The sequence below is a fragment of the Manacus candei genome, unplaced genomic scaffold (assembly GCF_025592945.1).
Source record: "Manacus candei isolate 608988 ecotype Guabito, Panama unplaced genomic scaffold, ASM2559294v1 h1tg000071l, whole genome shotgun sequence".
NCBI classification, from domain to species: Eukaryota; Metazoa; Chordata; class Aves; order Passeriformes; family Pipridae; genus Manacus; species Manacus candei.
In genome coordinates, this window is record NW_026138119.1 from 4,523,406 (window position 1) to 4,630,156 (window position 106,751).

Consider the following 106,751-nt stretch of genomic DNA (forward strand, 5'->3'; position numbering starts at 1 on the left):
TTCCTGCAATTACAATTTGGGGCTTTTTGCTGTTGTTATGAATTAATCTGCTGGGTCTCCCCAGCCATGAGGAATAGAACAGGTCTCCTTATCCAGGCAATGGCCAGTGCTTGCCTTTCCCTTTTCGAATCCATATGGGTAATATTTAAAAATGGACCCAAAACACCATGGGGACTGTGGATAAATGGCATCACTTGGATGAGAAAGCTGCAAATAGCACTGAGGTGCCTTGGTCTGTTCATGCACTCAGGTTCTTTGTATGCCTCTTTTCCAGCTTATATTCAAAACTTACACCTGATATATAGGACCTTTAAAGGTGTCTGGGTCACATCTCAGCCAGTACCTGGTAAGACAAACAAGCACACATGCACCTTTTAGCTCCCTAGCAGAGCAGGTGCTGTAGGAAGGTGGAGATCTGGTCTTGCCTGCTCCCAACATTAAATGCATTTATGGTTTGTGAGCGGTGATCCATCAGGGAGGTGCATGGCAGCTTCTGCAGAAAGCTTTCTTGGTCTCTGAAAGATTCCTGCAAACATTATTCAGCCATCAAATTCACAGCCCCTGTATCAGCATTTACTGACAGATTTGGCTTAAGTGAAGAAGAGCATGTATAGAAGTCTGACTCTGTTTAAAATAGTAGATGTGTCTGAGGCAAGAGTCTGGGATCCAGTATTGTATTGCTTGAGACTAAGCAGGTTCTACCTTGCATCTAAATGTTTTGCTGTTTTTTTCCCCCCCTTCAGCTTCACTCTGAAGGTGACCAGAATTAATCCCTGTGTCTTAAGTAGAAAAATTCCTCATAGAACTTTAGAGGCTGGAGTGCTTCAAGCCCTCAGGATAATACTTTCCATTCTCTGTGGGCTTCAAAAAGCTGAAAGAATCTTTCCATGATGTGATGGGAATCCTCACGAGAGCACAAGAGAGCATCTTCTCCACAGGAGGTCATGGGAGGTTTCCTTGAGGAACCTGACTGGCAGTTCCTGCTTTTCACAAAACATCTCTCCCTCCAGTATCTGAAGTTTGCATTTGCATCCAAAGCCTCAAACCCAGCTCTGGGACACCTTGTAGGCTGAGCTACGCAGGCAAATGACATTTATGTGCTGTTCCCTTTGTCCATCAGGAAGAGCCTGGTGTCTGTAGACAAGTTATCTTCCAGCAGCTTGTCTCACCACTTAGAGGGAACTAATTAAACAGCTTTAGAATGAAACCAAAATCGCTTGGCACCTCTCTTGTCCACTCCTTTTGCATTTCTTGCTGCAGCTCAGAAGCGACACAAGCCAGGTCCTTGCACACAGCTCAGCCCCACAAATGATCAATGTAGAGAAGATAAATCTGCTGGAATTGACTACAGGCTGTTCTGTCACTAAGTGACGATGAAAAATGATCACTACTTGAATACACTGCATTTTTATCTATAAATCTTTCAATAGAAGCAGTGTCAATAACAGAGCACTAAATAATCTCTAGATAGAAGGAAAATCTTTCTTTCTTTTTTTCTTTTTTGTTAAGAGGGAAGATGGATGCCACTTTTTTGGAGACCTTAAATACTGAAGTATGGAATTAGAACTGCAAATTCCAGGAAGTGATTGTCTGTTTAGACAAACTATGTCTCATTTTAGGAAAGTCTGGCTGGATTCTGTTTGAAAACATTCCTCAGTTCCATATCATGAATGCACCAGCGTAACTGTAAGTGGGATATGCATAAATAAAGTAAATAAGGAATTTTTTTTTTCTCATGTTCCTTTGGGGATAATATATCTCTCTGAATTGGATACACCTGCCAGAGATGGCCTTTCTTTGCTCTAAAATATGTCTGACCTTTCCCTGAGCTAACTGGATGCAGTTTACCATATTGGCCTGAGTATAAAGCAAAGTCTTTTTCAGATAATAGCCTTTGGAAAAAATCCAATCTGTTCCATCTCCGCTGCCCCCACCAACATCCCGATCCTGTGGACACTGTGAGCTGGCACACCAGGGTGGCATCAGGCTGGCACCTCCAGCTCACACCCCTCCCTGTTGCTTTTGGGTCTGCAGCTCTTGGTGGAGCCAGACCCCGAGGGCTGACCCTGGCTGGGGGTGCTGGTGAGTCTGTGGCCCCACTGTGTGTGCACGTGCTCTGGGTTCTGTCCTGACAAAACCAAGCTGGGCTTTTATTTAAAGCCAATTTATTTCCACATCATCTGGCACCTCCCCTATCTCCACGTGTCGATGTCCCTTTTATCTCATTTATGAGGCAGCAACAAACACGCTGCTGCCTTTGACAACAAATTGGTTAACTTTTGTTTTCCCCCACCCCTCATGCAGGATGTTTTCCATAACAGTGTCTGAGGGATTAGAAGCTTCTGGGTGAACCCAGTCCAGTGGCACTTTGAGCAATGCCAGTCGGGTCCTGATGCCATGCAGAGTGACTCTAGGATGCTCTGTACAGTTTTTGGGTACGTGTCTTCCACATGGAGCCCTCTCCAGTGGAAATGTTCTCTTGTTCTTGGACTCTGTGAGCTTAGTTCTGTTTAGCTGCCCTGCAGATTCCAAAGCAGGGTCTTGAAGAAGGCAGCAGTGGTGTAGAAAGGTTTATCGATTGAAAACTCCCTTTGTATGTACTCCAAGTTTAGTTCAGCCTCTTTCCTGAATAAAGGTCAAGATGAAGTACTGAATTTCTGAAATGCTGAAGTTTTGAATGTCCCAGAACTTTGCTTTACTCTGCCTGTTTTGTCTAGATGTCTGTTAAAAAGTATGGCTGTCTGTCCTCTTTGATGGATTGATGAACAATAGGCAGTGTGAAACAGTTTGAAAGAAAATACTGATCTATGCAGTTCCTAGAAATGCTTGACTTGTCTGGAAAACTGCAGGTTTCCATGCCCTCATTCAGCCTTAAGCATATTTGACTAGGTTTATTTTTGTTGTTAGCCTCCCCTTTCAACAGCTGGAAAAGAAAAAGGGCCTGCAAGAAAAGCAGCAAAGAGTAAAGAAAACGACCTTGTTGTTTCAGAATGGCTGGTGCTTTAAGGGGAAATCAGCCCAGTTTCGTCTGTTAAATATCCTGCAGAGACTGATGGATGTATGGAGAGGTGATTATAAAAGCCAGCAAGTAGCTTAATTAGGATGGAGAGTTATGAGAAGTAGCTTGGCTTTTGTGAGAAGCACTGGAGCAAATGACTCTTGGCAAGTGTCTGGTGGAATGGGGAATGCTAAGCTCAGGAGTTAGCAGGATTGTTGCTTGGCATGCTGCATTTGTATTTAGAAGGAATAAAGCTGAAGATTGCCAAAAACATGCCTGAATCTGGTTCATGTCAGGCCTTATTGTCCTGAGATTACACTTTTCACGAGTAACATTTGCTAATCAGGGACTTGAGAACTCTTTGAACTTGTTTGAGAGATTGTTACTGCGTGGGGTTTTTTAATGAGCCGGGGGAAAAGCAGCCTCTGCTGTTCCAAGCTGCAGGTGAGACTTTGCTCCTGGCAAGAAGAAATACCATATATCCTACCCTGAACTCCATCCTATTTACTGTCATAGCAGTGGATACACTGCCATCTAAAACTTCCCTGTGCCTGTTCAGTGGAGAGCAATATCTAGTGGATGTGCTCAACCAGGTATGGAATAACCATCGTGCTTCAAGCTTCCCCTTGCCTGCTGCAAAATCCTACCTCTGCAAGGGACTGGTAAGGAGGAGAATCGAGCATTATGTATTCAACAAATTCTGCTGACTGCTGCTAGGCAGTGAGGCTGGAATGATTGTGCCAAATCCTGATCTTTCGTGATAATGGAAGCAGAATTTTCCCCAGAGCAAGCCAGTATCAGAGAGAAAACCCAGGGGACAAGACAGAACACTTGAAAACACAGCCCAGGCATTAAAAAAGGCAGACAGACATTAACTAGTTAAATTAGAGAACACACAAATATCCCAAAATTATGTAAAAGCCTGATCCTGCAGTCTGTGGATTGGGAAAACAATGTTTAACTGTCTCTTAATACTGCAGAATCATCAGTGTAGTCAAGAAGAAACAACTGGGTCATTCTGTCTCAGTCACTTGCATATTGCAGAACTGCTTGTCTGTTCTTGCTACTATTTCATCCCTGCCAATGTCTTATTTAACCTGCTCAGGATAGTTGTCTTTTTGGAAATATGCAAAATATATTAAATTTTAACTGCCTCATTTAAAAATACATATTTGTGCAGATTTGGGGATCTGAATGTGTAGGGCAACAGAACACGACTCAAAGCCCAATTTAAAGAAAGTCTGTTTTGAGCAGCCATCAACAGATAGACTGAAAAGCAAGGCAAAAGCATAGGGGTTTTTTTTAGATGTCGAGTGGACTAAATGCAATGTGAATTTATCTGCAAACCATCTGTGATTTCTGGTATTTTTTGATGCCTTCACAGCTCTAATTTTAAGCAGCTCTGTAGCCTTTAAATAATGGTACTTTCTTCCCATTCGGTTTTACATCAGATTCCCCACTTGATCACTGAATGTTTAAAGAAAAGAAGTGGCTGAGTTCTCTGCAGATTGCACACATACAGAATAAAACAGCAGCCTTTTATTTTTGCAAGTAAAATTTGACATATTTCGGGACAGAAGTCTGCATGCATAAAATAGCACCAGGAGTTTTGCTGGGCAGGGTTTACTTTTTGTATTTTGCTTTACACTTCTCATGTAAATTCGGTGCTGGGATAAGGTGTTAAGTTGACATCTCCAGGGACTGAAGTTCCAGAAGCATCACAAACCAACAGCAGATCTCTTTGAATTATCTTGAAATTCATATCAAGAGTGCCAGTTTCATCAGGCAAGAGGGAATCGAAGAGTCATAATCCATCCAGTCTGTAGTGGTTCTGCAGACAAATCTGTTATGTGCTGGATTTTCTCTCTGTGATGGGGACACTTTATAACCATAAACCGAAAGAGAACACTCTGGATTACCAAATAGCTGCCCGAAAATTGTAGTTCCTACAGTTACAGAAATCCCCTGAGGGGCCTGGGAGGCCTCCAGGTCTGGTTTCCACACACCACGATGTGGGGGAAGATCCTTTTCGAATGTGAGCCTGGTCGCCTGAGAGCATGAAACAATGGGAAGCTGACTCTATTCATCCCCCAGGAAAGCTGATGATAACTACATCATTGTCAGCTCAGCTCATTGTTTCACTGGTTCTTCTGGCAGGAGTGTTCAGAGGAGGTTTTTGCTCACTATTGTTGGATATAGTGGGGGATTCTCATTCAGGGAACAATAGGAAAGAAATAGCACTGAAGAGCAAGTCTCCCCCACATCAGAAAATGTCTTGCCATTCCAACCTTCTCTAAAAGGAGGCAGGACTAATTCCCTTCTCTTGGCAGAAGCCCCAAACATGAGTCGATAACCCCTCAGCTGCTCTTCTCCTTCAATAATGCACAGTGTAGTAAACTCTGTGGCTAACTGAAGACTGAAAACCTGAAAGAAATTAATAGGAATGTAAAAACAGCAAGAATATCTTACCAATTGCATTACAATTATTTGAACAACAACAACAAAATCAGTTCACTGTATTTATCTGAAGTGCTGTCGAAAATGTAGCAATGAAGTATAAAGAAATGAAGAGGCTCTGGTGATGAATATCAGTCCAGCTTGCCATAGAAAAAAATATCAGCATTTATCTATGTCATAGGAAGATAAAGATAATTTCTTATGATGTGAGTTATTTCAAATATTGAGCCCTGTTCAGACACGGCATGAGAGATTATCTGCACTCGCTATGAAACCCAATAGTCACCATTAATTGTCTCTCCTGACAACAAAATTAATTTCTCTTAAATGAGAATGCATTTCTAATTGGGCACTTTCTTCCCTAACAAATTGTTTACAGTGCCTCTGCAAGGATTCTGAAGTCATCCCTTTGCTTTGATGTTGCTGATTAATTACAGCCCACGTGGTTCTTGGGAGCTGCAATTTGAGTAAAATTGCCACAACATACTTTGCTGTGAAAGGTTCATCTTAATTACACGCTCCCCAGCCAAGCTTCTGCTCGAGGAGGGAACTGAACTTCTCTTGCTGCATGTGCTGCCAGGTTGGGTTGTTACTTTTTTCCCCTCTTTCTCTCCAAGTGAGCTCAGAGCTTATGTACGTTACGAGACTGACAGCGCCCAAAATGAAATTCTCTCTTTAGACACAGAACAGATCCAGAACTGGCAGTTCAGCACAGCCTCCCCTCTCCCATCTCAGTCTATCTGCTCAGCACAGTGCAGCAGTGATGGGGGTGACTGAAGCATCACTGTGTTAGCGCAGGGGTCTGCCAGAGCTAATTAGCAAGGCTGAGAGGCAGGTTTATTAGCCTGGTCAGGATGCTGAACTAACAGCAGGCTGCTTCCCGGGCTGCTGTTTGCATCTCTCTACACAACACCTGAGTTGTGCAATGTGGATATACCCCCTGTGCTTTAAATGTGATCCTTTTTTGGAAGAAGATCACTAGGTCCTTGAAATTCTGGTGGAGAGGATAAAAGATACCAGTTCTGGTGCTTGCTCAGGTGTGGATTCATGCCCATATTGAGCCACTCCAAAAATTTTGCAGGAGCCCAAACTCAACAGCTGTCAGATAATAAGATTTTTGGATGTTTTGAACATCAGCTGGATTCTTGCTTCTATGTTTTATTAATGATTTTAAGGCAAGAAGACTTTTATCAGTACCTTGGAGATATCCTGGTTCCACATATTTTATATCCATAATGCCCACTTCCAATGTACCTATAATGAAATTAAATCAGCATACTGCCTTGATTTGGGCAGGCTGCCAGTTAGGGAATATTGCCTAAAAGAGAGAAACATAGGCATGGCGATGCCCTACAAATGAGCACACCAAATTATGCAGTCTTTTCCTTCCAGATGTGGCAAAACAGGAGGAGAAATAACAAGAGGAATGGGAACTCCTGCTCTTTTCTGCAGCCATTATCTTGAGGTGTTGAAGCAGAGTCTGCTTTAACTCCCCACGGAGCCAATGGGGCTCTTAGTGCTCTGAATTGCTTGTTGTCTGTTTAGGGGAACTTGGCTCCTCATTTATGCAAGAAAAAGCAGATCCCTGGAGCAAAAAATGTGAATGCCCTCCTTTGAGTTTTTAAGGCAAAGCTGTGCTGTGCTCTTTGTTCCACAGGGGCAAGTTCCAAATGGTTCCTTATACATTTATGGATTTGTTTTCAGGCCACTGTTTTGTCGTTAGTTTAAAAATAGTAAAAGAACTGTCAAACCCCTTCACCCTTCCAGGTAGGATGTAAAATCAGAACTCCTTCATTTGGGTACCTCAATGACAGGGATCTTGGAGATAATTAAAATAAATGAAATATCGACAGCTGAAAATAAATGTTTAAAAATAGTAAATCTCAAATGGAAAAGAATCACCCATTTCCAAGTGATAACATATAAAATAAGCTACAGATATCTGCAATGTGCACCCAGAGTCCAAACCTTGTACCGAGAGGGAAAAAGAATAATGCAATGCAGGAAGGATCTGTCAGCCTGCAAGTATTCCCTTATAACACAGTACTTTCTTGACCAATCTATTATAGTCCAAAGAAAGGTATTTTATGTTTAAAATAACTAATATTATAGATCCATAAACAGCTTAGGTTGCCAGTCTGGCTGAGATAGTCCTGTCTTTTCTGGCTCTGGCTGCTATTCTTTGATTCAGTGCTTTTTTACATAAAGAAATATTCCTGTCTTGTTCCTATTTGCCTTACTAAGTGTGCTCAGTCCATTGCTGATCCTTTGAAGTACGTTGCTATATATTTCACTGTTTATGTATTGCTTCCAGGTTTGCTTTGCCTCAGTGCTCAGATACAACAGCATCACTAAGCTCAAGAGAAGAGGAACCGCAGCCCTCTCATTTTCTCATTCTTCATGCTAAGTAATAGGGTTTCACTTATCAATAACCTCTCATGTTGCCTGAGAACATTTAATTGATTGGATGCAATTTTCAGAATCCGTCGCTTGACAGACAGAAAAGTGTCACTGAGTGGAGGGCAAAGCCTCGCTTCACTTGGCCACTGACATCTCAGCTGTTCTTTGCCGTACTCATTTCCATTTTACATCTAAAAAAAGTCACCTCTGACTAAAGGATCTGTGTGGATTTTGCTTACTGACTTTAATTAATGCCTTTATGAAAGAGGTTGTTATTTACTTTAGAAGCTGAGAAAACAAAAAGCCTATCCTTGTGCTGCAGTTTACTCTGGGTGTAGTGACTATTGGCCTGTGCTTCATTTACTTTAGCTCTATTTATTTTAGCTGCACTCCGAGGGTGAAAAGAGCTGTCGTGGCATCGGAAACACAAGCAGCTCCTACAAAATCAAACTGTTTAGTGATGTGATAGCACTCAAACTTCACAGTGCTTCGTAAAGGTTGGGTGATGAAGGCCTGGTCTAGGTCCTGTTGGATTCAGGAGTGATCATGACTGAAATATAGACAGAATCACAGACTGGAAAGAACCTTGGAGATTATCTCATTCCAACCCCTGCCATGGGCAGAGGCATCTTCCCTAGACCACGTTTCTCCAAGCCCCAGCTCTGAGAATGGAACTGTAACAGGGGGCCCAACTTTCACATCTTCAGTCTTCCCAGGAGCATAATGACGATGGAACTGCTCTCACCTGCTTCAAGCTCAGTGCAGTCGTTGCAGCAGGAGCAGAGATCTTGCTTGCCATTCTAAATGGTTTTGTTTGTGATTCTGTGCCTGAGAAATGCCCTACAGGTCCACAGAACATCCAGAGGATGGAATATGCCCTATATATTCTTCATCATGGTCTGCAGCTTCATTAAGTTCTTTAATCTCTGGTGTCCAGTGTTGGACCCAGGGAATGGCACAAGGCTGTGGCAGGGGAGGTTTAGGTTGGATCCCAGGAAAAGGTTCTTCCCCCAGAGGGTGGTTGGGCACTGAACAGGCTCCCCAGGCAGTGGGCACAGCCCCAAGGCTGCCGGAGCTCAAGGAGTGTTTGGACAACACTCTCAGGAACAGGGTGGGATTGTTGGGGCATCTTGTGCAGGGCCAGGAGTTGTACTCGATGATCCTTGTGTGTCCCTTCCAACTCAGGGTAGTGTTTGATTCTATGATTTTGTGGCTCTATAATTCTACGATGCTACGATTCTATGATGCTACTATTCTATGATTTGGGGTGTCTGGATTTGGTACTGGGTGATGTGATTTAGGAGTTACAGTTATAGTGCTGGTGGATGGTTGGACTTGACGATCTTAAATGTCTCTTCCAACCTTGCCAACTCTGTGATTCTTGACGTGGCGGGCCAGCAGTGGACACAGCGGCGGAGAAACTCCTGAGGCCGGAGAAAGAGCATAAAAGGCTCCAAAAGAAGCGACTTTCGGCCACCGGGAGCCCCCGCCCCGGCCACGCCCGGACTACATTTCCCAGCGTGCCCCGCGCCCTCGCGCCGGCGCGGCCGGGGGCCGTTGCCAAGATGGCGGACGGGGCGCTGAGCCCCGGCGTGAACCTGGAGGCGTTTTCCCAGGCCATCGCCGCCATCCAGGCGCTGCGCTCCAGCGTCACCAGGGTCTTCGACTGCCTCAAGGATGGGATGCGCAACAAGGAGACCCTGGAGGGCCGCGAGAAGGGCTTCATGGCCGCCTTCCAGGAGAGCCTGCACTCCGTCAGCCGCGACCTGGGGTGAGCGCCGGGTTCCCCCCGGTGGGCAGGGAAGGGGGTCCCGGCGGTGCCCCGGCCCCTCGCAGCGCCCGGCGGGGCCGTTTACACTCCCCGGGGGAAGCTCGTAGGCAAATAAACGCGAAAACGCTCCGGTTTATTCCCCCCAACATCGCGCGCGTCGCCCCTTCGTGGTGTTCCATTCCAGAGTCCCCAAAGGGCTGAATGTGCCCGTAATATTCCTCGTGGTCTTCACCTGTTTCTTGTTCTCGCTTTAAGGAGGGAGCTGCCGGTGGGGTTGCGGAGGCAAGGTGGAGGTGTTCGGTTGCAGGGAGATTTTTCTCTGGTTTTTTTTGACGGTTTTTGCCAAAAATTCAGACACTTTATTCAGTAGCAACCAAGAGGTTCAAGAGTGACCATTTTACTACCAAAACTTGTCAGGTTGGTAAGTTAGCCCAGGCAGGTGTAGTTGTTTAGTGCCAGCAGGTGTGTTTTGTGTTAAGTAGAGAGAAACTGCTGAGGCTGAAGACACGGAGGAAAGTTATGGGCGGAAAAGAGAGGCTGGTTCAGTTTCATTCAACAATATTGTTCATTTTAAATGAAATTCCCTTTGAAGACAGGAACTGAGTACTAAATGTACGTTTAGGGACGTGGTTTAGTGGCGGACTTGGCAGTGTGAGGTTTAGGTTTGGATTTAGTGATCACAGAGGTCTTTTCCAACCTGATGGATTGTGTGATGGTCCATGTGGATCCTGCCACTGGGCTACTGGGTTGCGCTGGATCCCCCTGGGAGCCACCAGCACTGTCCAGGGAGGTGTCCGAGGGCAGGGCAAGCACTTGACCACCCTTTCCCAAAACATCTTTTTGGCCTCCAGGGATTCAGTGTTCAGGGGTTTGTGTACAAGAATTTGTTTCTTGCTGGCTGGTAGGCCTTGCTGATTTTAAGTTCTGATTGTGGTGATATAATTCGCTGCCCACTCCTTCCCTTCTCTTGGGAAAGGTGGTAGATATCCATTCTCATGAATGATGTTGTACCCAGCTCTAGAAACTTGTGTTTATCCCTTTGGTTTTTAGTTTCCAAGTTGAGGTTTCATGGTTTCTTCCATGGAAGCTGAGCTGTTCCTTTTGTTATCCTTCTTGTCTTACACTGGGGCTTTTTGAAGAATTATCTATTAAAACCCAAAAATCTTGTTTCCAAACAATCCAGGAGTTGGACTTTGATCCTTGTGGGTCCCTTCCAGCTCAGGATATTCTGTGAATTAGTAAGGGAATACTCCAAGGTGCACTGAAGTCAATTCTAGCAGTGGACCTTTACACCATAAAAGTATTGACTGGGATCCCTGTTCAGCAAATCCTCAGTTATTATGTCTATTCACATTTACTTAGTGTATTCTTTTGACAAGAAGTTTTAAGCAGATTTGTGAGTGTTCACAGAACCAGAGGCTTAGAAAGAAAGTAGGCCATGGAAACTTGTAGGAATGATGATTAATAAAGAGGAATTTCGTGGTAGTAAAGTAGGGAAGTCTCTACTGTCAGTTCCCTTATTTTTAGAGTTTGTTTTTGTAGCCTTCATTAAATGCAAATGGAGATATTTGGGATTATTCTTTACAGAGATTTTCAGAAGTTGCCCTTTCAAGTGCTCAAGCCCTGCTTTTAATTTAGTGGAAGTTCTGAAGTTCGGACCAGGATGTCAAAAAGAAAGGCACCTGATTAGTCATGCCACTTGAAAAACTGCATTTTATATCTGTGCAGAGTGGCCAGTCTTCCTTCTTCAGATGATTAATGCAAGTTTTAAAAATTGCTTAACTTCTGTTATGATTAAATGTTGTGTTTGACAAATGAGATATGAAACAATGATAGATCATTTCACAGTGAGGTTGCTTCATGGGAAAATGGTGCTTATTATGCTGCAGTTGAGTATTTTATGGACACCTGAAAATGTACAACTTGCTTATGGGAGTCAGGAGATTCTTCCTTGCCCTGAGAACTTGGAATGCAGATAAGTGCTTGGAGTAATCACAAACTTTGCAGGACCATCACCAGGCTTAGGACTGATACCAGGTCTTGGGTGTATTTATATGAGGACAGTGTTAATCTGGAGTTCTCTAATGAGATGATGAGCCATCAGCCTGCTTGATGGTTAAAAGATTACTGCAGGCAATGCTAAAGTCAGAATTGGGTAGTTTCTGAGGGTCTGCATTGCTCAGAAGATACCCTGGGTTATGAACAGGACCTGCCATAGTCTGACTCTTTCCAGGTTGTCTTCAAAGACTCTTGACTTGTACTTTCTCTCCTAGAAGAAAAGCTCATTCACAACTAACAGACAACTTTGAATGGTTTGGGTGATGAGAGTGATTATGTTTTCAATCAAATTGGGGAGGTATTTAGTATCACTCAGATTCTAAAATGGAGTTGGTGCTTGATGGCTGCCCCTGCAGGAGGATTGTACAGCTCAGGTTCCCACATCTGACCTCCAAAAATGCCACTCTGTTTTCTTGCAGTGAACTGGAGCGTCTGAGCACCCTGGTTGGGAAACCCTCCGAGAACCACCCCCTGCACAACAGTGGGCTCCTGAGCCTCGACCCTGTGCAGGACAAAACCCCTCTTTACAGCCAACTTCTTCAAGCCTACAAATGGTCCAATAAGGTAACACTGATATAATTTAGTTGTGTGTTCCCACAGAACGTTTGATTTGCGACACAAACTTGCTGAGTTTTTATGGAGTTGAGAAGCATAATATCTACCTAAATATACTTTCAAGGATAAAGTGGTGTTTTAATTGAGAGGAGACCTTGTTTTTCAAACTTCCAAGCAGAACAACAGTTAAAAAGACAATGCTTTCCATGTTTAGCATCTTACATAGATATAATATAAAAGTATATTGTGTCCTTGCATCTGGCAGTAAACACTGTAGCAGAGGGCAGTGGGATATTAGAGCAGAGAATCAACAGTTTATGTCGCCTCCAAACTAGGTGTTTTGGATCTAGGAACCCTTTTAGAATTTTCCTAGAAAAATCTAGGAAAGAATCATGCAGGGAAGTCTTCATCATCAGAAATCTTGAAGCCTATGATACCCTTGTGCAAGACAGCAAGAGTAAGAAATCTGAAAATATTTAGAGCATTAACAGAAACAGTTCCACTTTAAATTATTTATCAGGATGTGTGAACCAGGAAGACTTTGGAAGTACACAAATACTTCATAGGCAAATTCTTGTTATACCTTGAGCCAACCAATCTAATATTGTTCAGATTTAAAATAGAATACTGCAGTAAAGTTTGTATGAATACCACAATAATATTTGTATAGTCATGTTTCAGAATACAGATATATGCTAGTCTTCTAAAATCAACAGAATTTGGCATTTATAGGAATTTGGTATGATTGGAAAATGGAGGATAGGAAAGATTGTTAAGTAGGGATTTATAAATTGAGAAAATATTTTATATTTGCTTGTGTTTCTTGCTGTTAGCAGCAGATTATTGGCACTGAAGAAAAAAAGAATTCATATGCTACTTTCAGCAAAAACAAAAGTATGAAAACTTCTAACTTGTAATGCAGTTAAGTCTTCAGGGATTTAATTACTTCTCTAGGTCATTATCAGAGTAAACTCGGTCGGTAATGAAATAGCTTTGACAGAGCTGTTCTGATGTCGTTTTTTATTAACTTAGAGTGTTATGGAGCTTTGAAGAGGAATTTTTTGTAATCCTGGATTCTGATTTCAGTATCCTGTGCACTCATATACACAGTGAAATGTTACAGGAGAAAGCCAGTTGGTTTTTTTTCTTTCTTTTATCTCTTTGGTCTCTGATTTCTGTTTGACAGCTAAAGGGAAGGTTTCAGTTGCAGGTGATGTGTTGCCTGTGGCAGGGTGTGAGCTGCTGGGTTTGCCATCAGCAGCACAGACTCTGGTGATGCTCCTGTTTATTGCTGCTCAATTCCTCATTGCTAAAGACACTCCTTGAATAAGTGTTATTTCGTGACTCCTTTTGGCCTCCTTCTGTTCTTGTTACGTGTCTTGTTTTCAGTTGCTTTGCAGGGAGGGTTTAGAAGTGGTGGTGTGTCAATGCACTTTAGGTCTGCCTGCATTTAATTTTTAATTTGTGACCCCTTTGTGGCTCGCCTGCTTGTATTTTTGATGAGCTGAGATAAGGGCATTTTGCTCTCCCTTTGATTGTTCATGCATTTCTGATGGCAGGAGTGGCCCCATGGCTGCCAGGGGAGGAGAGGTGGAGGAGAGTTCTGGGGCTGTGCTGCAATTCCAGAAGGACATTCAGGAAATACAGGGAAAATGAATACATGGACTTTGTGTTACATGTTTCAGTGCATTCTGCTTAAGACATGAAGAGACTGTTAGAAGTCACTTTTAAAACAATAATAAGTAAGGTTGATAATAACTGGGTTATCTCATGAGAACAATATATGCAAGCACTATTCATAGAACTGTGGATTTAAAAAACCCTCCACTTTGCTGCATTATTTTTGTCTAACATTGAAAGGACAATCAGAGGCCTGAAATGGTTAAAGAAACCCTACCCAAATATCAAAACACCAAACAAAATACCCCTGGCACTTCAGAAGTTATTTTATAGTCTGTTTAAAAGCTGAGATTTTTAGCTGGGCCACTTACCTCGGTATTTGTGCTTTTGAAATGATTCTCAGCCAGTTTTTGGAGAATATAGTGACAGTAACCTTCCCAATACCATAAACCACATAAACCTCTTTAAAGCATAGTGCTACCAAATTGACTCTTTTTTGTTTTATGTGTATGAATAAACCTAAAACTTAAGCAGTTCTGTAAATCTGGAGGTGGATCATATCTACCTATATGAGCCTTATTTTTATTGGTCGTACAATAATAGCTTGTTTAGTTTTATTTTCTTAAATTTAGGCTGAGGCTTTACTAATCATTGTTCCTTGTGGTTAATGAGATACAGGATGTTAGAATAGTTGTTTCTTTACATTTGCAGCTTTTTTTTGATGTTGGGTCCAGCAAATGTCCAATTTTGTTCTGATCTTATATACATTGGCAAGTTTTTGAGTTAAAGAGTGATGCTGGGTGTTAAATACCACAGACATAAATGGAAAATATGTGTTTAAGATGTGACTGTTAATACAGGAGATTAGACTGACCTGACACTAATCAACTTGTTTTATTTACCACAATTAATACTTGTAGCTGTGCTTGGGTATGTCTTGTGAGAAGACCCACCTTTAGGTGCAAATTTACTGACCTCTTTGGCTAAGTGCAGTAGAGAGGGGCTGCATTTAATTGTGATTTCACAGATGCTTGCCCTCAACATTATTTTACTGCTCCTGTTAGTCACAGCACTGGTTCCTCCAATTCTGAGTATCTTCACTTTACCTGCTCCAGGAGCGTGGAAAAGTACAGTGGGGAAAATGAAAACTTCCCTTCCAGAAGTGTGTTTTCTTGGCAGTGCTTGTTATTTATTAGCACCTGCTCTCCTGATATTTACTTTCTGTAGTTTACCCAATAGTTTTGCAGATGGTAAAGTTGTCAGTATAATGGAAGCAGCTGTTTGGGAACACAACAGCTTGTCAAATGCATTAATTACATACACATGCAGCTGTAAAGGAACTTTCCTTTTCCAGGTGTTTAATAGCACTCACCAAACTATAGCTGAAAACACAGGAAGTTTATTTTATTGCAAGCAGCAGCTAAGTGGTTTTTCTTCTTTGCTTGAACTTCTTTTATGTACCAGTAGAAATCATAGAAGTGAATTACTTGGCTGACTGTGGGGTGCATGGAGACATGCAGTAGCCATGGAACAGTATTTAGCTCTACTTGATACATTTCTTTTCCCTTTCTCTTCAATTTTATTTAAGAAAAGAGGTTATCTTTATTACAATTGAAGTGCTGTTTCCCAGAAGGATCTGTGTGTGCCCTCTAATGTAATGCTGAAGATACAATATTAGATAAGATAAAAATGAGCTATCATTCTTCAAGGGTAATGCAGAGAGTATTATGGGTAAGACAGGGAGTTTGTAGATAGCAGTAGGTGTTTTTTTGTGGACTGTCTCTGTTTAGTCCATTGTACTTGAATTCTGGTTTTAGTAGTTATGTACATCTCGACTGTTGAGGTTTTTTCTTGGTGATATACTGTTGTATCTGAGCAGATGAAATCTGAGCTGACAGTAACAGTCAGAAGGCTTTCTGGTTTTTGTGTGCATGGCCTGATACTGCCTGGAACAGTCAGGACTGGCTCTGCAGTGCTACTGCTTTATCCCTCATTACCAGGTGCCTGCTTCTTGCATTATCTTGGAATTCAAGGGAAACCACCATGGGGAAAAGGCATCAGCTCTAAGTTTAGATTAAAGGATATTTTAAAAGTCACTTACTGGACTGAAATACTGATTAAGATTTGGCTTTTTTTAAAAAAAAAAAAAAGATATGTGACCTCGAATTTGTGACAGACATTGGAAGAACTCTCTTCTCTTGCTTGTCAGGACATTTCTGTGACAAGTGCCCGTTCCTGGTGCTGTTTATTTTATGCATGATGAGACCGTCAGCTCATTAATAAGAGCATCATTTAATAAGCAACTGCATGTTTGTTAATATTTGTTCTCAGTACTTGGTGACAAGGAGGTTTTCTGGGGGGAAAAAGTACTTTAAACCAATATTAGATATTTCTCCATATAGAAAATATTTAATGAGGCTTGTGCTGTTGTGGTTGCTCAGTCCATCTGCAGTAATGCTGGTGTGCGGAGCAGGTGCAGATTTTTGGAATGCAAGAGTGTGAACTCATTCTCTGAGTGGTTTAAACTTTGTGGTTTTTCATCTGCAGCCTTAGTGAGGTGGTTTGTTGCCCACAGTCTGCACTGGTGCATCCTCTCTACCCTTGGCAAAGCATTTCATGCCCTCGCCCGGTGGGTGCCCGAGGCAGTGTCTGTTCAGGGGTTTCCACTGGCTCCAGTGGAACACAAAGTAGTCTGTTGTATGTCCACTGAGCAGGGAAAATGCTTTTGTGGGAAGGTTTCTACTCTCTTGATGAGCTGCTCTCAAGCAGTTCATGCCCAACATTTGAGCTGTAATCACTGTACAGGTATTTTGCCTGTTTGCTTTTATTTGTTCAGTTGAAGGGTGTGTGCAAAATGGATCAACTCCCAGACCAGTGCTCCAGAATTACCCTTTCTACCAGACTGCAGAAACACTGTGTTTGTTGGAAAGCAGCAAACTTAGTCTTCCCTGAGTTGCAGCATTAGCAGAGTTCACTTGCCCAAGTGAAAAAGCTCTTCTGCAAGTTTTGTTTCCTTTCCCCCTCCTCTTGGCAGCCAGGGATTTCTTTTCAGACTTTCTATTAATATTATTAACAGCAGTAGAAGTGGGGAGAAGTTACAGCATTTGTGGTCTTGACTAGGTGATGTTATTTGAATTTTTTTTCCTCGATTTTTAACTTCACTGAAATGCAGTATTGTTTTCCCTGCTGTTTTCAGAGTTGCATTTGTCCATGTGCTTTACTCCAATTCCAACCCTTCCTGAACCTGTGTGTGTGGATGTCTGTGAGTGGTAGTGGTCTCGTTTTATCTTCATGAGGTGGTACTTCCAAAGCATGACAACTGTGTGTTTGGGAAGGCTGTTTTCTGCTTTGAGCAGAAAGCAAAAAATCAACTTTTCTAACTTTATGACTTTCTGGGGGAGTAGGATTTAAATCACCTTATTTAATTTACTCATCTGTGAGAAGATGATTTTGGCAACTTGCATAAACTTTACAGTATCTGCGCATTATAAATTTTCCAAGGGAACAGGCTGAACAGGAGCTGTCATAAATTTATTTAAAAGTAATATCCTGGCAAACACAAAATGAAATAAAAATTACTGTTGCTCTGCATGTGGAAATACACTAAAAATATTTGGATTTAAATTTGTTGCTTCATAGCTTCCTCTTGTTTCTACATAAATTTAAAATCGAACTGTTAAGATTACCATTAATGAGTTAAAATGATTTTCTGTCACATGACTGAAGAGAAAAGGTATATATAGGTTTTGTTTATTAAATTATTTTGATGTGTTCCCTGATAAATTATTTGTATAAATTGTGTTTGTTGTAGGACTCAAAAAAAAAGAAATCAATAGAGTGTGTAGAGAAAGTCCAGACTTGTTATGACTGCCCTTGGTAGCTTAGTATTGATTAGACACAAATATTGAGTTTAATGACAATAAATGACATTAAATGTTAACCATGATAGTAGAGAAACACTGTTGAACAGGAAAAAAAAATTACTTCATCTTGATTGTAAAAGGAAGTGTTCATTCCAAGGAACATTAATTTTGAATTTCGGATGTGCTCAAACATTTTGAATTTAATGTAGTTTTACAGTAGCATGGACAATGTAACTGAATTAGTGTGTTGGCAGTGCTTTGGAATTTCAGGCAAATGGCCAAGATTTTGTCCTTTTCAGGACTTTTTTTCTCCAAAAATGCAGCGTTATGATTTCGTGACATCCTGTTGCATGGAGACCCAGCTCGTTCTGTTGAGATTTCATCCACCCAAATTGGGAAAGATGTTCTTTCCATGTGATGGACCTGTGGCACTGAGGAGAACTGGGCCATGGCAACTGGATCTCTCTGCCCAGTGCTTCTAGAGGTGGCTTTTGGGGATCACCTGTGGTTGCTAGGATAGGAATGGGAAGGTTAGTGGTGCCACTGGTGTTCTCAGTGAACTCTAGAAATGTTACTTCAAGAAAGGGTTTGACTGAAATCCCTTGGTTTGATGACAGAAGGGAACAAATGAAAATATAAAACAGGATTTGAATTGAAGCAAAGTGACAAGTCCCTACAAAGGTTTCTCTGGTGGACACTGAAAAGCACATTTTAATCTGCTTTGTAAGAGCAGAATTGGTGCTTCCTAGAGGGACCTGCATTGGAGAGGCTCGTAGGGATTACCAGCTGTGGACTCCTTTCCTGTGCAGATAAGCCATGGGAGTTTGTCTTCCTGTCACTGGAGAAATGCATGATACACAAACTGGTGTTTTCTTGTACACTGGGCACAAAACAGGAGCTGGGCCACTTGGATTCTATTCCTGCTTTTCTTATTAATTGCTGTTGTAACCTTGAACAGGATGCATGTTTTTTTTTCTGTGCCTCATTTTTCTTGCAGATAAAATAGGATAATAATATTTAACCTATTTCTTCTAGTCTAAATGTGTCTCAAGTGCATTGGGTTCTTTGGACAGAAATGCCTTGTGGATGCCAAGTGTTATATAGCCAGTGACTAATGTTGTTTGCCTGGCAGTCTGGAAAAATACCCTTTATGGGCTCTTAATTCTGTGTGATTTTAGGCAAATGTTTTGGTGAGATGCCCTTGCTGTTCAGAATTACATTAATGTTCTTTTTTTTCTTTTATTTTTTCCTTAATATGACTAGGAAACAGGTGGTTACCTCTCTGCTTCCAACTGCTGCAGTTATTAATTACTGCTCAGTTGTCTGCCTGGAGAATACTGACTTTTATTATTGCAGGATTGATTTTAGTGACCAGCAATGGCAGGGATGGCAAATTCAGGTGGTGTGCAAATTATCCTTGATATTTACAGTGGTGAGAAAGAAAGTGTTTGTACCAGAAGTAGTGGGGAGAGTCAGGAATTCCAGTATCTACATTTACTTTACTGGAGAAGGAAGAAGGTGGGACATGAAATTTTTCTGAGTGGCATTAGGGATGGATAACATTAATTATGTCCATCTTCTTTTTGGAGGATGCATCTTCCCTCCTCAACTGTGAATCCCTGGAATCTTCAGTTCTTGGGCTCTTCTGGTTTTTTGCCTTTGATTCCTCTGTTGGTTTTGAACAAAAGTCCAACCCAGTGCTATTACAACTATTTTATTGCTACCCTGTCTAACTGTAAAAGTGGTTTTGCCATCTAATAATCTGAAGGAAAGGGAGTTAAAGTGTCTTTTTTTCTGTGCTCTGCAGAAAGGTGCTATGGCAGGGGAGAATTTGCCACATTCTGCCTAGTGCCAGTAGAGAGATGAGTTGAATTTCTTCGATATTTTAGTAGGCTGAGGTTAGTTTGTTACTTCAGGAAGAGAAGAGTGAGGATGAGTAACTTGTTGCTTAAAAAAATGAGAAGTAATTAGCCTTTGATTCTGACTTGTCTGCTACATGGTTTGAATGTTTTATATCTGTGATCTTCCCAGAGTTATCATAGTAATAATTCACACCAGGCTGCTATTGTGAAGTAAGGTTCTATGTGTCCAAACAGAATTTGCCATTCTTACTGAGTTTTGTTTCGAATGTGAAGCAGTTTGAGAGCATGATATGGTGATTTTCTGTTGTTGTGCCTGGTGTTTGTTATTATTCAGCAGTATTTTTCAAGGCTCTGATCAAAATAATGCTGTAAGCAGTACCAGTCTCACTTTTCCTAATTATGGGAAGTGATCTATCAATACACACTATTATAAATCACAGCCCCCTTGTCAGCTAGTGGGAATTATTTAATGCTTTGCAACACCTTTATTTGCTAATGAGTGGGGTTTTTTTTCCCTGTTTCTTTGATAGGTATTAATGTTCTAGCTGTTAGCCTATTTCAGGATGGAAATGATTGATGTGGCTCTGTTTTAACCAAAACACTTCTGCCCAACTCCTGCTTCTTCCTCCTCTAACTCTTTTTTTCCCTCTGCAAGGACTCTTCACACAGGTCATGCTAGATGGCTCAATTCTGTAATTTGTGTGACAGTGATCACTGTATGATGTGATCATCAAGCCAAATTGGTTAAAACAGCATTGCTTTGTTTTAATGGATTTTGAGTCAAGCTAAGCCAGGCACAGACCCAGAAACGTGGGCTGTAGGTGAGTAACTCCTGGTACAACCATTAGATCAGCAGGAGAGGCTTTACTTTTAGAAGCTGAGGAATACAACAAAGTACAGCTGGAAATGCATGTTTTCTGAGGATTAATTGATGAATATGTAGGACTGCAGAACGAGAGAGTTGTGAGAAAGCCTCAGACCCAGCATTCCTTTGAATTTGCAGTTTGCTGCCACCCCAGCTCCGGGTGCCTCAGACTGACTCTGCTGCTGATGAAAGCCTCACCATCTCTTGGATGGTGGCCACCCTGAAAGCACAAAGGATTGTTTTCTCAGAGACTCAAAGTTCTGTCTCGCTTCCTTTGAGGCAAATTAAAGATGTTTGTAAAGCATTCAGTAACCTTCATGTGAAGGGCATTCAAAGAATAGGAACACTAATATAAAATAACGGATGCAGGTGATAAGCATCCCACTGATATTCTTTATATGGAAAAAATGGTTTTGTTGCTTCTAGAGGAAATCAAATAAAATGGAAAATTTAATGATGTCACCCTGTTGCTCTCTACTTTTGTTGTTGTCAGATCTTTTTGTGTGACTGTTATTTGGTTTTTGTTGTTTTTTTTTTTAATGCAGAGCTGTGCTCATCTCTATTCTTCTTCGGAGTTCTCTTTTGAAGTTATTGAAGTTGCCCCCCTCAGACAGTTCACAGAGTGATTTAATTGTTTGAATTGCATATAAGCAATACTCAGTTCTTCCCCCATTGTCTCTTAATCAGATGCTGTTGGTAATTGGGCTGCAAAACATGGAGATGGCCTAAAAGCAAGTAAAATTGAGAGTAGTCTGTGTAAGGAGCTGTTTGTAATCAAAAGTGCAGTTCTGCCCACTGCTTTGGCTGCTGCTTTGTGGAAGTGTACATTTGGGAAAAATGTGGCAGCAGTTTTATACTCAGCAGTTAATACTGAGTTTGTGATATTGAAGGTGGGTAACCCAGAGGGTCTGTGGTGATCCTTGAAATCTCTTCCCTCTTGGGGGTCATTGAAAACCGATTTTTATTTTCCTGGGAGGGAAGAATAATCCTGCCCTGGAGGAGTGGTGGTGTTTTGTGGCTCTGATGCTGTGACAGTTGGAGAATTTGAGTAAGAAATTATAGACCAGGACATCAGGACCATTACTGGACTGAGCCTGGTAACTCTGTGTGTGACTGTCAGGCTTCTTGAGTAGTTTCAGAAACATGTCTTGGCTCTCCTGGAATCTGAGTAGTGCCGTGGTTGGGCAGGTTTGGGGGTTGACAGTAAAAGAGAGATCAGAATTAGCACTCAAGTAGCACTCAGAGCTACTTGACTACTAACTCCTAACTGGTATATCTCTTGGTATGAGCTAGCATTTAAATCTGCTAGAGTTGTAAAATCCTGACGTTCTGGAAATAAAGACGACATACCAGTACATGTTATCACTTCCTTTGCTGATACAAGATTAGCCCAGGAACATATAACAGTTCATTTAATCTAATTTTAAATGCCTGAATGTAAAGCTGCCACTTGCAGAGGAAACAAAAAGCATGAATAAAATCTCTTGGCTACTGACATTTGTTCAGTTACAGTATACCTAGAAAAAGATGTCCTCTGAATTAGTAAAAGCAGATTTAATGAAAGCTGATTGATTCTACCAGGTGCTAGTCTTTCACATTTTTGATCTTTACAGAGGAAGATCAAAAGTTTCTGTATCCTGAGCAGCATTACCTTGTTGTGCTCTTTTATAAGGTTCTTGGCTTAGTGGGAAGCATTCAGTCAGGCTTTGGAGCTCCACTGAGTGTGCTGAGAACTCAAGTTAAATGCCTAAAACCAGACTGTGTGAGTAATCTGAAAGTTGAATTGCCCATGGCTGCAGTTGCACACTTGCCTGGTGTTTCAGTGAGTTAAAAATGCGTTTCTTGGAGTGTACATTTTTTTAATAAATCCATTAATTGGCTTGTTCCCAGACACCTCTTCTTCCAAAGCCCATGTACTGACAAGCTGACAGTAATAACTAATATCCTTATTAGTTTGAATTAATACATATCATGGTTATGAGAAGTAATGACCATGTTGAAATGCTAAGGCTATTTTCAAGATTACTTCAGACTTGGTTGGAAAGTAGGGTCTGATGGCTACATCTTACATGTAATAAAATCAGAGGGGTCTTTGATGTTCAGAGTTGTGCTTTGGAACAAATAGTTCTATTCAAAACCAGCACCAGTCTTGATTCATTTGGCTGCTGTATCTGGATTTTCTAAGCTTCTCTAAGTGGCAGTGGCACAATATTAGAGGTGCTTTGTGTACTGCCCGGACCATTAGACACAAAAGAGTTGTATCTAGAGGTGACATTTTACAGTGTATTCTTAAATGCATGTATTTACTTCTCATTATATGAAACTGCAATTCCCGTGGAAATCAATATTGAAAATACCCACTGAAAGGCTCCCAGGATCTGCAAGCATGCACAAAAGGAGCTGGATGCATGTGCTGTTACCCACAAGTGGTGGGTTAAAGTGAATTATTTTAATCTCTTCATGTCAACAGCAATTGAGTGTATTTTGCTTATTGCACCAGCCTGTTACTGCTACAGAAGATGCAGAGAATGTGGACTGGAGCAGAAAGAGTCCTCAGGTGTCTTTAAACTGCTTTAAGCTGCCCATGGTTTGAAAATATTCAAGAATCTGTGATATGAGCTGTTTGACATTTTTCCTATTCCAAATGCTCAAAGGAATAAATCTACATGAAGAGTGTTAAAATGAGAGAGTCTCTGTGACAACGTCTGGATCTCAGAATGTTACTTTATTTCTCTCTTTTGGCTGACCACCGTGGTAAAACAGCTGAATCAAATACATTCCTTTATGTATAAAATATATTTTTTTGGGTTTTGACAGCTTGTTTCCAGTTTTAGTCTAATTCGGTTTGAAACAGCTGTTCCTGATCTCTGCAAAACAGTTTTTTGATGGAAATCATGACATTTCTCAACTGCTGCAGTGTTACTGGGCTCTACCTCATTTCAGATGTTGGCTTTTCTTTGTGGAAAAAGAATTCTTCATTCAGATATCAAATAAGCTGCAGTTAAAAGGATAATGGCTCCTCCTCCCTCTGAGGTTATCCCTCAGTGAGGGTGGATATGTGTTTCTCTTTTAAGAAAAAACATCCCTGTGTGTTTTACTATTAGTTAGATTTTGATTCTAATGTTCCCTGCCCTACCCATCTGCTTTCAGTTGGGTTCTATTTAGAGTCTTCTCTGCAGTTGTCTCTGCACTCAGACTTAACAAGTTCTCTGCTTTGCCTTATGCTTTAGTTTTACTCTGGAGTCAAATCTGGTATTTTCAGAATTTTCAGTGTAGCATTTTCAGTTTGCTCAGTGACATCTCTTTTTTTTTTTTTTTTTTTTTTTGAGTTGGCTGCACTGTCTTGGTGCCTTTTCCAAAGCTGTTTGTAGAAATTTCATAGATCACAGAGCTGATCAAGTCTGTATCAGGCACAAGAGAACTTAAAACAAAATCTGACCTTTCATCTCCAATTTTCTGGTTCTTTTGGGCACCCTGGCATGTAATATAGAGGGAAGTTAATGACTTTCTGATTAAAAGAACTTGCTATCCAGATGACTCTGAACACAAGTGTATGATCTGGACTGCTCAAAACGCTTCTGATGGGTAGGATGAAGGTTTCAGGCAGTGATGCCAAGTTTGTAATGGGACTGGAGGGACTCTGGAGTTGTACATCCTCTTCTTTCCTCTGCCCTTAGCTTGCTGGATGAGGTTTCACAAGTCACTTTGCTGTGCACGTCTTTGTTTTCCATCTATAAAATATATAATAATTATAAAATAAGGGTTGTGCTCTCTGAGAAATCAGAGAGATGCTGCACACGAGTAGGGTCACAGGTGTTTGCTGATCCTCACTTCCCACCCACTATGGACAATTATCATCCTCAAGTCTCTTGGGTTATTTGTTAAAGCACAATTTATCAGCTGAAATAGAACTAACATCCAACACCACATGAAAGCTTTACTTCCTAAAGAGCTGTTAAATATGTTTTCCATTCCAAATTCAGTGTTTTGCCTGGCAAATACCTTGGAGTGTTCATAGTTTTCCTTGTGTTTGTTTTTTTTCCCACAGTCTAAAGAACCTAACTTGGGGCTGCATTAGGATTAAGTGAGATTACTACCATCTTCTTTTCATTCCTCTTGTGTGCCTCGTATGAATACATCCTAATAACTATTGATATTGCATTCATCCTGCAAGAGTCGAAGACCTTTAGTGTCTGCTGATGCTGCAGTTTTGCTGGTGTGTTTTTCTTGCAAGTAAAATCAATTCGGACAAATCTTGGTAACTTTTACAACAAAATAAAATGACTATGCCAGGCAACCCCGGGAAGGTTTTTAAGTGTGGGCATTCTCTTAGATCACATCTACAGGGTTGTTCCAGCAGAATCGATTGGTTGATCCACTAGATTTAAAGGTCAACTGTAATCACATTTCAGGAAGATGGAAGAAGATATAAAATTGCTACTGTGCTTTTCTGGGTCGTGTACCCGCTTCTGGTGCTCTTTGCTTTTCCCTTGTACATCTTAATTTACTCAGCCAGAGCATCAATACATAAAGGGCACAAGTCAATGCGCTTGCTTTCTGCTGTCAATGAGGGAGCCTGTTAGTTGTTATTTCCTCCAGGCCAATACTTTCTCTCTGGAAGAGCTGAAGCAGAGAGGAGTCATCCACTACACCCTACAGATGTGGAAGGAACTCATATCTCTTCCAGGGAAAAGCTGTGAGGAAAGCTGCAGCCTGGCTGTCTCGTTAGGTGATCCACTCAGTTGCACGAGTTGATGCATCCAAGGGATGATTTGGTCCATTCAAAGTGAGGACAAGTGGAAGAGACAGTCAGCATAACCCCCTTCATGGGGGGGCAAACCTTCAAAAGAACATCTCACTAGACATGTATTACACAGATGTCCATAGAGACCAGGCAGCTTCGGAATGATCTGTTTGTAAACGTGGTGTTTCAAAGTCATATTTCCATGCAATAGGCAACAATATCTGCATAGAGAGGGGAAGAAATTTTGTGTTAAGCTTTGCCATGGCAGGTTGCATGAATTAAAAGCAGCAGGGACATAGAGCATTGACCTGCTCAGATACAGTCAGTTTTCCCTGCAAAGGAAAAGAGTCCTGAAATGAGAAAGAGGTGGATGTGGGGGAAAAGATTTAATTTAAGGTAGTAAAACAAAACACATTATTCTTCAAGTTTGTTCCCTTGTGAACCATGTTATTGCTGTATTCATTTGACAGGACTTTGTTCACAAAGTTTTGCCCTTTTCCTGTACTGATAAACTTGTCCTTCTGTGTGGATCTTCCCTAGAATAACAGGAGAAAAAGCGTTTAAAATGGAATAGACTTAATGGCATGAGAACTGTTCCTGAATCAGAGAATACAGCATTGCAAATGCTTTTTAGCTGATCTTCAAACAAATTTCAAAGTAACTCTGATCTTTTGTGGCTGGTAAATGCATATTTGCTGATGATCAGGCTATGGTAAGGGGTTTGTTGCGTTAGCAGTACATGGAGAGATTATTCTCTTTAGAGTCACTTTGCCCCAAAATATCTGTTGTAGGGCATGTTAAGTGTTTTACAAAGGTTATTTCTAGTAGAACTCCCTGAGTCTGAATTAACTCAGAGAGTACTGTCCTTAGTGCATTTTCATATGTGCTAACTTGCAAAATGTAGCAATTCCCAGATGGATGGAAATCAGAGTCTGTGGCTTTTCTTTAAGCATCCATGACCTGCTTTTAAAGTAGACACGGACACAGAGCAGTGGCTGAAGGCTCTGCTTCAGTGGGCTGAGGAGGCATTTACTGTGCATTTATTTAAGGTGGCCTTTTTCAGAGATTCTTGCTCTGATGGCTGCCTAAATTCAGTCTTTGTTTTGCTTTGTCAGCCACTGTGTGAAGTCTGGAAAACTAATGTCTCCTGTTCACTACTCTTATGGTAAATATGGAAAGAAATTTTTTTTAAATAAATAATGGACCAGGGAAAGTTTTCAGAGACTTGCATGATCAAACAGGAGTAGCAGCACACCCTTTGTGGTTTTCCCAGTGGCTGATGAAGTTAAACAGTGCCTTGAGTGAATGATTTGTTTTTTCTTTTCTTGCAAGTCATTAAATCTATTTATTGTTTTAACCCTTGTTGATGTTTGTTTGTCTTCCTTAAAAGGGTTTGTAGGGAAACAATGAATCTTGGAAAGGGCAGAAATAGTTTGAGCAGGGTACTGCAAATGCAGTTATTCATCTCCTGTCTGTGGTTCATGTCATCCTGATCAGTAGGTTAGAAAGATTCTTGCAGGGACTTCAAAGAGGTTGAAAACAAGAATACATGACATGTTCATGAAGTTTCCAGGCTACAGGGAATTGTCAGGTTATAAAAGAATGCTTTTGAGTGAAAGGAAGTTTGCAAAGTCAGAAAAACCTGTCAGTAGGATTGTTAGTGTCATGCAAACTGTGTACTTTTTTTCCCTCTTGTTTTCCCTGCAAAGCCCAGGGCTCTGTATCCCTTCTTTCTTCACTTTGGTGATTGATGCAGCAGATTGCTGTTTGGGATTAAAACACTTGAATACAGGATCCATCAGTTGCCAGTATAAAGTAACCATTAGAAAAGGGGAAGAAAAACCCCTTTATTATCAAGAGTATTTAAATAAAGTAGGTGTTTAATCAGCTTTAATAGTTTGCTTTCTTGAAGAGCGATGCCAGGAGCAGCAGTCCTGGCAGGAGGATGCTGGGACTGTACATGCAGCTTCTCTTCTAATTCTTGTTGCACAGTGTCTCAGTCTTAAGTCTGGAAAAAGAGGAATGTATCTGAAGTCATCTTCCTTAAAAAGACCTTGCTTTAATTTCCTACTTGATAATTACTTTAAAGAGCAATACAGAGCTTCCACCTCCATCAGCATTCAGACAGAGCACTGGCCCTGCACTTTGGAGCTGTTTCAGTCCAATTTATTCTGGGGGGTTTTTTCTTTTCAACTCCAGTTGTCACCAGTTGTAATCTGTAACAACGTGTATGTGTTGGTGTCTTTCCTCACTACAAATCACACTTTTCTCACCTTCAGTGGGATTTCTGTTGAAATTTGCATCCCAGAAGTTGTTGCAGCCTCCTAAGGAAACATTTAGATTTCAGGAAACACTGATAGGTGATGTCATTGAGTAAACAATACCTGGAGATTGCTTTACTCAAATTCCTGAACTATGGAAGTTTTGGATGTGAAGAATACTTGACAGAAGCGTGGGGGGGGGGGGGTGATGCTTTGCTGAAAATTCTCTGGCTCTAAACTATATTGTCAGACTCTGCTGAGGGTTTTGGTTTCCAGTGCCTTTTACCAGCATCAGCAATTGTGTCAGTGAGTTTTGATGTAAGAAAAATAATGGACATATTCTACAGTAAAACACTTGTTTTAATGGACTTTTTTTTTTTTTTGAAATTAAAATAATCTTGTAAGTAAAACAGGAATGTGTCAGCATAATCTATAGCTGAGTAGCATCACCTGTCAGGGTGTGCAGGGCAATATTTCCTCTGTTAACTCCATCTACTGAGCTTGCCCTTTAAACAACCTGGTTTATCACAGGAAACTTGCAGAGGAAGAAGAATCTTATGCTTAGCTTTAAACTGAGGTTTTCACCTTTGCTCTGATTCCACAGTGAGTATATATTTATTTTAAGAGGTTCCTGTGGTCAAAGGGTTTATAATGATTTGGCCTTTCTGAAAAGTTTCAGGTTAGATTTTCAGATTATAGTCCTTGCATGACAGGTATATTGCTTAGTCACGATGGCCTTGAACTGTAATACTTCCAGAAAATTATTTTGAGGTCTTTGTGTTTGTCAAGAAGTCCTTCACCTGCTCTTCATGTGTGCTCTACCATTGCCTCTGGGCATGTCCTCAGGGTTGAAACAGGCCTTCCATTCCAAACAAGCTGCTTGACTGCTCCAACACGTAGTTGGGAACTTCCTTTTGCCAATTTTGGTTTTGTTCCACAAATGAAATAATTCTACCAGAAACAAACCCAAAACCTAAACCCCCTCAGCTTGGTGATGCTGCCCAGTGCAGTCTGTGCCATCTCCATGGTGTCGAGCCTTCATTATGCAGCCTTCACTCCACACACTTTTATTTAAAGCAGAGCTAAAAGTAGAGCTAAATAGCTGACGTTCAGAGACGTTTGGTGTGATGCAGAATTCCTGGGAGGGGGCCGGGCCAGGAAGCTGCTCCTGCCCCCTGGATTGAGCTCCTTTATTTGCACAGAACTGAGCAGGACTGTCAGAAAAACTCGGAACGAGCCCACGCTTTGTCATGGAATATCAACCAACTGTATAAGAACTTCTGTTTTGTTCTGCTCTCATTTACTTTTCCTTTGTTTTGTCCTCTGAAATGGTGCAGCTCAGTTTGCTGTGACTGTTACCACCAGGCAAACCATTGCTACTGTGCCATTGCAGCATCCCTGTGCCGACTGCTTTTCATGGAGCCATCTCCATATTGCAGAGCCATCTGTTTTCCTTACTGTCCAGGCATTAGGCTCAGTAGTATAAATTACTAACTGCTCCATAGCTTTCAATTGTTCCTGTTTGTTCAGTGTGCCAGCAGCAAAGGCTTCAGCTCTCCAGCAGGATTTTCTAAGTTTTCCTTGCTCTTTTATTTTTTTTGTTAACGCCTCAGGCAGAAACTATAGTTGGGTGAATTGTCAGCCCTTCGAGTTGCTGAATTATTGGCTTGATAAAATGAACTTTGGGAGGTAGGTAGTGTCCTCATTTACAAAAGGATTTTGTAGCTGGAGAAGCGATAGAAACAAGTTAAAAAATCATGCTTTGCAAAAAGAAGTATTTTGCTTCCCCCCGCCCCAGTTTCCTGAAATGCAACACCAGTTTGTCATACTGCTGGTGGGATGAGCTCATACAGAAAGATCCTTTTTGGATCTGTCAGTACAAGCACTGCTGAAGGTTTTAAGGCTACTTTTGGAAAACTTAATGTTGATCAGCTTGTGTCTGTTTCAAAGTTGTATTTGTAATGTAAAATTCCCACTGTAAGGTAACAACAGGGTCGGGTCTTTAAATATTATTTCCTTGTCTGTCTTCAAGACCAAAAATACACAGGTTGGGATTGTTTTTTTCTTTATATGTATAATATGTTTTTACATTCTCAACTCACCATTCAGGCTAAACTAGTCCTTTGCAGTAGTTCTCTGATATTCTGCACCCATGGTACTGCAGGATGGGCACCATGCTCCCCAGGGAGTTTGCTTCTGGCCAACTCAGACCTGCTGGAGGAGGAGGTGTTGCTTTAACCAGTCACATTTCTATTTATTTTTCTGATGGTGGCCACCTGAAGCAATAGGTTGATGTCTGCAAATTTTACTTCATTAATAATGAAGTCCACAAAGCAGTGAGAGGAATGTCTCTTTACTTCATGCCTTGAACTGGGGTCCTGATAAACTGCTGGGTTTTGAGCTGGTAGGATTTCCCTAGTGATTATCAAGAGGTAGAAATAATTAAGTCCAGATTTAGATGAGAATCTGAAATGTGTGTGGTTAGGTGGGAGACATTTAAGTGGTAATTGGGTTATTGAAGAGTGCCTGCAAGACAGCCAGTGCATGGAAAGTCAAATGTGTGTCAGTCTCCTTTGAAATCCATAAACCCCAATAATTTATGTTTTCCTATGGCTTTAACTGTGCCCCACAGCAAGTGTAACCGTCTCAGTCTCAAAGTCTTAAAACTCTCTGACAACAGCAGTGCAAATTCCTGGCTAAATAATGACTCTCTAGTGTTTATAATTCCCAGGAAGGACGTTCCCAGTTGTGCTGTGACAGTCAGCTGTGGGAGCACTGGAGGGCTCCTGCAGGTGGGGACATTTTATGCTGAGTACAGTGACAGCTGCAAGTCTGGCCTTCAGAAGCCTGGCTTTGGCCCTGAATGTTGTTCTCCTTCCCCTCTGTTCCTATTTTGGGCCCAGTAAAGAGAAGCATATGTTTTCTTGCATCAGCTACGTTGGTGTTACCTTGTGAGGCGTGACAAGGTCATGTGTTGGAATGGCAAAAGAGGAAATCTCAAACAATGTTTGAGCTGCCTCAGAACTGCTTTCTTCTGGTGATATATTAAAGATTTCCACGCTGTACATGGTTAAATTTTGATTCCTGTAGGTATGCATGTGTTGATGCTACAGTGCTGCTCCTGAAATTGGTACTGTTATATTATTAATATTGCAGATCATGCCAGGGAGGTGTCTTGCATTTAATACAGAACATCAGAAGGTTTGCCTACCCCATATGAAAATCTCAAATTGGAACTGAAGATGCTATAAAAATTTAAAAGGGACAAGGTCAGCCTGAAAATTGCATATTTTAAAAAGCAGAAAATCATCTATTTTTTACAGCAAATTTCTTTACCTGTTAGTACCTCTCTACTAATAACATTTTCAGTTATTAACACTTGAAAATGGTTTTAAACATAATTCTAATTGTAAAACCACTTAGTTACCATTCAGGTGCCCCATTAATTTAGGGTTTTCTAGTTGAGAGAGGTGAGAACTGGGCAGAAGCATTTGGGTTCCTGTGCTCCTTCTGTGTGATCATACAAGTTCAATTTATTTCCCTCAGCAAAGAAAAGGTAATGGATGGCTCACTTTGCAATGGATGGCTCACTTTACATCAACATTTTTATTGATGGGGGAAAAAGTGGATAAGAAGGTTTTTCATTATAGCAAACAAAAACAGTAATTGAAAATAGAAGTTTAACTAATTTGGGCTAATGCTGAGGTGGGTGGTTTAAACACTCCTGGTAGTTAAGCACTGGAAGAGTTGGAGAGGAATCATATGGCACTTGCCTTCCTTGGAAGACTCTTGAAAGTGTGTGTATATTCTGTTTTCTCTAGCTGCATTTGCTAAATTATAAACACAGAGGTAACTTCAATTAGGTAAGAGACAAGACTAAATACTCACAAAAGTTATTTTAAGTTGACTTAATATTTCCTAGGAAGCTTGTGGAAAGGAGCAAGTCCAGCTGTCCAGGCACTTAACTATAACAACTCTTTTTTTCTTTTGGTTTTTTTTTCTCTGTTCTGTGCTCACTAACTCTGTGCCCTCTAATTCGAGGACTCCAAAACGAGAATGGTCTGTATCCATGAAAACATGCTGTCCTCCAGAGCTCAGAACTTCATTTGGAAGTTCAGGATCTCCATTTTGAACTTGTTTTCAGAGAACAGCTGGCAGGATGTGCTTTACTTCCAATTAGTGGCTGGTCAAGACAGAAAGTTCCAGTGAACTGCCACTGACTAATCCTTTATTTCAAGTGATAGAAGAGGGGGTAGAGAGTCCAACCTCGCCATGACCTGGCTTAAAGCCTTTTCTGGCTGCTTCAAAGACTTCCTGAGCACCTGACTGCAATTATTATCTGTAGAAACTCTACTACAAATATAGTAAGTAGTAAAAACATTTAGTGTTCTTAAAAGTCGGAGATTCCTCGGATCCACACCCAGCATGAGTGGAATAAGAATTGTGAAGGTAAATTTAACAGTATTTGTAAAGAAGCAAGATAAAGCAGGAAAATATGATAGAAGACATCTGAGAGGAGAAGTGTGGGCATTGTGTGAGATCCTGCAAATAACATTCTGTGCATGAAAGTGGTGCTGAGTAACTGCCTCTTCATCCATGTGATCCTGCAGACTGTGGTAATTTGAGGTCTGGAAAGAAGCACATAATGAAAGTCTGAATCTTTAGCACAGGCAGCCTGATTTAGATTGGATAGGCAATATGAAGCATTTCCTAGTTACGGAATTCTTCATTTGTAACCTTAATTTTAATGTCACTTTTTTAGCATGTATAAAAATACTTGACAAACGCTCCTTTTCTCCTCAAATAACGCAGCGTTCCCCAGAACCTCACATCTCCCTGTGAGCGGTGTGTTACAGACACCTAGATAAATACAATAAAAAGCTTTTGGGGAGGATTTCTTCCTTCTGGTGCCAGTGAGAGAGGAGTAAATAAAATAATTGATGTGCCCTGTTAGCTGTCGACCAGGTTTCGTGTGGCGTGTCTTTCCTTTGGCGTGCAGGGAGAGGCAGCGGATTTTAGCACCTCGCCCACAGCATCCACCTCCTGACAGCAAAACTTGTCAATAGAGAAGCATTCAGCACTTCATTATTTCTACAACCTGAGTGCATTTGCAAATTAATTGATGTGTGGGAGGAAAGGCATCTGCTATTGTAGAAGCCCTTAACTGTTGCAGCAAAACTAGAAACAAGCTGGTTGGCTGTGGTGAGCTGATTTGCTGTTGCAGGTGTTGAAGCCTCTAAAGTGGCATCTTGTCCTTCTTTCCTGTTGTTTTTGATTTGTTAAAAAAAAAAAAAAGCAAGCCAAACTTTCTCACTGAATTGTGACCATGGAAACAAACAGCACAATAAAGATAATACCTTATATACTTCTATGTGGTTACTTAGCAAGTTGTTTCATATTTCTTGCTGGCTCAGCACCAAAAGAGAGTTTTAATTAGGCCTGTAATGAATGACTGGGAGCGTTTTAAAGGCTATTAATCTTGTGGTGTAATTGAGTTAATTATAATATCATTACAAGCTCCCATGAAAATAGGATGAAGTGTATTCCATTTGTTTTGCTCCTAAAGATGTTTCTGAGGTCCCCCAGCTTCAGCTCAGATACTCCTACTGCAAATGTTCAGGGCTGACAGAGAAAACTGTAAAAACATTTCATGTGACACTGCACCAGACCTCCTGTTGTGCATCATTCTGGTCCCAGGCTCTCCGAGCTGCCCTTTTCCCTGGAATTGCAGGTAACTCCTTGCAGTGCAGTGTCTTTTTCAGCTTTCCTTGCCCACAGTAGTATTTCCTTGTTTTCCCTGTTTCCGATCCGTTCCCTTACCCGAGCGTGGCAGATGAGAGTAAGAATATGTGATCTATTTTCAGCCATAAAGATTACAGCAGCTTTCGAACTGTTACTCTTTGTGCTGTGGTAAAAAAAAAAAAAAGTGTAGCAAAAGAGGTGTTTTTGCAAAGCATATGGCTCTTCCACTCCCTCAGACTGCAGCGAGTTTTGGATTTGGTTGTAAAACATCTCTGTGCTTTTTGCACTCTCTAGTCAGAGTGTGACATCTCCAACAGATGGACAGATAAACTTTCCATAATCCATGCCTTTCGTTTCAGAAGAGGAGATGAGATTCTCATTTGTAAAAGTTGTTGAGGAAAACCTAATCTGTCTAAGGCTGTTGTGTGCTTAGATGTAGGGATGTGAAAATTTGATGGATACACAGCTCAGCGCTGGAGCTGCTGATATTTTTGGGACTGTCTGTTTGCAAGTGCAATGTCAGCCCTGCTTTTGTATGGACTTTAGGCATTATTAGAGCATTTGCCAGGGAGGTTCAGGTTGGACATCACGAGAATTTCTTCACTGTTGGGGTGGTCGGGCTTTGGAAGGGGCTGCCCAGGGAGGGGGTGGAGTCACCGTCCCTGCAAGTGTTCGGGGAATGACTGGATGTGGCACTCAGTGCTCTGAGCAGGGTGACAAGGTGGTGCTGGGTCACAGGTTGGACTCTCAGAGGTCTTTTCCAGCCTTAATGATTCTGTGATTTTAATGTCTTCAGAACCCTGGAACAAGCATTGTGCTCCAATCTACTTTCCCTCTGGTTTGGCCAATATACTGTCCTGTTTGCTCTTTGTAACCCTCTATTATCAGGATTGGTTTGGTTTAGTGTTTTCTTAAAGTCTACAATCAAGAATTGTTTCCAACCTTAACCCTGCTGGGATGGTAGAACTGCCTTTTTTTTCCTTTCAGGAACTTTGCTGGTCACACTTCTGTATTTTCCATCCTCTTGACTATTACAGATTTTGTAAATAGTTTAGAAATGCCAGCTTGTGATGTATGGGCCTCTTTAACATTTCTTTGATTTATGTGCTCTGTGCTGAAAAAAAGCAGAGGAAGCATATTATTCTGGAAAATAATGTTGCCAGTCTTACATTTTTTCAGTCTTAGTTAAAAGCTACACTTTTATCAATCAAACCTGATAGATTCTTTTTTCATTCCTAAGAACATTCATAACTTAACTCTTTAAAACCTAAAGAGATAATTTGACTAAGACTTTTATAAATGTCTACTTATTTTGGGGATGTCTAACTTGAACCTTTAACCTGATTTTTCTGAACTTGGCTTTTCATGCATTGCAGCTTGGTCATCCAAAAGCAGAGACAGTCAAAAATCACTAAGGGTAGGGAATTTATTTTTTTAAAAAGTTTGGCCATATGTTGCTGATTTTTTTTCTTATGTCTGGTTGTGTATCAGGTAAAATTCCTCAAAGTTCAAATTGCAAGCCATAAATGGCTATTTTGAAAGGTTTAAAAAAAGATAGTTGAGTCTGGAGTTCTTGGTTAATGGATAGTATTGTTTTAGATGGAGAAAACTGTCAGTGAGACTTCTCAGAGAAGGAAAAGCTCACTTTGCTGCAGCTGGATTGCTCTGCTTGCCAGAAGTCAGTGTGAGATTGAAGGCAGGATATCTGTCGTTATTTTCTGATCACAGAAAACCTGAGTAAGGGCAGAAAAGTTCTTTTTTTAATTGCCTTGTGGGGGGAAAAAATAGTTCCAGGTTTTGTTGACCATTGCATTTCAGTGTTCTGGTTGCAGCACAGTGGGTATGGTCCTTTCCCACAGGTATTCTAAGGTTCTTTTTGACACTCATCCTCCAGAATGCAACTTCAGCCACCTGTGGTAATTCCAGGTTTTTTCTGTGGTGTTACATGTGAGGGTGAGAGTTTAAACCTCCCACACCAACCAGTTATAACTGTGGCCTTTAATTTAAGATTTGCTCTTATTTGTGTAGGAATGTTTTCTGTGGGTTAATTTGTACTGTCTTGAAAAGAAGGATAAATTAATGTGATTGTGAACATTCTGAAGCTGCAGTGGGAATGTTCTTATAGGGAAATGGGCCACGTGCATCTGTTCCAAAATTCACTCTCCAGCTTCAGGCTTTCATTGGTTGTCGCCAGCGGGCTGGAATTTAGCATTCCCAGCAGCCTTCCTTCAGGATGCCTGATGGATGTAAAGAAAGAGATTAGCAAAAGTAACTACTTAAGGAAGAAGTATCTCCAGTTTAAACAGTATTCCTGCAATCCTTTCTGGTGGCAGAGCAGGGTGGTCACCTCTAGTAGAAGAGTGGTGATATCTGGTGTAGCTTTGTCAGGGTGTGTCCATCTACCCTTGGCATCCCTGGGATAAACTGTGTGCTGGGGTACTGACCTTCAAGGACAATTTCCCCTTCAGCAAGGCCATGGAAGTCTGAGGAAAGCCAGGTTTCCATGTGCTGACAGAAAGACCCTGGGCTGGGCTGTTGTCTGCCACTCAGGCTGGGTGTCTGCTACTCTAAATATATTGTGCATTTAATTACTGTGCAAGCGGCCAAAGGCATTTAACAGAAGTTGAAACAATTAAATTTAATGAGTTAAGGGAAAAAATAAATTAGCAGCACAAGTACTGGCTGGTGTCATTACTGTTCCATTCTTACCCACTAATGGGTTTCCCTCATCTGTGCTTTGACCGTCAGTCTCCCCCTGTCTGACTGTGCCCCTGGGCTGGTTGGATTTACATAAGCTGCACCTTGTAGACATTTTATTGAAGAACAGTATTCATTTCTTTACTTGTCTGAAAAGTACTTTGTTGTAGGGAAGCCCAACCACAGAGCTGCAAATGGTGGCAGTGCTGCTGGACAGTTTGAGGAGTGTTTCTGTACCTGATTGCAGCCCTTTATTCCACCACGCCAGCTTAAAGTATCTTCACATTTCTTACCTAAGCACCTGAGCATCCCCTTTCATGGGGGCAGCAGGTCATACTTTATACTGACATTGCTGCCCAACTGAGCCCCTGACACCAAAGATTTAGTCTGAGGCTTTAGAAAACACTAATTTTAGTGTGAGAGCCACGTCTTCAGGGTTCTGGGGGCTGTTCAGGGGAGCATGGCAGCACTGGGGGAAGGTACTAGTTGTGTCCTTACTGAAGTCTTGAGTTCAAATGATGACTTTCCCCTGCTACAGATTATTTGTCCTGTGCAAAGATAATACTTCTGTCAAAAAGGAGTTAGGGTTTTCTGTCAGATATTGATCATGTGCACTTCTTGGGTTTTTAGATTCTAATGAAATCTATATTTTAAGTGAACACACAAATGTGAATATACCACACAGAGCAATGCTAGAACCATTTGCCTGTACCAACTCCCTGCCTTGAGTTCAGGGTTACTTGAAAATGCTGTGGTTTGTCACTGCACGTGGTTTTATTCTGTCATTTAAATGCAGAACAAAATGTAATAATTTTACTTTGCTTTTTGTGATTCTGTCATGTCTGGGTTGTAGCTGCCTATACAATGAAATAAATGCCAGTTCATTGAGTTATCATTCAGGAAATATGTGTGTTCAAGCCCTTCAGAACACCTGGAGGTATAAACATCTCAAGCATGAAGTAGTTATCCTTCTGAAGAAGTAAATAAATTAGTGTGTAACCCCAGATTGTGATTACTCTGCCTCTTTATCCATTTCAAAGACTAGGTCTCTTTAAAACTCAGAACCTGTTGGCTGTGTAGTGTCCCTTTGTGTTGACATTATCCAAAAATCAAGAATATGTCACTGCTGTAACTATTAAATGGATTGCAGAATACTTTAAGAGAAAAAAACGTGGAGGAGGAGTAGTGGCTTTTGCAGAGACTTGGAACAGTGCAGGTCATTTTATTGGCAACAAGGATGCAGATGCTGAAGTTTTGACCAATTCCTTGCAGAAAGTGCTGCCAAATTTGCTATCTGTGCATGGTAAAAAGCCAAAGACTTGCAAGCAGTATTGGAGTGAGGGAACATTCATCAGCAGTCGTTCATCAGCAGAACTTCAATGTTTTCGAAAGAAAAGTATGGGGAGAACACACTTTGAGGCTGAAATCTGACAGTAATTAAAACAGCACCCTCAGCAAAAATACGAATTCAAAGACAATGGAATAAAAACTGTAGCAAAGACAGGGTGTTAAAAGAAACAGGGATATGCATCAGTACATCTCCTACTACTGTGCCATTATATATATATATTAATGTCTAAACTTGGTTTTGAACTCCCAAGCTGAGGAAGGGAGGGAGGTAGGAGAGACCTAAGGGAAAAACAAGATTGCCTGTGCAGGCTGATGTTCTCGGGCTGCTCTGTATCCTGGTTTATTGACCAGGATGAGGCCATGGCTCTGTGCATTTTGGTGCAATGCAAGTACCAGCTGGGGCATGTGAGAGGATTTTAAGAGAAGTGTGAGCTCATTACTTTTCCAGTTTAGTCAGATCAGGATGTTTAGGGAAATGTGCAGTAACTTTTGTAGAGGGATTTTTTTAAAAAAAGGAATGGAGGGCAACCTTTGTTCCTGTCATGGATAGGTATTTGTTGCTTAAATGTTCTTGTTTGGGGGGCATAAATACTTTTTAGAAATTGGAAAAAGTGTCTTAATTAAACTGTAAACTAGAATAAAGACAAAATGTCTAGCTTTCCTGTTAATTGAAAAGCCTGCAACCCAGTTCCACAACAGGAAACCAGTGAGTAAAGAAATCAGAGACAGTTCCTTTGGTTTATTGATGCTGTTTTGGTCAAGTCAAGAATTCAGCTATGCTAAAATGATCAAATGTTGTTTGGAGAGAAAGAGAATTTCCAAACCGACCTCATTATCTGAGAGAAGCTAAAAAATATCAATTAAGGTGGTGTAATTTTTCTCTTGCCTGCTTTAGTGTGCAGAGATGAAACTGTGGGAGTGTCCTGCTCGCTCGCTCGTTGCTCTTTTCAAAAGAATAAGTGGAGTTTTATCATAATGCACAAATCCCTTGTTAGCTGGAAGGGGGGAAAAATAGTTTAATGATGAGGGGCAGAGCACTGAGGGTCTTAAAGGGGGCAAATGTGCATCCCCAGGATTGCAGTGAACTGGGAAAATGCCACAGGGGTATCTGGCAGCCACCTCTCTGAAACTCAGTTCCTTAGAGGAATGGATATAAACATTTTTTTTATTACCTATAGCTGAGAAAAATGCTTTTCTGTTTGTGTTTGTGGTCAGTAAGTACATCAGAACAGAAAAAACAGGGTAATGTGATTGTGAAGATCATTCTTCTGATTTCACTTTTAAAAGGAAACCTGTTGGTGCTTAAAAAGCTTTAAATAATGGCAATATGTAAATGTAATGTGCAACTGTGAGCTGATGTGATCAGCTGTAAAGGCTCCAAGTGGTTGATTGTTTCTTTTTCTCTTTTTTTTGGGGGGGAGGGTTTCTTTTCCCTGATTCTTACCTTCTTTCAACCGATTTTGCAACTTGGGATGACCTTGTCAGTAAGTGCAGTGCACTGACTTGTTTGGTCAGCACTCAGCACATGCAAAACCTCCAGCCCATGAATTATGCAAACTGAAGACCTCCAGACCCAGAGTCTTTCTAATGGTGGAGCTTTTAATTTTTAAATTTCGAATGTCCACGTCTGTAGTTTCATAACAGGCACTGCAGAGTAATCCTATAGGCCAAGATACAAACCTGTCATGAGCTGCTCAGTGCACTTCTGTTAAATGAAGGGGCCTTTCTGCAGGTTCTGCTTGGAGCCCTTTGGCTGCAGCAGAAGTTTTCTGTCTGCTCCAGACCTTAAAGACCCTCTGCAGAACACAGTGGGATTTTTGGGCAGATGGAGGGGTTCTTTTGTCTTGTTTGGATTGTTTGAGGAGATGTGTTACCTTATTTCTGGTAAGGAGAGTCAGCGGGGTAGAAGAAATAAAAGATATTATGTGATTAACATCTTAAAAAATATTAATGCTTTCAGAGCTAAATCAAATCTGTGATTCTCTAATACACCTTTTCTGTTTAAGGTTCATGTGAAAGCCAAAGAAATCTTATGTAATTGAAGAAGTTGCCCTCCTTACAGTTACAACCATGAGAAAAGCGACTCCCAAGTGCTTTCTCTGTTGTGATGTATTTCCCTTAGTGAGGAAGATTGACACCTGTTAATATATTAATGTAGTTTTTGTATACTCAGGAACACTGAAAATGTGAATTATGACACCTGGAAAACATTAGTGATAATATTTTCTTCTAAAAAACATAGACCGTGTGGCCATTAACATAGAAAAATAATGAATGTTAAGAAAATTTTATAAATAATCAAGTTCTGTTTTTATTTACCTTCCTGTAAAGCTTCTGTCTATATTGAAGTGTTATTTTCAGTACTTTTCATACATCCTTGAGAACTAGAGTCGCTTTTGATTTTAAAATGTAGAATTCACACATCAACTTGGAACTGCACTTTTTAGAAAAATATCAGCTATCATGAGACTCATCATGAAACTCTGCAAGTTGGCACTGGGGTAAATCCTGGCTGCTAAATGTTGTAAATTGATTTTTGTTGTCGTTGTCTTTGATTTCTTGGTTTTCCGAAATAGATTTTCTGTTTCATCTGCACGTACTGGGGGGGAAAGATCCATCTTATTGAAATTGTGTGGAGGAACATTTCATTAGGCAGTAAAGACACATGAACCAGTTGGAATTCCCCAAAGCTGAAAGACATGGATACTGACTGTAATAAAGCCTCTGTATGACAGGGAGTTCCTCTGCAGCTGATAAAGGAATGATTTGCAGCACTACTTGTGCTGCACCAATACTCATTTCAGGGAGTATTTACCATATTTTATGGATAAAGCTGTGGCTCTTTGCCATTCTGTTAACCCTCCAAGTGTTTGTGTCCCATGAGCTCCCCTGCATGAGCCTTCCAGCATCCTCTGACATGACATTTCACCTGCATTCCCTAAAGTGGAGAGAGTATGTTTAGAGATGTTCTCTTATTAGTAAGCAAAAATTTGGGGGAGCCTGGCTTGTTTTTAGCTGAGATTTTCTCTCCTGGATGATGCTGGCAGGCAAAGGTGTTTATTTTGCAAGAGGAGAAAGGAACTGAATGGCAAGTGTTTTATCCATCCATCCTGACTATAGTTCTGATGCTTGTGGTCCAACTTTGGCACTATTTTCAGTCTTGTTTCTGCTCCTCAGAACAAATGATTAAGAAATTTTTCCCAATCCCTTCAGTTAACACCCCTCATCCCCAAAAAGGAGTGCATCCTGTGCAAGTGCAGGATGTGATACTTTAATAATGCATAAATCAAGTTGGACAGAAGCTGCCTGTCAGTTTTATTAACTTTGACCTTTTCTCCCAATATAAAGATGGTTTGGTAAATATTTAATCGCCCTTATAGATTTTGACAGTTGGATCTGCTTTCCTAGGAGCAAAGGTAGATTATGAAGAAATAATTAGTAAAAATACCTTAATCACTGGGATTCAGCTTTGAGGGATAGAATTGTTTTTCGGAATATATTTCTTTTTAATTCCTTCTGTTGTTTTTTTTTTTTAGTGCCTGACCACTGAATGGCAGACTGGGAGGTTATGAAATATTTTTAAAAGATTGGTGTGATTGACCTGAAATACCTGTCAGTGTCATTCTGCACAGGCAACATCAGTGAATGGTGTCACCAGCACAAAGTGGTGAGGGAGGACTGCAAGAGGAAAAGGGAAAAACATATTCCTGGAGTCTGAGGGAAGAGCTGTCTTTCCCTTTAATTCCCTGCAAATCCAGGTAGTGAAGATTGAAAACTAAGCCCCTGACACTGAAACATCACCTTTCAAACATGGACCCTCTGTTGCTCCCATTGATTTTTTTTTTCATTTCAGAAAACTGTCGGAGAGAAACAAATGTGAGCAAAATTCATTGGTTGGGGCAGTACAACACCCCCCCTGCCCATCCCTGGCAGAGCACAGTTCTCTTCCCATCAGAAATTCCGTGTCTTCCCTTGTGCCACAGCTGAGATCACGTGGCAAAGCAGCCAAATAGATCAGGAACCTGTTAGAAATCCTTATGGATGTGCTGAGCACTGACATGTGAGGCAGATTGGCTCATTGGGATCCCTTCCCTCATTTTCATAGCCATTTTCAAGTGGATCACTTCCAAGCTTTGTTTCCCTCCTTTTCAGTCAGTTCCTGCAGAACAGCTTGGCCTAAGACCACTTTATTTTCTGAACATTTTTAAGTCATAGTTTTCTAACCATAACCCTTTTTTTTAGCTGCAGACCTTGGGGTTAGAGGTGTTAATGTGTGAAAATGGTTCACCTTTTGCAGGACAAATCTTCAGACAATTTAATGAACACGTGGAGGAAGGCATTGGAATGATGAAGGAAATTATATATGCCCCACACTGAATCTTCTGCTTTAAAAATGGGAAACTAAGAATGTAATTGAAAGTTTTCAGAGGGGAACTTGTGACTTGTTGCATGTGGAGCTGGTTCCAGGGCAAGCACAGCTCTGTAGCTGTTCTTAAATCTGAAAGCTGTGGGAGGGCACTCAAAATCTTGCAGATTCATGTTGTGTCCTTCATAAATTTGTCTTTTGTTGGCAAAGAAAAGTTTAGAGGGGAAAGCTACTGAATGTGAATCTTTCTGCAGTGCTGTGGAGATGCGTGAGCAGGTATTTTAAAGGCAAGATTTTTATTTATAGTGGAAGAAACTTCTTTGTGAATGTTTTGTGTTTTTATATTTAAGGAGAAAAAGATGAGTGTTATTTCTAAAAAGCTGGTTTATACAGTGAAAGGGTTACCTCTGTCTTCCTCTTATCATCTTCCTAAAAGTAAGAATGCTTGGTCCCTTGGGAGGAGAAACAGTCTTAACATTTAAAAGCAAGCCCAGGTTTCAGGAGAGTTAGACTTGAGAGGAAGTCTTTGATTCATCCTCTTACTTGCCCTAATGCATAACTTCCTCCTAATGCCTATTTCACAGCAGACTTTTTCCATGTGCTTTTATTCCTGTCATCTTCCATCCAAGCAGTGTGTCTGAAATCCCGTATTTTAACTGACTGACGGGCTGTAATTTGAGTCAGGTGGAACAGGTGGTAGAGGACTGACATAGACAGAGTACTGCAGTGGTGTGTGTTTTAATATATCCATGTTTTTTTTTTTCTCCTCCAGCTGCAGTACCATGCTGGGCTGGCATCTGGCCTTTTGAATCAGCAGTCCCTGAAACGTTCGGCCAACCAGATGGGAGTCTCTGCAAAGCGCAGACCAAAAGCCCAGCCAACAACTCTTGTCTTGCCTCCTCAGTAAGTAATGGAATATCTGGAAGAATGTCCATGGTGGGGGGCCAGATTATTTCTTCTGAACTTTTTTATTGTGATTCTTGTCTTACCTCCTCAGTAAGTAATGGAATGTCTGGAAGAATGTCCATGGTGGCGGGGGACACGGATTTATTTTGAACTTTTTATTGTGTTTTTCTTTAATCACCATCATAGCACCCTTGTGCTTGTTGTATTCTTGTTTCATACAGTATAGATAATTCTTGTTGGAGGGGTGGGTACCTTCTGGAACCAATATTTTGTCTCCTCTGTTCACGGAGGCACCATCACAACAGAAAACTTGCGAGGAGTCTTTGTAGCAGGTCATGAAAAGTTCCTGCAGCACGAGGTTGTCATTGAGGAACGATGTTCCCCTGATTAGTATGACTTGGAGCTTCAAGCAGGACTTTTCTGAAGGTCCTGAGAGATGAAGCCAGAAAGTCTTTGGTGTGAGTACTCTCTCGGCAAACGTCTGTTCCGAGTCCATCTGTTCACCATATGTTAATTTTGCGTTGGATCTGAACCTCTTTTACAGGTGACAAGCAATTATGAGGACACTTAGGAACTATTTGAGGACAGAGAGTATCAACACTTTAGGCAGCCTGTGTACTGATGCCAAAAACACAGAGATGTCCACAGCTAAGCTTATAAATTAATAAACTGCCTAAATTATTTAGTTACATGTAAGAAAATGATTATTGTGTAGAAAATGGAGTGCTAAGCAATTGTTCGTTGTACTGAGCATCCTTGTAGTTTGTGGAAACTGCCTGCTTTTCTTCATGAAACAAGAGTCACTGAGGTATAAACACTGTGCTACCAAAAACCTCATAGTTGCAATAATAAAAGTCCCCGTTGTCACCAGAGCCCACAGGCCTGTGTTTAGTGGGTTTTTTCTTAAAGGAAATGAGGAAAAAAATCAGAGTCAATAGAGCTTTCCCCTTGTATATTAACTTTAAAGTACTGGTAATTCAAGAATCCATAAAATGTTCTATTGTTTTACCAATACGTCAGACAAAGGAGAGTTAGAAGGGTGGCTTAGCAAAAGTTTGAAAACCAGATGTTATTTCTCTGATAGGTGTGAAAGAACAGTGGGGATATTGTGACAAAACTGGCCAATCATTTTCTTCCTCTGTTTGGGTATCTGGAGCTTCAGATGGACTTCTCCAAGAAGTCTGTAAACTGGAGTATTGTGATACCAGTTGCCGCAGTTTTTCAGAAAGTCTGTAAAATATTTTAGTGTTTTGTTCATTTTTTTTAAAATTATGGCTTCTCTAGTCACTAGAAATATATATAGAGAAAGAGCTGGCTTCTGGTTTTGTATAGAAAAATCTGTTCTTCGAAAGCTGCAGCTGTATAAATCTTAATGTGAGATACATAATATACATTTTTAGAAGTATTGTGTGTCTTTTTATCTGCAAGTGATTTTTCCTTCCTTGGTGCATTTACCTAGGATTTGCAGATAGAGTGAAATTTTAGTGTGGTTGCTCAACTTCAACCAGCAGCTGAATTATGTGTCAGTATCTTATTACCACTTCCAACATTATTTACAGGGAAAATGTGTTTCTGCTGAGCTGGCCCTTTATCTGTCACTGGTTTCCTCCTCTTTGGCTTCTCTTTACCCTTTCCATATTTGTTCTTATTTGCTATCCTGGTGTGTCTTAAGAGAATAATAGTTATATTAAGTCAAATCAAACACCTGTTGAGCTCAATATCTTGTCTCCAACACAGGGCAGAAGCAGATTATGAAAAGACTTATGAAAATAGGCTTATGAAAAGTATTTTAAAAAAATAGAAGTGTGACAAATGGATTTTAATATCTTGATTTTGCTGTAGTTTCATGCAAATAATGATGAATCATACTGTGATATTTCCCCCCCCTTCATTCTCTATAAAATGCAAAAGAAGAAAACATCCAGGTGCAAAACTACAGATCTCCTTGAAAGGGCATCCTGAATACTAATATTCCCATGGCAATTCAAGGACTGAGGTGTTTTTTTTAGCTTTATTAATTCATCAAGAAAGGGGAAACTATTTCTTGGTCTGTTTTGGCTTTGATGTGTGCTATTAAAATCAAGTTCAGTGACAAGTCTTTGAGCTGAGTAACAATGAGTCAAGTGTTTATTAAATGTTGTTCAGAGTAACTATATTATCTGGAGCCCTTCTTAAACATAAGTAGTCAAAACCAGCTGTATGCCAAAATGTCATTTTAGGAGAGCAGATTGGAGCAAACAGCAACACTGCAGTCATTCCTTTCTGCCAGCACAGGAATGCAGGAAACACTTGCTCAGGAGGTATCACAGGTGATGATTTGGGCAAGGAATCTTCTAAAACCTGTTTTAATCTTATGCAGATTTTGCACATGGATAGTTTGATTGTAAATATGTCTTAATCTGAGTTAAAGGAAGCATTAGAGAGCACATTACTAATCTACTTATTTATTTATGTTCCTGTTTCTTGAAGAAGCTGCATGAATAACTTTGGCTATTGCACAACCTTCTTTATGGCAGTGGTGCAAGCTGAGCAATTATCTTTGATCTTTACTGCTGTGGTGAGACTTCAGTTGTATTCCACAAACTAAACATACCCAAATGCTGTTTCTTCTCATAAGGGTGGTGATGCAGCACAAGAATCAAGTTTTGTGTCAGTTCACTGTTCACTTGAGCCCTCAGTCTCTCTCTCTGCTCTGTTTTTCTCCTTTTTCTCCAAAATGCCATTAAAAAAAAAAACAACAGAGGAACAAACCAAACCCCAGACCTTCTTGGTTTATCTTGGAGGCTCTACCATCTCTTTCTTTATTTATACTCACAGAAGGAGCTGGAGAAGGGGTTTCACTAATGGCAAAGCTGATTCTTGGTGGGCCCCCAGCCCTTTGTCCCTCGCCAGCCTCAGTGTGTGTTGTGACAACCTCAGGGTGTCTTGGAGGTGAGAGGCTCTAGTTTTTCTCCAGTCAATACCTGAAACAGCAGCAGCAATTTTGAATCAAAAAAGTGGTTTTGAATATGGAAGATCTTTGTCCTGTGCAACCACTACCAGGAAAATTTACATTTTCTTGCTCCTCGAGGTGCTGAGCAGTTTCAAAGAGAGGCCTTTTGGTTTTGCTTTTCAGTAGTGGTTTTCACTGGCTCTGAAAGTGCAGAAAGGAAGGCTGGATTGATGAGTGTCTCATTTCTAGCCAAATGATCCGTGTGAGAAATGACTAACTGCTGGCTGCTTTCTCTGCCTGCTCTGTCCCTCCTTCTGTCTTCTATTAACAAGACATCTCCCTGTATGTGTTAATAGATGCGTTCCCTCACATGCTTCTCATCTGGCTGCTGGTCCTTTCCTTCTGTTAAGGAGTCTCAAAGCAGTGTTTGCTGAAGTGCTGAAAGCTGTCAGCTCCTTCCCAGTGACTGGGGAAGTGTTTGTGTGCAGCCCTCGTGAAAACCAGGGTGGCTGCCTCTGGTTTGAAATCCGTAAATAAGGACAATAAGAAACGACAACTTGGTTTTTCCTTTTCTCTTGAAATGTAGTAATTGATGCAGTTGATTAGTCTTGTATTATTTTGCTTGGCACCACATCTCCAAAGCAAATGCCCAGTTATGGAGTTGTCTCCATGACCCTGAGGGAGCAGAATGTTCCCAGGAGTTGCCCACAGAGATGGTCCCTGCTGGTGGAACACCCTCCTGGGATCCCAGCAGACTCTGGAATGTCACTGTCCAGCTGGCAAATGACAGCAATGAGTCACTGTGAGATGAGGAAGAAAAAAGAAAAGAGGAAGCACAGGATGCTGACTGTATTTTTTCAGTGAAGTTCATTATCTCACACAAGAGGGTCAGTTAGTTTTAATGGGAATTTTTAGGGGTCTCAATTGGAAACCCTGTGACTTCGATAGCTCTGTTATGTGGGACCTTCTTAGTGCTCCCAGATTAATCATCTGTCTTCTCTGTCTGGAAGAAAATTGCCAGAACAAGAACTTGATCAGGACCAAAGGTACTGAGACTCTTGCCCTTTGTGGTGCCTTTTAGGGTCATTTGTTGTCACTTTGTGGTTTTGGAGAAATAAGCACACTATAAACAATAAACAAGTGGAAATCTGATTCTTGTTTGACAACTTCAGGCTCAATGAACAGAGAGGTTTGAGTAAAAGAGAGTCCAATATTTTTTTGTTTTAAGGCTCTTCAACTTGTCTTGTAAATCTCTTGTGGTCTGATGGATGCCACAACCTGACAGTGAAAACATTGTAATAGATTGAGTAAAAAGATCTGTGAGTTTGTACTCTATTGCTGGGAGCACACCAGCAAAATTACTTTTCCTTTATTAAAAAAAAAAAAAAAAGGACAGTGCTGCCCATGATATTGTTCTAGATAAATGAGTCACAAAAACCTGTGAAGGTAAGTTTTCTTTTAGGAGTTAGTAAGGATGTACTTGAGGATATAGAGACTCTGGACAGCCAGGTTGTTTCTGCCACTTGCTCTAGGTGAGATGGAAGAGGTCTCCAGTCTGCTCTCTACACCTCAGAATCCATTTGGATTCTTCTTTTAGAGAAGGTTAATATATCCAAAAGAAGTCTATACTTTTTCCATCCTTTGGAACTGCATCAGCTAAAGATGCTCTTTAGTGAGTGGTCTCCTTAAACAAAGTTAATTTACTGGCTCGGCAGGTATCTGTTCATCTGGATTTGGAAAAAAAACATGCAGATATCCCAAACTCTGTGTTTATTGTAACTTGATTTAATACCAACATAGTCAAAGTGCTGTTCTGTCATGGCATTGATTCTCTGTCAGTTTAATGGTTCTGTCATATAAGTAGCACTGACAGATTCTGTTGTGTTTGTGTGCTGTGTACATAGAATTGTGCACTGTCAATTCTGTTACTATTTTTAACAATTAGCTGAAAGGTATGTGTATACATACATATATACACACACACATATATATATATTTATAAACTATACACTCAGTCATCAGATGTGCCAGAAGAAATTATTTGGAACTTAGCTTGTATAATTTATCATTTTTACATTAAGGAAAAATCCTGATGAGCCCTTTGCCAAGAATTTTTTGAAGGAAAACGTTTTTTTCTGCATTTTGTTTTATAAACAGCATCTAATTGCTTCCTGGGTTCTGGGATTTTCATTATGAAAAAAGGCAGGATATTCTGAAGGTAATGACAAAGCATGCTTAAGGCAGTAAATTTTCATCAGTTTTGTATTTTTTTAAGAGATTAAAATACACTTCTCCAGTCTGACCTGGCTGTGTTAGAGCTCTGAAATGCCAGCTGGGGATTCACACTTTGAAACCAAATGTCCAAGGCCGGGTTGGACAGGGCTTGGAACAACCTGCTCTAGTGGAAGGTGTCCCTGCCCGTGGCAGGGGTGGAATGAAAAGATCTTTAAGGTCCCTTCCAACCCAAACCTTCTGGGTTTCCATGAGGAATCTGATGTGCCAGTTCACCAGGTACAGGCTGTGGGCAGTGGGATTGTTTGTATTCAACATGTGAGTGTTGTTACTGCAGTAATTCAGTACCATGAGCTGGACTCCAAGCTCTGAGCCTCTTCTCGAAGTATTCAAGAGTTACAAGAGCCAAGTGTGGGGCTGTATTTTCCCTTTTGAGAAAAGTCATCAGAAGTTCTTTGTGCAGTTGTGAAATTCTTCTTTCCCTGTACTGGCAAAGCTGCATTAAGTATCAATATTCATTAAGTACCATGGAGATGATAATGTAATAAAGCAATAATCCTCAGGCCCACATCTATACTTCTCACCAGAAGAGCTGAGGTTGAGAATATAATTAAAGATTAAAACTCTGTTTGCATTCTGGAACATGGAGATATCTTTTTGTACATGATGGGGAATTGTATTAATAAGGAAGAGATCAGCTTCCAATAACTTTCAATACTGGGAGCTCATTTCATATCCCTGTTCATGTTTAAGTTTCTCATGGAATTCCTTTAGCTTGGTTTTAGCAAGGCAGTGCAACAGGAACTGTAAAAGAACGTGTTGCTGAAACATGTGACCCTTTTGCTCCAGAAATTAATCCCTTTTCATAGGAAGAAAAAAAGATTAAAAATTAGTTCTTTATATTGTAAGACAATAATATTTACAAGAATAAGTTTAATTACTTTGCAGCCGTGTACCGTGTCGATGGAACATTAATTTCAGTACTTGGTGTCTTGTGCACAGTTTGGATCACATCATTCTGCTGTTTTCATTTTATTTTTAGTAAATTGTTGAACACCTGTTCCCCAGCTGTTTTGTGGAGCTGTTTCAGTGGCAGTTCCAGGGTATTGCCATGCACTGACATTGCATTTATCCCTCACTGCCATTCTATTCAGTGGGCTCAGAGGTTATGTGCAGGATACTCGAGTCTCATATTTCAATTAAATAGAAAATACCTTTAGTACCTTCTATATTGTGCTTCATCAGCTTGTTAAGTAACTCTTACTTTCCCTTACTTCAAAGAATCTTAGCCAATGGGTTCTTTGCTCTTTTTTCTTCCTGCCCATATATTTGGTGATGATGTATGTGGTCAGTCTTTGTTAAAGGTTTCTTTGTCTTGCTTTGTACTAAGCTTCCTTATTTTGCACAGGTCAAAAATACTGGCTTTCCCCTCTCAGATATTGGTATTTTATCTACCAAAACCAGTCTAGTTAGGTAGAGTGCTAGTTCTTTGTAACCTCTGATAAAACTGGTTGTGCTCTTGAAGCAGGTGGGTTTGTGAGCCTTTGGCCATTCCCTGGAGGCAAATCTGTTCCAGTTCTAAAATCCATGCTGGGTTATTGCTCCACTCTGTTCTAAGCACAGTGGTGCTGGAGGGGGTTGATATAATGATGTGGTGGATAGTCTGTGCTCCTCTGGAATTTTTCACAGCAATACAAATAGTGTATATGTAGTATTTAGTTTCTTTAGAGGAAAACTGCAGAATATCCAAAGTGCCACCTACAGCTCTGCTGCAGAGAGCAGCAGCATCCTCAAGTGAAATTTCAAACCATGTAGAATATAATAGAGAATAATGAGCAAACAGCAAACCAGCATTTGGACAGCTTTGTTACAGGAAAATAAATGCTGAGAAATTCGGATCACAATGAATTTCAGCAGCTACTGAAAATATGATTGTTTTAAGTTATTTTATGATACAACCATGTCTGGTTTGTTTGGGATTCTTTCTTAATTTTTCCCTGCTGCTTACCAAGCAGAGATGACACCAGTTTGCTTTTAGACAAGTTGTTTTACAGAAAAGAAACCTGACCTTTATAGAGAAAGTCTTGTTTCAGTGAGACCTTTGGGTGCTTCTGGTTCTCTGAAGTAAGTATTGAAGTTGGATCATAGGGGCACAGGAGGAAAGTCTTAATTCTGTAATCCCAGTTTCTTAATTTTCCTCTTAACAGTGTTTCCCCACCACTGAAAGCTAAGAAGTCTGGCTGTCTGGATTACTACAAAGTATGGTATTAGAAATACTGATTTAAGTTACTCTTAGACTCAGTGGCAACATTTGTGGACATACCAGAGATATAACATTGGTCATCTTACTATTTGCATCTAAAAATGCCTTACTAAACTCTGCTCCAAAAAAGAGAGAAAGGAGTAATACAGTTGAACTTTTTATTTCAGTGTAAAAGGTAAATTTTAAAATAAGCTGCTCTTAATTTGCTTGATGTCTCTGCTTTGTTTTCAGTGCTGTTCACTTGGGTTATCTGTCATGTTAACTTTGGAACCTTACAGGTGCTTTGGAACCTGTTTGGATGCCAGAGATACAGAAGACAGGTTTAGCTGTTTTATGCATCTTTAGAAATACAGTTCTTTTCAGCATTTTAATCTTGATTTAATCTCCTAATATGTTGATATATCTGACAGCAGGGGGTTCTGCAGTAATCTTTTTTGTTATGCCAAATCAATGCTTTTTTTTTTTTTATTGTGATCTGAATTTCTCAGCATTTATTTTCCTGTAACAAAGCTGTCCAAATGCTGGTTTGCTGTTTGCTCATTATTCTCTATTATATTCTACATGGTTATATGCTATAGTTATATGCTGAATTTAATTTCATTCCATTAAGTACTATACAGCTGCATAGTTTCTTACAAAGTAATTACAAAAAACCAGCAGGCATTGATCAACACAGATTGTCCAAAGGAAATACTTTGACTAAAACTAAATGTTCCTTATGATATTCATTAACAGGAGAATAATTTCCATCCATACAATACAGAAGACAAGGATCTTGGATGTTGCTTTTTCCACAGTTAATTACTGAAATATGCATTAGAGAATCACAGGCTGGTTTGGGTTGGAAGGGACCTTAAAGCTCATCTCATTCCACACCTTCCACTAGACCAGGGTGCTCCAACCTGGCCTCGAACACTTGCAGGGATGGGGCAGCTTCTCTGGGTAGCAAATATCAGTTGTGATGCAAAACTTTACCATGTGTTTTAACACCGAGGAAAACTCTGTTTTATTTATTCAGTTTTCAGCAACTCTTCTAACCAGCTACTATGGAAAGAGAGTGCCTGTAATTGAGGTTTCATAATTTCTTTACAGTGTGTGGAGCTGCACTTGCAGGTTGGGAGCCGTTGGGGGCTGATGTGAACGGCTCAGTGCACGAGCCTGTTGGGGAGACATGAGCCAAAAGGGACCTGGGGCTGATGACTCCTGATATTTTGGTTTCATATTCCACAAATAATCCCCCAAATAGGATTGCTGTGAGTGTGATGTGCAGCCCTGTGTGACTGAGCAAAGTGATTTGAAATCATTCCCATCTACTTCGGGGAAGATTAGTTGGAACACTCCATAGTTGGGAAGTGAAAAAACTGAATCTTTTTGGAAACTCTGGGCCATGTACCAACCTGATCTGCATGTTCATTTTCCAGAACATGCACAGATCCAGAGCAGACCCTCAGTGAGTTTAGTGTTACTGGGGATCTGCAACTCTGTTGTAAAAGAACAAATTTGTGCCTCTTTGATGTATGTTTGCCTTAAAGGTAATGTTTGTGGGAAACTGTGCCATTAAAAGGTGGCAATTAATTAAAAGTTGTTCCACAGCCACTACTATTAGAAGATGCCCTTGCAGCATTTAGAGCAGAACATTAATATTGCACTGTAGGGAATCACTGTACTTTCAGTAAAAAAGAAAGTTAAGGATGAAGATTTTAATGTGTAATTAAAGAGTGCAAATACTAGTTTAACTACTTGTTTCTGTGTCAAATAAAAAAAAAAAAGAACACAAACTATGAGTGGTTGAACCAATTAAGACAGTGAAGAACAAGTTAGATAAGAGAGGAAATTTGTATGAACATAATAATGATATCAAAGCTTTTGCTAAAGCTGTGATTTTATAATATGATTGCTTTAACCCCTCCCCTCTTTTTTGTTTTTTTAGCTTTCCTATTTGGGGGATGGGGATTTGAGGCTGCTTTGCTGCAGCAGACAATCAATCTGAAAGGAATAAATTAAAACTGTTGCTTGCCAAATTCAGAAATGCATTACAGCAAGTGTGTCCATCTGCATTGGTTGTATATTCCCTTGTCAGAGACAAGGAGGGAGATCTTTATGTTTTGGTGGCTTAACCAGACCAGCATTATTGTATAATCCTATTGTATAAAGTGATGTGAATTTACTCTGAGTGTATTTATTAATGGCTTTATAGCTTTGCCTCTCCATGATTCCAAGTGACCTTTGGTTATCTGAGAGGAGAACTAAACAGCTACACAGTGAGGGGGGATAAAAATGATTTCAAATGTGAGCCACTGAGGAGGAGGAAGCTCTAGGTGTGTGTCACAGTGAAAAGATCTCAAAATGCAAGTCATACCTGGAAATAAAGGCAATTAAAGTCCCCTGGAGTTTCAACAGTGACTCTACAAAGGGGAAGCGTTTTCCAAGTGATGAACTGCATCATCCCCACAGATGGGGTCTGAGGGGACACCTAAATGCCCTTTCTGACTACAAAGGATACAGAGTAGAACTGCTTTGCTCTGCTTTCTTTAACTGATGTTAAAAATAGCTGTTATTACTTTTTAATTTCACTTTAGGGCATTCTCTGGGTATTCATGTGTTTACAAGGAACCCTATGGATGGGTTAAATGAAAAAAAGCTTGGGTAGCAAATTCCAGCTGATGACTTCGTAGTTTTCCCCTCTAAATATAATCTTCATTTGTAATGATTTGAAGTATTTTGATGCACTTATTTTGCTAGTCCTGTTTTCCCAACTGCCAGTGGGAAAAATAAATGAAATAGCACCATTAGAAGTTTCACTGAATGAAGAGACTCGTTTTTCATCCCTTTATAGGTGCTACTCTACTGTTATTTTCATTCCTGATGGTTTAATTTTTCAAGGCATTTTCTCTTTGCTGTGCAGGTTTTACCTACTAAAGAGTAACACCATCCTTTCCATTTCAGTGATGTTACTCAGCAGAATGTGTGTGTTACTTTGAAAACAAGTGTATTAATGGTGTGATGCACATTTCTAATGAGACATGGATACATTCACCTCCTTATTTGTTTATTTACCTGACTTTTACCTTTGCATGGGTAACATAAGGAGTAAAATACTGGACAGGGAAGACCTTATTAACTTTGGCAGACTTAGTTTTGACTTTTTCCTGTGACTGCTTGCAGTTTCTTTATTGTCTGTGAGTCATGGCCAGGGGAATCCTGTAGTAAGCCCTTCTAATTTTAGCAACCAAAAGCATCTCCATGCAGCAGTTTTTGCATTGAAATTGAATTTACTCTTTTGTGTTGCTCAAGATTGTTCTTACAAATTCCTTTTTGGAAAAGAAAGTAAGAGTTTGGTACGGAGGTAAAGTAGTGAATCACTTGTTTAACCTTTACTGAGCTTCCCTGGAATGAAGTGAAATAAAGATTGCATTCTGTGTATGATCATTATGCTCCATTATTGCCTGTAATACTTTGATTCTATCCCTCACATTGATTGTGGGATAGCATTCAGCATTTTCATTCTCTGTCATGTGTTTGAAAGCACTTAAAGATAAAGAGATTCCAGAATAAGTTCTTGCAGAGCAAATTACTGTTTCTTAGAGTTGTTTTATGCCTCAGTTTCCCCACGTGGAATAGTGTGAATTGTTTCATCTGGAAACTCTGCAGGGGAGCTGAGTGACTCCATTAATATTGGTACAAAGCTGGGATAAGAGAAGAGATAAGAGAAGGCATTAACCATAAGGCAGATGCTTTCATCCAGGGGAAGAGTCTGGATTTTTGTCTTTTATTGTCAGTTGTTCAAAACCAATTAATTTTTTACAAAATCCAAAGTCTGCGAGTGAGGTGTTGTGAGGAATGAATGACCAGATAATTCCTACTTGCAAGGCCTAACAGGAAGCTCCCAGTATCCACTGGCAGGTTCCTTCTGATAAATGAGTGGTGATGGATTATCCTGTATCCTTTGTGTTCTTGCCTTTAGGTGTTCATTTCACTGATGGAAGACAAAGTGCCAACACATGAAATAATTACACACCAGGCCTGCAGCCTGTCAGTCTGTGTTGAGCTCCCTAAACTTCTGTAGTCTCTAAACTGTTGGGCTCTTTTGCTGATTGTTGTCAGTGTTTGGTATTAAAATCAAATGTACTCTCGAAGTGGCAAAAAACACCCTACTGTTTTGATGCATTTTAAGTCAGAATTTAATATCTGTGTCCAAAATAGCACTATAAAACTGAGCTCCCCTGAAGCCAAAACCCAGGCTTTTCTACTTCCCTATTTTACATGCAGAACCTTCTTTCATTTTGGCTTTTGCATTTTGACAGTTGCTCAGCAGAGATGATGCTTCTGCTCGTGACAAATATGTATGAGCCTTGTAGACAGGTCTGAAAAAGAGCCTTTTGTGAAGGACCGAAAGACAAATCGAACTTGGATCTAAATTTGGGGCTAATCAGCTACATGGCAGACTCACAGTCTGAAGAATCAGAGTCATATCTAACAGTACTTTACCTTTACTGCAAATAATACCTAAGCTTAAACATTTATTGCTTTTTAACTTCTTGTTATGGTTCAATTTTACATTTAAGTTAAGAAGGTGTAAGGCTGATTAGGTGGCTGTTGCTGAGGTGTTTTGTTAGCAAGTAACCTGTAAATTAGAAAGTTTAGGAAATAATTCCTGGTTGATAATCACTGGTTTGATGTCTCAGTAGCTGAGGTGTGATGTGTCCATGGAGCGTAGTGAACAGATTCTGTAGTTGTAATTCTTCCAGCTGTTCTCCTGTGTGTTTATTGCTCAGGTGCCACCTCCATCAATCTCTCCCTGCTCCAGCTCTTTGTATTTCCCAGCCAAGTAGGTATTAATGGAAAAATGTGCTGTGGCAGTGGCTACTCCAGCCTCTCAGCTCTGAATTCTCTTTGATTTCTATTTGGAGAGTGAGCTGGAAGTTCCTGGGAAGGTCATTGAGTCCATCCTCCCATTCAGAGATGGTCTCTTGTCACAAGTCAGTCAGATGAGCTGTGACACTGCCCAGCTGAATCCTGAAACCTCCAGGGATGGAAGGCTGCACTTGTAGCTGTCACCAGAGCAGTCCTAGAGGTCCAGTTAGTGCTTCCTGGTTAGGCAGGTCTGCTGAAAACCCACTTCTTGTGAACCTGGGGAAGGAGGGTTTGAGGGAGGTGGCTGATGGAAGGAGCAAGCAGATATTTTTGGAGAAACTGCAATAAGTGATAATGTAGATTAGAGTAGCCTGCTTAAAAAACCACAATGAGAAGCAGATGAGTTAACCAAAAGGAGTGCTACAAGGAGGAGTGCTTGGCATTTAAAATAATAGTTGTATGATTTTTTAAAAAAAATCTAAAATCTGACTTAAAGCAGTTTATTGAGTTGATACTTCCATGATCTTTTCTACTGTGAAAGTTGCTCTTCATTTAGACAAAAGGTTCTTCCTTCAGCAACGTGATTTTACAACCTAATAGATGATAAGCAAATCTAATGCCATCTAATCTTGGATATTCCTGAGGAAGTGAAATGGATTTCTTGACATGACAGAGCAATGGTGACTCTTGTATGCCCCTTGTAAAACGAGCCTGTGGACAGAAAATGCCAGGTAGAACTATTTTAACATGTGATTACGCTTTCAAAATGAAAATGTATTTTCGGTGCAAAGATAGCAGCTCTAACAGCACAGACAGAAAATCAATTATAATTTTTGCTAGTACAACTAAAATATTATCTGCTGCTACTAATTTCTTTCTGTTGTTCCACAATCGCTGTTTTCCCTCTGTTTTTTATTAAGTCATCGACAGGCAGAGAGATTCTGATATTGAAGCCTGAGTGTTGTAATATCCTTTCTCTCCTGCTCTGTACTTTTGCCTCTCTCTGCAGTGCCATGATTGAATCAGCTGTTTCTGTGCTGGTATGTATTTAAGCCATTTAATTCTTTGTGTCTTAGGCATCATCCTCCACCAGAAAGCTCTTACGCAAGTGAGCCACTTTTTTTTTTTTGCACTAATTGCTTTATTAAAGTGTCAGCATATACTAGATCTTAAAGGTCTGTGTTTTGCATATCTCTCAAATACTCTCTGCTGAAATTCTTAAAACGCTGCTGTGAAGAAGGTACATAGAGAACCTGGGTGTTGGATGGTCCTTCATTTTCAGGTTGTTTCAAATATTTCCTTATCTCTTAACCTGCTCTGGTTGGTTGTTTCAGAGAATTTCAATAAAGAGGTTTTTTCCTTTCACATAGGGTCTGTCCATAGTTGACCCTCTTTTGCTTTCAAATCCTAAATAAGTGGTTCATTTCCACCTCCTCAGTGTGAAGGAGAAGATACACTGAGAGAAGTCCAGCTTTGAGTGAGCACAGAGCCTCTCCTGGCATGTCAGTGATGCTGCCCTGTGATGCTGGGAAATGTTTGTACCCCCATGCATTTTAAGCTCATGCTTTAGGAGTTTGGGGTTTTTTTAAAGCCTTTGAAAAGAGCAAAATGAGCCCTTTGTTTTGTTTGCCCATATTTTGTCTTCTGCTGTTGCTGACTTCTCACTGGGTGCAGCTGACTCAGTCTAAGGGGATGGGGTGCAGGACACCAGTCAAAGCACTAAAGCTTTCAGTGGTGGATGTAACTTCATTTGTTTTGTTCTCAGTCAAGCTTTCTTTTTCAGCTTTCCCATCTTCATGCTTCTTTTTCAGAGATATTGTGCAATGTTTGTTTCGTGCCTTTTGCCAAATAGTTACACAATGCAATCAATAGCAAATATTTTGTCTCATTTCTAAAAATGCCTCCGAAGTGCTCTTAAGAATGGATCTGACACTGGATGAATGCAAGTGTGGTTTGTGTTTGTGTTTTGAATCTACAGGAAACTTAATGACTGCAATTTTAGGCGAAAAGCAAAAATAATAAGTGGTGAAAGCAAAATCAAATACAGAAATGCACATCAGTGTCAGTGCTGTGAGTAGTGAATGAAAAGTGAGTGTGGTAGGAGAGCTCCCTTAAAACATCTGCAAATCCACTGATGTTTGGAAGCATGACTGCAGGACAGTCTTTTGAGGCAATAGGTACCATTTAGTAATATTTTATCTGTTTCTTTAGGGCATCAGTTTCAACTGGTTGACTCAGAGGAGCTGTGTGGGAGCTAATTAATCATATAATTTGCTGTCATGTTGCTGGGTGAACCTGTATCCTGGTAGCAGCATGAATTTGAGATAATGGTTTCCTAACGATTGAAACAGCTCTAATAGCCCTGGCCCTCATGGTTGACTTCAACTTTTCCTCTGGTGGCTTTTAGAAAGATCTTTGATATAATTTTACTCTTAATGAACGTTCTGTCTGCTAATGCAGATAGTTTGCAACTCTGTGTATTATTATAGCTGAGTCCCATTCTCTACTTTATCCAGTATATTTTTAATTAAAACACTGCAGTACAACATTACATTGATATATGTTGTACCTGTGTTTGGTATCAAACTATTCTGCAACTTTTACTCTTGATGAAGCAAATTTGGGATGTTCTGTTGTTTTTTTTCCCTTTTGTTTGGTATGGTTGGGGTGTTTTGATGGATCAGAACTTTTCCTAGGAAAAGATAGTGCTCTGCATTGGGTGGAATACTTCAGCAGATTTGCCTCCAGAGTTTTGAATCAAAAAAATTACTGAACTCTTTTTCACAAGAAACCTTTAAGCTTGGACAGTGTAACTGGATAATGTAAAGAACCATCTCAAGACAAAGAAAAATATGAACAGTAAGTTTAAAACAGAACACAGAAGTAACCTTGCCTTAAAATAGACTATCATTTATCTGCATGTTTAATATTTTTTGTGTGTGCAGGGAATGTCTTTAGCGAGTGTAAAAATCTAATTAAATCTTTTCACGGTAGTGATTCAGGGCTGACCCTCTCTTATTGGAGCATCTTTTTGGAATAATAAACCACTCCCTGCTGCGAGCCACTGGCATTGACAGACGGGCCAGACACCCCGGCTGCAGATCAGAAAAGGTTCATCAGGCTGGGGTTGTCTGCAGGGGCTGCAAGAAATCTTTTATTTGCCTGTCTGTAGCAGCACTTTTGAGATGTCATTTGGCAGAGTCCGAGTTCTGGCTGGTGACCAAGTACAGTCCCAGGTACAGGTGGATTATTTCATGCCACTCAAGACTGTCCTTTTTTTTTCTTTCTCCTTTTTTTTTTTTTTTTTTTAAATCTGTACCTATTTACTGTTAGAAATTATCTGATGGTTTGGGATTTCTTTACTTTGAATAATCACTTTGAAGGAATTTGCTGTTTACAAGTTTTGAACTCGATATTCATGAAGTGGATGCTCAGAATTAGGGAAACATAACTAGGAACCAAGCTAGGCAGTGCTAATAATCATGTTTGTATTTACCTAAGGAGATCTTCATTCCTTGGGTTTCACTTAGACACTTTTCTCAGTTAGTATACTTAAACAGAATGGTATTATTTTTTAATAGGTTGAATATTTCTCCCTGATAGCAGCAGAGAGGGTGATTCTAAAGGGGTTATTCTGCTTTAGATATATTTGGCATGAATGCTAGTTGATGTTTTATTTTTTAGGGAACCTCTGCAGGTAATGTAAAACAACTACACTTCTGAACTTCTCTATTTGCTTACAGTGGTACTTGGCTTTAGTCCAGGCCTCCACCCCAGGAAAGGTTTTAAACTCTGCTCTGCCTGTTCAGGGCAGGGATGGAACACAGGGAGCACAGAGGCTCCAGCATTTAGAAAGCCACTGTGAACATAAAACCTGTCTGATCTCCGTGGTGGCTGCACAGTGATCCTTGGGAGAGGGGAGATAACAAATGAGAGGGAAAATGGCCAAAAGAGTGGGAAAATGGCCAAAAAGGTGCAGTGAATTCCTGCAGTGGCTTTGCCGTGGTATGTTCAGCAAGCCCAGGAGTAACTGCCATGAGAAACCCTTTCCTTTAACCAACTCTTATTTAAAGAGAAAGGTTTTTTTCTCAGAGAATTTCCTCAAGGGAATTCGCTCTCCTCCCCCACGTTGCCTTTCAGCGGAAGCCACGCAATTAATTTCCATAAACCCTATAAAAACTCCCAACCTAAGGAACAGCTTGTCATGTTGGAGGAAGGAGTGATGAAAATGTATTTTTTAGAAAATAATGTTTTGAAGGGCTTCTCTCTCCTAACTGATTGTACTGCGAGAGTCTTGAGTTTATAAATGCCTAATTGTACTTGTTATCTCCAGTTTTTGTACTGGAGTGTGAAGATGACCTTGAAGGAGTCTTTTGATAAACCTCTGAGTTTTAAGATAGATTTTTGTCTCTGTAGTATCACAGGCAGATCGAAATACTTGGTCAGAGCATAATTGTGAACAGCTAGAAATCAGGACTAATTATGAAATTCCCTCAAGGAAAACTTGAAGTAGGTGATCAGAAAAGTGGAAATGTGTATGTGGTAAAAGGTGGTGTAATAAATTGCACTGGGCTGTGCAAGTGATCATTTGTATCTCATCTTTTCTACTTTTTTCTTCACCTTTACTTGCCTCTTAATTAGAGAATAACAAATCAATCTTAAGGGTCCTTAAAGGCTGATGTCAAGTATCCTAAGTACCCTTAGAACTAGTGCTATTAAGACTTGCCTGTTTTTAGCACAATTTATAATTTTGACAAAGCACTAGATCTTGAAGTGGATGCTCCTTTTGAGTGGCTGTTTGAAGTCTGTTGATGAGGTCTAAAATTTGAGTCTTTACTTCCTAATTGTGTGTATTTCAATCCTGTGTATGAAATGGTCTGCTCTACTCTCCTGTTTTGATATGTTTGCTGTTCTCCAGGGGGTTTTATCCTTAATCGTTCCTTCCTCCCTCCCATCTTCTGGAATTTGTGATGCCTTCACAAAGTTCTGGGACTTGCTGTACCTAACAGAAGTGATCACTAAGATCTCTTCCTTCCAGCAGTGCCTGTCCTATGGTCAAACACAGTGTAAAGAAAAGTCTAACTGGGCACAACATTCTCTATTTCCTGTTCATCAGTCTCTTCACCCAAAGGTAAAATCTTGCTGCTTTTCATAGGTATAGAATAATTAATAGGTATCATGCATCATCTGTTGCTGTTCATGAAAGGAGGTGAGTACTGTAATTTCTGCTGTGTTAAGGGAGAAATAGAGTACAAAAAAGTAAGTGAGAAGGCTTTGCTACTGCAGTAATTCTTCAGTAGCAGAGCTGAAAATAGTGTTATAAAATATTGAATTTTGGCTTGAGGAGGCTGAACTTGGGACTGACAGTGTGGAGTAATGCACAGTGTCAGGTTCCCATCAGGTGGTCTGTCCACACAGTGGGACCTTTCCCAGATGGCAGAGCCCCATTCACTTTGTTTGGGAATCTGGCTGGGCAGGTGGGCTAAAAACCATCCTAGCCCATCAAATTTTCTAGAAGCAGGACTGAACTTGATGCCTTATTCTGAGACCTTTGTCATCAGCAATTCACAGCTTAATCCCCTCTGCCTCACTCAGGACTCACTGGGAGTGCAGGAGAGGTGGTTTTACCTCACGGTGAACCCCAGCAACCTCTCCCTGGTAGTGGAGAGGATGGGCATTACCCAGCTCAGACACACTGAGGAGGATAGCTCCTGAGGAATTTTGGCACAGCTCTGCTACATAGAAACATGTATTTGCTGTGTGGAAACATGTTATGTGCATGTGCAGTTTTAGGCTGAGGTGTGGGGCACAAATTGCTCAAAAAGTCAGGCGCAATTCAAGAACCATCTTGTAGATAAACACTGATGTAATAACTCTGATTCTTATCCAAGCCCCTGAAAGTGACTGTTGTTAGCATTTATTGTTGGGCTGTGGAGCAACATCTAGTTTGGTGAAGAAGTGGAAATATAAACAATACATATGTACTGTGAAGTATTGGTTCTGAAATTATTTTACCACTGATGCTGCATGGTTAAGGGAGGGCTGGTTTTCCTCTCAAGGTGTGTATAAAGGAGTTAATGTTTTCCATAGAGCACGGACTAGTGCGGGCTCAGGCAGGATTCTGGTGATGACTGTAAAGTAGATTCATGCTTGTTTTGTTAACCAGTTTTCACACATTCTAATATCCATATTCCTCTCATGATTACTGCTGTGAATTAAAGGCACTTTGAAGAGCATTCCACATAAGTACAAAGAAAAAACTATTTCAGTACTATAACAGAATAGCTCTGGGAATTGGGCTGCAAGGCCTCTATTTGTAACTTGGTTTTCCTTATTAAAGTTACACTTTTCAGGGTGGTTCACTGGAATTCAGTGTTGTGAGCAGCTGTCTTTTTGCTGTGTCTCAAGAAACAAAGTATGCACTGACAACATGTGTTTTCAGAGTGTGTTACAGAGGTGTTCATATATAATGTAAGTGTGCAGGTGTCCAGAGACTGTTTGACTCAGCAGCAGGTTTGCATTCCATGAGCATTCAGCAGGAGAGCCTGTGTGTGTCTGTGCCCTCACTGTCAGCTCATACCTTTGAGGATGTTCCCTGCAGGTTTATGTCTCTTAGCAGTGGACTCACGGTAGCACTGAAGAATTCAGAATTGTGTTTGCTGTACAAACAATGCAGTTTAAGTAGCACATTTTACCATAAACCAATATTTTACTGTTGTCACAGAAGGACCCCAGTGTGCCATACTCCTGCCCTGCCATGCACGGTCCCAGCAGGAATTGTGCTGGCACACGGGGAGTTGAGTCATGGAACTGGTTTAGATTTAAACTAGTATTTTCTTTTTTTCCAAACCAGCTCAGTTGTGAGCTCCAGCTCCTCCAGCACAGCCCAGCTGAGGGGGCTGAACGCTGCCGTGTGCGGGAGGGGATGTGTCAGTGCCTTATGGCACTGGGGGTGCTGAAGGCTGAAAACTGTTGAATCACAGCCTCAGGTTTCTAAATGTCTTTGTAAATCCAACCCTTAAACACCCTGCCTTGGCTTCTAGAGAACTGTCCAAACGATTTCACATGCATCCTTTAAGTGCTGTACCAGGTTTGGCCTTTTGTGAGTGAGAAGTGCAGATGGTAAGTGTTTGATACAGCTCTGTGTGCATATGCTTTTGCAGCAGACCACCCTGTGTTTATATGTAAACACTGCTAGGCTATTTAGGCACAGAACTTAATCTTTTGCATCCACTCAATAATAAAACAAAACTCCTCTATGGCCAAAATAACATCCGTAGCAAAGTTGAAAGCAGATGAATTTGTAAGAATCAGTGGAAATGTGCCTTCTCCCAGGGATGGAGCTGGATCTTTCAGTGCTTTCAAATGTGTGTTGTCTTGCTTTCCCTCTGCAGGGCAGAGTGAAGTTGGGCATGAACCTTAGCAAATTTGTTCCTTAGGACCTTTGTTCAGGGTGTCTTAGCAAATTAGTTCCCTGTAGTCCACACATTCTGACTTACTTCTTTCCACAAATCTGGATTCATATTACCAACACATTGGTCAAACTTCTTCCTGCTCATTCTGTATTTTAGCCCCAAGACTGAAGAACTGTGTACAGCTCTAGAGGCTTAAACTGCCCTCAGTTTACATCATGGTAGTTAGAAGTCAGTTATTTGAAAGAGAGAATGTTTTTCTTTTTTAATGTATCATGAATACAGATTTTACAGTGGCAACAGAGGCATTGAAGGAGTAGCAGAGACTGAGTTAATGTGCAGATGAGAAGGGAAGAGAAGGAACAGACTCCTGGCTGGAGCCTTCCACCAAGAGAAACTTGAAAACTGGGTGAGAAGAGAGAGAAAACTGCTGAAACAGTTTGTTCAGAAAAGACAAGAGGACGGTGTTAAGAACTGTAAGAGAAAACAACCTGGCAAGGAAACATAGCTGGGAGGAGAAGTTGCTCAAAACAAGCAAGTTTAGTACTGGAGCTGGGAAAAATGAGCATTTTTAGAGAGGTTCTACAGAGCTAAAAAGAACCTGAATTAACAATAATAAAAAGAAAAAAAATAAACCAAACAACAAAACCTGTGGAATTTGTGGAACGAGGCAGAGACTTCCAGGATGGCTGTACAGATGTCAGGGATTGTGCCAGCTGTCTGATTTAGTCTTGAGGCTTGAAGTCTCTCTCGCAGCGTGAGCGGTGTTGAATTTCTTTTCACACTCTTCATTGCCTATCCAAGCAGGAAGTGTCATCTCACCAAAGCTGGCAGAGGTCACTGTTTTAATAACTGTTGCTAATTGATGCTTCTGAAAAGCCTTCTATCAACTTGAATTTGCTACCTGCAGAGACTTGCCTAGCAGGTAGCTGAATCAAATTAAAACTTTAATTCCGTGATGAATAAATCACACTAGAACTGTGATTACCTTGTATGTGTTAAAATATACTATTTCTCTGATCAGGTTGCCTGAAACCTATTGAGTCTCTTTATAAAAATCTATAATATTTTAAATCCTGCCGCTGCTAAGAGCTTTAGGTTCTATGTATATTGAGTTTTGGTTCTGCAAAAAATTGCTGTTCCATAGGTCTTGGAACGAGTGCAGGCAGGCTCTGTGTCCTGATGCCTTCAGCAGCCCATGCTTCTGAAATATCACACATGTGAAAAGAAATTATTAACTGGGTTGAAAATAGTAACTGAAAGCCAAAAAAAAAAATAATATAAAAGTCTGGGAGCAAGTAAATACTGTGCTAGTAAGTGAGAGAATGTGTGGAGAGTTTCCCCTGTTGCTCTCCAGAATATCATGAATCCTGATTCAACAAAATTGTAGAGTTTCTTTTCATCTCAAATGTGGTGTTTTCCACTGAGTGTAGAGGAAAGTTTACCCTCTTTCATATTACAAATATATATTTTCCTCCCCTCTCTCTGTTTCTCCATCTTGCCAAGATCATTTAGCAAAATGTTCTTTCTTCCAAAAGACCTCCTTGGAAAATGATTATTAATACCTGTATTTCTGATCTTGAAATTGTTGTGTGGAGTGGATAAAGTGAACAGCATGCAAGTGAAACACTGTGGGATAAATACCATTTAAGTCTTACCTAAGCTGTTAAACATCACACTAACACTGGATTGCTGGATCTAATCCAGTAAAAATTAAAAAAAAAAATAAAAGAGGTCACATTAGAGAGCGAAGCCATCTGTCCAGTTTGGAACTGAAAGGCATTTATAATTAATTACTTTTCTATATTGCTGTCTTTTAGGGGGGCCTTTATGTGAATCAAAGTGATGGTACAAGGCCATTTATCTACAGAAATGGTTCCTGAATTATTTCTATGTTGTCAACCTGATGTTTTAGCACTGAAACTTCTCAGTGAGTGTTTTACATAGATAATTAGGCCCTTCTAAACAGTATTTTCTAACTGGCTTCAAAGGTGTCTTCTGTCTGTTCCAGGCATTGTTCCTCTAATAGAGACCAGAGGATTTATGGATGCACTTCTTGGAAAAATGGCAGAGATATTTTACTTTATTACAATATTACTTTATTGCTTTAGTACTTGGTAAGATTTAATGATGGGGAGACTTCTTGGTGAAATCCATTGTTCTTTTCTGACTAGGATGCACATGGATGTGGATTAGGAGTTGCACATGGATCTGGGTTGGGATGCAGGAGTTGATGAAGTTACTGGAAGCTTTTTTGAATTGAATGGAACTAACTGTGGGTGTTGCAACAAAAAGGTGTTAATGTATTGCCTTTTGAGACCTAGAAGAGTAAATAGTATGAAATTCTGTCTATAAAGAGTTTAAATACTGTGCTGTAACACGGGAATTACTGGGTATGATCTTTTGCAGTCTGGCTTCAGACATTTTTGAACATTCTTTGCATCACAGAGGATAGATGGGGAGGGTGTGTGTCTAGGCACTCTGTTCAACCCTTTGTAGGTGGAACAATGCCTGTTCTAGTACATAAAATTTCAGCTTGTGGTTAATTCTGAGAATTCCATTAATTTCTTTTTCTTAAGATGAAAATAGGCCAAGTGCTTGAGCAAATCTGTTTCCATTTGCTTTTCCCTGCTTTGAGTTATTCCTTCTGGGTTTGTAAATGTTCCTTCCAACCAGCATCTTTTGTATGTAGGAGAGAGCTGAGATGTGGGAAGGACGTCAGAACTTTGCTCATTGGCAAAGTAAAATTAGACTTTTCTCCATCCTCAAGTGCTTCACTTCTCTGAGACTGGGCAAGAGGTTCTGGAACATAAATAGGAACCATCATATTTTTGAGCTAAAACTGGACAGAGATGTGTAAGTTGTGACTCTGCTTATTTTGGCACTAAATCAGTGTGTTTCAGTTCTGCAAAATAAGTTCCAGACAGGAGCTTTTTCTCTGACCCTTTTTCCAGACAGCCTCAGGAGTGCACTTTATCTTGTCTTTATCATGTGTTCCTCAGTTTTCTCTGAAGTCATCACCAGTTACACTTTTACATTACTTTGCTGCTTCTGATTTATCGTATCCATCCCTTTGCAAGATGTTTTACCAGATGTCCTCTCTGAAGGACAGATCTATGGAAGAATTTTGCCTTAGATTAGGTTGTTTGTCATTTTATATTTGAGGCCACCATGTAGTCAGGCTAATTCAGTAATTATATATGCATCTTTGAAGAATCCTTCTGTTCTGATGAGCGCTCAGGAAAGCCTGGTGTCTACTTGAAAAAAGGCAAAACAATGCCATGTGTATCATGCTCTTTTATCCTGTTGGTCTTGGGTTTTCTCTTGGCATCCCACTGACTGAGAAGTAAAGGCCACCACCCAGCCTGGATCCTGTTTTCAAAGGATGAATGTACATGTCTGCTGGGATTTTCAGAAGGACATTATGCAGATTAAATGCCCAAGTCCAGTGGTTGTTCACATGATTTAAAATTACTTGAATTTTCCTTCTTTAATGCACTGTATCAGTGTCTTGTTTTATGCAACTTCATATTTTGTTTATCTTTAACTTCTTATTGCCCAAAGCTTGGAAAAACTTTGGAAAACTTCAGCTGTGCAATAATCTGCATTGTGGTGTGTGAGGCTGTGCTGGTGGAGAACCACAGACCCTCTCCTTGCCTGTACCACAGCCAGTCATCTCTGTCCCCCCCCAAGCAAGAGATTAATTTATTTGTGGAGCCTGGAGTAATTGCATTTATAAAACAACATAAACTCTCATGCTTTATAAAATAAATCTGGGGTTCAGTAACATTTAAAATCAGTTGGGTGTGTGCTGTTGATGTGGAGCTTGCTCATCCTGGAGCAGTGTCTTATGTGCCTCCTCTTTCCCAGTGCTGAGGAAGTTCTTGGCTTTTGGATGTCTTGGCTTTGCTTATCAGCAGCAAGTGTTAATGAGTCACTGCAGTGAATGGGGGAACTTTCTTGTGCACACCTTGGATTAAGGATTTTATGCAAAATTGTCCTAACTCGTTTCATTCTTTAGTTACTTCTAAAAGTGAGCTGACTTAACCAGCTGTGGAAGTGTAGCTTTCCTGATTTGATTTTATTTTTTTCTGATTATTTTAATTCTTTGCTTTGTAAAGCAGCGATTGGAGCATGGGTGGGGGGTGTTTAACACTAATGTTGGAACTGAATTACATTGAAGAGCAAGAATTCAACATTTTTTTCCTTTATTTAAGCAGATTAAAGGGAAATAATTAGATGTTTTAGTTTTACTGTTAATCTAACTCAGGCAACCAATTTTTCCAAAGTCTTTTTTTTTTTTTCTCCTAGAGCACAAATGTGGGTTAGCATGAAAACAGTTTTATTGATGAATTCATTCATGGATCTGATCAAGCTGCAGAGTTTGTAGATGCATGTTGAGCAACCTGCTCTAGTGGAAGGTGTCCCTGCCAATGGCAGGGGGTTGGAACAAGATGAGCTTTAAGGTCCTTTCCAAACCAAACCACTCTGTGTTTCTATGATAACAAGGCAGGTGCTCCTCCCTTCTGCTGGGTACTTCAGGAGAACCAAAAATAGTACCAGAGTGCACAAGCTGTCCTGTAAACTCTGCTAAAGGAAATATTTGGATTTTAATGTGCCCAGAGGAATGGCTGAAGGATGTGAGACTTGCCCATGGGATGGAGTGATGTGCCCTGGGAAACAAAGTCTCTTTAAGGCTGTTTCCAGTGGTAATGGATGTCAGCTTTTGATTTGATCCCAGGGAACAAGACAACTGTGTGCTGGCTCTCCTTGGCCTGCAGAAGCAGAGGGGTTATACCCAGCAGGAAGGATGTTATTTTACCTTTGTGTTTGATCACTCCAGAGAAACTCCTCCAATGTACTTGGCAATTTCAGAGTCACCAGTGCATGAAATAAATTGGAAAGATTCAGGAAAAAAAAGCACCCCGAAGAATAGTCTGAAGACTTTGATAACACCTCTATCAGTTTAGTTTATCAAAGAGAGAGTAAGGACGTGACAGCCTCTGAATTCCTATGATGGAAGAGTAGTTTTGATCATGTATCCTGTGACCCCCCCGAGGAGAAGGTATAGAAATACAATGGCAGGAATTTGAGACTGACAGATTTGGACTAAAAATTGCCTGGTTTTAAGGGCAGAGTAATTAATTATCAGAACAACTTGCTTAGGGCTTTGGTTTGTTTCCTCTTATCAATGACTCCTTGAGTTATACTTCCACGTGTTTTTGAAGAATATGCAGAATTAATTCAGGAAAGTCCCATGAACATTGTTAAAAAGGAGTAATAATCCCAGTCTGTGAGAAGGGGCCTGTGTGTTAATGCTGCTGTTTTGGTTTGGTTGGTAGATACGTTGATGATGTGATCAATCGGATTGATAGGATGTTCCCTGAAATGTCTATCCAACTATCCCGGCCAAATGGAACCTCTGCAATGCTTCTGGTAAGTTGGATCATTTAATCCTTTGAGCTGAATTTCATAACAGGTTGAATCACTGTCCCTAAGATGCAGGTTATTAAAGATAATTCCTTTTTTTTTTTTTTTCAGAAACATGTAATTTATTTGTCACAGCAGTGTAGCATCTTTCTTGCTCTTAGGCAAATGAGTGATAAAAAGAATTGCCCCTTTCATTGAAAGATCTATTGCCTTTTTTATTGTTAAATGTGATTGTAGAAATATGAGCACAAATTCAAATATTCACTGTGGTTTTCAGCAGGCTTGGCAATGAGTGAGTCTTAATTATGATAATTAAGAAGGAAGAGAGTGTTGTGAGGAAGAAAAGAAGAAGGAAACCAATATGATTTAAATTTGTTCACATTGTTCTTGGGTCAGTGAGTTTCTGTTTTGTGATGAAGTTAAGAATTTGCCTTTGAAGTAAATGAGCAGTAAAGGCTGGTTTAGAGATAAACAAGTCCAATACATTCAACTTATTTCTGCCTGGCCAGGCAGGATTTCATTCCAGAGGAACCCGTTGTTCACATCCATTTCCACGGGCAGCTGTTGTGCTTATACAAGAGAAGTCTTTAAAGCTCTTACTCCAAGACAGCAACGTGGAAGTGGAGTCCATAGTGTGGCAGGTGGATGTTGATTTTCTCCAAGCAGGGTGAAAGGCAGAAGTCACATCTTTTGCCAAATTTTAAGTAAAACTAGAAAATACACCGTACACGCAGATGAAGAACTAAGGCCAGTTTGGTCTTTTCCATTTCACATTTCTCATGGCACTTCCTCTTATTTTTTCTTTTCCCACACAGACTGTTACAAAAGGCTTGGGCATAGTGTACCTGTCAGTATATTTCTCATTCCCAAAAAAATGAACATGAAAGTCAGATATTTTGTCAAAACAAAACTGATGAGTCAGTGTAAGTCAATGTTAGGACTGCGCCTTAAATTTTATATTGTGAATTTATTGACTGTAAAACACTACTGTGGTTAGATTTTTGCTTGTATTTTTCTAAGGTTCTGTTGATTTCTCTGTAGTGAGTATTGCTGTGATTAATTTTAAATTTAAATTATTTTGAATTGTGTTTAGTTTTAATTAATCAACTGTCTAACATCTCGTTATTAACTTTCTTTGAACAGCCTCAAATTCATAAGAGATTAACTTGAGTCAGAGGTTAAAATAAACAACTGGCATTAAAACATTTAATCTGCAATTGTTGGATTCACCAAGTGGAACAATATATTCCAGAAAAGAATGGAATTCGTCAGTGCAGCCTTAAGAAGCTATAAGTCTTGGGAGTTTTTGCATTTCTGCTTAAGCTGAGTTTATATTCATCTATTTTGCTATAGAAAAATGTCTGGGTTTGCTTCTTTGAAACCCTTTCCATTCTCTCAGAGCCCCTCTTTGCATATAGAAGTACCTTGTACTTCTGATGGCTTTTTGAGGTCAGAAAACAGATGATGCTGTTTAAGATTCAGGCACAATTAGGAACTAAGGTAAATTATCTTGGATGTGACTAAGGAATAAGGTAGGGTGGTAAGTGTAAGGGAAGGCCCTTTTACCAGGAGCAGCAATGGAGTGAATTCCATGTGGCAGTTGCTCCCTAAATCAAGGACGTTTTTGTTGCTACAAGATCTCAGCCCCGTGTTGAACCAGTGCTATGCATATTTTCCTTGGATCAGAGATCAAAAAGATTGTTTTTAAAGTATTTTTGTATGTGATTGTGTGATGGGTTTATCATTTTTTCTTTCAGGCAGGTTTTCCCTCTCCCCCATCTGTCTCAGTTGACGTTGCCAATATGGCACTTTCCATCTGGCCCTGACTGCTACAAAAGCTTTTGCTGTTTTCAGGCACAGATCCTTCAGGGAAAGGTGCTGCAGGATGGGCAGTGTGAGAGCACCTCCCCCAGAAGGAGGGAGGTTTCGTCACCACTTGTGATTTCTCACTGTGAACTTAGCCCAAGTTACATCTGGAGCTGCTCCCTTGCAGCAGGGTGGTTTACCATATACCAGAGTGTTCAGATAACGCTCATTTTATTTAAAAATATTTTACAACCATCCTGTTTGCCCAGAGTTAATTAACTGACTGTATAATCTCAGCCATTTTCGTCCTTGGGACTGTTCATCTCATACCTGATGTTACTCATGAAGGTCCTTGATGTAAGGGTCTAGTTTTCATGACATCTTCAAACACAATCATTCCATCTACCAGAAAAAAGAACATGTGTTCATCTTCAAAGGCACTGGTAAGCACTGTCCATATCTTAAGAATGTGTAAATGATTGGAAGGAGAGGGGGAAGAAGGGGAAGGGGATGCCTGTGAGACTCTTTGAAACTTCAGAAATGTTGGGGCCTTTGCCAAACAAATCATCTTTAGGGAAAAGACCCAATACAGCAAATTCCAGCCCCAGGCTCTACAGCTTTATGTGCACATGGAAATCAGTTCATGTCCTTAGCTGTAGAGGTGGGACTTGCACTGTTAAGATTCATCTGGTGTTTTAAGGGGCTGTCTTTCTCTTCAAGAAAGACAAGGAGCTGCTGGGGAGGGTCCAGCAAAGGCCACAAAGGTGATTAAGGAACTGGAGCATCTCTGTGATGAGGAGAGACTGTGGGAGCTGGGCCTGGTTAGGCTGGAGAAGACTGAGAGGGGATCTCACTAATCATCCTCATCCAAGGGGGTGGTGCTAGGCTCTTTTTGGTGGTGCCCAGTAACAGCATGAGGAGCAATGGCCATAAACTAAAACCCAAGAAGTTCCACCTCAACATGAGGAAGAACTTCTTTATGTTGAGGGTGGCAGAGCACTGGAACAGCTGCCCAGGGAGGGCGTGGAGTCTCCCTCTCCAGAGACATCCCAAACCCACCTGGACACATTCCTGTGTCACCTGCTCCAGGTGACCCTGCCCTGGCAGGGGAGGTTGGACTGGATGATCTCCAGAGGTCCCTTCCAACCCCAAAAATTCTATGATTCTATAATAATTAGCAGCTGTGGGAGCCTGTTGGTCAAACTCTCCTGGTGAGTGACCCTTGTGCTCAGCTGGGCTCTCCTGGCCAGGGCACAAACTCTCACAGACGCTGGGAAATCTAAGCAAAAAGAAAAATAAACTATTTCTGAGACCATAAATGCTGTGTCTTGAGAAGTTACAGCCTCCCAGTCCTGTGAGGTTGCTGCATCCTCCAGACAATAAGGAGGTTTTTATGCTTTAGATTTACACGCAGCAATTGTTCCTCATTAGTCTGGATTTGTGCTACACAGGCCAAAACATAAATAACTGAAACCTTTCAGAGCTCTGTGAAATCCTTGGCTGATTTTAAAGGCAGTTTATTGTGGCTTTTCAAGGTGCTGTTTAATCCCAATCTTCAGTAGTGATTTTTCAGTTAATCTTTTAATCCCACTATGTATAAAATAGACTAAATATAGAATTATATCAGCTTTAATAACTGTGTTATGCAAAATTAATTTCCAGCAGCAGCAGAGGGAACTGTGGACTCCTTAAGGTTTTCGTGAGATTTTGTTGGTCAAATGCCAAAAATTGTAAATAAATAAACCTCATCTTGTATGTTAAGAAAACATTAACTGATTTTCCTTTAATGACAAATACCTAGATTATTGCTTTTTTAAAAAATAATGAGTCGTATTCCTAGATACATACTATTTTTTTCTGATATAATAATCACACCATCACATTATTTTGATTGTTTCACATACCTCGTTTCCATTATCAAAATTAAAATATTTTTTTGTGTGAAACAAATCCTACCTACAATTCATTCATCAATATCAGAAATACTTTATTAAACAGTAAAATTTAGCCCTACTTTTCCAGCTGACAAATATGACTTCCTTAACATCGTGTACCCAGCTACTCCTGCTCAGGGGTAGAAACTTATTTTCCTGTCTACATCTGGGAATTAATTTGTCTTTCAGTTCTTTGTATCCCCAGTATTTGTAAAGAACTCCTGCAGAAGTTACCAACTGGGTAAATAGTTTCAGAGATAACTGAACTGTTTTCTGCAATTTCTGTTTCTAAAGCATAATGATATGTATAAATGACTTCCAGTTTGAAAAACTGACTTGTTTCTGCCAAACTCATGGCAGAAATCATGATTTCTTCTTCTCAGGTTGTCTTAAAAATTTTTGATTCTAAATTAATTTTTATAAATTTCTGCTGCTGCTACCTAGATTTTTAATTGATCCCTCATATAAAAATACAGACCAGGTTTTTATACAATTTTATTCATTCTCCATAAAGTCAGACACATTTGCATTTCAACTTTCAGATCTTGTTCCTGGCATTTTAAGCAGTCATTGTATGGCAGTGGGTTGTATTAATTGTAAATAGGCCAGACATCTGTTCACTTAGTAATTCCTCGTGTCTCAGTTTTGTTTATCAGTGTTTTAGATAAAATCATTATTTTTGCTGGGAAAATGGATCCTGAAATTTATTATTTGCTCATTAAGAAAGGCTCCAAACCGATTTCTGTGCAAGAGACCCAGATGTTGGAGAACTGGGGAGGAGGGGGGAGGATTTGGAAAGTGATTTGAAATCAATATTGGTTGGAAACCCTTCGGTACTGTTATGCCAAAACAATCTCTTTTCTCCAAAATTCTTTGCAGTGTAAGCATTTCTCCTTGCCTGTGGGGTGGTTTATTAGGAAACCAGTGCACTGGATAAAAGGCAGGTTCATGGAAGGGATATGGATCTGATGGTCACGTTTGGTGGCTTAAGCACCTAATTTTTAGTCCTTTAGGATGAATATTCATTTAGGGATTTACTGCCTTGGAGACATTGGCTTGGTTTTAATGGTTGATGGAACTCCTGGGATGTTTAAGAATCTCTTGGGTGAGCTGGAGGAATCACTCCTGAGCTCACAGTGGGACTTGTGACTGCAGTGGCTTCACAATTTGTGCCTTAAGATGGAGAAACTGCATTTGAAAAGCATTAAAACCAGCTTTTGGGGTGAAATATGCAGGGGAAGAATGTCTTGAATTAACAAAGAACATGAGCAGGGGTTGGCAAGTAAATTGTAACTTACTCTCTGCTTGTCTAATATAAGATTGAGGAAGATGAGGAATGACCTTTTGATGGGAAAGGGAACAAGAGTAGAAAAAAGTAGAGAAAGGCCCATGAGAAGTGTCCTCAGCTTTGCTCCCTCCACGGGGTTACTGTGCCTAAAGCCTCACAGGTGTGTATTGATATTCCCACAGATTTACACTGTGCAAGATCAAACATGGTTTTCATCTCTGTGAAATTCCTGGTGTGCTATAATTTAGAATGGAAAAACTTTTCATCTCCCGTAGCACAGTTGGACTGGTGTGAGCCTTGGGTGAGTGTGACTGGCCACTGGCAAAATCTGCCCTTGAACCTCTGAACAAAATCCTGTGCCAGTTTTTTTTGCCTTATTAAGAGAATATGGAATGTTACCGAGGGAGAAGAGCACCAGCTCATCCTTAATATGGTGAAATCATTTAAAGTCCTACATTTATGTTGACTTTTTATCAGGCACTATTGCAATTAGATTAGACTAATGAAAGGTAAATTCCAGCCCTTGCATAAAAAAAGAAGTCCTTGTAAAGAACCTAATTAGTATGTTTGTTTATTTAGACTCTAATGGCTTAATTGCATCTTATCTTGCTATTTACAAATAGGCATCATTAAAGAATAATGAGCATGTGAGGGAAAGCTCAGCCTTCACACCAGAAGCAGATGAGACATAAAAAATGAGGGGGGAAAAATAACTAGTTGAAAGTCTGGGTGTTTGGGGTTTTTTTTTTAACTTTATTTTTTATACGAAACCTTATTTTTCAGCATGTATAAATATGATTTCCACACATTGTACTGATTAGTAAGAAAGATCTGCAAGTGGGAGGATGAGCTTATGGCTGGTTCTGTGGCAAGGAGCAGGTGTCTGGCCTTTTGCTGGAAATCTGTAGCTTGGTTATGTCTCTGGTTGGATGTTGCCTTATTTCTGAGGTGAATAAAAACCACACACAAACCTGTGCTCCTTTTTATAGAAGCAGGGGAGGTGCCCATGTTAACCAAAAATAATGTTTTCTTTCTTTTAGCTCTGCATTGCAGAGCATCTGCAGCTCAAATCAGCAGCAAATTCCCTGGAATGCTGAGGGGAAATCTGCAGCTTTGGGAATTTTTTGCAAAGTGTTGGAGCTCTTGGTGTTGTCAGCATACATTTTCCTGGTATCAAACTTAAATGAATTTTAAGAAAGAATGTTTGTTAGTGCGTTGTTTAAATGGTTCATAAAAAGGCTTTTCACTTGATATTGGTTTCAATGAGGAGGCAAAATTAAAGGGGGGTGGGTTTCAAGCTGTTTTCTCCAGGCAGAGTTCTGCCATAGTAAATTGATTTTCATCCTTTTCATTCTGTAAACTCATTTGGACCCTGGTTCTGACTTACTTGGAAAGGTACTTATTTCTTTTCCGATTATAAGTGATGTTAAATGGGAACTTTTTTTAGAAATCTTACAAGAAATTATCTCAGTCATTTTCCCTGATTATTCTGTTTCCCCTTCCCCCTTTCTTGGCATACTGTGTCTGTCAGATGCTCCTTGAGATTTATCTTGGTGATAGACAAAATATTTTTAAAACTGGGATATTTCAAGTAGATTTTTATTTTATATATCTTTGTCAGAAAAGCTGCATAATATTGCAGATTTCAATCAGCTGCCTGTCCTACCTTCTTCTGGAGCTTTCCATTTTAGGAAGCAGGGGATTTATGAATAACTTAACTGCCTGAATTTAGTATACTTTAGTTAAAAGGAAGTTAGAAATACATTGTTATTACACAGCCCAAAACAGAAGCTACAGACGTATTTAACTTGCAGCCGTTCCATTTTCAGCTCACAGAACTGTGGGGCATATTTTTTCATTCATATTAATTGAATTTTAAAGTGACCTTGTACATGTATTGATTTGAATTAAAATTTTCTACATCAAGGACGAGTTGGCATATATCCTTCAGGCAAAATATTAAAAAGCCAAGTGCTGTCTTAACAGGATATCGACAGGAGAAGTTGAAATTTAATAGGAAAGGGTGGCTTAGAAAGGAAATTGTTACCTTTTTGTCACAATTGAAAGGTATCTTCTGTGTAAGCAAAGAAATTTCATTCAGTTAGTACCTGTGGAAATGCAGGGACATTTCAGTGCCCATTAAATAGGGACCATCTGGATGAGTCTTGACCTCCAGGAGAAACCTGCACTGTTGGAGCTTGGAGTAGAACTATCAAATTACTGTTTTGCTAAAGCCATTAGTTTGTTATTATCTTCTTTTGGGTGATCTGTAGGGACACAGTTGTATGACTGTAGTGTAAATTTTATTTTATTCCATACATAGATCTTTTCTGAACACAGACTCCAAGTAGCCACATTGAGCAGGAATTGAAAGAAAATGGTTTGCTGAAAAACATGATTTGAAAAATATCTTTGAGTTGAACAAAAACATCAAGTCCTGAGAATAGTTACAAATCTTGATTACTAGAGGAAAAAATAAAGGGTATTGCATTTACTGTGTACAATATGGAATGGGCTTCACCCTGAAAATAGCTGTGGAACATACTTTTGGCTTTGAAATCTTAACAGCATCCTCCAGTCTAGTGACAGGCTGTTGTTCATTCTTTGTACTACTACCCTCATTCTTTCAGTGCTGTTAAAATGATGAACTATAATTTCTCTGAGCTGCGCTTAGTTTTACAAAATTTCTGCTTCTGTCAGACTTAACTAATGATACAGCCTCACAAAAATCATCTGAAAGTCTTGATCTGTCTCCCAGCCAGCGTAAAATCTATGGGAGTAAAATCCTGTGTCAGAGTGGTACAAAATAGCTGGAGTGCCACAAGTGGGATTTTTCAGCTTGTTCCATTCCACTCTTTGCTCTGAGGATTAGTTCATGAACTGTCGTTCAGATTCTGTACTGGAGTTCTCCATGTCCCAGGCCAAAGATTTCTCATCAGGATTTGTAGCTCTGCCCTGCTGTTTTGTGAGTATAAATGCAGTATTTACAGTAGTTTGGGTAACTTCTGCAAACCTCTGTATGGTCACCCCATTCCTACCCCCATTTCCCCTCCCAACCCTCCTCCAGGACTTCCTGCATCCTCTTTGAGTGGAGCCTTTGTGCCACATTTTCCATCCCCCTCCTTAGAGGGAAAAGCATCTTTTAACTTCAGAGTTGTTTGTCCTTTAGTCTTTAAGTTGTTCAGCACCAGGTTGGGGTTACTTGTGTTGGAACAAGGTGGTGGGAAGGAAACATTTGTAGAAGTTAGAAAGCAAAAACATATAGCGGATCATTAAAGATGAATATTGACTGATGTCTTTGGGTGTGGGTTTGTCTGCTGAGGTCAGCAGTTAAACCACAGTTGTTCTAGTGTGTGTTAATCTATACAGGATGAAATGTTGGGACACTGACAGAAAATGAGCCATTGCTGGTTGGGAAATATTAAAATGAATTAATTGTTTCTTTTTTGTCTCGGTTTTATGCTTTTGTGGGTGAGGAAATACTCTCTAATAATCTCTGTGTAACAAAACACAGTGACAGAATTCTCGTTAGACACACATCTTAACCGTATTGAAGTGCAAGTTCATCTTTGAAATGTAAATTGATTTTTAGATTAAAATGCCTTCATTATTGCATTTTTGTCAATAATACAATTTAGGCTTATTTCTGTTGTTATATTCTGACTGACCTTATATGTTTTCCATGATACTGGTTTTATTCTTTGCACTTTAGCACTTTGACAGGAGAAAATTAAACCTTAGAAAATGTAACATTTTTACTTTAAGCTGTAGTTTCCTTTGAAATAATTTTACATTTTTATTGGACCAAAAATGTTTTCCATTAAACTCATGGCATGCTTTTACAAGCCAGCATTAGGAGAGTCCGATTCTTCTTTCAAATTGTGTTTCTCTAAGTGGACTTATATTGGAGAATATCAAATTCATCGAAAATAATCACATTTGCCCATTGTTTTTGACAAGTTATTGAGTTGTGGTGTTAATAAAATGGAGAGAATTGCTTGGCAGTGTCATGTCTGCACAAGGGAATTCTGTGAACTCATACATTTTCAGTTGCAAATGAATGTTTGTTTGTTCTGCACTTTATAGTCTCTCTCCTCCTCATAACACACGCTGCTTTTAGATCTTTTATTTTGGTCTCTCTATAAAATATTGAAAACCGAAATTGCATCAACTTAAGCTGTTAACTTGATGGTCTTATGAATTCAGACACTGTCGACTCGCCTTCAGCTTGTTTTTGTCCTTCTCCTGTTCTTCACAGGTTACCTTAGGAAAAGTGTTAAAAGTGATAGTGGTGATGAGGAGCCTCTTCATTGACCGGACAATCGTCAAAGGGTACAACGAGAATGTCTACACCGAAGATGGCAAGGTGGGTTGTTGCATATCCAGCCACATCACATTTCATTTGTACCTGGTGTTTACCAGACAGAAAGCAGGGATCCCCTCACAAGTACACTGGAAACACAGAACTGGCAAAGGCTGTGGGTGTTTGCAGAATGCACTGGTTTAAATTTGTCGTGCTTTGCTTGAGTTTTGCATACCCAAATCTCTGACTTCTTTCTAAGCTCCGAAGCCTTTGCTTGAATTTCTGATTTATCACCTTAGACCCCCGTTAGTAGTGTCTGCTGAGAAAACCTTTTTGCAGTGTAGCAGCACATCAATAGCCCAAGGTTCAGCTTTCTCTTTTCTGAGAGCCACTGGGAAATCTTGGGCTGGTTTTGTGCTCGACTTGACAAACACAACAGAGAGGATCTTGCGTAGGTAAGTCCCCAATAATTTGCATAACAGCAGCTCCTAAAGCAAGTGTTACCTGCTTCCACAAGTGATTTGTGTTGTGCACAGTTCACCCTGCTTGAACCCTGAGATTCCTTGTACCTGCACACGCTCCATATGGTTCTGTTCAGTGCAGCAGGAGATGTTAATGGGACCTGACGGCCCTTCAGCTCCGCTTGGTTCTCTTTCCAGGGCGGAATGATCTCTCTTACAGGGACATCCGCCAGGACTCTCTGTTGCCAGTAACAGCACTAAATACCTCCATGTTTCACATTGTCTCTCTGGAGCTTTCCCTTCTGATTATAAAGCCTATTAAAATAAGAAGTTCATTATATCAAGATGAGTATTTGGCACCCATAGGCCATGTTATAATGAGGTGAGACTTCTTTTCCTTTCAGAAGTGATAACTGTATTTTAGCACACAGAAGCACGTTGTGTACTGACCCAGAGTTCAGTGGCTCTGAGTCTGAGCCTCTGTTCTCTGGAAAAGGCCAGGAGCTGAGCTGCTGATGGAAACAGTGCAGCTGCAGCTGCATTTCCCAGGTGAGAGATTCTCCCTCGAAGGGCGGGGGACTGGCCCAAGACGTAGTAAAATAAAAACTGCTTGATTTTGATTTGCATTATGCAAATATGCAGGTTTAAATACCAGTTTACCGCAGAAGCAGCTGCTCTACACTCCCTGTATATTAGCATATAAATACAGAGTTACAGCCCCAGCCCCTCTTCACACCAAGTTCTGCACGGAAGTGAAATGATAGTCTGCCAAAAGAGCAGTGACAGTGCATGATGGATTCCTCTGTCACACTTCATTTGGGTGTGCTCGTTTTCTCTGATGAATCCAGTTTCCTTTGAAATACAATAATGCTATATGTGCTGAAAAGCTAAGTAAGGAGTTCCTTTCTGAAACTCAGCATCTGGCGTTGGGCTTCTGTTTAGCTCAAGGTTAACTCTCCTGAGAGCCCCACACTGTTCCTCTGGTGTCGTTTGCTGCGAGGGGAGAGCAGGACCTGCCAAGGCCAGCTCTGGGCACGGGGCACTAACCTTTGCCTGCTGTCAGTGGGGAGCAGTTCAGCTCCTCTAGAGCATCAGTGTTAACACCTGGCTTATCTTCTTGCTTTAAGCCAGTCTGCAGGGGAGTCTGTTTTCTACTGATTTAGCTTTCTGTGTCCAACCCTGGGCTGTGAGGCTGCTCTCAGGAGTGTCCCTCCCGTGACCTTTACGTGGCAGTTTGCTATTCCATCGGGCATCCTGGGGATTTTGCAAACCTGAAGGTCTGTGCTTCAGGTATAAATAGGAACATTTCATTTGACTTAGGTAGAATTGGAGTTGCAGCCGCTTAAATCATGAGTAAATTTGGCTTGGAAGATTAAATAAATGCGTAGCTTGCTAGTTTTGCCAACTGGAGCACATATTGACAAACAGTGAGCTCCTTTTTTTTTTTCCCCTAATTAACTACACTGGTAATTGGAGAATAAGAATAAGATTGTGCTCTTGCAATGATTTGCTTTCCTCATTGTGCCTGCTGGGAATGAGCGATTACAGTGAGTTACAAACACAGTCCATTGCAATTCCTTCCCTGTCACAACAGATGCTGTTGGGAAAGTACTTCAGTGAGGTTTCACCATACCAGTCTGACTTCTCAGTTTGTAACCTGATAGCATGAAAAATGCACTAGCATTCAGGAGAGACACGGAAGAGTAAGAAAAACATCAGTGAGTATCATCTTTATTAAATACCAGAAATACAGAGAACACTCAGGAACACAGTAGGAGGTGATCGTTTTTCCAGTGAGCAGTTTACACAGTTATTGTTGATTTGGGAGTTAGCTTATATATTCCCAGGAAGCATTTAATATTTGTAAACAGCAGTGAGAAGATGAACTAGGTGCTTATCAAACAATATGGCAATGCTGAAGTGCCTGTCTTTTCTGTGAGCCACGTTGAAGAAGTGACACTGGATAAGTAGCTGTGCTTTTGAAGTAAAATAGCTGGATGAAGATCTGTTGAGTCACCCTCCAAACTGCACAAGTCAGAAGGTCCTTTAAGTAAAAAAAGTGAAATTCAGTGGAGGATTTTGTCCAAGCACAACAGGGTTTGGGGCAACCAGATAAATTCAGTGGTACTCAACCAAAGAACTGGTCACACAGACAATGAGTGAGAAAGGGACTGTGCACAGAAAGGCCAGAGATCTCCTCACTGATAAGGTAGTCATCATTTATTACTGAAAATACACTGTTTTAGCAAATTTTGCATTTTTGGGAAGATAAAGGAAAGAGATGAATGCAAACAGCAGAGGTGTTGATGATCTTCTGGTCCTTTCCTGGGCAAATCTAGGAAAAAAGTCCACAAATATGGGTGTTTCTCATAGTTGTGGAACTGCACAGGGACACACCACAGGTACCCAGGAAAGCTGACATTGCAGTTTCCACGTTGCTTTATCTTGCTTTTTCCTCACGTGTTGTGCTGTGTAGTTTGACAGGTACTTACAGGAAAGCTTTACATGGTTTCTGCTGTGAAGTCTAGTTAAATTGGGCCCTCCCTCTTATAGATTGAAATACTTTCAGAATTAAGGTGAAAAAATAGAAATTTCAAGCTTGCAGTGAGTAAAACAAGACACTCCATTCCGGGGTTTTATTTTCAAGCTTTGCTTATACAGACAGAATCATTGCATTTCTTAAGTGCTTCATGTACTTCTCTCGTGAATTATTCACAGACCCTGCAGAATATGTCTTTGCCAAGTTGCCAGCTGCATAACTTTGACATTTTTGGTGACACTTTGCAAAAACAATAGGTGAGAACTGGCAGGTGTGACATATCTGGGTGCTGTACCTGCTCGCTCTGCAGTCTCTTGCTCACCATCCTAACCCATCATGTCCACCACAGACTGATGCATTTTAATTAGCCTTGTGATTTTAGTGATGGCACAGTGCCACCCTTAATTTCAAACTGTGACATACTCATTGTGCACTGGAATTTAACCATGGATAGCAATTCATTACTGGTGTTGTCCCGATTCCGGAGTAAATGAAGCCATGCACTCACCCTTGCAGGGCAGGTGGATGGTCAACTGAGCCATTAGAAGCCCTAGTCTGCCAATAAAAGTAAAAACATATTGGGAATTTTGGGTATACTAATTCCATGCTTGTCTTTGTAAGTAGAGGCCAAGAACCACCTTGACAGGGCATATTTGGAGTGGGTGCTTCACAACGCTGCCAAATTCCTATTTTTGCATCCCTTAGACTTAACTAAAGAAACATAAGTGTCTCAGTTGAATTCTCATGATAAGGAACTTGGGTTATGTTAATGCTATGGCTTCATTAATTACCCCATATCAATAAGAAAAGGCAGCTTTTAGCCTCCTAGCGTAAGAGAGGAGAAGAAATAGTCGTATCAAAGGAAAGCTTCAAAGACAGGCAGAGCTGTCTCTCGGGTAATTTCTGATCCCTGCATTCTCACCACTTCAAAGCTGGATGTGTGTGTGTTTGGGTGAAGGGGGGGTTGAATCCGATTTCTCTAATAAGTGTTGGCACCGGACCTGTTTGATATCAGATGCAGGAACATTCTGATTTGTTATCGCCTTTGAAATCGTTCAGACGACCTTCAGAAAGTGGCCTCTTGTTACAGCTGCTGGGGGTGGGTGGGGAGAGGGGGCACTGGGAAAAAAAGCCCCAGTTTAATTCACATGCAGAGGATGCCCTGAAATTGTGCTTTCAGCAGTTTTTTTAGTTACAAATGTGTGTCTTGATTGAAAGTGAAAAGTTGAAGAATAATAGACCTATAACGATGCATTCTTTAATCTGCCTCTGCCTTAATCCTCAGTTTCAGGGGGAAAGGTGGGCACTCATTTAGGATGTATGCATGGAAGGGGGAGAATTGGTGGCTTTTTCTTTTCTTTTTTTTTCTTTCTTTCCTTTTTTTATCATGGAGAACATCATGTCTGTAAGACAGACATTCATTACTATTTCAACTTTTCCATCTCTGTGCCAGCTAATGAACATTCAGAACCTGTTGGACTCATCTTAAAGCAGCATCTGAAGTGGACTTTTTTGAGTCTAACTAGAGAGGATCACATACTTGGTTTGATCACTAGAGATTAACAAAACCATATATACATGCCAATTACAGCAGCTCTGCAGTCAAAGAAAGCCTTAAATTGCATGAAAACAGGGTTTTTTTTAAAAATATGCATTAATTTTTTATTTTCAAATGTAGATTTTTCTAATGTGGAAGTGCAGTGCTGCCTTCCCAGCAGGCACAGGTCAAATAATATCATATGAATCAATCCTGGGTCCAAGTCTGGGCTGAACCCTCTGAGTGTTGGTGTTCACGCAGGTTCTTGATCCCACCCCAAGAGCCAGGAAATGTATAAAGCTTTGGAGGGATGTGCCTCAGGGTACTTGTGTCTTCATCCAACCTGGAAAAGGCATTGAGACCTCAGCTGCCTTTTGTCTCACAGCAAGGTCAGTGGTGCTGAGCCATGAAACATCGATCCTGAAGGGATTTGGGAAGTCTTTAACATCCCCTCCTGTCCAGACTGAGGACTGGGGATACAAGAGTCTCAGCTGTACAAGCATTTGGACATGGGCCACTTAATAGTGTTACTGTTAAAAGAATGAGAGCTTTTAGCATTCTGAACATTTTTAGCATTGTGAATTAATCATGTGGGTTCAGATCCTTCCCCGTCTGTTCCCTCTCCCGCCCCCTATAATGTGTTTTACTCACTTTACATGATTTCCTTGATTTCAGACTCTTTTTGTGCCTTTTAAAAGACTTGTACTGTCAGTTAGAACTTAATGGGTACAGAAGTCAGAAATAAAGTAATCAATTGTACCAGTGAAGGAGATAAACCCCCATTTGGGGAACACATGTCCAACCGTGGTATCAGGCACTAGAGGGGTCATCCCTGCTTCATAAATTCACTCAGAATTTTTTCTTCTTCTGACTAGTCTAAGATTCCTGAGGTTAATGCTGTATCAAACACCTTTCCTGTGACAAATTTTGTGCACATAGAATTGTTGAGTATACTGGAATCTGTAGGAAGAAAAAAGAAGTGATTTGCAAGTCTGGGACTGGAATTCCTCATTTTTCCTTGCTGCTTTCCCTTGTCAGAATACAAGATATTGCACAGGGCAAATTGAGCCATGGGCAGGTCAGTTGTAATTGTTTAACACTGAGCCATTGGGTTGTTTAACAAGGATTGTTAACCCCAGCCTTACCTTCTGGGTTTGGGGGCTAATAAAACTTACATTTCAGTTTTGTTCCTCTAGTTTGGGTATAGTTGAGCACACATTTAAGTCATGGATGTGTGCAGTTATCTACAACCTTAAATCTCTTTTAGTGTGATTTTTGTCTGCAAATGTAAATGCAGTTTCCTGAGGGATGTTTTATTTAGCCCCAGTAGACCAGAGCTTTGGCTTAATTCAGCTAAATGTTCTTTGTGTCGTTTGTAACTGAATCACTTATTCAACACAAGACAAGCATAAACTTAGTAAAAATGCCCTCATTTTAGAAACAGACTGAAGCTGATGAATATTTGCATAGATCAGCCACAACCCCATACAAATGAAGATTTTGCTTTTTAAAAAGAACACATTAATTCAACAGGTCTTGTATATATAATTTTTCTATTGAAACTGTGCTGAACCATGTTCATTCCTCATTGCAATACAAAGGAAATCTTACATTATTAATTCCCTTTCTTGGTTTGCAGCAGGTGAAGACAGTTGGGTCAAAATAGTGAACTGAGAGCTACATCTCTGTTGATCTGTTTGCTCTTTTAATTTGAACAGCTGCTTCTTTATGTGTGGTAACATATAACTTTTTTTTTTTTTCATAGCTTGACATATGGTCTAAATCCAACTATCAGGTTTTTCAGAAGGTAAGTCTCACATCATTTCTCTCTACCTAAGGCACATAGGAGATATGTGGAGTTTATTTTAAAGATCTGGGCCCTTATGTGAAAAAATTCAGAATTTATTCTCTGTCATCACAACTTGCAAATGACAAACAATAATCTGCAATGATGGAAAACTGTGAGTAGAAAAGAAGATCACTTCTGCTGTTGTTTAATTTGAATTTATTTCCCATCACAGTTCCAGTCCATGATTTGGAATAGGAAACTGGAGATTATACTACATTAGCCTTAAAATTTCATGAGGAATCTTCAAGCACTCTCTCTCTAGTTTAAATCTTGTGGGGAAGGAAGGACTGTTTCAGGTTTATTTGGATTTTGTTTTGTTGTTTTCATAGGGGTTAGTTGCCCCCCTCTCCTCGAGGCCTGAGTTTAATAACTCACCAGAGTTTGGAAATATTTTCCGTGACGTTATTTTGGCTGCTCCTCTTCCCGTGATGGTGTAAGCAAAAAGAGCGACCTTCTGGAATAAATTCCATGACAGAAAGTAAGAAAAGACCAATGAGAGAATGGGAGCAATAAAAATAAAACTACTAAGAAGGTTAAAGTGTATTTTAGAAAGATCTATATCTCGCTGTTTTTGAGGAAGAGAAGATTCCTCTTTGAAGGCCTCTTGTCAAAATGCTGTAAGTTCAGATTGATCCTGGTTTAAATTCCAGTTTCCTTACCTTCAAGCCACAGTTCAAGGAGCTGGAGTCTCCAGCTTCCTTTCATCTGTGTTTGTGGTTTGTGAAACAAATGGGAGTCAGGGACTCAAAAGGGCATAAAAACAGGGGTCAGAAATGGGGCACATGGGCTGTATTTGTGTATCTCCCTGCCAAGATTTCAGTTGCAGTCAGGAGGGAAGGCGTTTGACCTGTGATTTTAACCTGCTGGGGATCAAAGGACAGCTTTTGGGGAGGTTGGTTGCTCTCCCTCTCTGTGGAGCATTAAAGCGAAACTTTGCTGCAGTTGATTCTTTACCCCAGAGATTCATTAATTAATTAATTAAATATTCTTTTTTAGCATCGAGGAGGGTAATACAGTGGGAAGTAAACCACCATTTGTTTATTGGTGTGCTTTAAAGTAATTTTTGCAGTCACCAGTATGGCAATGTGGAAGTGCTGTGCTGAGAAGGAAGAATAGGGATGAGTAACTGCTCCCCCCCCCGAGGAGTAGGCTGGGCAGCCCTTTCACTCTGCTGTAAAATCCATCCCCCCTCTGAAGGGCAGGGCCATTTCTCTTTAAAACCTGCACCAGGTTCTCAGGCTCTGTTTTCAGTGATAATAGAAACAACATCTGGAGCTCTCAAGATCCCTGCCTGGGGGAGCTGCAGGCCTGTCAAATTCTCACAGGGTTGCAGCACGACTTTCTAGGTTAAGGACCAGAGACCTCTGATCTTCAATCCAACCCTGTCAAACGAAGCTAAATTTGTCCTGACTTTTTGTTTGCAAACATTGGCTGTGTCAGCAAGGCTTTTCTCTCCCCTTCTTATTAGGCAGTGTGTATAACCTGATGGGGGCCGGTCCCGGAGGGCCCATTACTGGTAAAGTGTACAGTCATTTTCCCAGTTCCCTGGAGACTCCTTGAAGCTGGTCCTGGGGTGAATAAGCCTTATTGGCATTGAATAGACCAGCAGGGTTAGATTCAGAGAATGGAGCTGAGAAATAAGAGAGGGAAGGCTGAAAGGGCAGAAGCCCAAGGAGCAAAGAAAAGGTTTTTCAGGCTTCCATGTTGGTGTGGCATTTAAGCTCTGTAGGAGCGGCGACTGTTTTCATCTTAAACCTCCTTATTTTAACACCTCGTGTCTCCTGATCCACTAACAGAAGAAGAGGAATGAAACAGGAAATAAGGAATGATTTTGAGGCTTAAATGTTGGTGGGCAGAATAGGATGCATGAGGGCTGCATAATTCCAGGTCATTATGCAGAGAGTTAAAAAAATACATATTGTAGAGAATGGTGAAATGCTCATACTTTTGCATTCAAAAAAGAGGGAAGAACATTGAATAGTGGAGCTACTGTGAGTAGATCAAACTGGGAGATGGTGTCAAACATTAATTGTCATTTATCAAGGTGCTCAGTTATGAGCAGTATAGCTGGTGTTGCTGGGTCCTGTGGTCAATTTGGCTGTTTAAGTCATATGCAAAGGCTTTAAACCCATATATTTCATTCTGATCTCTGAGTCCCACCCTTATTTTCACCTAGATACTCTTACCAGTTTTATGATGCCACAAACCAGGTTTTGTTTTGGCTTGATATGCTTCTCCCCAAAGCACGTTTTAACCAAAACTTTGAGGAGCTGTTCGTGCCTGTCCAGCTGTTTGTGATCCGTGTGTGATCCCAGTGAGGGAATTTTCACCACTACAAGGGCACATAAGTATTGTAATGTATGAAGATGTATTCTTGTCAATAATCTGAGAGTGAAATCACATGCAGGATGAATGCATGCATGAGAAATTCTGGGCTGCTGCTGCTGTCTGTTCAAGGAGAGGAGATGGGCTGTTCCTGTGCAGGATCAGTCCCTGGCTCTGTTCAAAGACCTCCTTGGGCGAAATAAAACCTCTGTGACCCAGTCCACATCAGCAGAACAAGCAAAATAATAACTTAAACACTCTCTGAGCTCTGAAAACAAAGGATAAATCCTACGTTTCAGAGAGGTCTAGTAGTGGTTTCCTGACCTGGGAGTGGGGAAGGGTGTGTAAAGGATTTGTTTGAGTTCATCAGCATCTGTTCCATCCATCATCCTTCCCAGCACCTCTAAGCACCACATTCCTCCAGGGAGACTCAGATGTGTTCTTGGAGAGAAAATTAAGTAATGGGAATCCTTGGAAATGAGCAAAGGCTCTCATGCAGTTTTCCACACTGTAAAAGGTCTAAACACTAATAAAATAACTTCTTCTTTTTTCTTTTTTTTCTCTTAGTGCTGTGATCAGCCTCCAGAGCTCATTGCTACAGGCTACTGTTAAGGCCATGAACTTACAAGGGTTAGAAAAAAAAATTAAAAACCTTCCAGGGGATTTAGAGAATCCCTTTATATTAGAGGGAGTTGTCAGTGTCACTGAGGGGAAAAAACTAGTAATAAGTGGCAAGGAAAGTTGTGGCTCTTAAAGGAAGCTTTGCACCTACTTTTGAAAAGTATATTTCCTGGCAGTGAGATAAAATACTAGGAGAGAAAGAGGTGTTATAATTTAGTCATGTGATGTTTGTGTTTTTATGGTTTAGTTTTTAGGCCAGGTATAGCTTAATGCATCCATGGAACATACCTGGTCTGTGGTGGAGCAAAGCTGTATCTTAGGTCTTTGGTTTTATGTTGCTTATCCCAGTTATAGGAAGCACTTGCTCAGCTTTGTCCACCTGTGAATTGTAGAATTGTATTTTTTTTAATGGATTTTCCAGCTTTGGGAATGCTGTGTGACTAACCAGTGTCATCAAAGCCCAATAAAGCCATTTTTTGGATGTGTCACCTTTGGAAAGCATATTCCAGCAGAGCAGTTCTGTTCCAATGCATTATAACCCCTTCTGTGAAAAATTGAGTCTCTTTGCCAGAATTTTTTTTCCCCATGTAACTGAAGTCTCTTTTGCTCAGCCTCCAAGTGTTTAGTTAAACAGTAGCTATTTTATTTAGCAGAATTGTGCTGCAGGAGATTGTCTTGTTTTACCTTTTCTCAGACAAGAAACCCAAGTGCTTTTCAATAGAGGAATTGTGAAATATTGAACTTTTCTGCAAGATCTCTTGAAAATCTATTTCAGGGTGCAGAGGAGCAGCTCAGTCCCAATCGATGTGTGCTCTCCAGAATATGTTCCCCTATAAAAACAGGTAGAGAAATTAGAAAGTGACCCATAACTTAGATAGCAGTGGGTAAGGCAGAGCCATAAAAGTGAAGTTAATAAAATAAAACCCTGAAATGTACAAAATATCATCCTACACCCAGAATAAATTAGTTTCTGATTCCAGCTTGGCTGGAAGAAAAGTGTGTCCCTGAAGTGAGCTGGCGCATATGCAGTTTGTTTTGCTTTGCTTTGGTGTGAAATCCTATTGCCATTAGTAAAGCTGGGTATTGATCTTTTCGAGTTATTTTTCCCCTCCTCTTTTTTTCCTTTTTCCTCTTCTTTTTTTTAATCGTGGCTGGTTTGTGCTTTCTCTCATCATCTCTGTTGTCTTGGAGGGTTAATTCTCTCTTCACTCCCATGCCCTCCCAGTTTCTCCATTGCCCAGCTCTTTTCTGGGTGGGGGAGGGAGAGGAGGGGTCATTCCCCTACTCCTCTTCCTCAGATTTGACACCCACTTTGATCTTTTTTGGATACCAGCAGCTGCTTATGGTAGAAATTGCCTTCTTTTTGTTCAGGAAGCATTATTAGTGTTCCAGCAATGCTGGGATGGCTTTTATCTCCCCAAGGAATCTCATTAGCTCCACATTACAATAGGAACAGCATATGGGTAACTTTGCCAAAGTGGACAGTCAATTTAAATTTGTTAATAGCAGTTTTGTTTTTTTTTTTAAGCAACTTTCTTCAGTGCCAAGAGAAAACAACTTTGTCATTCAGGAAAAAAAAAAAAAAAAACCAAAAACAAACCACAGTTTGTTAGAAGTAAAAATACAGCAGAAGGAGAGCGGCTGCTCATAAATATCTTCAGAACTTTCTATTCTTTGACATGTCTGGTACTATCCTGTAAAAACACCATCTTGAAAGAAAAAAATTCAGATAGCTGGTAGGGCTTGGATTGGCTTCTGAATACAACATGAGATGTATTTAAGGGAAATGGCTGGTGTGAGTTGTGCTATGCTATTAATCCACTCCTAATCACGTTATTTCTGATATTTATTTTTTCTATGCTAACGGATAAATGGCTAAAACAGGCTGAGGTCCATTTTGTGAGTAGTTTTTCTCAAGCTCACCAGAATGTGCAAAGTCCCAAAAGTTTTCCCTTCCAAATGTCAGAATCACATGTCCTTGCTCCCGCTGAATGGAGCAGCTTTTGGAGTCGGTTTGTGCGAACGCCGGGGAGCAGATCCTGTTTCTGAAATAGCAGGATAACACAGAGCTGGATTCAGCGTGGGCCAGGCTGATGTGATGTGCTGCTCTGTGGAGGAAGTTTGTACAGTGTGAATTAGAGCCTGGCTATACATGGATTTATTCAGAAATATCTCTCTGACAGAGTCACCTCCCTGAATAGCTCCCAGCATGAGCCTCTCTTTCCTCCAGTGAAAGTTGGAGTGTTCCAGCACAACTCCTGTTGCTGAATTAGACCAGCTACAAGTCAGGAACAGCTGGACTTAGCTGGGAGTAGCAATGGGAATTTCACTTCACTTTGTCTTACTCAAAATTTGCTATAGTATATAGACAAACCCTGAGAAGAGCACTACTCCTTCATGTTAGAACTAGAACAATTTAATCACTCTCTATAAAGTCATGTATTCTGTTGGATACTTTGATATTACTGATGAGGACCATTATGAGATTTACAGGTTAAAATATGTGAAAGAGCTCTCGTACTTTGTTGGTTTGAGTTCTCTAATAGTCCAGCCCAAGGAATTTTTTGAATAATTTCTTCCATTCAGCCTAGAATTTCTAAGAAGCAGCAACTGTTGACTGTACTGATAAGTGAGGAAGCTGCCAGGCTGAATACTGTTAGAGAATTGTATCATAGCTGTCAGAAACAGGCCCCTTCAAGAATAATTTAAAAATTAGAGTCTTTTAAAAGAAGTGGTTAGTTTTCCTGATTTTGTTTGTAAATATTCTTGTGTATTGTAAATATATATATTTATATTTATAATACCTGTTTTATATATATTGTGTCCAGCTGTGATTCCTGGATGTGTGATCTTGTTATGGCTCTGTCTGGGAAATTAAAAAGCTTTCTATCACAAACGTTTTAGTAATGCAAGTATTTATAAACCATAATCATAATAATTGATTCCTGGTTTCAGAGGAAACGAAACTGAGTAATCCTGCTTCCCCAGGGAATTTATACAATTTTCCTGCAGATTAACACTACTTTGTCTGAAATAGAGAATTAATAAAGGTGTTTTCTGCTTTTGTCTGATGCAGGTGACAGATCATGCAACCACTGCTCTGCTGCACTACCAGCTGCCTCAGATGCCAGATGTGGTGGTCAGGTCCTTCATGGTGAGTGTGTTGGAAAAGACATTTTTCCAGATAGATTTGAGTTTGCTTAAAGTGATTGACATCAGGAAGTTCTGATAGAGTTGTGATTCCCCCTGTTTATATAAGCTGGACAGTGGAGACTGTAATTCTTTGTCTCTCGTACCAGGATAGGGATGAAGGGCTTGTTCTCATTACCTTGAGATAATTAGTGTTGGGAAAAACTCTCCCAACCAAATTCTTTCCTTATGGCCCAGCCCTTTCACACTGTTCCTGCTGTGCCAGGAGTCAAGGTCTGGATGTACAAAATGCTCCACTGGAAGTTCCCTGGTAAGAGGAAATTCCCAGTTGTTGTATTCCAGCTGAGGCAGCTTGTCCAGTATGGGAAGTGATGGGCATTATTTAGGGAATGGTGAGAGGCAGGAACAGGATGGGGAAGGTTCCATTTTGCTGTATCCATGTCCAGCCAAAACTCTGTTCCTAAGGAATAGCATGTACTCACTGAGCACAGCAGCAGGTGTTTTGGAGAATCAAGGAAATACTGGAGTATTCAGGTCTTTTCTTATTGAGTAAAATGAATCCAATACTATTCTGCTTGACATGCAGATTTAAGTTTATCACCTTTAATTCTGTTTGTATTTAGAATAGTATTTGTGAGATAAACTTCTGTATAAGCAGCCCTGTTAATCAGAGGGTGAGAAGAGTCTATTATTCAGAATTCCTTCTACCAAGATGAATTTTGGCAGTGGAGACTTTTGCTGTTCTCTCTGCTGCAGTCTCCACAGGAGGCTTTTGGGAGAGGTTTTCTCTGCAATTCAGACTTTTTCCTTCATTTCCTTCCCTTATGTTACCCCTTCACCTGGAGCAGTGCAACTGAAACTTTGGAAAACAACAATCTAATTTTACCATTCACAGTCTTCAGGTGTGTTTAGCAGTGGTTCTTTTACATCCTTAATTTCCACTGTGTAATTGCAGAACAATCCAACTCCCCTCCCTGCTGTGCTGGATTGGTTATTTAATAAAAAGGCCACTGAGATGAGAGATTTCTAAAGGCCTTTTTCTCTTGGAGAGCATCTTAAAATAATGGGTTTTGAAAGGTGGAAGCAACTGTTAGTGGTCAGCCCCATGTTCAACATGTTTCTGAAAATGAGTGTTTCACAGAGCGAGTCGCACGTCTGTGTGAGCCGAGGACCTGCTGCATTGATTGGGGGAAACACTGAAACTTCCAACAAAGCAAAACCAGCCCCACAGCACAAGTGTCAATATGTTGAGCCTTTCACATGTCAGTTGTGCAATCCACATGACAGGATGTTCTGAAGCCCTAATTCTCTGATGGCAATGAAGAACCCGCTCCTTTTTTTTCCTGACAACAGATGTCTCGAGCGCACAATTTAACTTCATTTACCTATTTTTGTGTTATGGTTCAGAAAATTCGATTTCTCTGTAGTGCAAGCAAAGCCCATCCAAGCTGAAGTAAATAACAGCAATTTACTTGTAGAGTTGTGTTGCCCTTGTCCCTGTATTTACTGCTAAACCCAAAGAAGATCTAGTTCTTTTGGAGGAGAGTTATTGACGGCCGAGGGTTTGGTTGCTATAGAGAAGGCTCTGATGAAGATGGAAGGATTTGTTTCAATAAACTCAGCTGACCTCTTCTTCAGAGAGCAATTTTCTCTTATCGATGTAATTCAATAGGACTTTAAATGACAAGATTCATGTGCATCCTTCACAGTATAAATCTGCTGGTCTAGGGGGTTTTCAGTTGTGTATCCCCTGGAGTTGGGAATTGGGTTATGTAAACGCTCATTGCTGTGTATGACAATGGGAACAACCCCCTTAGAGGCAGGAACTCTACCTGGGAACACCTGAACTTAGTCTGTGTTGTTCAGCCTTTTATATATACAGTCATCAGTGTAATCAGGTTTAAAATGGTTCATTCTTTTTATGACCAGCGAGTATCGATCCTGAAATCACATTAGAGAGGAAGTTCGTTAGCTGGATGTGGGAGCCCTTCTGTCTCCAGCTCTGAGGAGTCCAGCCCTTTCCAGTGTGATTGCATCAGGGGAGTGAGGGATGATCATAGGAACAAACAAACCAATATTTGGTTGCAGAAGGCACTGATCAAGAACAATTATATTCCAGTAAAAATATGAGGCGTGTTACAACACCCACCTTCCCTCGTGATTCTCGAGCTGCAGACTCAGAGGGCAGGAATTTCTATTAACAAATTTGCTTAAGTGACTAAAAAGATGATTAATAAAGTGGGAATTCAGCTATACACTGACCTTGTAATACTTGGTGTGTTTCTGTTTATAAAATCACCGTGTACCTCACTGGGGCCTCGCCAAGGTACATCCTCTGTCCTTGCTGTTACTGTTTGACAAGAATGATGACAAAGGGGAACATCCATAGCCAGTTTTCTTTAATTTCTCTCCCTTTTCCTTTTAGACCTGGTTAAGAAGTTACATAAAGCTGTTCCAGGCTCCCTGCCAGCGCTGCGGAAAGTTTCTGCAGGATGGCCTTCCACCCACCTGGAGGGATTTCCGAACACTGGAAGCTTTTCATGACACTTGCAGGCAGTAGTAGCCCAGATGAGACCGTGAGGAGTCAACACTCTGCTCTTGGGAGGGCACTGGTGGTCTGAGAGGTGGTTCCATTTCTGAACCTTTCACCTGTACTAAGCACTGAGGTTGCACTAATACATTTGACTCTTTAAAAGCCATTGGTCTGCAGGGCACGTGTGAGACTGAGGTGTTTTGAAGATCTGTGTATGATGTGAAATGATCTGTCTGGGGAGACCTGATCATCGTAATCTACAGCCCAATGAAAATATCCATGTACAGTTTGTGTTTTGAGACAGAATTTGCAATGTTGAAGACTTTTATAAGCTTGAAATATATTTTGTATTCCCAAACTTGTGCTGTTTGTTTCATCATTTGATCAACAAAACCCTTGGGTTTGGTGTGGGTTGCTCTTTAGGAAAACTGGAAACATTCAACCATGCTGAAATGGTGGGGGCTGGTGGTTGTTGCATGGCTGCTTATCTGAGTGCTGGGGGTATTTTTGTGGAAGAGATTATGGTGTTGATTAAACATGGAATTTCAAAGGCATGTGGCAGTTTGGAAGATGCAACGTACTTTCTAAGGCGGGGGGGAAACAGATGTTTCCCTTTACTAAAATTGTAATGAGAAATGTTAACAGAATCTGCATGTATTAAGTGGTTAGAAAACGTGTGATGAGCAGTGACAGTCGTGTTTTAGAACTGAAAGTAGTGAAATAATTCAGCCCTAAAGCACAGTTTCTGCAGAGCAGGCATACAGCATGTTTCCTAAATGATTTAAAATGTACATGGAACACACTGGAGAAGAGTAGGATCCCTCCCAGCAATTGCTCTGCTTGGAATGGATGTGAGAGTTCTGCTCTTACAAGCCTTGGATGTTTTTCCTTCCCCCCAAAGACAGGGAAGGTCCCTGGTTCTGTCCCAGCCCTGGGGTTGTATCACATGAAGTGCCTTCTCTGGTATTGTTTGAGGACTCCACATTTGCTCTGTCCTCTCCTGAAGGCAAGTTTGATTAATTCCAGTCATCCCCACCAGCACACCCTTGTTTCCTCTACAAGCCACAAAGTCTTCACTAATCATCTGGATTTTGGAGCTGGGAAGGGGAGCTCTGGACAACCTTTGTCACTGTGTTTATTTTTAAATTAATTGGCATTAAGGTAAGTGCTGCAGACTAATTTTCCTTCTGCCTGTGGACCAGCTTCTGTTGCAGAAAGAAAAGCTGCCCCTCCTGCAGGCTTCGGTAGGGCAGAGTTTGGTTTTCAGTGAGGAGTGTTGAATGAAGTGAATCAGATTTAACAACAAGAAGGGGATGAGGGGAACACAAAACCAGGGCAGAGACGGGAGGGATTCTTTTGTTGCAGTCAATTGAAAGATATTTTAAAACACTTGTTTAATTGAATTTGAATGCACAACATTTTGAAACAGCCCATTTCAGAGCTGTGGAAACTGAAAAGTGTAGAATCTGGGGGGGTAGCACGGTGTAGTTGTGTGGTACTAAATTAACTGTATTTGCTGGTAACATAGAAGATGGAGCTCCCAAAGCCAGCAGCTCCTTCCTGTGGAGACAGAGTGTGGTGTGGGAATTTCAGCTTTCTAGGCACAGAAACCTGTGCAGGACTGGCTCATACAAAAGAGGAAGAGGAATTGAAAGAAAACACGTGTTTATGACTTAAGAGGTACAACACTGTGTGTGGAGACTGAGTGTGTGTGTGTTTGAGGACATTGGTAACGAGATCTAATTCTTTTTTTTTCCATATTCTTATTATGAATAATAATACTCCCAATCACCAAACACAAATTGCCATAGCAAATCCAGCTGCAATTGAATTACTTACTGGAAACTTTTTGTGCTGTTACTTGACCCAAGTAGCCCCCTCAGTACAAAGATCACCCAAGACAGAACGACTTTTGCATCTTCGATGAGCCCGAGCCTTGGAAATAAACAGCCCTTCTCTCCATCCTGTTACTGTGCTAATTAGAAGGCCTGGGTTTCTGATAGTGTAAGCAATTTTTTTTTGTTAATATAAAGGTCATAATACTGTATCCAGCCTGCCTTAGGCACTGCTGGCTGCTCTGTTCTGTTTATGCTTAAATAATGGTGTAGAAAGCAAATCCTGAAGTTCACAGAAGTATTTTACGTGGAATCGTGTCTTGGCACTTGGAGATAATTAGTTGCAGAAAACAGGATCGTCCAAGTCTGTGTGTTAATTGAGCCTGAAATTTTAAACCTGTAATTGAGGAGTCTGATGGAAAGTCACACAATTCACTGTAGGTACCTCAGTACAAAAATAATTGTCTTACTGAAGTGCAACACAAACCTGTTCATCCCGTTCATTCCCCCAGAAACTGCAGCAGAGGGGAATCTTCTCTGAGGCCCTGGGAGGAGCAGGGATTTCTGTCCCTGTAGGCCTTTAAGGGCAACAGGTTGGAATATTTTCTTTTTGGGGAGTGGAATTCAACTGTCTAAATTCTTGCAAAGCTTAGGAATTCCAGCAGTTTGGGTGCAGTCTGCACCTGTTGTCCTGGCAGTCCATGAACTCAGTGGCAGTGCCTACTTATCCCTGAGATGTGGATTTCCAGGGCAAGCAGAAGCTGCTCTGAGTTCTGAATGTGAGAGAGAGAAATTAGGAGGTCACTTCTACACTATTGGAATGTGAAGGATAGAAACTGGGAGGTTACTTCTGTTTGCAGAGCCACTCTCACAGTACAGCATTCCAGTCTTCTTCCTCAGCTTTGGCACCTGGATACTGGGCATTGTTGTTTTTCACCCTTAGTTAGAAGGGGTGGGTGCCCAAAAGTGATTTAAATTGCGTGATGGGTGACCTGGCTCTTTTTTACCATTGGAGTTTGTTGCAGCTTTTAAAGCAGCTCTGATCTCCAAGGCAAACAGCAAGGGCTGTAATCCACAAGGAATGGTTGGCTCTCACCTCTTCCAGAGCATCTTCCAGACCTGCATTCCTCCTGCAAGGTGAGCGCTGCTGCGGAATCGGGAGTGGCCAAATTTAACAGGAGAGGAAACTAATCCAGATGCAGAAACAAGAGCTGCTTTAGTGGCTCAGGCTGTGTGTGGTGGAGCTGCATCATCCCAGCGTGGCTGTTTTCCATGCAGGAATACATCCAGCTCCCCTCATGCCGCGGGAGAGGTGCAGCCCCTCACCCTGGGCACTGTCCCTTGGTGCCACCTGCCCCGAGCCCAGCGTGCTCCTCCTCTATCACCTCCCTGCTGGGAAGAAATCCCGTTTTATTTTCCCCTGTGCAAACCCCTCCTGCTGTGCTCGTGGTGCTTGCGAGTGCTAAAGGTTACAAAATCCATCTTTTTGCTAAGAAAGCAACTTAATTAATGTGAAAGTTTCTCTGGTGAAGGGAACCTGCAGCAGATTCGCAGAGCACATTGCAACCGCTCCCCTTTCCCTCCCCGCACCCCTCCCCAAACCACTTTAATTTCTCTGCCAATATTGGACAAATGTAACAGGCTGACTTTTTAATTTTCTACTCCCAGGTCTCCCTTGTCCCCTCATGCATTTTTCATCACAGCTCATGGCTCCCTCCCTGCCTGCCCTGTGAACAATATTGATCGACTGATTAAGCCATCAAGCCATGGCAAACAACTTTAATTTTCTAACCAAAGCCTTTTAGTTCCTTTCCTTTCTTGTATATTTGTTGCCTTCTTCCAAAGTTTTTAATGTCTGCTTGGAAACAAATGCATTTTTTGAATTAGTCCCTGGGTTAATTAGTGCTGTGCACCCCAGAGAACAATCCACAGGAAAATATTAACCCAAAAATGCAGTAAGGGAGAGCAGGAAGCCCAGGTGCTGTCCCATTCCAAAACCAAATTCATTCCTGCACAAGCCTTTGGAGAAGGGCTTGAGGAATTCATAGGGTGCTGCCTTTTCTCTTTGGCCTTTCCCAACTGCCTTAAATGTCACAGAGCAGAGTGGAAGCCCACCCAGCAGCTGGGCTCTGGGTGCCTGGCTGGGCTCCTGAAGGTTTTTCCATCACAAATCAACGTCCTTGGCTACAGCCATGGAAGGCTCACAGGTTTCACACACACCCCTGCTGCCTGCACGCTCTGAAACCCACTGGAGTTCTGCAAACCTGAGACCCAGTTTGCCTTGTAGAGCACTTTTAAGCCCTGATGATGATAAAGTGAAAGGAGATTCATCCAACCCGAAGCCCAGGGCTGGCAGGGGGGTAAAAGCATCTTTCTTGCAAGCTCAGTGCGTGTGGTTTCAGTGAGGCTTGTCAGAATCGCTCCGTGCGTTTGCAAATTGCTTTTCAAGGTAAAAATGCAGCTTAAACTTCAGGATATTTGTCTCTCACTGGCAGCCCTTGAGCTCTGTGCTGTGCAGTGGTGCTGCAGTCGTGTCTCAGGTGCTGGTCCTTTAGGCAGAGCATGAATACTGGGTGGTAGGTGTGGCAGGATCCCCATTTTGAGCTTTTCTGGTGTCTCCAGATGTGTGAATTACAAAGATGTGCAAAAACCTTCCAAAGGAACCAGGTGTTGTCCATGGAGAGTTTGCATATGAGCAGTGACGGGACCAGGCACCTTCACACCCCTGTGACTGGTCTTTGTACTAATATTTATCTGGGAATTAGTCATTCCTTGCTCTGTACAAGACACGCAGAGCTGAGCCCCTGGAGGTTGGAGATGTGGCTCCGGGTGCTGGCAGTGAAGGGGTGAGGCAGAAAGCTCCAGGTCCCATTCCAGCTCTTACCCAACACTGGGGAAACCTCAAATGTCCTTCCTGCTGCCCACACCTCCAGAGGTGTGAGCCCAGCACAGATCCATGGCTGGATTTAGTTCACACACAGGCAATAGGGCCTTAATCCATGTCCTGGGCTCCCTCCAGAGGGGAACTGTCTCCTCATCGAGGCTGAATCCCACAGCCTGTGCCAAGGTCTCCAATTCCCCTGGTTTATCACAAATGCACCACTGCCAGGCAGGGCTTCTGCTCTAAACTCGCTTGGTGTCCTTCAGCTGAGGAGATTTGCTGCAAGTAAACATGGGAACTGTCAATTTGACTGGATTTCTTCACATTAGATATCAGCTGTTTTTCCCATGGCCATTCCCTGGCTGGAAGCAGCTGGGGGATGGATGGAGTTGGCTGTTTTTTAAGCAGCAGCCCCAAAACAAAGCTGGCTCCGAGTCACTGGGGTTTGTGTTGCCTCTCTTCCTTTGAGGGACAGTGATTTCAGTATCAGATAATTAGTTCCTATAAAGACATTTGTGTGTCATGAACTCCTTAGAATTTTTGAGGTTGTCTTTTTCCTTCCCTTTTAAAAGCAAATGATCAAAATAAGAGACATCTCCAGAAGTGCCCTTGTTAACACGAGGAGAGCAGTGACCCTCTGGGAGGGCAGGGGTGTGTCTCTGCAGCAACTGAGGTTTTTTATCATGTGGCATTTTATCCTCTGTAAAGTTCAACAGCAGCACTAATACCTGATTACTGGGTTTGTGTCATAAAAATGAAAGGAGGATTAAAAAAAAATGAAGTTTGGCATAGGAATGTAAATTGGCTTTTATTGTCCATTGAGTTGGGAGAACCCGGGGACAGCAGAGCATTTCTCATTTTATTTACTTTTTTGTGTTAATGAGGAGGCTAATTTAAAATGAGAGTCCCTGTAGTTGGTAACAGAGGGGGTTGTGCTCATCAAAAAGTTGCTCTGAAAACCAGAGGGCCGGGATCAAGGACAGAGAAGTTTTGTTACTCAGGTGCTGAGACTGGTTGAAAGATGCCTCGGTGCCCCACGCTCTGGTCTTCAACATCTCCAACAGTTCCTGCAGATCAGCCCAAGGAATATTGCCAGAAGACAACAAATACGTGGAAAATATTAACAGTGAGATCATTTCGAATTCATGAGAACAAATATTTGCGCCGAGGACGTGATTATAAGAGTTGCGCTCGCGGACGGCAGCGCGGGCTGGGATTTATGTACCCAATTACAATTAACCCCTGGTAGCAACATTCCAGCTATTGAGTTTTCACAACAAGCTGCTCGTTCAGCATCCTCAGGTGAAGAATTATGAGCAGGAAATTTCAGTGTAGCCTTGGTATAAAAATAAAGCTGAGAGAGGGGAGAAGCAGGCTGTGCTTGTGCAGCGCTGCCGTGCCCTTGTCCCTCGCCACCTGAACTTCCTCTGCGCATTTTGGGTTTATTAAGGTATTTTTAGCCCTTTGTCTTTCCTCACAGCCTCACTACTGTTGACAATCCCTCTTTAAAATGCTGAGAAGAAAGCAGGAGTGTATTTTTAAAGGCACTGAAGTGTCACCAGCCGGGGCTCGGGGGTGACAATGGGCTGTGGGTTCCCCTCGGTTCGGAACAATCCAGAGAGCAGCCACAGGCAGAGGTGACCTGTGGCCACTGCTCATTTTCTGCTGGATGAAGAAGTCTGCCAGACGTCAGATCCTGGAGCTGAAGAAGCTGGAACCTGCTGGGGGACCTGAAGGGAAGGGAAATGTCAGATGAGAATGGCAATGCTGCCGAGGCGCCGGATGGTGCTGCATCCCACGGGAGGGAACAAAGGTGGGGAGGGCAGAGCAGCCCAGCCCCTGGGGCAGGGTGAGGCAAGGGCAGGTGATGTCCCAAAAATGCTGGATTTGAGCAAAAATTCTAAAATAGGACCTTAACAGGAGACTTAATTACATTTTGTTTTCTTTCTCTGAGGTTTTACCCAGCTCTTCTATAAATCCTGCTCTTGTGATAAATTCCTCCTGAGCCAGGAGGTGACTCTGATGGAATGCTCACGTGCTTCCAAAATGCTTCTTCCTAAATTTTCCAAGCCTTGGTTTTTTGACAGAAAGCTGAGATGTGCCCCCACATAAGAGGAGGGAGAGAAAATGTACTGGTCCTTCAAGTCAAGGTCTGCTCTGCTCAGGCACTGGGTGAATTCCCTGAGCTTTGGGTGGCTGTGCCCCCTATTCCTGGGGATGAAGTGACTGATGCTGCTGCACAATGTGCTCCTGCTCTCACCCCCCTGCTCAGTTCAGGTTCCACCACTGCACCTGGGACTGAGGCAACACCCAGGGAAGGTTACAGTCAAATCAGAGTCTGTGTATTAAATATTTTTCTCCTACTGGAAAACATGAGGAAATTAAACTCAAAGTATTCAGCAAAACACTCCAAGAAGCAAAGCTGATAAGCTCTTCAGATTTGCTTTTTGTTTTCACTGTGCCCCTCGCTGTAATTACAGACATCCATGAAATTAAAGTTGCAAATTGCTGATGTAAGACAGTGGAAAGGCCGGGCTTGGAGACATTTAAATTGCTGTGACAGGACATTCTGCCATCCTTAAAGCAGCAGTGTGGGATCAGTAAGGAAGAGGAGTCCTGCCAGACTCACCTGTCAACTGTGTTAATTGTGCTGGGAAAATCAGGTGAGCTCTGATATCATCACAGCTGGTAAATGAAGAGTTTGAAGGTTGTCTGTGGCTGGTGCCCCCTGCAAGACAGAAATTCCCAAACTTGCTCAAGAGACTTTAAAGCTGTACATTGTCCTCACAAATTTAGCTCTAATCCCTGGGTAAAGTCCCACATTTGACATCTCAGTTTCCAAACTGGTTTATTTGCTGCTGTCAATAATCCTTTTGTTTGTTCTGCTGTTAATGGACTGTTACAAAACTCAGCAGAAAGGTTAGTATTTAGTTTTCATCTATGAACATTTTTAAAGGGTTTTCTTGGGAAAGAGGGGTGGTTCACCACTACTTAAAAAACCAGTCAAACATGGGCAGGCTCAGAGCTAGAAAAGAGCTGAGTTATCTCTTTTTTAATACAAGCCACCTTATAGCACGAGGTGGAGAAATCGATACACCCTCACCCGGGTTATCAGAAGCGCTGAAAATATTCAACATTAAATAGTGGTGATATAAACAAAACCTAACACCTTCAGCCCTTGAGATTAAAAGTGGATTTACTTTATTTTTTCCCAAGTCTAGTGCCGACAGGGCTCTGCACGAGCACTGTGTGAGAATTGCTGGATAGAGAAAGTAAGGCTTTTGAAGGGCATTGAAAAGGCAAAGTAATTAATTTTTTAAAAAAACCAAACCAGAAAAAAAAACCCAACCACCTTGAAGTCACTGGTTTTTAAGCTGCACTTTAAATTGGTGCTGCCAGCCAGAACTTTCTCCTCTAAGGCTCTTAGCACAGAGTAACATGCTTTTGGTCTGCTTGAATGCCATTTGAGTTCTGTTGTTTTACCACCTTTAGATAAAGCTACTCCTTTTTAGGCTCCTAGTTCAAAGAAATAACTTTGGGATATTGTCCTCTTCTGTTATTTTGAGGGAGCTGCAAAAAATAGATTTTCTTGGCTTTTCTTTGCTGCACTCAAAGGCCATTGGGGCTGAGGAGTCTCCTGACTTGTAGCATCCTTCAGCCTGAGTTCTGAGGTGGGTTTTGGCACGTGTGCTCCTCTGTGTCCTCCAAGTTTGTGCTCAGACTTCAGCAGCTTTCCCCCTGTGCTCAGTGTCTCCTGAAATCAGGAGAACGATCCCTTGATTCTCATTACAAGAGGCAATGCCAGTTTTTTATTGGTCATGGAAAACTGACTTTCTTTAAAATGTAAATTTTGAAAAAATAGTTTTTATATCTTTCATCCCTGGGGTTTCACAGGCTTTACAACCCCTTTTTAATCTCGGATTGATTGACGTCGATGGGAGTTTTCCTCTGGCTTCGACAGATCTTGGACTGGTCCCAGGGTGCAGCAATGCAGTGATCTCTGGAGGGGATGCAGCAGCTGTTAAACCTCACGAGGTGATGCTCGAGGACAAGAGGAGGTGCTTTATCAGGCTGAATAAAATACAGGTAGCTCACAGGTTGGATCCCTGGGTGCATAAAATACAGGTAGCTCACAGGGTGAACCCCTGAAGTAGTAAGAGGTTGAAGATGGGTCTGGGCAAACTGCCTGGATCCCACTGTTGATTTAATAACCCCTCCAAAGGTGTCCCTACGGCCTCTGTCTGAGCATGGGATGTGCTGGACACTGGGGCTCACAGACAAGGGGGGTCTGGAACCTGCAGCACTGGGACATGGGAGGGGTGGTGTGCTCCAAGGGGTGTCCATGGGGTCTGGGATCAGAGATGCTGGATGAGAAGGGATGTACTGTTTGATGCTCATCTCTCAGTTGCATTGCATGGGAAGGGGAAATGAAGCCTTTTTTCCAGGGGAGAAAAAGAGAGAAGGGGTCCAGACCTCAAGAACAGTCGGGGTGATCCATGGGGAGACCTGAAATCCCTCACATTGCCCCATGGGCAGCGCTGGGATGGGGAGGTGTCAGGTCCCCAGTACAGGCTGGAGGAGCACTGGCCTGTCCTCTTCTCCAAGCAGGGTTTGTAGGAAGGTGTTTCTCCCACCAGGATTTGGTGGCACCCCATGAAATATCTCCATGTTGTATTACACAGCTCCTTAAAGGAGCAACACCACTGGGGGGGGGCACGGACTTGTGTTTGCTCAGGCAATACAAGGCCTATGGAAATATCCAGATATGTGGTGTAATATGGACATAAATCACACCACTTTTTTGTCATGGGCTTGATCAATCTGTGCTAGAGATCCCCCCAGTCCCCCCATCCATAATGATCCATCCATCTGCGGCACAAGATTAATAACAGCCCATTGGAGAACATTAAGATGACATTATCTGGAAAGAGAGCAAATACCTTTTGAAGTTGGGATTGGAATGGGATTGACAGTCCCAGTTTCTGCAGGAAAAGGTGAGTGACTTCTTGTTCCCCTGGAAAAGCCCCTGGTGCACAGATTGGCAGCAAAGTGTGGGCACCTGTGTCTTGCTCAGGTGGCTCAGCCTCGGGGCTGGGATGGGGATGAAGGGGCACAGCTCCATGAAATGCTGGAGCTTATCCAGCACATCACCCGAGATGTTTTGAACACTGGGATTTCACAGACATGGGACTAACAGGTACCTTCTCACAGAGAGCCCTGTGTGAAGAGCTGATGGATTTTCCTCTAAAGATCTGAAAGCCAAGGGGTGAGATCCCAAGAGACGCTCCCAAGCCACCATCCTCCTTTCACACGCTTTCCAGAAGCTCAGCACAAGAAGCAGATGAACTTGTCACAACCTTCTCTCCTCTCCAAGCTCCCTCTCCATTCCCAGCTCTGCTGGAGGACCTGTGCACAAAGGTAACTCCTCCACGTGCCGATGTCCTCTACTTGTCCTGCTCTGAACTATTGGGTTGCAGCCTTTTCTTCCAAGCTCGATGCTAAAAATACTTTAAAGGTAAACCCTGGGTGGCTCATTCCACCGATTCATTCTGCTCCTGCCTCCTCCTTCCCAAGCAATTTCCCCACAGCCGAGCTGGCTCTTTTATCCCAGTGGAAACGTGGTATTGATCTCGCCACTTTACAAGGGGAGGGGAAACACGACCCCTTTCATCTTCTCCTTGCAGAGACTGACCCCCTTGTCCGTTTTGCATCTGATGATGGGAGGGTTTTAATCCAGAAGGATTGGAAATCTTTAACTTATCAAAGAATCCTCCTGCACGGTGAAGGCTTCAGTTGGGGGCTGCAGCTGCAGCGAGCGGGTAGAAAAACAGGGAAGCCAAAGGGATGCCCGGCTCAGGAACCAGCCTCAGGTGTTTCTGGGGATGTAACTGCACACCCAGCATCATGTGGCAGAAACCCTCACGTGGGATGGCACCAGCCATTGCTCCAAGTGAAACCCAAACTCCTGTGTCTGTGTAATTCCCCCCTCCCCTCTGCTCCTTCATTAACGCAGTTGTTTTTGAGCGTGAACACCCGGGCAGTAAATCTGAGGCCATTTCGCAGGTTAGGTGAACTGTGAAAAGCAGATTTGCACAATTTGCAGATTGCTTGTTGAGGTGAGAGCTAATGCTGCTGACTCACGAGCTGAGCCGATGCTCTTGGCAATCCTTCCCCACTCTCCAGCTATTTCCATCCAGCCCTTCACCCCTCTCAGGTTTTGGCAGCATCCAAAGTTTATTCCAAGAACAGAAGTTTTCTGCATCCAGCAAAGCCACCCCCAAATGGTGCAAATACACCACTGTCTTTTCCAGACCCTGGCCCCAAACGTGGTTTTTAGTGGGCTCAGCTCAAAGCAGTGATTAGTATTCAGGCAGGAGAGCCGCTGCCTCGGGAGAGGCAGGAACGCCTCGGCCCCATCTTTATTCATAACCCAAAGGCGTGTTTGCTCTCCGGGTTTGGGTTGCTGCAGTGCCAGAGGAGCCGGCTCTGGCTGAACCCCACAGGGTGCTCCAAGGCTCTGTTGGTTTTCAGCATTTCTGGATCATTTCTGAGCTCAGGCTCTTACCCAGCCCAGGAGGGGCAGAAAACCCTCCCAGCTCTGGTGCTGGCGAAGCTCATGGGGGGTAAAGGCTTGGGCTGAGCAGCAGCAGCACCTCCCGTCGTGTCTGCTTGGTTTTGTCTCCCCATCACACCCACCTCTTGTTGCTCCTCATCTTCTCTGTGCACTGACATAAAACTGCCTCCAGGTATGAACTTTGTGGTGGTTTCCATTGATCACTTGGAAATCTGCAGCAGGGCAGGGGAGAAGGGTTTCCCTGCCCTGAGCATCGCTCCCACCAACCCTGCAGCTCCAGGGCCACTAAGGCTGGGGAAAAACACTTGTTCTTCCAGCCCAAGGGCCTTTAGTCTGGGATTTGTGCAGAAATGGGGATTATTTTTTTTAATCCCACTTCTCACTGTGATTTGCATCCTCCTCCCAGTGGATAACAAGGTCTGGAATTTTCGCAGCATCTCCCAGCACCTGCTGTGTCCCTGCTCTGGGATTTGCTGGGAGGAAGGAGTGAGGGATGTGATGCTTTTGGGGAGCAGGTTTTCATCTCCCTGGCTGGGACACCACCGTGTCCTGAGCTGCCACAGAACACCTGCCACGAGACAAACACCTCGTGAGCTCCGTCCTCGCACTGCCCGGGGAGAGGCAGTGATAGATTAATCTGAACAAAGATTGATCAATAATTTATGCCGGTGCTTTCACTCACCTGGGGTTTAGACAGACTTTGATATGATTTGATGGGGTCAGATCCACCCTGCTTTAATTAAACATGATGCTGAAAATTAAAAGGAAAACCTATTGGCTACTGGAACTGAAATCAATCTGTGATCAGTAACAAGAGACTGATTAAAGAGGTGATGCCCAGGAAGGAACGGGCAGGTTCAGCAGACGCTTCCTGAAGGCCAGATTAGCGGGACATATTGAATGTAAATACAGCTATTGGCGTTTTGTCACGGCGTGGCCTTTAGCAGGGAGCTGCTGGTGTGGTGATGAATGGCTTTGCACCAGGGAAGGTGCTGCAGGAATTCAGGGCTGCGCTGGAGGCTCTCCCGGAGCATCACGGAGGGTTGGATGGGGACAGCGAGGGGTGTGGGGGGGGCAGAGCAACATCAGCAGAAGAGCTGAGCCCTGTGTGCCCACCACACCTTGCAGGTAGTTTAAGGCAGAAGGAAACACAGGTTTTTTGGTTTTTTGACAGAAAGTTGCCCACTTGTAGGTTTGTGCAAAGGCAAACCCAGACAGGCCCCCGGGCGTGGCAGGGGAGAGAGGTTGGGTGTCCTGTGGGTGCTCCTGCCTTTCCCTCTGACAGCTGAGCTGTGCTTGGGCTTTGAAGAATCAGAGCTGCAACAAAACACATTCTGGACTGAGAGCAGGAGGGAGGTTAATGATGGAGCCAGTGCTTGGCAGGGACTAATTAAGCAGCATTGCATCAGCCCTGGGGAAAAGGAGATGCTCGAGAAGGAGAGATGAGATGGGAAGGAGGTTGAAACCAGAGCTCTGACAGCACAAAACTCGAGGTGGGGAAAACAGAGAGACCAAAACCAGTGCTTTCAGGAGGAGAGGTCTTCACCCTGGGAATGGGGCAGCGTTTCAGAGCCCCAAGTGAAGTAGGGCTGGCTGGGGGAGCTTGTGGGAAAGGGAGCAGTTCTGGGAGTAGATGCTTTGCCATTGTCAGTAACGAAGTAAAACACTCTGAAATTCAGAAATTATGGTGAGGAGGGATGCTTTCCTTTCACCTGTCTCCAAAGTAACTGGGAAGGCACTGAGTTAACACATGGTGGTGCTTTGCTGTGGGTTTGTGAGTGGCTCTGCCATCCTGGCCCCATGGCCTGGCACCAGCATCCCCCTGCAACCCCTCCTGTAGGATCTGACCCTGGGCCACCCCTCCTGTGGGATCTGCTCTCATTGGTGTGACAAAGAGAGAGCCTGGAAGCCCTCCCAGTCTCCATTCAAAGCCTGGGGCATCCCTGAGTGCAGGGACATTGCCCATCTTTCTTTGCTGAAAAGCAAAGAGGAAAAGAAGTTGAAAGGTTTCCTCTCTCTCCATCCCACCCTCACCACAGTTCCATACCAGACAAGGGGGAAAAGCAATGTTTTTCCAGGCCCCACAGTTCCCTATCCTCTGCTCTTCTCCACATCTGCAGCTCCGTGACCAACATCTGCAGAGCTCTGGAGAGATGGGACAGAGGATGGGGACAGGGATGGGGAAGGCTCCTTCCCTCAGCTGCTCCCAATTGCTCTTTTTTAACTTCCTTGCCAATTTAGAGGGGGAAAGAGACAGTGGGGGAGAGGCACAGGATTTTAAGAGTGTCAGAGGCTGTGGGCAGGAGAGGGAGTCCCCCTGGGCAAGGCAGAGCTGGGGATAAAGCACCCACAATAGTGCTGTGATTTGGGGGTGAGGGGGAGAAGCCTCCCTGGGAACAAGGTAACTCACATGCCTTAAAATAAGCCTTTGCCATCAATTATTAATATGCAGGATCTTGGAAGGAGCTCAGAAAGGGGGCCTGTGTGTGATGGGCACCACAGGCTCATGGGGACAGGGACAGAGAAGGGAATGGGGATGCAGAGAGGGATGAGGATAGGGAGAGAGACAGGTGAGGTGCAGCACTCAAGCTGAGGGACCTGCTGGTCGCTTGGGGAGTTTGGAAGCTGCTTCCTCCCCTGCCTGCCTTGTTGGGGCTTTGATTCCTCACTGACAGCATGCTGAAGGATTGATCTGAGCGGGGATAAATAATTCATGAGCTTTTGGGGGGTTTTTTTGAGCAGCTGTGAATTCTGAGATGCGAGCTCTGCACAGCAGACGCTGTTGGGACTAAAAGAGCAGTTTGAGGAGAAAGCTGCATATTTTTGTTGTTGTTGTTGTCTGTTGCCGTTTATAATTTTTAATCTCCTTTTTCTTTTTCTCCTCTTTATATTTTTGTGCATTGTTTTCCCCCACACAGGCCTGTTTTGTTCCTCAGGCTCTCAGCAGGCGGCTGTGGCAGAGGCAGCATCCCACCGTGAGGGGATGTGGCTCCACCAGCTGAGCTGTGCCAGGGCACTGTCTGACTGACACCTCAGCTCTGGATCCACAACCTCTGCCGGGAGGGAGACACTTCCCGAAGGTATCCACCTCAGATCCACCTCTGCCCTCTACAGAGTCTGTGCTGCTTCAAGCCCTGAAGTTCAGGGGGGTTGGATAACACCTCAATTCCTGCCTCAGCATCCGTGGAACTGCAGCTGCAGCACAGCTTCTCTGCTGGACTCTGCTCCCAACAGGCAGCACAGGGATCTCTGGGGAAAACGAGGGTGGGAGCAGCTCAGTGCATGGCAGCATGGAGAGGAGAGGGGCTGAGAACCTTTCCCCGGGTGTGTGTGGGCACAGGGCTAGAAAGGCTGGCGGGCAGAACCATGGGAGCATCTGCACAGCTGCTCCAAGGGCAGCCTGGGCTGCCAAAACTGCCCCCAGCCCTGGGTTAAACCTCTGTGACAACAGATGGGTGGTTTACATGGCATTTAAAG

At 41.5% G+C, this 106,751-nt stretch overlaps 1 protein-coding gene across 1 annotated transcript; it reads left to right on the forward strand.

Moving 5' to 3' along the window:
- The first annotated feature begins 9,376 nt into the window (after positions 1-9,376).
- On the forward strand, positions 9,377-92,342 carry MED27 (mediator complex subunit 27). Its single transcript, XM_051807430.1, has 8 exons — positions 9,377-9,626; positions 12,104-12,248; positions 42,382-42,512; positions 67,551-67,644; positions 76,925-77,032; positions 83,272-83,313; positions 89,378-89,455; positions 91,877-92,342. Exons 1-8 carry the CDS (start codon positions 9,421-9,423, stop codon positions 92,009-92,011), a joined length of 939 nt encoding a protein of 312 aa, XP_051663390.1. The 5' UTR covers positions 9,377-9,420; the 3' UTR covers positions 92,012-92,342.
- The last annotated feature ends 14,409 nt before the right edge of the window (positions 92,343-106,751 follow it).

What these genes read in the sequence shown, in the direction of transcription:
- MED27 (XM_051807430.1), top strand. Translation starts at nt 9,421, where the DNA reads ATGGCGGACGGGGCGCTGAGCCCCGGCGTGAACCTGGAGGCGTTTTCC. An exon ending in TCCGTCAGCCGCGACCTGGG is followed by an intron (nt 9,627 to 12,103) that starts GTGAGCGCCGGG and finishes GTTTTCTTGCAG; the next exon opens with TGAACTGGAGCGTCTGAGCA. An exon ending in ACTATCAGGTTTTTCAGAAG is followed by an intron (nt 83,314 to 89,377) that starts GTAAGTCTCACA and finishes TGTCTGATGCAG; the next exon opens with GTGACAGATCATGCAACCAC.